The sequence below is a fragment of the Coptis chinensis genome, chromosome 3 (assembly GCF_015680905.1).
Source record: "Coptis chinensis isolate HL-2020 chromosome 3, ASM1568090v1, whole genome shotgun sequence".
In the NCBI taxonomy this organism is placed as follows: domain Eukaryota; kingdom Viridiplantae; phylum Streptophyta; class Magnoliopsida; order Ranunculales; family Ranunculaceae; genus Coptis; species Coptis chinensis.
In genome coordinates this window covers 11,522,714-11,662,618 of record NC_141458.1, presented here as the reverse complement: position 1 = coordinate 11,662,618, position 139,905 = coordinate 11,522,714, and the positions used below count along the sequence as shown (strand labels likewise).

General features: G+C 36.3%; 7 protein-coding genes, 1 long non-coding RNA gene and 2 pseudogenes across 9 annotated transcripts; 4 read left to right on the top strand and 6 right to left on the bottom strand.

The window, feature by feature from the left end:
* Positions 1–22,159: 22,159 nt before the first annotated feature.
* Positions 22,160–25,068, top strand: LOC147507940 (serine/threonine-protein phosphatase PP1 isozyme 9 pseudogene; annotated as a pseudogene).
* A 15,867-nt stretch (positions 25,069–40,935) lies between these two features.
* On the bottom strand, positions 40,936–41,549 carry LOC147507939 (uncharacterized). Its single transcript, XR_015216267.1, has 2 exons — positions 41,438–41,549; positions 40,936–41,118 (listed from the first exon to the last, which is right to left on the bottom strand). It is a non-coding gene; the product is annotated as an uncharacterized LOC147507939 (long non-coding RNA).
* A 27,989-nt stretch (positions 41,550–69,538) lies between these two features.
* Positions 69,539–72,562, top strand: LOC147507938 (uncharacterized). Its single transcript, XM_086600586.1, is given in 6 exon segments — positions 69,539–69,986; positions 70,081–70,456; positions 70,459–70,871; positions 70,988–71,067; positions 71,160–71,231; positions 71,725–72,562. Coding segments are annotated over 6 exon segments (1,620 nt in total). The 5' UTR covers positions 69,539–69,662; the 3' UTR covers positions 72,080–72,562.
* Positions 72,563–74,017: 1,455 nt separating this feature from the next.
* On the bottom strand, positions 74,018–76,419 carry LOC147507937 (cytochrome P450 71A1-like). Its single transcript, XM_086600585.1, has 2 exons — positions 74,997–76,419; positions 74,018–74,787 (listed from the first exon to the last, which is right to left on the bottom strand). Exons 1-2 carry the CDS (start codon positions 75,501–75,503, stop codon positions 74,185–74,187), a joined length of 1,110 nt encoding a protein of 369 aa, XP_086456711.1. The 5' UTR covers positions 75,504–76,419; the 3' UTR covers positions 74,018–74,184.
* A 3,074-nt stretch (positions 76,420–79,493) lies between these two features.
* On the top strand, positions 79,494–80,399 carry LOC147507936 (xyloglucan galactosyltransferase MUR3-like). The gene is made up of 2 exons (XM_086596601.1): positions 79,494–79,775; positions 79,860–80,399. Exons 1-2 carry the CDS (start codon positions 79,494–79,496, stop codon positions 80,397–80,399), a joined length of 822 nt encoding a protein of 273 aa, XP_086452727.1.
* Positions 80,400–98,539: 18,140 nt separating this feature from the next.
* On the bottom strand, positions 98,540–103,115 carry LOC147507935 (uncharacterized). Its single transcript, XM_086600583.1, has 6 exons — positions 102,892–103,115; positions 102,009–102,764; positions 101,238–101,411; positions 99,752–99,897; positions 98,895–99,005; positions 98,540–98,789 (listed from the first exon to the last, which is right to left on the bottom strand). Exons 2-6 carry the CDS (start codon positions 102,762–102,764, stop codon positions 98,720–98,722), a joined length of 1,257 nt encoding a protein of 418 aa, XP_086456709.1. The 5' UTR covers positions 102,892–103,115; the 3' UTR covers positions 98,540–98,719.
* Positions 103,116–104,118: 1,003 nt separating this feature from the next.
* On the bottom strand, positions 104,119–106,363 carry INH3 (inhibitor-3). Its single transcript, XM_086600584.1, has 2 exons — positions 106,224–106,363; positions 104,119–104,760 (listed from the first exon to the last, which is right to left on the bottom strand). The coding sequence occupies exon 2, from the start codon at positions 104,723–104,725 to the stop codon at positions 104,363–104,365; it is 363 nt and encodes a 120-aa protein (XP_086456710.1). The 5' UTR covers positions 104,726–104,760; positions 106,224–106,363; the 3' UTR covers positions 104,119–104,362.
* Positions 106,364–107,338: 975 nt separating this feature from the next.
* On the top strand, positions 107,339–115,876 carry LOC147507933 (uncharacterized; annotated as a pseudogene). Its single transcript, XR_015217834.1, has 16 exons — positions 107,339–107,569; positions 107,650–107,934; positions 108,014–108,117; positions 108,237–108,332; positions 109,080–109,173; positions 110,143–110,263; positions 110,371–110,561; positions 110,939–111,030; positions 111,104–111,159; positions 112,167–112,256; positions 112,353–112,452; positions 113,999–114,106; positions 114,257–114,329; positions 115,198–115,361; positions 115,540–115,597; positions 115,688–115,876. The product of XR_015217834.1 is annotated as an uncharacterized LOC147507933 (transcript).
* A 1,576-nt stretch (positions 115,877–117,452) lies between these two features.
* Positions 117,453–119,311, bottom strand: LOC147507932 (F-box/LRR-repeat protein 14-like). The gene has a single exon (XM_086600581.1). The coding sequence runs from the start codon at positions 119,082–119,084 to the stop codon at positions 117,669–117,671; it is 1,416 nt and encodes a 471-aa protein (XP_086456707.1). The 5' UTR covers positions 119,085–119,311; the 3' UTR covers positions 117,453–117,668.
* A 1,451-nt stretch (positions 119,312–120,762) lies between these two features.
* Positions 120,763–137,657, bottom strand: LOC147507931 (uncharacterized). The gene is given in 20 exon segments (XM_086600580.1): positions 120,763–120,996; positions 121,875–121,919; positions 122,148–122,330; positions 122,529–122,642; positions 123,597–123,776; positions 123,874–124,038; positions 124,742–124,837; positions 125,038–125,502; positions 127,096–127,179; positions 127,272–127,395; positions 127,545–127,689; positions 128,083–128,508; positions 128,511–129,955; positions 131,189–131,300; positions 131,400–132,500; positions 132,611–133,367; positions 134,464–134,562; positions 134,685–134,773; positions 134,862–135,502; positions 137,435–137,657. Coding segments are annotated over 18 exon segments (5,700 nt in total). The 5' UTR covers positions 134,709–134,773; positions 134,862–135,502; positions 137,435–137,657; the 3' UTR covers positions 120,763–120,861.
* Between the last annotated feature and the right edge of the window lie 2,248 nt (positions 137,658–139,905).

The following is a 139,905-nucleotide window of genomic DNA, read 5'->3' as shown; positions in this document are numbered from 1 at the left end:
GGAATCCTTCTCCTATTAAAATGAGAATTCCTCCCCTATTGAAAATTAAGCGAAAATCTAGCATGTCTAATTAAAACGGGAATAATTCTCCTATTAAAATAGAATATTTATCCCAATTGAAAAAACGGGTTTTTAAAACTTAATTTAAAACAATTTATTAGAAAATTAAAATGGGTTAACGACTAAAACGGTAGTCCCAATTTTCTAAAAAAATATATAAATGTTTTCAAAATAGGCCTACAAGCTAGTCTTAATTTTATTTTTTTTTTTTTAAATTAAGTTAGGGTTAGGCAGACCCCCACCTGTATTATATATCAAGAAACATGTCTTACATATTGTACTCCATAAGCATCTTTCTCTACATAATCTTGAAGAACTCTATCTAAAGGAGGGATAAAAACAACTAAAGACGGAGATTCTACATTACAACTAAGAGAAGCCAAATAGTCTACAGCTTTGTTTGTTTCTCTGAACTCGTGGGCTATGGAGATATAAGTAAATTGGACATACAACTTGGATATAGCTGCAACCAAGTCTTCACGAACCATGGAGGTTTCTCAATCTTATTGATGGATCAACCGGCTCTAAGAGAATCGAGAGGACACTTCAATGCATTTCAAATTCATAGATAGGCATGATGAGACCTTGCTCAATAGCTTTAAGCTCCCCGAAAAGATGTCAGCCTTCGTGCCTCCAAGACATTCTTAAATGCAACAACGACCTCACCATGGCAATCCCTAATTAATCCACCATGACCATTTCCAACGCCATTTAATGCTCCATCCATGTTCAGTTTAAACCTTCCAATGATGGGAGGTGGGGGATCTAAGGACACAATTTGATTACTTCCATCTTAGATTCAAATTCAATGTCAATCCTCTCACAAAGATTTCTTGCTTCTAATGTATCTAGCAGTTTTGGGATTTTAACCTGCAAATAACCTTTGATATCCCTTATAATCTTGTTGATCACACTAGATGTAGGCCTGGATCTATTTTGAAATCTTCTCCCATTTCTCTCCCTCCAAATCTCATAAACAAGGGCACAGAAGTACACTTTTATAAATGTCTTTGATGATGCTTTTTCCTTTACAAAGCCTGAGGATAGAGGACCACTCTCTATTGGTATTTCTGGAATCAGTGGAGATACCAAGTAGGTTAACGATACCTGTAATGACTTCTCTAGAATAAGAGCATTCAAAGAATAAGTGCTTGGACTTCTCTCTATGATAGGTGCATAGGCAACATGATGAGTAAGTGAGAATCTTCTTCTGAACCAATATGTCCTGAGTCGATGTGGTAGTCTTAATATTAAAGCTCCCACAAGGAGTATTTTTCAAACTCTATTAAAATTCCACGTCATCTCCTATTAAAATGGGAATTTCTCTCCTATTTGAAAAATGGGAATCTTTTTTTACAACGGGAATTCCTCTCCTATTATAACGGGAATTCCTTTCCTATTAAAACAAATTCTAGCACTTCTAATTAAACCAGGAATCATTCTCCTATTAAAATGGGAATTCTTTCCCTATTGAAAAGGGAAAATCTAGAATATCTAATTAAAACGGGAATTATTCTCCTATTAAAACATGATCTCTCTCCCATTGAAAAACGGGTTTTTAAAACTTAATTAAAACTTTTATTTAAAACAATTTGTTATAAAATTAAAATGGGTTAGCGATTAAAATGGTAGTCTCAATTTTCTAAAAAAATCTAAATATTTTTCAAAAGCTTCATGCATGTATGCACAGGCCTACAAGCTTGGTCTTAATATTAAAGCTCCCACAATGGGTATTTTTCAACTCTATTAAAATTTTACATCATCTCCTATTAAAATGGAAATTCTCTCCTATTTGAAAAAAGCGGGAATCCTTTTTACAAATCTGAAATTCCTCTCCTATTATAACGGAATTTCTCTCTTATTAAAATAAATTATAGCACTTCTAATTAAAGCAGAATCATTCTCCTATTAAAATGCAAATTCCTCCCCTATTGAAAAGGAAAAATCTAGCATATCTAATAAAAACCTTAAATTATTCTCCTATTAAAACATGATCTCTCTCCCAATTGAAAAAAACAGGTTTTAAAACTTAATTAAAACTTCATTTAAAACAATTTGTTAGAAAATTAAAATGGATTAGCTTAATAAAATGGTAGTCCCAATTTTCTAAAAAAAATAAATGTTTTCAAAATAGCGGTACAAATACACGGGCCTACAAGATAATATATTATAGTTTATACCCTCACAAATCTATTTTTTAGAGCACTCGCATAGACTCCAATTTTTCTAAGCTCTATGACTAATTATAAAAAAGTAAGATATAAATAAGGAAGTCATCCCATCTAGAGTTTCACAGAGTCTCTAACTTTTTCTAAACACTATAGCTAATTACGAAAAAAAAAAAAAAAAAAAAAAAAAAAAAAAAAAAAAAAAAAAAAAAAAAAAAACAATCACATCTAGAGTTTCACAGACTCCAACTTTTCCTAAACAACATAACTAATTATGGAAAAAAAAATGAGACAAAAAAAATAAATTGCTAAAAACAATAGTTTCCATCGAAAATAATTTTCCTAAAACCCTTTTGATTTGATGCAACATCCACTCTGGGATTTAAACATTTATTCATAGTTAAGAATTCCAAAAATCACAATTCCAACCACAATAATTACTTACATATTCTAATTCTTTAGATATATATTATAGTTATACCTTCAAAGAATCTATTTTTTAGAGCACTCGTAGAAACTCCAGTTTTTTTTAAACTCTATTAGTAATTATAAAAAAGTATGATATAAATAAGGAAACATTCCCATCTAGAGTTTCACAGATTCTATAACTTTTCCTAAACACTATAGCTAATTACAAAAAAAAACAATCACATCTAGAGTTTCACAGAGTCTCCAACTTTTCTTAAACAATATAGCTAACTACGAAAAAAAAATATGAGACAAAAAACTAAATTGCTAAAAACAATAGTTTCCACCGAAAATGAATTTCCCAAAACCCTTTCAATTTGATGTGTCATCCACTGTGGGATTTAGACATTTATTCTTAATTATGAATTCCAAAAATCAAAATTCTGACCACAATAATTACGACATATTCAAATTAAATTTATGAATTTATAATTTTTCAACACTATAATACAGTCATTCTCTAAAAAATAGCTACTTAAGTTAACTTAAAATAAGTACGTAAGTAAAACTTTACCTATAAAATGAATTCAAACCTAATTTTTTGTGGTTATGAAGCACTCACCATAAATATCATCTCCACAAAATTTCAGCTCATTTGGAAATTTCTAACATAGATAAAAATTATTGTCATTGTTTAAAAAAAATCTAACGATCTAGAAATGTCGAGTTTTTGCAATATTTTTTTGCCAATGTTAGTTGGAGGTATTGGTGTCAAATGGGCTGGGCCGGGCTGGCCCGACCCTCAAATAATGAAGCCCTCATGCTTTGAGGGTCGGGCTAGCCCTACCCTCATTTACCTCGAGGGCCGGGTCAGGTCGGGCCAATACTTAAATCTCAAAGTTTTTTAATTCTAACCCTCTCGAGAGGGCTCGAGGGCCAAATGTGAGGGTCGAAATACTATGTTATACATTTGATTTACAAAATAAATTAAGAAATATTAGTTAAAAAATTATAAAAATCAAATGCACTTCACAATTAAACCTTCAAACTACTAAAAAAAAAAAAAAAAAGTTGTATTAGTAAATTAAGATCGCTTAAATTCATTTCATAAAAATATTATAATGAAATTATAAGGTTGACAAACTTAATAGATAAACGCTTTTTAAGTGATTTTTAGCATATTAATGCTAAAATAAAATATATTCTAAAAAAAATTATTAAAATATATGTAATAAAATGTTTAGGGCCTCCGCTTAAGTTTCAAAGTCTATGCTATTACCCCTCCCTCAAAGGCTTAAGGATCGGCAGGCCCAGCCCACCTTAATGTGCTGGGGCCTCATTTCGAGGGATTTTTCGCCCATGGGCCAGTCTCCCCGGATGATGAGGGTTTGAGGGCCATTTTGACACCCCTAGTTGGAGGTTTCTAAATTAGCTGAAATTTTATGGAGAAGATCTTTATAAATGAGTATATCATATCCACAAAACATTAGGGTTGAATTCAATTTCTAGGTGAAGTTTCACCTACGCATTTATTTTAAGTTAACTTAAGTAGCTACTTTTAGAGAATAAATAAATATATTTATATAGCCCGATCTTAAAGACATACTTATTTTAAAGTTAAAAATAAGATGAAATAAAACATCACCTAGAAAAATGAATTCAACTCTAATGTTTTAAGTGGGTATACCTACATACTGTAAAGATCATCTCCACAAAATTTGAGTTCATTTGAAACCTCTAATCTAGCTAAAAATTGTTGTCATCTTTAAAAAGATATCTAACGGTCCAGAAAATTGTATTTTAGCAATTATCTTATGCATAAGTTATAGATTTCCAAATGAGTCGAAATTTTGTAGAGATGATGTTGATGGTGAGTAGATGATATCCACAAAAAATTAGGTTTAAATTCATTTTCTAAGTAAGATTTTACTTACGTCTTATTTTAACTTAAAATAAGTATGTACTTCTAAGATCCTACTGTATATATATATATATATATATATATATATATATATATATATATATATATATATATATATATATATATATATATATATATATATATTAACTAATCTTAGATTAAAATTACATATACCAAACCAAACCAAATTTCATATAGAAAATTAAATTATACAAAAAAAAAAAACATCACAAAATATATAATAGAAAATAAAAATAATAATAACGCAAAACAATAATGAAAAAATATTTTAAAATATATATAATAATTTAATGAAACTAACGCCAAAGAACAATTAATGGGAAACCTAAAACTGGATGCAAATACATCAAACTAACTTCAAATAATATTTAACGGAAGTCATAAATCGATGCAAATGCAAGCATTAAATTAACCTCAAAAGAATAATTAACATGAAATCAAAACTTGGATGCAAATACATCAAACTAACATTAAAAAATAATTGTCGGAAATTGAAAAACTGGATGCAAATGTATTGAACTAACCCTCAAAAGATTAAATTAATAAGAAAATCGGAACCGGATGCAACCGCATTGAACTAACCCTTAAAGAAAAATCAATTATAAATTGGAAACATGATGCAAATGCTGGAACTAATCTTAAAGAATAATTAATCTGAAAATCAAAACCGATGCAATTGTATTGAACTAATCTCAAAAAAATAAACCTGGATGAAATGTATTGAACTAGTCTCAAGAAAATAATTAATCTGATATCGAAACTTAATGTAAATTCATTGAACTAACTTTAAAACAATAATTAACGGAAAATTGGAAACTAGATGTAAATACAACCTTATCAAATAATAAAAAGAAATTGAAAACGGATGCAAATGCATTAAACTAATCTCACGAATAATTAATGGGAGATCGAAACTTGATACAAATGCATTGAACTGACCTCAAAAAACTAACAAGTGAAATTAGAAATCGGATACAAAATATTGAACTAATCGCGAAAGAATAATTAACGATAAATCTGAAAACTAGATGCAACTGCATTGAACTAACCTCAAAAACAAATAACATGAATCGAAATTGGATGCAATCATCATTGAACTAACCTCAAAATATAAATAAATCTAAAATCAAAACTGGATGCAAATTCATTGAACTAATCTTAAAACATAGTTAAGTTAATTATATATTGTAGGAATGTCTCGATAAATATAGTTTTACATTTAAAATGATGTTTATCTTATCTTTTTTTAGATTTATGAGAAACTCCTTGCTATTCAAGTAGCTTCAATATATATGAATTTCAATCTTTTATTAAAGGCAATCTCACAAAACTTCAATCAAACTTATATCATTAAAACAACAAAATGAAGTCAAGAGTTTTATCAAAATGTGAGTTTTTATTTTTTAATGGAGAGGAGGTTTTTTCAATGCTATAAGAAATTTGGATGAGTAATCGATATAATATTAATATATAATAGGTCCGCGATATTTGCAAATATTTTCCGCGATAATTAATATAACAACACCCATTCGTAGTAGATAATCTTTGAAGATTCCACATAGTGAGTCATGTATAATTTAAATAATAATTAACGAAAATCGAATTGGATAATCTTTTATAATCCCACATAATAAATCAAGCATAATTTATTTTTATGTATTGTTTGCAAAAGACACTGAGATAGATTAGTAAAAAGTTGGTATTACACACCACATGGATAATTAAAAAGAAATCAAAACTAGATTCAAATACATAACCGGAGCTCAAAAGAGTAATTAACTGTGAATCGAATCCTTTACAAATGCAATAAACTAAACTAAAAGTAATTAACTAGAAATCGAAACCGGATGCAATTGTATTAAACTAACGCCGGTATCACCTAACGGAAATTAGAAATTGACGCAACTCGAAAAATATTTACCGTAAAATCGAAACGTACGCAAATACATCAAACAACCTCAACAATAATTAATGGAAACCCAAAAAATGATTTAAATATATCAACTAAACCAAAAATAATAATTAACAAAAATCAAAACCGAATTTAATCGTGATTAACTAACCTCATAATAATCAGCGAATCTAAAACTAAATTTAAACGCATCGAAATAACCTCAAAAGAATAGTTAAGGGAAAATAAAAAACGGATGTAATTGCATCGAACTAACCTCAAAACATAAATAATCGAAACTAGATGTAGATGCATTAAAACTTTAAAGAGTTATTAGCGGAAAATGAGGCGAGATTGCAAAATGCAATTAACTAATCTCAAAGACTAATTAGAAACATTAAAAATAGATGAAGCTGGGAACTAACCTAAATGAATAATTAACATTATAAATTTGATGTAACTACATTTAACTAACATCAAAAATAATTATGAGAATCGAAAACTTGATGCAAATGCATTGAACTAATTAACCTCAAGAACAATTAACTTAAAATGGGATGCAACTAAATTGAACTAACCTCAAAGAATAATTAATAAAAAATGTCAATGGATGCAAGCTGCATTAAACTAATTAAAATCATATATTAACTAGCGGAAAATCAAATTGGATGGAATTGAAATAACCTCAAAAATAGTTAGCTGAAAAATGGGAAGCCAGATGTAAGCTGCATGTCCTTGACCTCAAGCATAAATAACTAGAAATTGTAAACTATCCAACTAACCTACAAAAAATAATTAGCTTGAAATCGAGAGCGGATCAGGATGTATTGAACCCCAGCCTCGAAGAGTGGGGAATTGGAACACGGATACAAATCTGATAAGAACTAATCTCGAAGACTAATTAAATATCCAAAAATTGGATGCAACATCTTGAATGCTTATGTGAATAACTAGCAATCATGAAGTAGATGCAATTCCAGATTTCTAACCTCGAATAATAATTAGAGAATTGAAAACTTGATGCAAGCTGCATTAAACTAACCTCAAAGAATAATTAAAGGAGAATTGGATCTTTGGATGCAGCATATACTACATTGAACTAACACCTCAAAGAATAATGTGTCGAAACTTGATGCAAATGTATTGAACTAATAACCCTAAATATGTTTGTATTATATGTAGGGAATAAATGGCTGGAAACAAATATGGACATTTTAAGGGATAGTAAAAATCTTGGACCTTTACTATACGTTCTCTACTATGCCTTTTGGGTACTTGATGGAGCGATCCATGAGTTCGCGAGTCATATTGGTAGGTTTCAATTCATGAAGACCTAAGCTTGTTTAAATAAGTAGTGGGGAAGTAGGTTAACAACTGGCACCTAGGTCTAAAAGTCGCGATGTGTATTATACTTGTCGCCCTGCGTGCATGGTACGGTTGGTTAGGCTGGGTCCTTGTACTTTACCACACCATTAGTAGTGGTAATCGAGGGAACTGTTCAGTGAGCGGCTTGTTAAAGGTACATTAAATGACGTCGTTTGGTGGTGCACATGTCCTTGAAAACTTGGCATGCTTAGGCAAATGCTTTTTAGCGCGTCTAGGAAAGGTAAGTTTATGGTCAAATTTTTGAAGGTTTCGGATCTCATCAAAATGTTAAAATCATGTTTGTTCTTTACCAAGCGGGCGGGAACGGAGCTTTTGGCCGAATCAGCGTATAAGGATCGGTAGTATCTTTTCCTAGGGGCGTAGGTGTAGATTTTGATGGTACAACCGTCCGTTATAGAATTCGCGAGGTAAGAGTTGGAAGGGCGTCGGTCGTGACTTCCGTCGATTCCTCTCGGCATACATACATTATTGTCGATGGTTGGCCGAAAGCGAAGAGTGGTAATGGCATTTACCTCACCACTGGCTTGGATTACTAGGTCACGGTGCATTGTTGAGTTCAAAGGTAGTGTTTGTAGGCTTAGGGTTTGGAGCGCTTGGAAGGAACACGCTTTTGACTCTTTATCTGAGCTAACAATTTGAAGAAGACTGTTGGATAGAAGCTAGGATTTGATTCTGTTGATTCATGTATGTCGAGGAAAGTTTCACCGTTTTATCGGTCGTGGATTTATAATGCTAAGGGGAGCGGCGGGGAACTAGTTCCACGGTTATTATTCACGGGTTGATTTTGGTAGCCATATCCTTGGTTAGCGGGAACAAGGTTGCGGTTGTTTTGGTATCCCATATTTGCGTTGTTGGGAAAATTACTTTGCCCTTGCTGAAATTGTGGAGGATTTCCTTGACGATAGGAATTGTAGTTCGCGGGTGGGTGCGTCTGAGGAGCGTTGTTGCCACCGAAGTAGCTTGTTGTTGGGCCGGGGTGCCCAAGCTAAATTCGGATGTTATCGCCAAGATGCGTTAGGGATGTTGAAAGCACAAACCTCTTGAGGAAGGTTAGGGGAGGACACTTTCATTATACCAAAGGACAATAAGAATCGGCGTGCTCGGGACTTAAACAAAGAGGGCATGGGGAAGCGTTGGCGGCCATGACTGTTTGGGTTTTGTTCATTTACTTGTCGAAAAGAGCATCAACCTTTTGTTTAGGGACTCGATTAGAGTTTTTAATTCGGATCGGGTTTGACCTCGAACATAGGCGTAACTTTGGTAGGAGTGTCTTTAGAAGACCTAGAAGAATCAGTGTTTCCCCGATGGGTGCTTCGGTGAGGCTGTTTCTCAAGAAAAGTGTATGCTTCAGTAGCGCCCTTGTCCATGAAACAACCGCCGTTCATGATATCTAATGTTTCCTTTTGATGGTCAGAGAGACCATTAAAGAATGAATGGACTAATACAGCGGTGTCGAGTTGATGATGGGGACATTCGAGAAGTAGATCAGTAAATCTGCTCCACGCTTCGAAAAGGATTCACGGGGTCTTTGTGAAAAAGAATTGAATCTTTTGAAGCATTTTGTAGTTTTTCTTGAGTATAGAACTTTATCATGAATGCTTGAACAAGTTTGGCCCATGTGTCAATGGATTGCGGCGCTTGTCCGGCGAGCCAAACTGAAGCTTTATCAGCTAAGGTGAAGGGAAACAACCTAAGCAAGACTTGTTCGTTGGTAGCGGTCGGATGGCGAAAAGTGGTGACTACTTGTTGCATCGGCGAAGATGATTTATGGTTTTTCATGGTCTAAACCATGGTAAACAGGTAACAAACCGAAAATGTTTGGCGGAATCGAAAATCACCTACAATCGCGTCGAGTTTAATGCGGGAGGCGTGTCCTTTCTGTAAAGGCGAATAGAAATCCGAAAGGGTTTCTCGACCGTGAGATTTTCTTGACCATAATTAAAGGAGATAATGGAAATGGAGATGTTTGGCGAGGTTGATTTCACGGAGGAGGAACTATGCCTAGGAGATAACATAAGCGGTTGTTTCTTGTATTTTTCGGCGATGATATGTAAGTTCTAATTCCTTATGTTTACGGACCGTAGTCTCATACAAATATGAATTTTAATTTAGTGCTCATAAGGAGCGAATAATGGCCGGAGTTTTTAGAAGTTAGGAAGGAGGGAGTTAAAAGCCGCGTCTTCTGAAAGCTGTTGCTAGCTTCGGCGAGGGAAGCTAGGATAGCGTGTGAATATTCCGGAGCCGGTTACGAGAGAATTGAGGGAGAACATTGCGTGCTATACGTTCCTTAATTAGGCAACCTCAATTTTTTCTCAAGTTTTCTAGATGCTTGATGGAATAGGATGATGATTTATGATGGTGTATTATGCGGGGTGTTATTAAGATGACTATGATTTTTTAATTTTTAATTTTTTAATTTTTTTAATTTTTTTTTATTATTATTTTTTTTTAATTTACGTAATTAGTGTATTATGGAGACGTGATTACGAAATATGCAATTAAAAATAATAGATGCCAAAATAGAACTAACAAATCATATACTAATTTACACAGACATTCTACCCATGCAAATCTATATTACCTATACGTGCAACTATATGTAAGTTATATGTGAGCTAGGGGGATGTCAAGAACGAACTCATGCAATTGAATACCGCGTACGTGAATTGATGTAACATACACATACAAAAATATTCTAAGTAGGTGGTTTGATGCTACGCATATATCAAAATATATTCGAATCATATTAATTGTGTTACGTGAATATGTGATGACGAACCACCTTTACATGCACATAGTTCTCATGCCAACATACAAATATACGAGGTAAAACAGGTTATAGCAAATAATATCCTCGACAAAGTTTGAGGAGTTTAAGAGTTTGAAACCTAGCGTCCCGCGATTCCTCGATATAGCGATGGACTACTCCCAAGCTTATGCTTACTAGAAAAAAGCAGGACCAAAAGAGCCCAAAAAGAGTAATCGAAAAAGGAAAGTGGCTGTACCTGAAAACCGGTGTTGATACTCGGGTTAGTTTCCGATGCTTACTAATTCAGTCTCGTCCGAGACTCTTTTGTCTGTTTAGTACTTCAAATTCCTACGGAGTACTTAGACTGTGCTAATGAACATAAACAAAACTTGGCTCACAGTTATTTGTTAGTAGAAAAACATTACGGTAAAGAGTTAGTATTGTAACAGAAATGAAAATTAAAAAGATGATGAGGTAAGGGAGGGGTTTTTATGGATGTATTCCGGTTATTACGTTAAGTCGAGTCCTTCGGATGAACGCGTTTATTGGTTTTCGGTTACTTATTTCCTTAAGTCCGAAGTCCATGATCAAAGTCCGAGGTCCACGGTCCAAGTCCAAAGTCCAAAGTCAACGTCCGGTATAGTGCAAATGCGTTTTAGTCAAGTTATCTTACTCACATTGGGATTGGTAGGATAGGTCGAGTAAAGGGATCGTCCAAACCTTAGGGCTCGGATAGGTTCTGGCCGGAGTTACACTTTAAGTGAGTAGGATTTTTAGGTTTCTTTTTAGTTGGTTTTAATTAAAATAGCGGTAATGCAAATAAAATAAATTACTCACGGTGATTATATATAGGTAAACAAAAGTAGAGAAACAGGGAGAGAGTTAATCATGCTCATGCAAGAATCATTTTTTCAACGGTTTTTATTACCAAATCACTACATCTCTAATTGTGCTCGTTTAGGAGGCGGCGCCGAAAGTATTGATCCCTAGTGCATGCCCACATCTCTAGGTCGCATTTCACTAGCATAAGGAGTTTTAATAATACCGCATCTCTGGTATATTATCTCCGCTCTCGGCATAAGTTCACATCGGTTGGACCGAATGGAGAGAGTTGTCGACACGAGAGTCGCTAGCGTGAGACATTTTGGTGTGGCGATGACTGTTCTGGAACATCGGCTCCAACTTTGTCTGATCTCGATCATTTTGGGACCGGATGTTAATTCTATGCCTAATTCCTAAGTAGTGATTCTAGAATATTAACGAGTCAATCCGGATTTTCACAAGATAACCCTCCCCACGAGGGGAGAATTAGCTCATCATCATAGCGGGGAATAATAAAACTTCGTATACATTAAGTAAATAAATGCGGGACAGAAATTAAACAAGAAAAGAAATGATCGCATTATTAAGGGTAAAATAACTTTACGTATTAAGGCAACTGGGAAATAAAAATGGCGGAAGGTGGGTAATCTTGAAGAAAAACTAAGCGTAGCTAAAGCATTAATATCTTTGAAGACCTCATAATGAAGGCGACCCCTTCATATTTATAGGCATCATAGGATGACCATCCGTGAATGATTTTAATTTGTTTTGGCGGGTTAGCTGGTTTATTTGTTCAAAACTTTGAGAATCAAAGTTTTGTTTTGATATGTTTATCTTTTAGATCTTTTAATTACGTTTAAAGTTTAGATGCTGTTAGCTAATTTCAATTCAAACCACCTGGTTTGAATTGGTGCGTCAATCTTCTTTTTGCCGGTGGTATCAATTTGAAACCATCATTTGCCACTGCCTATCTTGACTCATCATGCCTTACGGGCCCCTTGAGTGTGTCCACTTAGTGTGTCCGATGGAGGCTTCAAAATTGGCGTTTTACTACTTTTGTCCTTGCGCAGAGTTAAATGCCCGGGTTGCTATGGCAGCTTCACTAGCCAACGTCGGCACCTAGATTTATCGATTTGAGCTTCGGAAGTTTCACGCCTCTTTGTATGTGGGCCCGTCTTGTCTTCGGTTACGTTTCTTTTTGGAAACCGACTCTAGTCAAGCTTTGTTGGGCTTTTACGAGGATTGAGCGGGAATTCAATATTCCGTATTCTTGTACTTGGCGGCTTCACTAGCTAACGTCGGCACTAGATTTATCCGATTTGAGCATCGGAAGTTTCCTTCTTTATATGTGGGCCCGATTGCGACCGGTTACGTTTCTTTTGGGAACTTTGGCTCTAGTCGGGCTTTGTTGGGCTTTCGGGGATTATTTGTGAATTCCCAATATTCCCATATTCTTGTACTTGGCGACTTCACTAGCCAACGCGTCGGCACCTAGATTTATCCGATTTGAGCATCGGAAATTTCTTTGCTTCTTCATATGTGGGCCCGTTCGACCGGTTCATTCTTTTGGAAACTTCGCTTCGCGGGTGTTTCGACCCCCACCCACGTGGCGAACGTCCATTGGTAGGAATCTCCACTTTATTCGTTTAATCGGCGGGGCTAAAGCCCGATTAATAATACCATAAATCGATGTACATGCCCGTTAACTCATGTGTCTAAGGTGAACCTTAGCCACATGGCTTGCCACTAATGTAACGTTAATTTATGTCAGATTCGTTTCTTATCAAAAGAGATAATTATCGGTTGAAAGTTATAGTCTATCACGCGATTACTCGAAGCTACAAGATTACTTGAGCTACAATGACTCTCTACTCTACCTATATAAATACCAAACTATTTTTCATTCGGAACTACGTTCTTGAGACTTGATCCCACCGATAATTTGGGTGCGTAGGGCAACCGCAAGGTCATCTGATCTCATCATTCCCCGATCATCACCATCATTTTTCTAATTACTTTTTCACGTTCTTCGTCTTTTTCATCAACACTTGGTGTTTTGATCATATTTGGTCGAAACATAATGGCGCCGTCTGCGGTTCTTATCTACACCCTCGATCCGTTCGCGAAAGTTATGCGATACTTTCGAAGAGCTCAAGGTCGATGTGATTACTAACGATCATCACGAACATGATGGTCAAGGACAACAACTTACGATGATGATAATACCTTCAAAATCTTTGCGTTCCACAATCGCCAAATTATTGCGTGAGGTTATTGCTTCCGACGATTCTCCGATTCGATGCGGATAATGTAAGTCATATGTCTCGAGAAGCACTTCTTCAAAAGTTAAAGCGTATGAAAACAGAATAATTACTACAGCGCGTCATCTTAAACGGCGGCCCACTTCGTAGATGATGTTGTATCTGTCACACCACAACGTCACACACGCCAACGACATAATAGTGTGTGGGATCGTTTAAGTGGTGAGGATGAGATTCGCAATATTCGCAACAGCCATCAACAAGTTAAGAGTAATGGGCGACGAATTCCCCGACCTCCGCCGAGAAATCTCCACCCACTTGGTCACGTTCTCGGTAGGCAAGGTACTGCTCATAATCGTCCGACTGCACCCCACGGTCCTACAAATTTTGGCAAGTCAGGGAATTCAAATGGCGAACAGAATAATGATCGCACTCATGATCGTAACCATCGGTATGGTGAAAACTTCAAAGAACGCGGTTCTTATCATTCGAACATTATCGTCTTCGAAAAGCCCAACGTACCATCCACAATTATCTCGACACGGAAGCGATGAATCTTCGATGCGTTTTCTTCTCGTTCGATGGCTCATAGGCGTCATCGTGACTATGATCCGCGATCCAACAGATCTGGATCGATGACTCCTCAGCGTGTCGGAGAAATGATTAAAAAGCTCTTACGGACGGCGATCCTTTTGAATCGACACTAGAAAATCTGGCGGTTGAAGATGGTATTTTGGACAAATTTTCTCGGCCGCCGTCCAAAGGGCTACTCATAACAAAGACTTCAAACAACCAGAGTTTGATCAATATGATGATGTCGAGGGTTGCCCTATGCTTCATGTGATTAATTTTACAAACAAACTGGTTTTATCGGAGGTGATGATGCTTTAAAATGCAAACTTTTCCTTCTACATTAAAAGGGAAGCGTTGGTATGGTTTAGCGAATTACCTCCAGCTATTCGTCGATTCAAGGACTTAACTGAAAAGTTTTCAAGACATTTTCATCATAATCTCAAAGCGTCAAATGGAGTCGGAGTTCTTTTCAACATCAAGCAACAACATTGAGGAAACTCTCCGATACTTTTATCGCGCGTTTTAAGCCAAAGGCTGCGGTGAGATTTCGAAGCAATCCGATCTAATGGTGGTTTACGGCTTTTAAAGAAGCTATCTTGTTTGATAAAGATGGGTTATACAACTCTCTTGTTCGGGATATTCCATCTTCCGGCGTCGTTATACCCGGTGAGTTCAACAATTTATCAATGTTGAAGGCGACGGTACTGCCTTCGAACTTCGTGACAAAGATAATAAAGGAAAGGATTTCAATAATCAATGAAATAAACGAGAAGAATCAATTTTTGATCAACAAAGAACCCGGTCCGGAAGCCTTCGTATAAGAAAGAAGACTCCTGGCGGCGGACTGGAAAGCCTTTTCTTGATTTTGAATTAACTCCGCTTAATACCAAATATGCGGTAGTTTACGACAAAATCAAGGATAAGAGTATGCTCACTCCGCCGTTTCCCTTGAGCGACGACACTAAATCAACTCGCGATAAATCGTTATGGTGCAAATTTCATAATGATTATGGTCATGAGACGGAGAATTGTCGGTCTTTCGCGGGAAGAATTGAAAAGCTTGTGCGGAATGGGAAACTTGATCAATATGTGCGTAAGAAAGTAACAACTCAAGCTTTAACTATCAGCGATCACAATGTCATTAAGGTTGGACATGCCATCATTGATTCATTGTCTAATACTCACCGAAAACCGCTTCGTCGTTCTAAAGTCAAATATCCTGTCTAATTTATGCGAAGTTAACGGGATCAATTTCGTGGAAGGTTTTTGCATGGAGACTATTGAAGATGAACCATTATGTTTCACTGACCAAGATCTAATGGGCGTGCATGTTCCTCATTATGATGTTGTCGTGATAATCTAGCGATATATCTGTATATCGTGTACAACGATATAATGATCGATTAACGGTAGTTCAGCTAAGCGTCATGTTTTACGGGTGTTATCGCGGTATTCCTTTTATTGATAACTTGGTCACCCCTTGAAAATCGCCTATCGTTGGTTTTGATGGTACCGCTACTCATTCGTTGGAAAGGTGTCTCTCGGTCACTCTTATGCAGAAGGAAGTCAATATTGATTTCTTATTGATGGATTGTAAATCCCCTTTACAATGTCATCCTTGGTCGAGATTGGATTCATTATATGGAATTTGTCGTCTCAACATATCATCAAGCCATCAAGTTCCCATTCAATAAAAGAATCAGTAAAGGTGCTTAGCGATCAGTGGCATCTCTAATTTGCCACGACAATGTTCTCGATGATTATAAGAAGTCGAAGTTGTTGGATGAACTATTACGAGTTCCAACGCCGTCAAATAGCAATTACTGACATCAGGGACCTTAGGTTTACTCTGCCAATAGAAATGTTGAAGGACCCCCGACAGTCGATCCACTTTTAGAAGTTCAAATTGGCCAACTCCCTGAAGAGACTACTTTTATTTCAGCCGAACTTCCAGAAGAGGAGAGACAAGAGCTTATTTTGTTATTGCGGAAGAATAATCATGTGTTTGCTTGGCGAATAGAGCAAATGCCTGGTATAGATCCTTCGGTGGCTTGTCATAAACTCGACATTGATCCTAATGCAAAACCAGTTCGACAAAAGCCCCGAAGGATGGCCCCCGATAGAAAGATGAAAGTGAAAGACGAAATCGACCGGTCTCTTTGTCCGTTAACTTTATAAGGCACGTGACTTATCCAACATGGATGTCAAATGTTGTCGCGAGTGCCTAAAAGAACGACAATTACGATGTTTGTATCGATTTCACAAATCTCAATAAGGCTTGTCCGATTCATCCGTATCCATTGCCTCGTATATCTGAAATGGTCAATGACAACATCGGTTTTCAGCGTTTGTCTTTTTTGGATGCTTATTCTGGTTATCATCAGATTCCGTTATTCATTGAGGACCAAGAGTTCACTGCATTCATTACAGACCAAGGCATTTACTGTTACTAGGTAATGCCTTTCGGTCTGAAAAATGCTAGAGCTACATATCAAAAGCTAGTCAACACTATTTTTTCTGACCTACTTGGAAAGACAGTCGAAGCATACATCGATGACATGGTTGTCAAATCTACAAAAGCACGATCATCTTTATCGATTTGCAAGCTATTTTTAAATGACTCTCCAATGTCAACATACGCGTTTGAATCCGGCTAAAGTGTTCTTCGGTTTATCATCGGTAAATTCTTAGGATACATGATGACTAGACGCGGAATTGAAGCAAATCGGATCAGATTCGAATTTGTCCTTGAAATGCCTTCTCCGGCGTCAAAGAAAGAAATTCAACGACTTACGGGACGCTTTGGCTGCCCTAAATCGCTTTTATCTCGGTATTACGATCGATGCCGCCCTTTTTCCAAACATTGAAAGATGCAGCAATTTGGACGGAGGGGCGTGAAGTTGCATTTTCGTCATTTGAAAGCATACTTAGTCCAACCTCCAGTTCTTTGCCGGTCAAAGAACGGGGCAGCCTATAGGTCTGTATTTAGCCGCCAATTGATCATGCCGTAAGTCGCGGTTATCTTATTTGTCAACGGTGGCGATGGTCGCCCTATATTCTTTGTTAGCAAGACTCTTACAATTCTGCTGAAACAAGATATTCTCGAATGGGAAAATTGCATTGGCCTTGGTTTCATTTGCCCGACGTCTTAAGCCTTATTTCAGGGGACGAAGTCGTCAAAGTTTATACCGAATATCCACTGCGAAAGCTTTTTTCGCAATGCTCGGGAATCAAATTAAGCCCGCCGTAAGAATGGGAAAGTTACCTAAGCGCTTATAGCATTGTGTTTGAAACTCGCACAGCTGAGAAAGGACAAGCTTTGGCTTCGCTAATGGCTGATTTTCCAATTGATGATATTCTTATGTCTGACGCATTAATAGACGAAGAAAATGTCATCGACAACACACCATTACCTCTTGGGGGCGATGATTTGCCAAACTTATCAGATGTATCGACTGATTGTTGGATTGTTTACACTGATGGTTCGCATAATAAGTATGGCTCCGGTATTGGGTGTGTAATCTTGCAACCGAATGGGGAAAAAATTGAAAAGTCAGTGTGTTTGGGTTTTGACGCTTCAAATAATGAGGCCGAGTACGAAGCTGTCATTTGCGGCTTGCGTACTGCTCTTCACTTGGGGGCGACTAAACTACAATTATTCACAGATTCTAAGTTAGTCGCTAGCCGGTTTGGTGGATCGTGATGGCTTCGTGGCGAGAGAATGGCAGCTTATGTGGACTTAATGCATCGGATTGCTTTCGAAATTTTGATTTATCAAGATTGTATAATGCGGCGTCGGCGTCATGGCGTCGCGACATGCGGATTCTCTTGCTTATTTATCCGGCGGTTAAGTCGGATAAGCCTCGCCCGGATAACCATTGAATTTCAAAAGGAACCGAGTATCGATCCGTCCATCGAGGATGTGCGCGATATGTACATCACTTTCGAGTTGTTTTTCATCAAGACATTTTTCGAGGAATCACGTTATGCCAATTTGATATCTCTTTGTCTTCGACTTTCGGAAGTATGGCGTGATCTTGATAATCAAGTGTCATTGCGAGAGAAAACGCTTTGATCCACAACTTATGCTATCGGATGACCACAATGATCATCATTAATGATATTGTCACCGGTTCATCTGACGGCGATCATGAAGCCGACAATGCTCGAGGTTCGATATAGAGCTAAGTTTTCCACTTTACACCTTGTGGCCGAAGATGATTGGCGTCTTCCTTATATCACATATTTACATGATCACATCTTGCCTCCCGATCATAAAGTGGGTGATCGTGTAAAACGCGATGCTTGGAAATATTGTCTCGATCGACTTGAGCGGTCATTTGCAACTTTATCGCAAAGGCACAAGTCTTAACCCTATGCTTCGTTGTCTCAGCAGAGCTGAAGGTTTGCTCGTCCTGGCGGAAATTCATTCAGGCCTATGTGGGAACCACTCCCGGGGGCGAAGTCTCGCTCATAGAGCAATGACACAAGGATACTGGTGGCCGTACATGCAAAAGGATGCTAAGCGTTTGTCTGAGAAGTGTGTTCCTTGTCAGAAATATGCTAACATGGGAAATCTTCCAGCAACGGAACTTCATCCAATTTTGAGCCCTTGGCCGTTTGCAAAGTGGGGTCTTGACATCGTCGGTCCCTCTTCAAAAGCTCCTGGCGGTGTTCGTTTCTTTACTCGTCGCGAATCGATTATTTTACAAGTTGGTGAAGCTATGCCCTTAGCCCGGATCCATGCTTCGGATGTTAAAAAATTCTTATGGCGAGACATTGTTTGTCGTTTGGTATTCCAACATCATTGACTTCCGACAATGGCAAACAATTTGATCTTTGAAGAAATTCGACAATTTTGTTCGACTTGAAGATTAATCACAATTTCGGCACCATACCATCCTCGGGCTAATGGACAAATTTGAAGCTACTAACAAATCCATTCTTGCAATGCTCAGCGGCGACTTCATGGGCCAAAGGAAATTGGGTTAAGGAACTTCCCCGTGGTTATGTGGGCTTATCGAACCACACCTAAGCATTCAACCGGTTTTCTCCGTTTAATCTTGCTTACGATGCGGAGGCGGTCTTGCCCTACAGAGTTGATGACACCAACCACCACGAACTTCTAGCGTGGAATTGAGTCGAATGATCAAGCACTTGCTCAAGCCAAAGCCTTGATAGATGAGACAAGAGATGTTGGTCTTCAGCGGTTAATTCGTTATCAAGGCGATATGAAAGCGAAAATATGATAAGAAAGTTCGACTTAAAGTGTTTGAGAAAGATGGTCGGGTACTGCCGAAAAGCGAGGTTGATAGATTCCGGTAAATTTGGAGAAAATTGGACAGGTCCATACATCATAGATCGCCCTGCCACCAAAGGATCTTATTTTCTCCGAGATTTAGATGGGAATGTTCTCGATAAGCCGTGGAATGCGTTTCATCTGCGCAAGTTCTATAAGTAGATTTTAGTTGTGTTTTTCCGTTATCCTGGAGAAATAAAATAATACAATATTTAGTTTGTTTCCAGTTCAGGCATGTATTTTCCGTTGTTATCTTTGCATTTTTTAAGACTGGGTAATCAATAAAGAAGCAGTTCTTTCACTTCAGTTCCAATGGTATGATCGCTACAACAAAATCTGGCGAAATTACCACGTTTAATTTCATCGATCTAAGTTGAGCGGCTTTTACATTTCGCTTAGTCGTTACTATCGCTACAACAAAATCTGGCGAAATTACCACGTTTAATTTCGTCAGTCTAAGTTGAACGCTTTTACGCTCGCTTAGTCGTTACTATCGCTACAACAAAATCTGGCGAAATTACCACGTTTAATTTCGTCGGTCTAAGATGAACGTTTTTACGCTTCGCTTAGTCGTTACTATCGCTACAACAAAATCCGGCGAAATTACCCGCGTTTAATTTAGGTCGGTCTAAGTCGAACGCTTTTACGCTTAGTCGTTAATATCGCTTCCACAAAAATGGCAAAATTACCACGTTTAATTTTCGTCAATCTAAGTTGAGCGCTTTTACGCTTTAGTCGTTACTATTGCTTTCGACAAAATCGGAAATTACCACGTTTAATTTCGTGGGGTCTAAGTTGAGCGCTTTTACGCCAAGCTTAGTTGTTACTATCGCTACAACAAAATCGGCGAAATTACCCGCGTTTAATTTATTCGAGTCTAAGATGAAGCGCTTTTATGCTTTCGCTTTAGTCGTTACTATCGCTCCGACAAAATCCGGCGAAATTACAAGCGTTTAATTTCGGATCTAAGTTGAAGCGTTATTGCGGCTTAGTCGTATTATCGTTACGACAAAATCTGACGAACTTACCACATTTAATTTCGTCAATCTAAATTGAACGATTTTACGCTCGCTTAGTCGGTTACTCGCGCTATGTCAACATCTGATGAAGTTACCCGTTTTCGTTTAAATGGGTTTACAGATCGAGACATTTTTAGCTCAATCTAATTTTGCAAGCTTAAAGTTAGCATTGAGGCGATCGTTATTTCATTTCAACTACATAAATCTACAACATTGTCAGTTTTCTGCAGGTATGTTATCTGTCACAACAACAATATTCAATAGCAAACCCATACTTTATTTTTATTTTCATCACAATAATTTTTAGTTCCATGATATTACATTCACACAATCACATAATCATTGGTTTGGGAAAAGCCAATGATTCCTTATCAGTTTTTGATTATACAACTCGTACAACTCTTTCCGTTTCAAGCGAAACTATATGCCAGCTTAATTATTTTTTCTAAGGCATTGTTCCGATCTTTATACGAAAAAATTTCCGAGCAAACAATTTCAACAACTTCATGCCGATTTTTCTGAGCGAATCTTCCGGGGGAATCTTTCCAAGTTAAACTTTCCGACAAATAGCCATTATTTTTCTAAGACATTGAGCCGATCTTTCTCAACGAAACTTCTTTCAGCTTCTTTCATTCTTCTACGACATTAATTGACACCTTGTTACGCAAAACTTTTCTCCGTCGACTAGTTGTGAATATATTTTGCTCGTACTACCGCCGTTTCTCCGTGCGGCAAAAAATTCGCATTACGTTAACTTTCTGAGCGGATTGAAAATTATCTTCACCTCTTATTTATTTTTTTTCATGGCATTGAGATCATGCGGAGCGAAACTTTTCTTCGCGGTATTTTCCTGAATTTCTGTCTCTCGTCGTACCGCTGTTTCTACCTGCAACGACAAGAATAAACTTTTCGTTAGTTTTTCCGACTTAACCAAAATTTTACAATAACTGATAAAAAAAAAAAATACTAACATATTTGTTTCCGACACCGCTTTGTTATATTCTCCGCACTTTTCTCCGTTTTCTTCGTCTTCTTCGACAGGCCAAATTTAATTTTTATTGAAACTCAATAATTTAAGCTTAATATCCTAGCGATCCAATTTGAAGCCGCCTTCGATCTTGAGCTAGATTATCTTTGCGGCCTCGTGTATTCGATATATCTGTCACCTTCTTTCCACCTTATCAAATCTCGATCGTCAACGATCTTCTTCTTCTCGATTATATTTAGCCCCGTATAGTGCGGTCGTTTCTACTTGCAAAAAAATCGGGAGATTGAAGCTCAAAAACCGGGTTCATCGGGCCATATCGGTTGCAACATGGTATGGTGCCCTTCCTTTGCTGGCAAAGCACAGTATCATGTTTTGTTATTTCATTTCGGATACATTTTGGCTATGTTAAAAAGAGCATATGCGGTGCCCCTCATTAGCTGGCGATGCACCGTATCATATTTGATAACATAAACTTTGAACATAAAGCGAATTTCTTCCTCATCGTTTTCTCCGGTGAAGATCACTACAGCAAAGAAACACCAAACAAACAAACATTTTGTCTCTTAAATCAAGAAAAAGAAAAAGAAAAACGAGATGATGACAATGGAAGGAATGTTGGAAAGGGCAGTAGTGGATGACATAATAAGGAGATTACTAGAAGGTAAAAGTCGGATTAGGTGGAATAAAACAAGTCCAAACTTTCGAAAGGTTGAGATCCGTCAACTTTCGTCAACGCTAGACATCTCTTTCTTTCTCAACCCAATCTCTTTGACCTCCGTGCTCCCCATCAAGATTTGTGGTGACATACGGTCGATTACCGGGACCTTTTGAGGTTGTTTGAGATGGGAGGCTTCCTCCCCTTGGCGACTACCTCTTTCTTGGGGATTATGTAGACCGCGGCAAGCGAGCCTTGAGACAATCTGTTTACCTCTTGGCATACAAAATAAGATATCCGGACAAGATATATCTTTTGAGGGGAAATCATGAAGATGCAAAGATCAGCCGGGATCTACGGGTTCTATGATGAGTGTAAAGAAGATTCAATGTCCGCCTCACGGAAGATATTCACCGACCGCTTCAACCGCTACTCTGTGGCTGCTGCACTTATTGATGAGAAAATACTTTGCATGCATGGAGGTCTCTCTCCAAAGTTGAAAAATCTAAATCAAATTAGAGATATTCAAGGGCCTGTGAGATCCCGGATAGTGGTGCGCTCTGTGACTTACTCGATGCGATCGATCCTCGGTTTGAGGAGGCGGGCAGTAAAGCTTCCTCCAAAAAAGGACTCACAAGTTTGTGATTCTAATGTTATCACTCCTGAACCGAAGTTCATGGCCATTTTGTCACTGCTCTACAAGATTACGCGTTCATCTCGGACTTAACTATGACCACGGTTGGAGATCCATTAAGGTTATCCTTTCTAATGCAAAGCGTTCACGGTGAGGGGAACACAAAGTTATGTCATATATCCGTCTTCATAGATGCCTTATCCATTGTATGCACAACTTGAAGAATACCATAGCTGATCTCGTATTTAAAATTGAGCGAAGCGGTGTACCTCACTTAATCGCCAACATCTTTCTATGTTTTCCAAAGTTGGATAAAGCGGCTTGGCAATCGGTGCCATCTTCCTCGCTTGAATAAAATCTTTGTTTTCCATCTTCTCCTCGCCATCTTTTGGGCTCTTCTTGCCTCTTCTTTGTTGCGATCCATTGTTTGTCAATCAAGATCCAGTTTTATAGGCCTCAATAGTCCGAATTGTTTGTAATTCCTTCACTTCACACCCAACTTTGAACTTATCTAGTTAGGTATATTTATTTCGGTACACTTCTTTTGTGTCCACCTCTCAGTCCAACTCTGGACCTCCGGTTAAGGTTTTGGTCATAGTTGAATTTCAACTAATTACGTTCAAATATTATTCCAAGTCCATCCCCATTCTTATCTAATCCAAACTCTTATTTAATCCAATTCGATCTAATCTAAATTCTTATCTAATCCGAATTCTTATCTAATCGGAAGTTCGTTTTTAGTCGCTAAAGTCTTCACCTTGAATCAATTCAGTATTTACCCCTTTTCTTCCCATTATTACTAAACTGCCCTTACGTTTGGTTTTAACGGTATAATCCAAGTATCGCTATTCGATTGGCGCGTGTCGTCAAAATCAATTTTCGTATTATTGTTACGTAATGTGTTGATGCTGATTTTTCAGAAATCAATTTCGTTCGAAATTTTTCGCGTGCATTTTTCAGCCATTTTTAACTACAATACATCCCGTATATGTTAGTTTGACATTATTTCATTTCCGATAATTCCACGATATTTTTCGACGAGTCAATTTTCGAATTATTTCTTTTTCGCGACGACACCGTTATACATTCCGCTCATTTTTCTTTCTTCTTTGCCATATGAACTTTGTTAGCATGCCAAAGAGGGGCGATGTTCGACCCCCACCTACGTGGCTTAACGTCCATTGGTAGGAATCTCCACTTTATTCGTTTAATCGACGGGGGCTAAAGCCCAATTCGCAATACCATAAATCGATGTACAGGCCCATTAACTCATGTGTTCTGGGTGAACCTTAGCCACATGGCTTTGCCACCAAATGCGTTAATTTATGTCGATTCGTTTCTTATCAAAAGAGATAATTATCGGTTGAAAATTATAGTCTATCACAATTACTCAAGCTACAAGATTACTTGAGCTACAATGACTCTCTACTCTACCTATATAAATACCAAACTATTTTTCATTCGAACTACGTTCTTAAGACTTGATCTCGCGATAATTTGGGTGCGTAGGCAACCGCAAGATCTGATCTCATCATTCCCCGATCACCATCATTTTTCTAATTACTTTTCTACGTTCTTCGTCTTTTTCATCAACACTTGGTGTTTTGATCACATATTTGGTCGAAACAGCGGGGTCGATGGGAAACTCAAATGTTCCCGTATTCCTGTACTTTGATGTATGTTTTATCACTATCTTCATTTTAATTGCGGAAACCTGCAAAAGTACGAAAATATAATTAGTACATGATTATTAAACACATAATCGACCAAAATGCTATGTCCCTCGGGGTTTAATATTACAGTTTTGGGTGCTTATCATGTTTCCTATTATACCAAATGAATGTATTAACATTAGGTTTGATGCTTCTTTCCAGATAGCAACAGGAAGGGCAGCAGCTAGTACAATTGCTTTGAACAATAAAGGAAAGATAGTAGGGGCTGGCACTAGAAGGTACCAAGCCAGATCAGCAAAGGAAGTTGAGATGGTGGCTGCAGAGGTAGCTATAGGGCTGGCGCTAGCTTCAGGATGGACTGATGTTTTGATAGAAGGGGATTGTTCAGAAAGCATCAAGGCTCTTAATAGCCAAACATGTTCATGGCTTTATGAAAGCTTAAGAAACTATGTGATTAACTTAAGTTCGTGTTTCTCTTTTTGTAAGTTTAAGTGGATAAGCAGGAGAGACAATGGAGAGGCACATTTGCTGGTGAAATAGGCTTACCATCAGCAGCAAGTGTGTCAGCTTCCACAGTGTATCCTGACAAACAATGTAGTGCCTGTTATGGTTTAGTTTTGATGATATATATATAAGGTATTAATGGAAAAAAAAAATAGCATGTGCACATGTGGTCTTAATTACTTACAACCTGCACGTTGAAAAGACCATTAAGTCCTATTAGTCTGGTACCATTAAGTCCTATTGGTGGTGCTATCCATTGAAACAAGATATTAAAACACCATTCTACAATAGGATTATCATAGAAACAATCACCCAATTACAAGCAACATAAGTAGATAGTTCAACACACAAAAGTTCCAAACCAAAACAAAGGAACATAAATTAAGAGCTTGAGAATCTAGGCATGCAGCTCTTACTTCCATCTACTTAGCCACTTAGGTGACATGATTTGCAAGTAATCGACAAGGTATGTTTTATTACTCGCCTTAAATCTGTTTTTATAGCCCACTATTCCTAATTCCTTGGCATCGTTCTTTGGCTATCAATGGGATAAATAAAAGGTGGCTTAACTTCAGTTGCATAAGCCCCTATACCTCTGCTCTAATAACACTAATTGCGTATTCTTTATTACCCCTTTTGAATTTTTAGTAAATTTCAGGAAAATAATAAAGAAATTTTACGATCAATCAAAATTGAGAACAATGATTGAACATAGAAATCAAGCTTAATTGATCTTAGCCATGAGAGAGAAATACCTGATTACACTTTCATTCGTGACGAGTAGAGGATGGAGCTATTCTTTTTTTTTCGAGAAAATTGGGTTTTGTTCGTAAGAGCATCTTTAGGAGAGCAACCAAAAAAACACCAAAATTTTGAACCAAACCAAAAAAACACCAACCATCTTTAGGAGCAACATCAAATTTTCTACATCAAATGACGCAGTTTTGGATAAACCGCGCCGTATAGCCCATGCGGTTTTCCCAACACCGCGCCAGTGAAGCCCATCTTAAAAGCCCAAGCCCACGCGGTTTTTGAAAAACCGCGCGATCAACTTTCTTATTTTTTTTCTTTTCTAATCACTCGCGCGGTTTTTGCAAAACCGCGTAATTGAAGCCCACAATCTAGCCCAAGCCCACGCGGTGTTGGCAAAACCGTGCGGTTTTTCTAAAACCGCTTGAGTGATTTGATACAACACCAAAGATAGAACCAAATATTGGCCAATTTGGTGTTTGGTTTGGTGTTTTTTTGGTGTTTTCATCAACATGTGACTCTCCTGAAATTGAAAAAACACCAAATTGTTGGAAATTTGGTGCTTGATGCTAGGTTGGTATCATTTCTAAAGATGCTCTAACATAATAAAGAGGGTATTCAGCTGGTCCAAGGGGTAACTAGTAGATCGGGTTCAATACTTGGTTTGATCATGACATGACATGGGTATACAAATAGCCCATATCACTTGGGCGAATGCTGATACTTGGGTCATGGCAAGGATATTATGTCCCTTAGAAAAATCTACCATCACCCCAATTAAAATTCCTTTATTAGCTATCACCATCTAAAATCCACCCATTCAATACCCACGCCAATATCAACTTGAGTTTTTTTTTTTTTTTTTGGGTAATTCGTTTCTTGGAAACTTGATAGCCTTGAGTAAGCATCGTGTCCATTTTAACAGCAACCAGACGGGACATCACTTTTAAAGTGATTTTCTTTTCCAAACCAGACAAGTGATCTAACAAGTGATGTGAAAAATTAAACCACATCACAAAATTTACATCGCTTCTAAATGTGACGTTGTAGACATTTCCAAAGTCACTTTTGAGAAAAATAACATTAAATTAAAACAAAATTACTCCAAACTACTAACATCACTCTTGAAAAAAGTGATGTCAAATTTTATGTATAACATCATATTTTAAAAAGTGGTGTTAAAAAGTGTTGTCATAACATAAAATTGTTGTAGTGATTCAAAGCACAAATAATAACTAAGCTTCTACTCATACTACAAAACTAAACAATAATATCCAAAAACATACTTGACCCCCTAGTACCCTATCATGTATAGCATGATACTAAACTCCATCCTCATTCCCTTCACTTCACTTGTGCAATTAATTGCCCTATATTGTAATCTCTTTCAACTTATTTAGCATTGTAACTATGAAATAGTTATAAATGTGATTGTTAACTATTGATTCTTTCATTATACATACTAGCAAGTTGCACGTGCTTTGCACGATGATGATAAGGAATACATATATTGGAGGGTATGTGATAATGTTAAAAAAAAAACATTGAAGTGTATGTGATTATGGCGAACTTGTGAACTATCACAACTTTACTAATTGATAAGGACATTGTAATAACCGATAACAAAATATAACCCTGGACATATAAATTTTGTAAGAGATTCTTTTACATTTCTGAGTGGGTGACCACCACCTGAAATAATTTTATAGTCCGTCACATGGCTCTAGCGAAGGTTATGTCGCGATGCTAACAGGTTATAACGTGAGGATCTGAAAATGCATAATTTAATGCTTCTTAACATCGAAGGCAACAGCAGACAGAAGACCTTATGGAGGTTTTTTTTAATCTTTTAACTGAATTTACCATGTCTGGAAACTTCTTGTATTTCGTTCACCATTCCGACTATATATCTCAACATAACCATTTTCCTGTATTTGAGCATGTTCACCGCCATACTTATATTCACATGTGAATTTTGTACCCTGGAACTTTTCAAGAATTTGAGAGATTCCTTTAGTTGGTTTCGATAGCAGAGATCCAATAAGGACACAATGAGTAAGCCTACATGACTCTGAGAGCTTCAAAACACCACTTTATAGAAGAGCAGCAATGATTCTATCAAAGTTTGGAAATTATGAGTACACTTTCTTTACAATCTGCAACTTCTTGAGAGAAGACTTAAAATGAAGTTGTGAAGGAGGTCGATTTTAGAATAAGCGGTGCTTGGCCTAAAACAACTTAGGCGGTTTGTTCCCCTAAGTTAGATCCCGGCTTTGTGAAGTAGACAAATTATATCTTGTGGTCCACAATCGTACCGGATTTAAGAAGTCTCTCGATCGGCTTTTTTTTCTTTACTTTACTATATTTCCCAGATTCAATGGCAATGGTGGGAAATTTATTCAAAATTTTGACAACGTTAATGGGCGGACTTGTAATTGAATCTTTCAGTACATGACGAACAACTTTCCTTGACAAAACCACCTAAATCGCGATATTTCTTGACTTTGATAAAGAAGGCTTACGGATACCAAGCTCTTACTTAATGTGCTTCTCTGAAATCTTGTAAGTTTTATTCTTGCCTTATTGATAAGATCGGACTCACCGATGCCAAGCTCTACACCCAAAAAGAAGTGGCAATCTTGTTACTTTCGAAAGGTAAACAACGGTACCGCGGATAATTCGACGTGGTAGTAATGACAATCGAAAAGCAATACAAAGAATTTCAATCATCTTCGTTCAACTTGATTTATTTATTATCATATAGCAAATCGAAAACCCGAGCAAGAAACAAAAACAACACTAAGTCTCCCTCATTCGAATCGTGAGAATTAGTATTGAAATCTGAGGATTTTTTCTCAACCTGAATGATACTTTGTCCAATCCTTTCCTGTTCAATATTGAGTTAATGCATGAGGTTCATTTTAGAAGGCCTTGGAATGGTGGAATTTTTAGGTTTATGGTTGTCTAACTTTGGTCTCTTGGATGATGGTGAAGAAGTATGGGATGATGGTTGTTTACGTGCTTTCGAGCTAGAGCATCGACCATGAGAACAACATTAGGATTAACGAGAAGACATCGTAGCCTCAAGAGAAGTCACAATGCAAAGCAAAGGTGCCGATGCAGACCTACAATGCAAACCCACATGGAAACATGGAAGGTTACGTTGGTATAGCGAAAAAAAAAAAAATCCATGTTGTCCGGATGTCAAATTACGTAATAATAGAGGTAGATCTCGTAAAATTATGTCGAATTTAATAGACTTTTACGCTAAAAATTATTAAAACAATCAAAATCAAACAAAAGGGAACGAATTGAAGGCGATGATTTGGTGTGAAGAAACAGCTACTTTCATAATCTGTTTTCACAAACACTTAAAATCCTATTTGAAAGCCATGTGAAAAGGTGATATGGATAGATACAATCTATTGTCACATCATCCATATAAACTATCAATACCACATTCATGTAAAACGGTTCACCCAAAACAGAAAAAGAAATAGTAAAAATTTGTCCAACATCGACCACAGATCTACTATGAATAAAGGATGGTAGCGTGTTTGTTTGAGAAAAAATAAAATAAAATACTGATTACCAAATACTTCCTTATATTCTCCGTCATTTTACCTAACTACCTAAGTAAGTCAAATTGGATTGCACAATCTACTACAGTACCAATTTTACAAAATACCTTTTTATCATTTTTTTGTACAAAATACCTCCAACCGTATAGCAATTTGATGTGCCTTCCATAGCTAGTTAATTCACATTAAAGTTGAATAAATAAACAAAATAAATGGCGCGGAGGAATAATGGTTACCTTAAGATTCGAAAGCAAGTGAGGATTTTGATTTGATCAAGTCTAAAATGTAGTTGGCATGTGACCTTTGCATAAAAATAGGTGCTACTTGTGGCACGATCTATGTTTCCCATCAATATAAGTTGGTCCATCTAAGCGAAAGTTAAATCTTGTGACTTCACACCATCAAAACCGAACCTTGGGTCCAAATAGCCGAAAACAGGGAATGCCTTAACAATTCAAACCCCTCACCCATATGAACCATTTCAGGTTTAGAGATGAGTTTGGCTGGCTTAGTTTCACATATAAATGTTACCGAAAACTGTGTGCACATAGTTCTCCACACAATTTTGATTTCTAAAATTTTACATAAATAACAACAAATTTATACAATAGCCAAAAATCATTTTCTCGACGGTAACTTCAATCTATAGTTACACTAAAGCCCACAAAAAAATATAAACGATTACTTCATGTAACTTTGGTTCTTTGTGCAAAAATATCAAGTTATGTGTTAAGGCTCTTAACATATAGATGAAAACCACCCTCCAAACAAAAGATGCAAGTAGTCAAGTACACTATTCTAAAGTTTAAATGTATTAGTAAACCTAGTTTTCATTATTCCAAGCATGGAAAAGTTGGAAAGAGAAATCATAGAAAAATTGGAGAGAGAAGGAGAAGAAGATAGTCGATTCAAATCGGCTATATATTTGAAACCACTAGAGAAGTACATAAACTAATGCCCTTTTACTTTTCGCAGAATGCCAAAGTCCTTACACATACCATTAAATATCAATCAATATGTGAATCATTATTTTTTTTCCTAATCAATAAGAATCAATCACAAAAATAGATTAGATTCTATTAATAAGTAAATTAACGATGAACCTTTGCTAGTATATATATGAAGTGAGCAAAGAAAACTGAAAGTATAAAATACGGTATAAAAAGGTGTGCAATAGAAAAGTATACTTGTATGAATTTCATGCATAACGTAGATTGAGAGTGTAAATTGATATTATATGGAATGACCTTTAATATTATATAAATTGAGCAACAACCTCTTCATTAAGTGACGGATACAAACATTGTCCAATCGGGTTATGTATTGCCTTCATAGAAATCTCTATGGCCCTTCTTGGTAAGCACACATTTGTCTCTTATGCTACTACTTTTCATGTTATGCATCTTGTTCAGTTCTCAATGCCACGGTAAAAGTGAAAAGTGGTATCTTGAAGGCGAGAACTGAAAAGACTTGTTCGGTTCTTAGTGGGCACTTTTCAATCGTTCTCTTTATTTGCGTCTTAAACAAAGCTAGAGCACAATCCTTAAATTACCTAATTTTAAGAGAAGTAAATAACAACGAAGAAAACAAAACAACCCAAGAAAACAACAACTCAAGAAAGTTTTGAAGAAGGGCAGACTCCCATAGCTTTCGAGGTTGGGGACTTAAAACTAAAAAGTTTTCGTTCTTTGAAGAAAATACAGTTGATAACAATAGTTTACAATCAGACTTTTAAGCCATCAACCTGCTTTCAGAGGCCTCCTTCCAACCAACCCCTCATTCCAATCTCAACCAAAAACATATGAAAATCACCCCTTCTTGAAAATAATATCAAAATGCTCTCATAAATATATGTTCTCAACACTAAAATCTGAACCAGATTTACAAACCGAAAGATGGATAACAACAACTTGGGTTGACAGGGCATGTAGTGATTTCAGTCATGTCGAATTAGTCAGAATTTAAGCTCCTACTTCATGAACTATAAAAGAAATGTATAAAAATAAACCACATAAAGTCTCCCAACCCCCACTTCAAATACTGAACTAACTTTGTATCACCAAGAAATACATGTGTTTCTAACTTCATTACATTTCTCTTTATGGAAAAACATAAACTAACAACACGGTTCAAAGCGCTAAATCTTTAATACCTTAATCAAGCAGGTGTATTTTAGAACCATTCTCACTCATGGGGTGCATATCCTTATAGAGAAAAATAGCTTCAATATCCTCATTAGTTCATATCAAAGCCATCCAACATAATAACAATCACCAAACACAATCCATGTAGACCAACCAAATATAAATATCTCATTGTTCCCTTAAAATAGTCAATAATTCTTTCCTAACCTTTTTCTTTTCTACTTTGCTCTGATTAAAACTTTTCTAGCGTGTCTTAGAAGAATATGTTAGTGTAACCAGTAACTTGGCCCACAACCAGTAGCCTTCCCCCTAAATGTTAAGTTCTCGACTTAACCGAATAAACTAAAATCCAAAATTGTTTTGACTCCGCAAAATAAGAAAATGTGCAAACAAACATGTGATAAAAGAGCAATTCATTACACCTGATTTTGTGGCTACTCATGTCAGAATCACAGTATATAACTTAGCTTAAAGAACAATCTGTCAGCAAATAACGTATATTAATCTGCCTGTAACTAACAAAATTCTAATAGTACCTCCATTGTTTTTTTTTCATCTATATGGTTTTTTATCTCCTCAACCAATACTTGAAAATCTCAGCCATTCCTTGATTGAGATGAGTCCAGGACATATACATGAAAAAACTAAGCTCATATACATGGAAAACTCCAAGACCAAGTTGAAATGAAATGTTTGTCTAAGAACAATTAACAGAAGGCGCGGCAAATAACACAAACATGCAAGAGATGAATGATTAGTTTGATATTGTGACAGGAAGCCATACACACATATTTAGCTCAAACATTGAGAACTGGCCAAGATGCATTTAAGCTCACTATAGTCACTTAAGTTTCTTCATATCTTCTAAGATGTGATGCATACATATACAATGAACCAATAGATAAAGGACTATAACAAAATCAGATTGTACCAGTGAGTTCTTACTGAACTTCATTGCGTATGTGCTGTCTAATGATGATCAAACCATAGAATCCATAGTTCCATACTGGAAGCCATCTGATATAACAAATAGTGAAAAACATAGTTTAGTATCATAGTATCATTGCTTGAGTTTAAGGTCTAACCATCCTATTGAAAGCAAGGTATCACCATGGCACATTGCTGAAAATCTACACAAAAGCAAACACAATTAACACCAAGAGGTTATCAATCAAAAGATTAAAAAATCCAAAAACCACCATATGGAAATCAAATAAGCAAATGACATGAAACAAAATAAGTTCAGGACTAACTTGAAAAGGGTATTGAGCGATTTTGATAAGGGCCCTCCAGAGTTAACTTGCTGTTGTTCCTAATAGTCAAGAAGGGACTAATCATCACAATTCAAACCACAAAGCACTTCAACGAATATAAGTTGCTGATGCGAGAAATAACTTTGATTTTATGGGTACAAAATCTGTTGAATTAGAAGAACTTGCCACAACAGATAGTGAATTGGTTAAGATGTTACTGTTCGAGTGACGACAAAATAAAGCCAAATGCGTCAAAGTAATATAAAAAGAATGAAAAATGGGTTGTTCGAATTAGTAATATATTGAATCATGAAAGAAAACTGAAAAAGAATAGAAAAAACCTTAGGAGGAAAATACTTTACCTTTTGAAAAAAATAAAATGGCAATAAAATCGGCAATGGAGAGATTGAGGAGTCGAGAGAGGGGAGATTTTGGCTTTAACAGGCGAGAAGAAATAATATTTGGATTTCCAACCCTTCGTTTTCATATTCTTTTAACGTCTACCACTGACAAATGATTTCACCTAAGAGTCTGATGAGACAATGCAATGCTACAAATGAAGAACGCTATCTGCCGCCACAAACAAAGCAAACAATGTTTTTGAAGGCTGATTTTGATGCTGATCTTGACCTCGGACTTCTGAAGGCTGATTTTGATGCTGACCTCGGACACGCCCCTTAACTTGGCCATGACCACCTCCTATCCGGGTACTTTCCATTTTCGCCATAATGTCATGCAGATCGGACAATTGAGTTTGGTTGAACACATTTTAATGACAATCGAGGGCGAAGCATCGACTATTGCATCTAAAAGCGAAGCGAGAATATTTAGCAACCTTTCTAAACCATGCAGAAAATTAGCCAACCCACTTTCGAGGAAACTATATAGCACTAATATGTAATAAATTCATTATAAATCTTTTATTAAATGTACAAATTATTCTTAGGAGCTTGCTCTCTCGGTTTACACACAATGCATAGCGGTAAAGCGGAGAACCCGACAATTGCGGCAATTATGTGCTAATTTGACTTTGTAACATTGTCACAGTAGCAAAATGTAAGGGTGGAAGGAAAATGGTGTGTAGCATAAGAATACGCCTTTAGCCTATGTCCGTAATCGCTTCTTTCGCTACCGAGCTGCACTCTATACCATGCTTTGCCATAGCCATGGCTCCGGGATCCGTATGCGAGGCAAGGATTTCAAGAGATCATCTAACCATCGATGAGAGCACCTTAGGTTGCGACATACATCCCAGTGTTTTAAGTAAATTTACGGGTGTATGACATACATTCGAGGGGTTTCATAGGCTGGTTTATCGATCCGGTCGGTTGGTGGCGTGGTGGTTGACCCACATCTTGAAGCGGGCATATCTTTGTTGGCTTGGTGAAAATAGAGTATTAGGCTTCCTTAGTGGCGCACTGAGAGTTTTTGGTATGTTGGACCATCTTTGATTGTCAAAGGCGACTTTCTCAATGTCGTAAGTGGTATTGTTCTTGATAATCGATACCTCTCTTGTGCTCGAAATTCTATTTTTTCCACATTTCATTGTAAGAAGGTGCTGATCTAGAATTAACAATTGTACCTTTAGGATTGCTAAAGTTCCCATGGAAATAATTTTGATCTTGACCATATCCTCTTTCATATCCCGAAGGTCCTGGCGGGCCTAGCTTTGTCCCTTTGTATGGTTGTTTGGAACATGATACCGATTATTTGGATAATCCAACAACACGGATGTATTGGGTTTCATTTGGAGTGTGTTCTGAAAGCAGCCTATGAGGCGATCTCCTAAATGAGGTCCGAGATAGCTCCGACACTTGCGGCTCGAAAAGCGGATACATAAATGTGGCATTCAATTAATAGTGATTAAATCTAGTGAACCAGTGTATAATGTACAATAATGGGTTAGTCAACTTAATCACCATTGGAAACTCAATATGTCCAGAATATGACAACACGAAATCAGATCGTACCAATATCTAATGTTGTTTTGATTGCATGGGAGAATTTTCAATGGTAAACCCGACTTTGTAATATGAAAATATTCGAGCTAGGAGAATCGATTTTTCACTTGCTCCAGTTCTCTAATGGAAGTACCGAGGCAGGGGAGTTACGATACATACACTTACTATCACATGGAAAAGTCCCCATTACAAAAGAGATTTATCCATCCCAATCATTTTCTGAAGCACCCACCCAAATCCCCATGGCTATCTCAAAGTATCTTTCGGATGAAAGGAATGGCCAACATAACGGTTTTATCATAATCGACCCGGGCGGACTCACCCAACAATTTATCTTTAGCAAAATCCCTCGATTACATTTCTACTTCACAAAGTTCTGAGTTTATCAATTAGTGGTAGAGAGTTTCTCAATCTTTTTCTAATTTTCTCTTTACACTTTTATTAAAACTAATTACTTTTATTTCTCTATATTTTTTTTAATTTCTCCCCTTGTTCTCATTGTGGTTTCTTTTGAGGGGAAGTTCTTGGTGTGTAAAGAAATATAATATATAAGGTATTGAATAGAGTACACATAAAGTGGGTTAAACAATTTTTTCAAATATTTGATATAAATGAGAGCTTTCTTTAGATATGTTTTGGAACCAAACTAACCGATGAACCGACCTGAAATTTTTGGTTAAGTTTGGATACCTGAAATTGTGACCCCACTCTGAAATGCAATGTGCTTCATCAACAGCCAACAAACAGATTTCGTTGTAACAAATTAGACCAAAACCCACAATACCGTATGAAAAAAGAATAAATATTACATTTAAATGAATCTTGGCTACCGGCATGTAATAGAATAAATTCAAGTCATAAAGCAACATAAATCTTACTTGAGTAAACTACCAGTAGAGACTAAAATCATACTAATATTTGCTTGATGGTCAATTGCATATGATTTTAGTACAATCAAATTATTGAAAAGGGGAAAATATAAGTTTTGTTTTACCTTTCCTCTGCCTTCCTTTTGCCCATAGCACTGGAATTATTCGGATTTACAGTTTCACACAAAGTGATCAACTCACATGTTCTTTACCGAAACAAAAAATCAACTCACCTGTTGAGTCTCCTACTTTGACATTGGTTTCAACTTTCAAGTGTGCTAATTGTGGGCTAGAAACCTCTCCAACATATAAGCAAATGTTGTACAAATGTAAGTTCACGATTCATAATCTGCTTTTACCAGGAAGCCCAACTTGTTGAGGCCTTAAGGGACGTAAACGGTGGGAAACTTTCAGGACAAACAAGAGTGCGACAAATCTTTGGTCACCCAGAGTGCACTCGAGTAAATGAGTCACACTGGGGATGCACTTTCTTTGAAGCCTTTTCCTAAATTTTTTGTGCTCTTCTTTGTTGTGAATCACCCGACTTTGCTCCTTTTCTAGATAAGACATATACAATGACCATTCTGCGCCGGTGATATTCGGGCATTCATGACATGCCCACCACCGATGAGCCTCATACATCTGCCTCATTTGTACATTAGACATCCACTTTGGAACTTTGCAAAGCATAGCGTTGTTTTCTTCGTTCACAAGTCCTCGCGGCGATCGTCGTTGGTGTGCAATAGAATGACGATCTTTCGGTGCCTCGGGCAACTGTAACAGTGATGGTGATTGTGTTGTCTGATTATTAAATGGTGCATGCACCTGTACGTGTTGTGAACTACACTTACGTTCTCTTTGACGGAAATTCCATTTGCCCGCTTTCGAACTTATTTCCTTTTATGCGCTTCAACTTGTCTCTGTTGATGCACATTACTTCTATGCCTGTAAGGTTTTAAGTTCTTGGGTCATATGCCTTTGGCGAACAATTACTTTGCTTTCCGCAATTTGTTGGTTTAACTCTTCATTATTTACTTTCGGGGACTCAGCCAAGCATGCTTGTATCTTGACTTTTATGTTCCTTTGGACCTTTTTGCAACAAAAATGGATGCAATGTTGGATGAAGTGCATACAATTTAGCAATACAAATTTGAGGTAATGTATAGAACTCTATTGAAAAAAATTCATAACTTTGACCCATAATAAGTATAATGTAAACTACCTAAACAATTAATATTTTCTTCGATTACAATCACAAAGAGAAGGCCCGATCTTTCAAACGAAAGCTAGAATTTTAAAAAAATGAGAAAATCTGCTTTGGACAAAGATTATCTAAGAGCCTACACACATTGATAACGGTTAGCGCATACCCCAATATAATACAAGCACATAATTCATGCCACTATAGTACGAAAAAATAAAGCCGATATATGCATGAGAATTACTCTCAATTTAAACAGAGGCGGGGAAGACAAAGATGAATGGTGCACAATGGCAGTTTTAAACTCAACACTCCACGACACTTTACACCAAAAGATTTATCGCGGTCTGTCCAACTCGACAATTGCATATTCCCCAAAACAACAAAAATTTCTAAGCTTAACATGCTTATCTAATGTTTGAAATTTGTCATACATTCTGAATGGTGTACGTGGCACTTTATATATGTGTACAGGCCTTTCTAGAAGAGTGGCATATCAAGTAGGCAGTCGAGTGAAGCTCTAAAGCTCCACGTACTCAAAGGATGGATGAACGGATACATAAAGCTCCAAGACATTATATTACAACAAACCCACCATGCATATTAAATATCGATAAGTCTGCGAAAACTATTTATCAAAGAAAAGATCGAGTAGACCACAAATAACAATAATTAGAAACAATTATATTTGGCGTTAAAATTGAATTAGACACGCCAATATCTAATAGAATTGAAATAAAAATAGACTATGGAATGACCACATGGCTAAAATTTCAACAAAAAGGATTCTCTTTTCTATTTTGGTTAAAGAAAACACTTTAATGACGAAGAAAGGATTAATGGACTACCTGGCTAAGCTAGCACCGGTGTTGGTGAAAGCTTGAAAGCAATGCTCGACAAACTTTATGCAGCTACACCTACAGCGAGGGCATCACATGGATTAAGAACATAAAATGGCTATTGAGTAGATAAGGCCTAACCCGGGTGAATGTTGCTTTTGCTTTTGATATCCTAATCATCATATCATTGTTATTTCACTAAGGGACAGTATTATCATTTATCAGCAATCAATACAACAACATAGAGTGATAGACTACCAAAAAAATTCCAAGATAGACGATCACAGCAGTGACATTCACTTGGCATATGTATTGTCATCTCCCTTTGCCCCAATTTATTAGGAAATATATGTAATATATCCCTCTCACATTTTACACTCTCCCTATCATGTTTACCACCCTATCCTTTATATTTCTCGTACTTCATTTGGTAGATTTCTTGGAAAGTCAGATTTCCACCGGGGAAAAAAATAAAACATAACACATATTATGTCTTGAATTTATAGCCAACACTAATAACCATGAACACAGAATAAGGGTGAAAACATGTAAAACATTGTTATAAGTTCCAATGCCAAAGGAAATATAATAGCAAACAGTAAAATTTGTTGACAAACACATGCATAAAATTGATACTTCATAGATAGGCCTTGAAGGACCAAAACACTCTTTACATTGATGAACTGCTCAATTCAATACTACGCATATCCATAAATCACTTTGATACAAAGCAAGATTTGGATGAAGTAATTAATTGATGTTTTAGGGAAACTTTAAAAAAAAACAATAAGAAACGGGAAAAAAAAACATCTAAAACAGGCTCGCTAAAGCTAAAAACGGAACTTAGCTTCTCACTAACTACATCAGAAGTGAAATCCTCAACTTCAAATACAATGCGAGCTGGGACGGGGTTGCCTTAGCTACTATGGTGTACATATGCCAGGAATCGCACCATCGCCTGAGTCGATCGAGGCCGGAATGAATTTCCCACCTACCTTGGGGCAGGGCCAGATCTTGACGCTGCAGATAATCATCCATGTTCAATTCACAATGATCCAATTGAGCATCCCCTACAAAAGAAGCACATTTTGGTATCTGGATCAATGCACGAGTGATGAGCATTATTTCCTACCCTCGGCTCACGGTACTAAACTATTATTTCCGCCCGGTTTCCACCGGGAAGTGCACCCTCGAACCAAAGAAATGTGATAAAAGAAATTATAACACATGAATTGACATTTTCACTTACCAGTGGTGGTGGTGCGAAGATTAACATTAAGAGATTCCAAGCCACCTAAATGGAAGCTCACGAAGGGAACAAAGTTTTTGATATGTTATCCAAGATAATGACCGGGCCACCAAGGAGAGGGGAAGGGGTGTAGAAGTGAAAAAAAAAACAGAACTTTACTGTCTTCCCACGCTTTCAGCATCAAACAGAAAGTTTCCGACTTCCCGTCGTAGACAAAACATCCAAAATTAATGCGTTTGGGAGACAAATTCAAAGGAAGTGTTAGTGGGGCCAAAGGTGCATCACCTAATTGTTGGACAATCAACGGTTGAAAGTGATGCAAGTCCAGTCCTCCCTCTAAGTCCTTAGCATTTGAGGCATGAAAATGGGGAGTCTCAAGCATGATAAATGGAACCCTCTCACGCCACGTAAAACCGCATGTGAGGCGGGAAGCTTGTCTTTTGGGTCAGCGATTACTTTGACCCTATGCTGAAATTTCTCGCAGTATTCACTCTTACGATAACAAATATCATATGATTGATTGAAAGTGGTAAAAGTTAGAAAGTACTTATACATGAAAGATTCAAAATCGAAAACATGGCTCATGTCCCGACTCTGGAATCATGGATGATATCTTCAAGACCAGAAAATTTCTGCGTCCCGAGATTAATTATATTACCAAAAATGCATTAATGTCAATACAAGAAAAGGAAAAACTGAAAAAGAGAATAATCGGCATTTGATCTGGGGAATGAGAATTATGACTCCATACCTCTTTTCCCGATCTTGTGAAACCCGATTGCAAGTATCCATGAGATCCGGAGATTGTTGACTCGAATGTAAAGTATCTATTTATCCGAGAGATGTTGGGACGAATGCCCTGGTGCAGAATATTTGTCGAATGAGGCATCTGATCTGGATGGAAAACTTCGATCTTTGTTACCAACTCTTGATTCCAAGAAGTCTTGGGCAAAAAATCAGTTAGAGGGCGTACATGACAAATAGTGGGGCATCCGTGTAAGAGAAACGGGATGTACGGCGTCTTGGCGGTTTGTTGTGCTTGTTGTGACGGAGGTCTCCTTTCCAAAGATTGGCAAGCTAGGTGGATGATGCTTGCAATAATGGGATAAACTAACATTTTTCCCATTATTTCGTAAGCTTTTGGGTTGATTTACATGATATTTCAATCATTTTTGCTATCAATTTTAAGGGAAGTTTCACTATTTGTAGAACATCTTTGGACATTTGGGGGTTTATATATATACATGAGTCCTCACATCACGTCACGTAGGCTTGCGACTTTTCACTATTATTAGTTTAGGGGCTGTATTATCTGCTCTATTAATTCTTGTTAGCACTAATTAATGATATTGTACAAAGTCATTCAAGAGCTGTTTTCTTTAAGAGTAAAAGTGATCTTCTTAGCATGGTGATGATTATGACATGGTGAGCTTTGTGCGCTTCGACTTGAGGAAGTAAAAGCGGTAGTCCGTCTCTACACGGCTTTTCGTATATGGATTTATCAATTAGGTTCCTCCTCAAGATCGACGCCACCATCTTTATATAGTTTGGACCTTCATTATTGGTTTTAGGTATTGCGTGCATTCACCTTACAAAAAAAAAAATTAAACTCTTCAAGAGGTTAAACGCTTGAGCCGACCGCTTGGTTCAAAGCAAGGTCAAGTCGACATTGCCCACGAGGGCGTCGGTGTACCCCACCTACACTGTTATTTTGTTACTATGCGACTGATTTTAGGACATATTCGAATCATTGATTCCAATGTCCATATTCCATATATTAGTAATGAACTGAAATTCTAATTAATACAAATTTAAATTGCTTGATAATATTGATTTCATAATTGTAAGGAGATAATACCAATTACCAATCCCAAACAGCATGTGCCATCATCCACAAATCTCCCCTAACACGCTTAGGCAACCTACACACCAATGACTTGTACTCAGGCGACCTACTCTCCTCCACACTAAGGACTTATAGTCAAGGGACCTAGAAGATGTATGTCCAAGATGTCCAAAAGGACACCAGCAATAAATGAAACGATGAAAAGAAATAAAAGTAAATGTTCTAATCAATTAAATCAAAGATCATAACAGTCGAGCATTCCAATATAGAGCCAACTTGGTATTCATATGTTGAAAGACCAAAAATCCAATGAAAAAATAGAAAAAATTTAGGCAGAAGACCATACATTTGCAATGAGAAGTTGCAAATTGCACTTGATGAGACAGCTCTACCCTGAAATTGGAACAATCCATGCAATGAATATTCGAAGTGTAGACCGTAAAAAAGGATAGATCAAAACATAAATTATATGATTATTTAGAATACAATTAAAGTTAATTAACCAGAAAAGAAGACAATTAATATTTAAGAAAAAAATGTAGAACCAATGACATCTACACTGAGCCAAGTGAATGATAATCAGAATCTGACAGAGGCACCACATAAAATGCCAATTTCGAATCTTCAAAACAGTTATGGGCAGAATAATACATAGTTTTCATATAAATACTGTAAAAGAAACCAATCATTCATTAACAGATGATGGAAATACCTATAATTTTGTCTGCAATTTCCAAAGGCGCGTTACAGACAAAGGAAAAAGATGTACTTTGCAGACACCGAGTAAATTTTCTTCCTAGCTTCCTCCTCACTGTAAAAACCAAATAAAGGCAAATAAAATTGACTTAGACCACAAATCCATCAAAGAAAAGAAATTTATTTACAGGTGTACTACAACTATTACCAAGACATCATTATCAAGTGCAAAACACACTCTTGGAACTAAAGACTCTTAGAAATGGGGGTCACATCCATGCGAAAAGACTTCCTTTTTTGAGAGACCCAAACCAACCTGCATCTTTGAGAGCAACCATTCGTTAGTGAGAGAGAAGTTGAAGGACTTTTCGTTTGTTTGATAAGAAAGAGTAGAGATGGGAGAGAAGGGAGAAGAGACTGTTCGTATTAGGCTATTAGCTGATTAAATACAACTCTTATTAAATAACCCAATTATTACTAATAATTAATAAATGGCATTTATAGTAATGCGTACAATTGAGCATTGCGTAGATTTGGTTTTAGAATATATTCCCACATGAAAAGACTAATTGGTCCTATTTAAAGGTGTTAAGCAATTATTTTATTTAAGGACAATATTGGTACTGAAAATTTATAAACACATCAAAAGACAAAGTAGTCCTCATTAATAAATAGGTAGGCATATGATTTTATTATTCATCAAGGGTATTATGCGTCAGAAAAAGTCCCGGATGAATTTAAGAGGCCACGATCATTATAGGCTATACTAATAGTAGAGATATATACTAAATAATAAGAAAATGTACTAGTAAAATAATAACCTGGTCTACTTTCTTGTTTTTTTTCTTTTCTTCTTGACTAAAATATTTAGACCGAATGAAACAAAGAGATTGAAAGAGTGTGTGTGTATGCGTGTGACATGTGTGTTTCTTCACTACTATGCTAGAATCAAAATCATTATAGAAAGTTCAACAACATTTTCTTATGTGGGAAAAGGGTAGTTTCTATAATTGTAAAAGTTTAGGCATTGCGTTAAGACTAAAATAATTGGACCGAATTACATGCATGTGTGAACGTTGTTACACACTATTCTGTTGTAGATCAACCTAACTAGGTATAGTACATACGTATTATACTCTTTACAACCAATGCCACTAATTTTGGCTTCATTATGAGGATTAGCTGAAAGAAATAATTTAATCGACATCGACAAAGATATAGAGTCAATCAAACTTTCAATTTTTTAAAAAACAAAAACCTACGCTATATATAGTCCTTATAACTACATTTTGTTTTTATTTAGATAAGAGCATTCTCAATGCAAGCAACAATTTGTTACTTCTACAAAAGCGTCACATAGAACTATTTCCCCTCATATCTACTTTGTTGGTGAAAAGCTACCAATGGTTGTGCAATACAAATGTAACTTTAAACTTCAGATGGAATGTTTCATTCATTCCGTATGTGAATGTAAAAAACGAAAAAAAAAATATCGAAAAAACGCGTTGGATGGGATGTTAAAATAAAATGCGAAAAAACATGCGGGACGGAATGAAACATCCTATCCGAAAAAAATACATGTACTTAAAGTTTATTGGTGAATTGCATGAAATATATTACATGTGATTATTAGAATATATATTTTGCCTAGAGATGTGAAAAATGTACTTAATCATACTTGGGTTAAATAAATAAAAAAATGTGTTTTAATGAAGTAGGATTATTGCATGCAACTCGTTGCCTAATGGCATCTCTCTCTACAAACCATTATTAAAAGACAGAAAGGTGTATCCCAATAACGTGGTGATCCATGGCGTTACAAATCCCACTTGCCAGTAATATGGGTTGTGGATAAAATTGTAATTCTAGTTTTCAAAGTCTCAAATAACTCGACATTTCCATTTGTATAACTTCATTGTCAAGAAGAAAATACAACAATAACTTTTCACAACAGGGCTATTTCAGTCCAAATATTTTAGTCTTAACGTAAAGCAGAAAACATCACGATTATAGAAACTAGCCTTTTCGCACACAAGAACAATTTTGATTCCCTGACACCAAATAGTGAGAAGCAGATATCTTCTATCTAACAAAATAGGGAAGTATGGGGCCTAAAAAGCCTCATCCAATAGTAGGTAATTATTCTCACCAAAATATGACTTGGTAGATATAAGTGTTTTGAAAGTTTGTACAATTTTGTTAAATACAATCAATATTATAGGATTAGCCAAAAGTTAATAATTGTGGCTGGGCTTATCAACTGTTGGGCCTCCAAATTTGACATAGTATTATACAATTGCGTCAATTGGCTAGCCAAATTAATGCTATTGGACTTATAGATAATGGGCAATTGGGCTGGCCTCATGCCTTGTGCTGAAGGCAGGACGAGTTGTTTCGCTGGAATTGTCGGGATAGCGCCGGTGCGTGAGGTCTCGCGGGCCGTAGGCACGGGCATACCCTGGTTTGATACAACAAAGGCGCAGAAAAACTCTATATAACCCTCTTCCCATCTTCACCCCCCACGTGGCCTGACTACAGTAAGTAGTAAATCAAGAAAATAGAAATAAGGTGCATCATACTGCAAACAAAACACTGAGGTAGCAAAAACTAATTAGCCCATGCTCTCTCTCTCACAGAAGGAAAAAAAAAAGCAAGAAACAAGACCAGGTTATTATTTTGAAATCCAAGCTCGTTTCAATTTATTTCATATACAGTACATGTGTTTATATCTTGTTGGTTTTTATTTTCCGAGAATAAATTAATCATCACTTGTTGTAATAGTATTCAATGAGCTAAAAAAATGAGTTTGGGTATGTGAAAAGAAACAAATGAGTAACGAACTTAGCTCTTAGGGCATCAAAAATGCAGGTTTTTAAAACCCAGGACCACGTCAGCATTTTGGAGGGCCACGTCAGCGTTTTGGAGGTCAATAAGGAGGACCTAAAACTCTATATCATGGGTGTTCCAACGGAGAAGATGACTGCTCCTTTATAACATGTGAAAGAAGACTGAAAAATCAAAAAGTGAAGTCACGTGCTGACTTAAGTGAAGTCATGTGCAAAGTTTTGGGCTTCAGGTTCTTTATAAACATCTGTAGAAATGAAGACAAATATCCAGGATGGTTAAATTGGAGGTCCATTTAGGGGCTGCGTTGGAAACAGTTTTTTGCTAAAGTCCGTTAAATCTGGAGATAGAGGCCCGTATCCAGGCCCCATTGGTGATGCCCTTATTTATTAGTTTTATCTAGCTTTGTGTGAAATGTAGGACTGGAGTATGAATGTTGGATTGAAGGGTATATATGTATGTAAAGGGGTTTTTATTTGGATTAAGACCGATAATATTACAACCATGTATTCTTTTAAGGATTACTAGTACATTTTCTTGATTCTTTAGTAGGTTGTATAATGAAAGAATCACTAGCTAACAATCACGTGTGTAGTTATTTGATAGTTACAATGATAAATAAATTGAATGAGATTACAGGGTAATATAATTAATTGCACATTACAAGTCAAAGGAATGGGGAGTTTAGCGTGATGTTAGGGGACTAGAGTATGTTTTGGTATTGTACGTTTAGTTTTTGTTGGTTGAGTAGAAACTTATTTTATTATTTGTGCTTTGAATATATCTTTTATTGTGGTTGATTGTGCTGAAAATGAGTAGTGCTCTTGTTTTTGGTTTATTGATTGTCTGTCGTCGTGTCTTATCTATTTGAAGAAGACAAGAACTCGAGAAGGATCGGAGAATCATGGTGATGTTTTCGTATGGCTATGTTAGAAAGAAACCAAGTCATTATGTTGTTTATCGCTCTGACGGCATATATATACCAAAGAAAAATGTTGGCTGTTTGCTCATAACTGGTGCACATTATATTTCACTGAGCTTAAGCCTCTGGGTACAAATATTACCAATAGAAGTTTATTGTATATTGTTAAGATTTGTACCGTGAGGCTTATGCTAAAAAAAAGTTGACCATATGATAGTGCTAACAAAGGAAAAAAATACTATTGGTAAGTTGGAATTCCTCGTGAACTACAATGAGAGTAGAGACAATGGTTAAGTGTCAGAGACAACTCAAGGCAATTGGGGGCTTAAACGAAGTTTCAATAAAATTGTTACATTTTATAGATTTGTTTAGGTTATTTCATATGAATGCAAACTCTTAATTTATTTAACAAAAAATTTAGAAGATAACAATTATTGTAAAAATTGATAATAACATTTTTTTTTTCTTTCTTGAATAGTCTCCTCACAATTATTATTATTATTATTATTTTATAATTGAATTTTATTGATAAAAAGAACATAAATACAAAGTGAAGTAGAAACATATAGGAGTGTTGTGAGGGAGATCCTTACAGACAGAGAGATCCAAGGCAAGACACTATAAATACACGATGAAGACTAGAAGAATAAAAAATGTCCTACACCGTAGCAGATCATGGCCAAACAACAAGGTCACAAACTTGAAATTTTAATACATTTATTTAACAAAGAATTACAAGAGAGAGAGAGAAAGAGATCTACACCAAATTAAACAAGGGTTAGATAGACTTACCCCCATTACTAGTTACCAATTAGTGTTACCCCTCCCCATTTTCAAAAATATTAGTGATACCCCCTCCCCTTCCAATTGCAAGATCCAATGGCTACAAGATAATTTTTTTCTTCAAATGAAGAAATCTGACCGTTGGATCTTACAAATGGAGGGATATCACTAATATTTTTGAAAATGGGGGGTAACACTAATTGATAACTAGTAATGGAGGGTAAGTCTATCTAACCCTAGATTAAACAATATAGAAAAACCAAAGAAGGTAAAAGAATGATATATATAGGATTGAAGTGCTGGCTTCAATGGCTCACATTTGATAATTTGTCATAGGGTGATGAAGAAGTTTAATTAGTTATGGAGGCGTGCCTGTTTATTTATTAGAGAAGGCGAAAACGCGAGGGAAACGAAGGGTTTGAATGTGATTTTCTAATTTTCAATTTTCCAATATAAAAATGTTTATCTAACCGATTAAAATAAATAAAAAATAACAGTGGGTTTTTTTTTCCGCAATAAAACAATAATGAACTGTATGTGGGCTACAATATATTGGGGGCCCTTGGGATGTGGGTCCTTAAGCGGCTGCTTGTTTTGCTATAGGGTAGAGTCGACCTGTTAAGTGTCTCTAGCTAGCTCGCTACACCAGTGTGAACATTTTATTTTGTATATGGTGGCAAAATGTCAAACCAGTGTTAAGTTGTGAGAAAGTAACACTGCATATGGTGGCAAAATGGCATACTGCAGTAGCAATATAGGAAAATCTGTGAGAAATTAAGTGTCATCTGCCCCCTAGCTCGGCCACAGCCCACAGACACGATTCATGAAGGCAAGTTAACAATAAAGGAATCATTCAAGTCATAAACAAAACTAGCATCCCTGGGCTAAATATACCAATGATATCAATTCTTTTTTATGACTGATTAAAAAGAAACCTTCACATGTAGGTTGTAGCTTGCAAGTAGAAGATTAGTCTAAAAGGAAAACTAAAAGCAAAACAAAACAGCTCTCAAGAGTCATTAACAGTTGGAATAATACTCAAAACTAAAACTTCTATGCTTGTATGTGTTACCAATGAGTATGAGTAAAACAGTATCTCATCCATTTACTTCTCTATATGCATTTCTAACTTCAAGAACATATTGCCAACTCTGTATGCATACGGTGAGGATAAGGATGGGAGGTTGACCAGGTCCTGAACTAGTGAACTCTTCAATGTGACTAGCGGCATCACTAGCTATTAACCCCTTCCTACAAGTAAACCCACTTCTAATGCACCAACAAACGCTTCAGGATGGACTCACTGGCATGCACGAATTTTGAGTTGTAAAAGAAAGTTCTAAAGCAGCTACACAATGTATTAATCTAGTAAGCATAACAAACATAAGATTGTAATCAGAAACTTATCATTGGGGATTGTGTTGCTTGTATGATAGCTACCAGCCTCCCAGGATACAACAACGAAGGAGTCAGTCATCAGTAAATGACAAAACTTTGTGGGCACACGCGTACTAAGATTTTCTGGAGCTCCCACCTCCTGAGAGCACCCAAACCAAGGCAGCCTTGTGTGTGCACGAGCTCCTCTTATATCTCTCTACACTATCTCTCCATAAGGATGTAATATAAACTTAAGAGACTTAAGTTTAATTAGTTACCAATGTGGGACTAGAGCCCCCCACATTTGAGAGTAGTAGAGACAGACATAAGGCCATGGGTTCAAACCCATAAGGACACAATTTCATTCAAGTTTCCAACACACAAAAGTAGTAATTGAACAGCAAAGGAAACACTTACTTTAGCGTACAATGCAAAGAAGATAACAAGTCCAACTTTGAACTTTGAATGATGATTGCCACCAAAAAATCCCATATATGCAATTAAGACACCTTCAGTAAATCCGCTAGTATCCGCATCCAATTCAGACATTATAGTAGATATGATTGCACATACCAAAAGTGAGATACAAACTAGGACGATAGTAGACGAATGTGATTCAACCCAACTACATATTAACTCCATAAACTCCAGCACCGCAAAAAGCCATGTATGATTACGTTGATTGTGCACATACTCAGATTTCAACAGTCCTAACAATTTTCTTAGTATATCCCCTGAATAATATGCCAACAAAAATCTGATAAGAGCCCAAAACTGTAGTTTTAACCCCTTAACAATATTACTTTTAGACCAATTATATGATTAATAAGTAAGAGTTAGTACTGTTTGTAGGAACCGTCATTTTCAGAATCAATATTTCTACAAACCGAGAACCACGCGCAGCGGAATCAATGGGTTCTCACGATTTGTGATTGGAAAACATACCTTTGAATCCGATTTAGATACCTCTGAGAATCCAAGCTTTATCAAATTTGAAATCAACCCCTTGATCTTCTGTTGTATTCCTTTATAACAGATTGGACGTTGTGTGGACAACGATCTACCAACCCCCTTCTTTCTTTCAAGATCATAAACGAATTCAAATCTACTTTTCTTATCTCTTTTTCAGAACAATGAATTCTTTTTTTTTCAGCCAGAGAGAAAAAGTATTCTATTTATAGGCTACAACAGGGACCATGAGGAAAAATTATGGTTGGGCCTCCTGACGGGCTTGGGCTTCCCATGTTCCCCCCGAACACACGGCCCAAGTCCGTCAACAAATGGCTTATTTCACTAAAGACCATTGTTGCACTACCGCCCTAATCCCAAATTACATGTCAGCGTTTATGGGCTCCATATTATATGCTCGTTGATCTTCCCGTGTTTAAGATATCGAATATCCGTTGATTAAGTCAACTTACTGACAACTACATTAATCAACTTCTTATGTCATTGAGTAGTACCACTCAACCTTATTGTCATATCGGAATAAATCCACCTGCAGGGTTTACATGACAATCTTTTTGAGCTCCTCAAAGGGACATCATCAACCCGACTTCTTGCGGGACACAGATTCCTTCTATAATCAATAGCACACCTTACATACAATGTCATTACCCAATCCATCGAGTTTGTTGATTCACCAATGAATCTCACTCATTGATGATTTAAAGTAATGTACAATGCACGTAACTGCCCGTTATTATATCCGGATTAGGAGGACAAGCATCCATAATAACAGAGGCGTTTGTTCTCTTATATAGTCAGTATAAGGAGAAATAACCTCACTTGGTCCTGTTCAATACACACAAAGTGTACTAGTGTAATCCTATAGTCAAGATAGACTAATACCAAATTATACTACAACCGTACCAATGGTTTGTCCAAATCCATCTAGGTTGTGAACGATTACTTATATTTTATAAGGTACTGATGATATGATATTCTGTGTGTCCACACCATATCATCTACAATATAAAGTATTAGACACATGCATATAACTACTAACATATATAATATGCATAACATTTGCCTATATGATTCTCATTCAAAATATAAAGAATTAGAGTTAATACAAAAGTAATGCTTTTAGTATATAACTCTATCACTGTTATCATGTTCTTATGTATTTCAGGCATTGGAGTCGAATATGTGCATAAATGAGTCCCTTTTGCAAGATAAAGGAGCAAAGGTTGGTTGCTAAGAAGTTCTATGATTAAAGGCCAAGATTCAAGGAGAAAAAGCCTTTTTAAAGCCCGATCAAAGCTGAAAAGTCAAAGTTAACGTGGGCAAAAATAGCGCACAAAAGTCAGCAGAATTTCTGAAGGTCGTATCTTTGGACTCAGACTTTGGAATTAGGTCTACCTTATGTCAAAACAACCTGCTCAGAACGAGCTTTCTAATGGTCTCAGCCTTGATCCAATCAGAGGAGCAAAAGTGGACGAAAATGATATTGAAGTTATTTACAACTGAAAACCCCTTTGTGGACTGAAGTAATAAGGTTTTGGGCTCAATTTTCCAGCCCAAAACATGGTTCCTCAGCCCATGCACGAAATTGTGGATCTAGCCTCTTCTATATCAAGAGACTAAGACTTAGCTCTTAAAGGATCTAGTTATTTTCCATAGAATTAGTTTTTAGAACAAGAATTTAGTTTGTAGAATCAATAACTTGGTTTTTATCTAGTGAATTATCAATAAATTAGTTAGAACAGTAAATTTAGTTTTTAGAATCAATTACTTAGTTCATTTCATTTAGTTTGTTTTAAATTGATAATTAGTTATTTATAATCTTAGTTTTAATTCAATATTAATTCATTTCAAATCATTAGACTATTGTTCTATTAGATTTATAAAGTTTAATTACTTATTCAATAATGACTTGTTCTCATTGTTCTTGTTGTAGAAATGATAGTATAACGATTCAAGGCTAAAACCTCCATTAGAGGGGTTTGAGGAAACCTTGATGATGACTTGATTTCGATTAGCATAGATATAGTTGTGATATTCTATTCTACTCTAAAAAGTAATTAGTTCACCATGAAAATGGGTTTGATTACTTCGCATGCTAGTTATTAGTTGGTAGAGATTACCATGAATAATTAGGGATTAGAAACACCCAACATTTACGTGAAAACATAAAGATTAGGATTACAACGTATTCTATGTTAGTTGATTAAGTCGAATTAAGGTGGAATCAAATCCCCTTAATTCCTCCTCATATTGTCAATTTAGTATTTCCGTAATTTCATTTATCGCACTTGATTAGTTGATTTACCATCGTAGTCAATTTCAATTCCATTACTCTAACAACTTTGTTAGCTTATACGAACTAGGAAACTTGGCATATCTAAACGACTAGGAGTAGAACGAATTCTCTACTCTAAACATATTGCATTGATAATGAGAGTATAATCTTTGATATATAAGCAGAAAATAGTTCTAGTTTTACTTACATTTGAGTTTCATCACTTATTCGTAAGTAAAACTATCGTTTTAGCTTTTATCAAATGGCGTCGCTGCCATCTTAGTTGTGTTTAGTTACATTTCCCTTAATAGTGTTAATCCTATTAAAGTCTCATTAAACCCACCCACCCTTGTTTGGTTATAACTGTGGTTGTTTGCTTCAGAACTAATTTTTTTTTCATTAGAAATACACCGCGGCGCCCAGCGCCTCATTGGCTCGCTTCGAGGCGCACCCTCGCTCAAGTGCTGGACATAGTCCAATGGAGCGCCTCTTGGCGCGCATCCAAGGAAAATTCAGAGCGCACCCCGCGCTGAAGTGCCTGGACATCGTCCAAGGCAAGAGTGCACCCTGCGCCCTTCCAAGGCAAATTCAGAGCGCACCACGCGCTAAAGTGCACGGACTTCGAATCAGGCAAGAGCGCGACACGCGCCCTTGAAAGGCAAAATCTGAGCGCACCACGCCCCCTCTTCTGAACAGCCCGATTTTCACAGGTTAGTCAAAATTTCCATTTCTTCAAGTTATTCAGTGTTTCTAACTTGTTAAATACACTGAGCTCGCGTATACAAGACGTTATTTATAAGCGAAGCAAGGAGGCATTTAGGTACTTCTTTCTTCCACTCCTCGCATCTCCTGTTAGAGGATTTATACTAGCATATCAGGGTTGTTTTAACTGTTGTCATGTTTCTTTAATATTGGACTTAGCCTTACATGAGATTAAGGTCAGGTAGAGAAAAAACGACTAACGTAATCTATCGTGAACATCAACACACACACCTATCTAATATATCACACACTACACCTGAAATAATGACTGAAGAAAGAGAGACTCCTCTCTCTGACTTTTACAAAGCCCTGAACGATAGCCCGAAATCTTGCATCGTTCTTGCAGACTCAGTGGGGGATTTATGAATCCCCCCGAATATATTTAATTTGTTACCAGTTTTTCATGGGTTAGACCATGAAAAACCTTATCAGCATCTGCGTAAGATTGAACAAGTTCTTACCACATTCCATCATCCTATGGTAGGTGCGGAACAAATTAAACTGAGGGTGTTTCCTTTCACCCTAGCCGACAAGGTGGCGTCTTAGTTAACTGCCCAAGCGCCTAATTCTGTGGACTCTTGGGCCAAACTTGTTCAATTGTTTATGGAACATTTTTACCCACCATTAAAGACAGATGAAATGCTTTCCAATATTCATTTTTTCCGCCAGAATCCTCATGAATCCTTTTCAGAGGCTTGGAATCGTTTCACTAACCTTCTTATAAAGTGTCCACATCATAACCTTGCGAAAGACACGTTAGTTCATGCCTTTTTCAAGGGACTGTTACACCACCATAAAGAGGTCCTTGATATAATGAATGGGGGCAGTTTCCTCAGTAAAGGAGCCTCAGAGGCTTATAGGTTTTTAGAAGATCAAACAAAGCGTAATAATAACTGGGGAGTGACGATATCCCCTGCTCCGCTAGTTCTTATTCAACAGTTAAGGCTACCAGTATGTTTGAGGTTAAATCCGATCCTGAGCTTAAAACTTTAATCGAATCTCTCACTAAAAAGGTAGAAGCTATTTCTGTTCAACAAAAGCTTATCCCCGTCATGAATGTCAACTTTATTCCCTGTAATTTCTGTTTGAGTCCTGCGCATCCCGACTCCTATTGTCCTTTAGTCTATGAAAATCCATCTGCTCAGCTGGACAATGTTTGTTCCATTAATAACGAACCTAACGCACCTTGGAGACAAAATCCCAACTTCAGTTGGAGACATAATCAACAAATTACACCTCCAGCATATAATAATCAACATGTTAGGCCAGCGAACAATTACAATCAAGCTCCACCGAGACAAGGACAAGGACAAGGAAATTATAATAATTATAACAATAATAATTATAATACTAATAGAGGTATCGTTCCGGTAAATAATAACTATCATAACACACCCATTAATAATCAACGTGACATAGTTCCCGTCACATAACCTGTAACAACCACTCCTCCACAACCGGATCGTTTCGACGCTTTTATGCAAACCCAATAACATATTTTACAGTCCATCCAACTTTTCTTACAGCAGTTAACACAAGAGAAAGTACAACCAAAGGGTGTGTTTCCAGGTCAAGTGATTCCTAATCCTAAAATAACAAACACAGCCTTTGAGGTAAACAGTAATACTAGTAATGAAAATGGAAACATAGGTGAGCTAAATGTCATCACCACTCTCCGTTCTGGCAGAGTGGTTGATAACGCCGTAACTATGCCTGTAGTTACCCCACCAGCAGTCCCTACATCGAAGATTTTACTAGATACCGAAGTAATAACCGAAGATCCTACCCCAATAGAGGTACCAGTTAAACCACAACCTAAGAAACAAAAAGCCAAGGTTAAATATCCTGTTGATCCATATGCTAAATATAGAGAGAAACCACCGTTTCCCCAAAGATTAGCCATGTTAACCAAGGATACGAATTTCGATGAGATTAGAGAAGTTTTCAAAAATCTAACGATAAACCTACCCTTTCTTGAAGCGATTAAAAAGTTATCTCACCATGCTAAGTTTCTTAAAGAGTTGTGCACTACTAGGCATAAAACAAATATTCCAAAAGACGCCTTTTTAACTGAACAGTTTCCAACTTTAACTGAACATAATGGAATCGTTAAGTACAAGGACCCTGGTCGTCCTACGGTACAATGCACCTTAGGAAATTCCCACACGATGACTACGCTATTAGACCTGGGGGCAAGTGTTAACTTACTCCCTTATTATCTCTATAAACAAATAGGTCTACAAGATATGCAACCTACTAAAATGACGTTGCAATTAGTTGATCGGTCTATTAAGTATCCTAAGGGTGTTGTTGAAAATGTGCTTGTTAAGGTTCAGGATTTCTACTATCCAGTTGATTTCGTTATCCTCAACACAGAAGTCGCTAACGACTCTGTTCCTATCATTTTAGGGCGTCCCTTCTTGGCTACTGCCAACGCACTCATAAACTGCCGCGATGGTTCAATGTCCATGTCTTTTGGCTATCTTTTTGTTGAGGTAAATGTTTTTAAAACGACGAAACAGTTCTCAGATACGACTTTGGATGAAGAGGTTAGCATGATCGAAAGCTTAGCTCAAGATTATTTCGACAACACGGTTCCTGATAATCAGATGCCCCAATTTCTAACCTTCGAAAGTTCCAACATTGACGCCATGACAGAAGAAGAATATTTTACCACTATCCCAGTAATTCTTCTAACTCACCTATTGAAGAATGTCTTGCATATCTAAAAACTTCTGATGATATTGACACTCACTCTTTTTTTTGTGTAGATGGTGTATGGATGATGTAGATAGATGATGGTCGTTGAACAAATAGAAGCGTATCAAAACCTAATTATCCCTCAATAAGTAAAGAATGAGTAGGGTATCGTTCCACTTTTAAGTGTATGTTATGTGAAGGACAGGACTGAAAAGGGATTAAAAACTATGATTATAGAGATTTAGATTCTAATGCTAAACTAAACTAAATTAACTAAACTATTGAGAATTTATAAGAAAGGGAATTCAAGATATTAAAATCCACCAATACTTTTGATCTATGACCTTCTGCTTCATGGTTGTTCTTACAAGTAGACTACAATTAGGCAATCGAGCAAGTGTCGATGCCCTCTTGGACGAAACATCGCTAACAATTAACTCTACTTAAGGTTGTTCCTATGTTTATGCTATTAATATCTTCTTTCCTTTTATGTAAGCTCGAGCAGTCATTCAATGTATTACCAAGAGCAACATCAAGAAGTACTTCCTAATAGGGCGGCCATTCAATGAATCACCACTTAAGGCAAACACAAGAATACTTCCCTAAGGCAGCCTCCTCGAGCTACCCCTTCTAAGGCAACACAAAGAATACTTCCCTAACTCTAAAGAACTATACTACTAGAAGAAAAGTAAAGAACACTAGCATGATATTAATATTGCAAAACATAAACCTTATTCTATACTTCCATCCCCTAGTGTGGGCAATGGAACTAATAGCTAAAAACATAAAGAACTAACCTGATTGAAGAACACTATGAACCAGAAGAATCATTAAACCTTAAGCACTGGCTTCATCTCCTCCCTTGAAGGAGAAGATTAGCCTTCCATAAAGAAGGAAGAACACGAAGAATGAGAAGAAGAAGAGTCGAAGAACATAAGACTAGAAAGATTAATTTATTAAGACTCAGCTAGTTAAAATCGATCTTTTATTATTAATCTCTCTCTGCCTCAAGTTCTGGAGACAAGAATATAAGTGAATTGGACATCTACATGAGGCACTTATGTCCTCTATTTATAGGGGTTACAATGAGCTCTAGAAGCATTCCAAACCGTCATTTGTTTCCTAATACAAATAGACTTCTTTCAGAGTCCAACTTCGTCTTCAAAACTGAGAAGAAATTGGCTACAGTGTCGATTCATGCGTCTGGACGCACTATTAATTCGTCCCAGACTTAATCAATGCGTGCCTCGGGCCGATCGAAGGCCCGTCCCGAATGGCGAAGCCTATTTTGTCTCTTCTGCTCTATCCTTTTATCCTCTTTTGCGGGCTTTGGTCCAAGCAACGAATCCTTTGGCCTTGGGCTTCCAAATAGGCTTTAAAATAGGTCCAAGTCGCATCTTTAATAGCTTCAATTCCTTGGCCTTCTCCATGATTGTCCACGGGCTTCCCATGTGATCCTTAATGCTCCGAATTGCTCCATTTTTAATATTCTACAAAACTCTCTTCTTCACCTGTAAATCTTAAAACATAACTTACAAACATTATTAGTCCACTAAGATGGCTAAACAAGAGGCATAATCGAGGGTTAAATTGCACTTTTTGAGCACTTATCAGATATAGACCTGAGAGCTCTAGCTGAACACCATTCACCCACCGCACATTATCCTGCACTCATTCACCTTCCATCAATGTTCCCTGCCCTCTACCTTTTCAAAGGAACCTTGAGTTTGCACTTGACCCTCTTGTTTCTACTGTGCTTCATGATTTTCTAAACTCTCCTAGTCAGGGGCGGCTCAAGGCTATTCGGGGCCCTAAGCAAAGTTTGAATAGGGGGCCTTCTACAATTAATACCAATAAAAATTGTTTACAACTTGTTGCTTTATTTACGTTATTTCATCATATGAGTGCAAACCCTCATCTTTTATCCGGGCTTGGGACCGCAATGTATTATCAAAATAGTTTTTTTTTGGATTTTTTTTTACTTGAAGAAATTTTACATGTCACAAACTTCAATTAAATTTCATTTTTCTTACTTTTTGAGCTACAAAATCACTAATTAAATCTTTGTATTCAAGTTCTTCTAGAAAATCTCTTTCTATAGATAATGTAGCTAATCCACTCAATCTTTCTTGTGACATGGTTGATCTTAAGTAAGATTTAATTAACTTTAGTTTTTAAAAACTCCTTTCTATCAAGCAAAAGCGAGCATGTGCATCAACAATATTCTATAAGCTATATAAGCATTTGGAAAAGATTGTATTCTTTTTAGATAGTTCAATATTTTAATTGCGGATTCATTTTTGGTATCTAAAATTTTTCTTAGTAGTCTTAATTCTAAAACAAATCTGTACCATCAATATCACAACTCTCTCCATGTTTGAGAAAACTTTCAATATTAAGACAATATTCTTTTTAACCTATCATCATCTATTGATTTCAATTTTTTCACGTCCAAATAAAACCTAACGCGTTTCTTCAAAACTTTTTAAATGTTCAAATATATTATTAAAATATGATATCGCTTGATCAATTATATATAAGAAAAAATTAGTTCTAAATGACTCTTCAGGTGTTTGAGTTATTTCATTGTCAACATTCTCATCAAATTGTCTCTTCCTCCGAATTACACGTTTTTCACGAAATACCAGTTCTATATCCATTTGACATGCAATATCCACGGATGCTATTTTAGCCTTTTCAAATCCTCCTTCTCTGTACTTTTTAAAAAATGTGATTAGACCTTTTATTTGATTTATAGCCATGTCAATGGGCATATCTTTAGATTGTAAATCCTTACTAACCAAATTCACAGTAGCTAATATATCATACCAAATAACCATTCCAAACAAAAACTCATAATTTTCTAAATCATACAGTGCTAGACTTTCGGCTTCACTCTTTGTTTTTGGATCCTCGCTAATTTTTGCTAGCTCAAGTAGAGCATCCCTAATTTTTGGCGCTTTAGTAACCAATGTTTTAACACTCTCAACTCGACCTTCCCAACGTGTTGGTGACAAAGTCTTCACCATATATTTAGTTAAATACTTACATAAAACATCCCATCATTTTGTAGAGGAAGAAAACAAACAATAAATACGTTGCAAAATTCCAAAAAAATGATATTGCCTTTGAACAAGAATTCGCCATATCACATAATACTAAATTAAGACTATGACATCCACATGGAGAGTAAAATGCTCTAGGATTTATATCTAACAATCATTTTTGGACGCCTTGATTTTTACCTTTCATATTTGATCCATTATCATACCCTTGACCTCTTATGTCGTTAAAATCTAATTTATATTCTTCTAAAACACGTAATAGCTCATTAAAAAATCTTTTACCCAATGTGTTTTCTACTATTATAAAGTCTAGAAAATACTCTTCGATTCTTATGAGACTTGAGGAAACATCTACACAACGTAATATGACAGTTATTTGTTCTTGGTGACTAATATCAGGAGTGCAATCAAGTATAACAGAATAATATTTTGCTTCCTTAATTATCGAGAATAATTTTTTTTTTTATTTCAGATGCCAACAATTGTATCAATTCATTTTGTATATTGTGACTAAGATTATGAACCTTTAATTTATCATGTTTGATAATGGAGATGTTCTTGCATAATTGGGTCAAACTCTACAATCATTTCAATTAAGCTAAAAACGACCATTATTAGCTTCATAAATTTTCTCATTCTTTCTATTTAAATGCCATATTGTTTTTAGAAATTGTCTTAACAACAACAATAATTCTTAGTAGTACATTACTCCAATGTTATTTTTCCCTATCAATTTGCTCTTGGATATGCTTATCAATTGTTGTTTTCTTTGTTTAATCTTTTCGCTTAACTCATCCCAAAGTGTCAAATTTTCAATGTGACCAAAGAGAAAGTTCATGTTTTTAAGTTTGGTACCAATAATTTGCCAATCATGGGTCCCTTCACCGTTTAATTGAAATTGGGTGCAACTTGAGTTAAATAACTTGCAAATGTAAAACAAAAGACCTTATTGCAATATTTTGAATATACTAACCAATTTCTATCACACTTCTCTCCAGGCCATTTGGTGCTACTTGGGTGTAAAATTTAGCTGAAAATTTTCTTTTTGTCTTCATATCAATAGGAAATTCTACGTCACTAACTCTAATTGGACCCTTCTTAACTAACAAATCTCTTAGTTTTGTATCAATTTTACCCCATCGTCCAGGGTCATAAATATCTTGAACTAAAGAGTTGGATTGTTCATTGAGGTTCTCATCAATACTAGCAAGTAAGTCTTCTGTTGATTTTCTTCAATGTTATCTTGAACAGAAACACTAGGAGCAAAATTTACATTAGGATCAATATCAATGTGTTCTATATTTTCATTATTATCCACTTCTATTGGTTGGTCAGGTTGGTCAGGTTGTTCATTTACTAAATTACCACTTGAACTAACCGATTCACTTTGTTTATAGTTTTTTATAAATTTAAAAATAGCTCCTCTTTGAGATTCAATCGCCTCATCTACTTTTCTCTTTTCTTGACGTTTTTTATTACCGGATTTATACTTTCGGTTCATGTCAAAACAGTAAAATAATATGCAAGCAGCAAGCAATAAGTCCTCACATAGTCACATAACATACCAAAAAATAAAATAAAATGGAAACAACCACCGTGAGATGAAGCTTAATTGATAGCAGAAGTCGCGTTCGAAGTATAGGGTAAAAAAGTAGAAAATCCACGAGACAACGGCAACCACTTTGGCTAAGCAACTAGTCCAGTTATACCTATTAAAACCACTATCCACTATCCAAAAAAAGAAAATAATGAGTTTGAGTGGAATTAAATTAGAATTTAGAAGATAACAATTTAACAATTAAAGTAAAAAAAGACACCAACCTTTTCTTTTCTTTTATCTTTCTTGAAAATAGAGAGAAGAAGAAGAATATAGAGAGTCGGAGAGAAATAGGGATTATAAAAGTAATAAAACCAAAGAAGGCAAAAAGAAGATGATAGAGGTAAGAGTGTATTGTTGGTTTTATAAAGAGGTGAAGAAGAACGTTGATTAGTTATGGAGCGTGCATTATTTTGCTTGAGAATTGAAGGCGGGAAACAGATGGAGAAGCCGATGGCTAGAGAAACGAAGGGTATGTTTCTCAGATACCGTTTTTTTTTTCTTTTCCAATGTAAAAACTTTTTTTTTTCTCTTACCGCGATAGTGGACTGGACTGGACCGCTGGAATATATTGGGGGCCCCTTGAGCTGCGGGGCCCTAAGTCATTGCTTATTTTGCTACATGGATGAGCCAGCCTTGTCCTAGTAAGAAAATACTATCTAAAGTGCCACCCGAGACCTTCATTTTCAGATGTGTGATAATACCAACCCACTCCACTAATGAATTTTGTGACAAACCCACTCTCTCATTTCCTCCATTTCTTACTTCTAAAATTCATTCATATCCACCATATCTTCCACAACCATCAATTTTCTCACAATCATTCACTTGGCCACCCTTTCGTTGGAGAAAAAAGAAGACTTTGCATGCTAGGTTAGGTTCTAAGTCTATCTGCATTCACTCTAATTCCGCTATGCCACGTCATGGGAAATCATGGTGCTTGATTGTGTTTGGGTGTGTTTCCTGTGATCATTATTTATGGAACGATCCACAACTATTTCGGTTGTTGATATATGGTAAACTGCATGTTCATTATATACATTTGTTTTAGATAAAGTCTTGAGTATCTGACTATAAAAGACTCATTTTATTCTTCGGTATACTCCATTCCAATCTTATATTTTGATAAGTGCATCATTCAGGTAATCGGGCCCTCCTATTGGAGTGTGTGGCTGTAAGTATCGGATCCTAAGTCCACGTTTAACATAATTCATGTTTTCCACTCTTGCATGTTTCTCGATTTTTGAGTCATGTTTCTCTATGGTGTGAATTTTGTCCTTATTACTTTATTATTTTCCTTTATATTAAATCTTATTCATAAAAAAATAATATTAAAACCATAAAAATAGTAATCTAGGAAGTCTCGGGAATCTGACTTTAAAAGACCCACGTTTAAAACAAATTTTCTAAACTCTGTTCTATAAAATTTGTTTGGAGGTGGGGTGTTGGTCTTTCCATCCTTGATTGCTTGACTTTTCATTTTTGTTTCTTATGTCGTTTAATCGTAATTTGATTCGGGTTGACATTATCTATGAATTTAGATTTCATTTATTCGCATAATTTATGTTATTCACGCACTTTGAGGCATTTTCCACCTTTTTATATGTCAACTACAATTAGAATAGAGTATTTTATAGATCATTGGATTGGAAATTCTCTCCTAATCATTTTCATATCTCATTCGCAAAAATCGGACCAGTAACGAATCGAGAATTTAGTTTGAAGTTTGCGCACATAAGGATAAAATGGGTATTTTTCAAAATTTATTGGGCTTGGACCCAAATCTCGCACGCATGTGCCGCGTACGTGTGTCTTCTTCACACCCAAAACCAGTTCGCGATTTCTCTTTCACGCCTCCATCAGCCTCCATTAAACCCTAAAAAAAAAAACCACGCCAAAAGGTTTCCCCCACTCCCATTTCGCTATTTGTTTTCACATTCATCTTCTACACATCTCCATACCTCCATTAAACCACCGAAACACCACCAAAAACAAATCACCACCGATTCCGACCACTCCACTTAACCCAAAGTTTGATTCCTTGTTCCACTTACTCTCCCCCACCTTATTCAAACCCACATTTCGAATTCCAATACTCAATGGCCCAAAAACGCAAAATCCTTCCGGAACAAGTTTTCAAAACGAAACAGTTTGCACCATTTTACGATGACGAGATGAAACGTAGGAATTGGCAATGGTTGTGGTATACGGAGAATGATTTTTACCATGAGGATTTGGTTTTGAATTTTTACAAGAAGCGGGAAATCGTGGGTAGGAAGATTTTTGTGAAGTCGAATGGTGCGAGGAGAGAAGTGTGTGCTTCAGAGATGACTCATGTTCTGGGCATTATGCCATGCCAAAACGCCAGCTTGTAGCCACCACGCAAGAATCCCAGTATGGGGGGGGTAGAGGCGTTGATGAAAGAGACTGTTTTGGAGGGACGGTACAATGCAAAATCGCATTGCGTCCGACAGTCGTCTCTGAGGACCAACCAGCTGGTTGTAGCTCAGTGGGTTGGTAAGAATGTCATTGGGAAAGAGAAGTTCATTGACATCAGTCTGAACTGTCTGCACATACTCTGGGTATTACAGCAACAGAGGTATGATTTTTGTATCATTGACTTCTTGTTAACTATGATTAGAGGAGTTGGAGTGAGTACCACACCCTTTCCTATTTTAATTACGAAGATAATATTGTCTTTTGGTGAGAAACCAAGAACTGAGTGGACTATGTTGAAGTTGCATGCAAATGCAATTGCTTATGCGGACTGTATTCAGAAGGTGTGGAGATTACCTGGAGATAGGGTTATGGAAGAGGTTAATTCAGATGATGAGGAGGATGACACGCATGTTTTGATGCCAATGCCTTGGAGAGGTGTAATTCGGATATGGATCGCATGTCAGTGTTGCATCGTGGTTTGCGTTCCCTGAACCATATTTGTGAAGACCTGCGGAATAGGCAGGTTGCCATTCATGATGAAAATGTGAACCTGCAGAAGACTGGGGATGAACGTTGGGTTGAGATGAGGGAATTTATGGAGGGACAGCGGTGGTTCCAAGACGAAGTCCTAAGACGCTTGCCACCTTATCAGAGTCCTATTTCTGACAACTCTAACTGGCATGAGCGTCGTCGACGCAAGGCTGACGACGCTGGGCCATCTTCCTCTCATGATGAGTAGTGTAGTTGTTTTGGATTTAGGAAGTTTCCCTATTTCCGTAGAATTTTATTTCGAGTTGGATTAGTTTATTAATTAGATTTGGATTATGTAATCATTTTCGAATATTTGATCGTTAGTCGAATTTTTAATTTAATTTGGTTTTTTCCAAGCATGCAATGAATTTTCCATGAATCCCACATTCCCGAATTGTTTGGGGGTGGTATTATTATTTTTTGTATTGTTTTTATCTTATCCACCGTTTTAGAAGTTAAATCTTGCAAATTGTGGAAATATGAGTTGTTGGGAATGTTGCCGATATTGGTGTGGCTAAAATCATATATTGTTGTGATGATGGAATTTCAATGAATAGAATTAGGAAGTTACTATTTCGAATTCAACCAACAAGCTATTGGTTTATATTCGGAATATGCACCTAACTTGTTTCCGTTTTGGTTTTAGAATATTTTGTTTCTGGCAATTGCCTTAAAAAATTTGGCAAGTTATGGATATTCGTTTTAGAAACTAAAACCCTTTAAATACTTGATTCACTCTTCACTCACAAACCACACCTCTCACCTAGCACTCTCACCTTTCACTCCTCACTTTTCTCTTAGTTTTTCATTACAGAGCACTCAAGTTATACGGAGCGCACCCCACTCCCTATATAGGCTAAATCCGAGCGCACCCTGCGCTTGAGCCCCTAGAACTTGAGCAAGGCAAGAGCGCGCCCTCACCCTTGTTAGACAAAATTGAGGCGCACCCTGCGCTAAAGCCTCTGGAACTCGATCAAGTTAAGAGCGCGCCCTGCACCCTTAATAGGCAAAATCTGAGCGCACCCTGCGCTGTAATGCCTAGACCTCGACCAAGACAGGAGCGCACCCCGCGCCTTGCCCTTCGAAGCCACTTAAATTTCTAATTTTTTGTGAGTTTTTCCAGGGTTGTTCGCAGCACTTCTAGAGTGTATTTGTGATGATGACACCGCCTCATATCATACCAGAGCAGTCTTTTGAAGATTTGTTCCAAAGCGACACCTATGGTGCTTGGTTTCGTGAGGTGATCATCACGTAGGCTGGGAACCGCTAATGGTAAGACATGATGAACTTTATTCTCCTGCACTTACATCTTATTTTTATGATAATTGTAAGTTCTTTGATAGACCAGATGGAGAAAGTTCTCCATCACCATTGTAAGTTTTTATGATAATTGTAAGTTCTCCATCACCATTGAGGATGAACCAATGGAAATTACTAGGTTCTTGCTAGCCTTTGTTCTTGGACTTGCTATGCCCGCTGAAATACAAGACTCATGGGCCTATTTGGTCGATAATATATTAATATGTACCTTTATAACTATGAGAATTTGCATGAGCATTATGGGGCAGGAATCTTTAGGATATAGGACCAAGGGGAATATAACGTCGCCCTTGGAAGCTTGTCCATAAGCGTGGGCACTGTTATGTTTTGGATCATGCTAAACATTAGAGGGGAATGACATTATTCTTCTGTGAATGATAAAACTTGTGATATTTTTCTTGTTTTAGCTGGGAGACGTATACTCTATGGTATTCCCTAGACCCTAATGTCTAGTTTAGCACGAGCCCATAGCATGAGGCATAAGTACCTTCTTATGCCTATTTTAGTTTGTCGTATTATGCTATGGTTCTTCCCTATTTTTTGTACCCGGTTCACTGATTAGGTTGGGGTCGACATTGTGAGACCCACCAATTGTATTATTCGATCTTTTCGTGCAATGACTTGGCAAGGGTGGAAGATACAACCTCATCAGGTTACACCTTACACCCCATCCGACCAAGTGGCGCTTAACAGGTTAGCGATTGTAGATGATAAATAGCGTGAAGCCTGGCAAATCATCATGGCATGGCAGGATGCGAAGGAACCTCATTTCTTTATAGAAGAGGTTGACAACGCCTAAATGCTGGATAAGAGGTAAGTTTTTATTTTTGTTCGTGTCTGCTTATGTCCCAAGCAATTTACTTCTTGTAACCCCATAACGAGTGGAACTCATATAAAGTTGCGTTTGTTTTTATTTATCTATATTAGTATGTTTTAACTTTGTTTTGCAGATGTTCTAAAATTTTACGTGTTTCTATGGTATTTTTCTACCCTTTTTATTTCAATACTTTGATGACAAAGCATGATTTTTTATTTGGGGGTGGCATAGAAACACGTGTAATTTAAGGCATCTATTAGGATACATATAATATAATATGCACTTGTTTTCTAGTAAAAAAATCAAAAATTCAAAAATATAAATAAAAAGTTTATGTTATACACTTAGGAATATTGGTATTGTTTTCTTTCTATGCACTTAATAATCTAGAAGTTTTGCGTTTAGCTTTTGCATTAGAATAGTTTTTAAAAACTTAGGTTAATATGTAGGTAATAATATTTGCATCTTTCTATAAATATATTGCATGAGTATCTATGTTGTATTGGCAGTAAGTTTCTGAAATCTAGGCTAGTATACTTATTCTACAAATCCTGTGAGAATATAGCCTAAAGCCTTATATGAGTGAAATATTTGAGAAATGACACAAGGGAGAAGTAAATTCCAAATAGAGAAATCACACGTCCACTTACTTGATCAGTATACCATATCCTAAGCAAGAATGTAAGCCCTCTTTGGATCGATATAGCCAGAAATTCAAACCTTATGAAATTATTTTCTGCTAGTCGCCCATCTGAGCCTTTCTTTAGCCTTTCACAAACCGCAAATCCTTTACCCTTTTACAAAACAAAATATAAATATAAATCAGCCTACCCATTATTTGAATGAGTCTGAGAATAGAGATGAAAAATAAAAAAGAGAAAGACCTTTGAAATCAAGAATTTGTTAGTTACTTCAAATAAGAAAAAAAAAATCCATCCAAATAAATAAAGAGTTAGAACTCCAAAAATAGAATCAAATGAGTCAAAAGCTAAAGAAAAAGAAAAAAAAAATTGCTAAGGATGGAAACAAAGTGTAGAAGCAAAGTAAGGAACAAGGTTTTCTCTAGTTACATAATATAAAAACTCTATTATCTCATACTAGTTCTTTTTTAATATCAATTTCCTTCATTCTTAAAATCATCACCTAATCCCCGCAACACCTAATAAAGACATCTAGCTCAATTAGGAATATGTTAGTGTGATAGTAAGTGGCAGATGTGTTTGATCGACTTCAGCTTCCTTGTGTGTCATGAGATTGTAAGATAAAGTGTGCCCACTGCACACTGGAGTAGTGAAACTTGAGCGGAAAAATCAGAGTGTTTTTTGTCTTGACATTTATGTAAGGACCTACTTAAGGATGCTATTCCAAAGTTTCAGAAACGGACTTGTTAGTGCATTTCATAGCATTGCTCATTGTATATATGTTTATTCGTAGATGATTGATTATTATGCATATATTAGCTTAGGTTTCGACTTGATTATTCTGTATTCATTGCTAGTGAGATGTATAGATGTTTGAGAATAAATAAGAAAACAATAGTTTTATTTCTTAGTCGTTGTAGTATAGATGAAGTTTGTGAGTACTTTCACTGGAAAACTCTCACGAGGCTATAACTCGTCCACTAGGAAATTCCTAGTGGTTTGAGGCCTTGTTGTATATGGCCAACGCAATCGCACTCGGCGAAACGAGATTAGTTAGAACTCCATTTTTGGTCACTTATTCTAATTTCTCATATTTGCTTGAGGACAATTAAAATATTGTTTGGGGGTGGTTTGATAAGAGCCCAAAATTGTAGTTTTAACCCCTTAACAATATTACTTTTAGACCAATTATGTGATTAATAAGTAAGAGTTAGTATCAAGTTATCGTGTTGTTTATGTATTTCGAGGGCATTGGAGTCGAATATGTGCAGAAATGCATCCCTTTTGCGAGATAAAGGAGCAAAGGTTGGTTGCTAAGAAGTTCTATGATTAAAGGCCAAAATTCAATGAGAAAAAACCTTTTTAATGCCCAGTCAAAGCTGAAAAGTCAAAGTCAACGCGAGTAGAAATAGAGCACAAAAGTCAACAGAACTTCCGAAGGCCGTATCTTTGGACTCAGACCTCATAATTGGGCCTACCTTATGTCAAAACGGCCGGCTCGGAATGAGCTTTCTAATGGTCTAAGCCTTGACCCAATCAGAGGAGAAAAAAAGGATGAAAAGGCTGTTGAAGTCATTTCCAGCTGAAAACCCCTTTGTGGACTGAAATAATAAGGTTTTGGGCTTGATTTTTCGGCCCAAAACATGGCTCCTCAGCCCATGCACGAAATTGTGGATCTAGTCTCTTCTATATCAAGAGACTAAGACTTAGCTCTTAAAGGATCTAGTTATTTTCCATAGAATTAGTTTTTAGAACAAGAATTTAGTTTGTAGAATCAATAACTTGGCTTTTATCTAGTGAATTATCAATAAATTAGTTAGAACAATAAATTTCATTTTTAGAATCAATTACTTAGTTCAGTTCATTTAGTTTGTCTTAAATTGATAATTAGTTATTCATAATCTTAGTTTTAATTCAATATTAATTCATTTCGAATCATTAGACTATTGTTCTATTAGATTTATAAAGTTTAATTACTTATTCAATAATGACTTGTTCTCATTGTTCTTGTTGTAGAAATGATAGTATAATGATTCAAGGCTAAAACCTCCATTAGAGGGGTTTGAGGAAACATTGATGATGACTTGATTTCGATTAGCATGGATATAGTTGTGATTGTTCTATTCTACTCTAGAAAGTAATTAGTTTACCATGAGAATGGGTTTGATTACTTCGTATGCTAGTTATTAGTTGGTAGAAATTACCATGAATAATTAGGGATTAGAAACACCCAACCTTTACGTGAAAACGTAAAGATTAGGATTACAACGTATTCTATGCTAGTTGATTAAGTCGAATTATGGTGGAATCAAATCCCCCTAATTCCTCCTCATATTGTCAATTTAGTATTTCCGTAATTTCATTTATCGCATCTTGATTAGTTGATTCACCATCGTAGTCAATTTCAATTCCATTACTCTCACGACTTTGTTAGCTTACACGAACTAGGAAACTTCACATATCTAAACCACTAGGAGTGGAACAAATTCTCTACTCTAAACATATTGCATTAATAACGAGAGTAGAATCTTTGATATATAAGCAGAAAATAGTTCTAGTTTTACTTACATTTGAGTTTCATCACTTATTCGTAGATAAAACTATCGTTTTACATTTTATTAAAATCCAACTAGAAGTACGAAGACCCCAAAACTAATTGCCCATAAGAGTTTGATGACCCACATGGATCTGGCAAAATCTTCGTTGGCATGGACACAAGGGTAATTATGTATCTTGCCAACAACAACCAAAGGGCGATCCTTCCGACTGAACCAACTCCCTTTCTGATGTATCCATATAAATGGCCATCTCTTTCTTCTTGAACAAACTAAATGACTAAAAGGAAGAAATTAGTTACATAGACTATCTCACAAAAATAAAATTAAAAAAATCCATCAGCCTTCAAACCTCCATGACTCCAACCAACCAAACATATTTCAATTCAAACAAGGAACGTAATTAAGGAATTGTGTTAATGTACCTCAATATATAATTATTGTAAAAATTGATCCTAACATTTTCTTTTTTCTTTTTTGAATAGTCTCCTCCACAAACATTTTTTTTTTATAACAAAAAATTTAAAAGATAACAATTATTGTAAAAAGTGATCCTAATATTTTCTTTTTTCTTTCTTGAATAGTCTCCCTCACAAACATTTTTTTTTTATAACAAAATTTTTAGAAGATAACAATTATTGTAAAAATTGATCCTAACATTTTTTTTTCTTGAATAGTCTCCCCCACAAACATTTTTTTTTATAACAAAAAATTTAGAAGATAACAATTATTGTCAAAATTGATCCTAACATTTTCTTTATTCTTTCTTGAATAGTCTCTCCACAAACTTTTTTTTTAATTGAATTTTATTGATAAAAAAAAACAGAAATACAAAGTGAAGTAGAAACATACTAGTGTTGTGAGGGAGATCCTCACATACAGAGAAATCTAAGACAAAACACCATAAATACATGAGGAAGAGTGGAAGAATAAAAAAATATCCTACACCTATAACATCATAGCAGATCATATATAGCCAAACAACTATGTCACAAACTTGAAATTTCAATAGATTTATTTAACAAAGAATTACACAAAGAGAGAGAGAGAGAGAGAGAGAGAGAGAGAGAGGTTTAATATTGAAGTGTTGGCTTCAATTTGATAAATTATCATAGGGTGTTGAAGAAGTTTAATTAGTTATGGAGGCGTGTCTATTTATTTATTAGAGAAGGCGAAAATGCTAGGGAAACGAAAGGGTTTAATGCGATTTTCTAATTTTCAATTTTCCAATATAAAACCGTTTATCTAACAGATTAAAATAAATGAAAAACAAATAGTGAGCTTTTTTTTCATAATAAAACAATAATATACTTAGGACTGTAGGTGGGCTATGATATATTAGGCCCCTTGGACTGCGGGCCCTAAGCGGCTGCTTATTTTGCTATAGGGTAGAACCGGCCCTGAAATGCCTCATTGTTTTCAAAAAGAAAATGTTCAATTTTACTTAGGTGGGGCAGTTGTGTCATTTTCAGTTATTTGACTTAAAAATTAATAGTCAAACCAAATTGACCGTGTGTTTGGGAAATCCTAATTGGGTCATCTAATGGGAGGTAATACTAGTTAACTAACCCAAAGTGTTTACTACTTTTTTTTGTCTGTGCAATCTAGTGGGAGGTAATACTAGTTAACTAACCCAAAGTGTTAACTACTTTTTTGGTCTGTGCAAAAGGGGAGTTTCTAACATGTGTTTTCTATCCTGTGGACCGAATTAGCCCTGTTGTGAAAAGTAACTCTTTGCGTTTTCTTCTCTGATAACAAGAAGTAACACAAGTTTAAATGCAGGGTTATTAGGGACTTTTGAAGCAGAATTACATCTTTGCCTGTAATTCTTTAGAATTATGTGCTCTTCATGTAATCCATAAACATCGATGGTTCAATACGTGGACCTTACATATACTGTATCTTCGAGCATAAAGCCCAATCACTCGTGCTCCCTCTTCTATTCAAACGGCAGTGAAATCAGAACATTGAAAGTTGGACATGTATTGCCTTTAGGTGCATTTTAACATGGGAACTTATCAACATTACAGAGAAAATCTTGTCCATAAATTCAAGCACTATGTACAAGCGGATGAACGGAGGGGTTCCAAAGACTGGGCATGGAAACAAACTCATCATAGTTACCACCACACTTCAACTCCATTTGATTTTGATAACTTTGTGAGGGCACGATCTTCCAACTACATAAAATATAATACATTTCCACTAAAACTTTTACATATATGAAAATTTTACCAAAATAAACGTTAGTGTGAACCATTTGATTTCACCGTCAATTGGAGACAGCATTTGGTACAGAATAATTTGATTTTGTGCACAGATGATCTATACACTATGATGATTGCATCCAGATTCCAGAGCGTCGGCTTGATAGTGCAGTATTCAACTTATTCTAAGCCCAACCCATTAAGGTTCCAATCTGGGCTCGGGTCAGGCCCGCCACTAGGTAGAAGAGAACAAGACCACAACGGCTAGTTCTAGTTACCGTTGCGAGCATTTAAATTCAAAGTTCTGTTCTCCTTTAGCAAAAAAAGCCATTTTCAACTACATTTCTGAAATCAAAACGCTGCAGCTCAATTCACAACCATCTAAAGCTCTCTTTGAATCCATCAGTTTCACAGGATCTAAGAACACAAGCTAGAAAATGGTCTACACTTACACACCAACTTACTACTCTTCTCTCCATGATACAATCACTTCTCTATGCAAAAACATTCTTCCCTTCTCTTTAAAAAAGCGAGGCTTACCCGCTGCCGAGAAAAAGCTTTCCAAACAGCAATCAGAGAATCTCAAATGGCAACAAGAATCCTTCCACAGGATCTTGAACTTAATAGGACTTCACAAGGAAGGAATGGTACCAGAAAAAGATGTCTCGGCGTATCGGTCCCATCTTCTGGACACGCTCATCGCATCGCCTGCAGATCAAGAACAGCTCACAATTATCAGAGATAAGTTAATTTTCTTACAGGTAATAGCCTTACTGAACTTTGGCAGCTGAGTTTCCATTTTGTTTTTCATTTTGGTTTGTGAAATTCAGTCTTTTGGATGATTTTGTTGTTTAGGAGCTACTTTACGCGAAATGTATTTCGGTTGATGAGTATCATTCTTCGAAAAGGCCTTTGTTACAGAGACTTGCAGTTCAAGGAGCTGAAATTGAGGCTAGAGATGTAATTGTAGCAGGGCAGATTGCGGAGAATTCAGAAGAAGAATGGTCTAATATTGATTTCAAAGATGAAGAATGTTTGATGGATAAGGAGAACTTGGAATCTAACAAAAAGTCAAAGCATAGATCTCCAATGAAACGGATTAAGGGAGCAGCTTCCATGATTAATTTCGTCTCGCCTCATAAATCTAGTAAACACAAGGCGAAAATGGGGATAGAAGCTGGCAACCATTCAAATGCAAATGAAGCTGGCAAAGAGAACTCATATTGGGAGTGCCAATGAAGGCAAAAGAAAGTGAAACCGCGTCAATCCTTATGCCTGAAAGCACACCACTGCAACCTATTCAGGTTGAGAAGGAGAGGGGTAGTACTGAGAAAGTGAAGAAAAAACCGTTTCGTACTTTGTTTCAAAGAGAAGGAAATGGGAGTGAGAATAATGTTCCTGGTCCTGAAGAAAGAGGGGCTAAATCGGCTAAGAAGCAATGGGGATTTGATGGACTAAAGAAATGGAAAAAAAATGATTCGGAAGATGAAGCGGCTCCACTGCCCTTGGGGGAAAGATCAGATGACCAAGTTTCTACAACCACTTGCCACCTTGTTTCTAGCCCCATTGGCGAAGGCCCCGACACTAAACTGATTAAGAAGAAGATTCATTCTGATGGTTCTGCTTCCGATTTCTTTATCGACAAGGTTAGGGGTCCTATCACAAAACTTTATTCAAATTCTTACCGAGTTTCATATGTTCTTTAAACTTGTATAGGAATTTCATCAACCTGATTTTGGGCTGTTGCACATTTTTTTTGAAGGTACTTGGAGAGAACATAAAGAAAGAGCTGTCGAGAATCCAAACAGAACTATGCACAAAGAACCCGAACCTACAATTCTCGTAAGTGTTTAGCTCTTTACTTCCACGTACAGTGTATTGATATATGTATTTCTCCATTATTGTTACTTAGCGTCTGTCCGTGTTTTCATCAGGAACGATCAGATTGAAGCAATTTCAACAAGGCTTCCCGTCGATAAAGCAGACCTGAAAAAGTTTTTTCCCAAGTACGCAACTTACTTCCGCTTATACTATAAATTACTTTTTGGGCAAGTTTAATCTGTTTTATGGATGTATCATTTGTGCTAAAGAGTTACTTACTATCACACAAATACCAACACAAGCATGTCATATTGTCATATAATTTTCACAAATTTAACAAGGTATACCAGTTTTAGAGAGACCAGAGGAAATATCAAACATAATTCTGAGGCAGGCCAATGTTCAACACATTTTCTCATTTATATGCACAAACGAAAAATAATGACGTTGATAAAGTAATGATCATTAAGCAATTTTCAGTCATGGATTTCGTTTGAAAGACCTATGGTTTTAATCAAATGGATTGGTTTTGGACAAAGGGATGTCGTTGTTTAATGTGTTAGGAAAATTACTTTTTAACCAACTGCAATGAAGCAATTGGACTTTCATATGAACTGAATTTGATTAAGAATATATTTGTTACCAACTGAATGAAGAAACAAATACTGTTGGTTTCAGGTCATGGTGCGACAGGTATGGTGACGTTGTCCTAGATGTGGTGAAAAAGGAATTCAAGGATCATGTTGGTGAGATGGAGAATTTGAGACAAGGCACTAGAGATAAGCAAGAAGATTCTACAAGATGGGTTTCTTTCGATGACAACAGTGAGAACTATCATCCTAATCTCTTTGCTAGTCAAGATCAGTCGTCTGCCTTCACGACTAACTATACTACTAACGGCAGTAGCACTAAATGGTTTGCTCCCAGTAGCTTCTTAAGTGGGAGTGATGGAGATAATTTGAGATCTGAGTCAGCTTTCTCCCACGATTACAATCCTTTCTGGAGTCCAAAGGCTGATTTATCTAGACTATGATTGCGAGAAGATAATGAGAAGGAAGTTCTTGTTTTGGATGAAGTGAATTTGATTAAGCTCTTCCAACAATAGTAGTACATAGCATGTTTCCTGTATTTAGATACTTTAAGTGTATGAACACCTTTTATTCCTTATTTTGTCAAGATACACATTTCATCATGTGCCTGTGGATATACTATAATACTAGTGATTGCTAGCTAGTGGCTAGCCAGTAGCCACTAAAGACAGTCAACGATGGTGAAGTTCAGATTAGTTTCTTCCAAGATATATACAACGGGACTAAGTAGCCTCTGGAGTCCAAAGGCTGATTTATCTAGACTATGATTGCGAGAAGATAATGAGAAGGAAGTTCTTGTTTTGGATGAAGTGAATTTGATTAAGCTGTTCCAACAATAGTAGTACATAGCATGTTTCCTGTATTTAGATACTTTAAGTGTATGAACACCTTTTATTCCTTATTTTGTCAAGATACACATTTCATCATGTGCCTGTGGATATACTATAATACTAGTGATTGCTAGCTAGTGGCTAGCCAGTAGCCACTAAAGACAGTCAACGATGGTGAAGTTCAGATTAGTTTCTTCCAAGATATATACAACGGGACTAAGTAGCCTCTGGAGTCCAAAGGCTGATTTATCTAGACTATGATTGCGAGAAGATAATGAGAAGGAAGTTCTTGTTTTGGATGAAGTGAATTTGATTAAGCTGTTCCAACAATAGTAGTACATAGCATGTTTCCTGTATTTAGATACTTTAAGTGTATGAACACCTTTTATTCCTTATTTTGTCAAGATACACATTTCATCATGTGCCTGTGGATATACTATAATACTAGTGATTGCTAGCTAGTGGCTAGCCAGTAGCCACTAAAGACAGTCAACGATGGTGAAGTTCAGATTAGTTTCTTCCAAGATATATACAACGGGACTAAGTAGCCTCTGGAGTCCAAAGGCTGATTTATCTAGACTATGATTGCGAGAAGATAATGAGAAGGAAGTTCTTGTTTTGGATGAAGTGAATTTGATTAAGCTGTTCCAACAATAGTAGTACATAGCATGTTTCCTGTATTTAGATACTTTAAGTGTATGAACACCTTTTATTCCTTATTTTGTCAAGATACACATTTCATCATGTGCCTGTGGATATACTATAATACTAGTGATTGCTAGCTAGTGGCTAGCCAGTAGCCAGCCTAAAGACAGTCAGCGATGGTGAAGTTCAGATTAGTTTCTTCCAAGATATATACAACGGGACTAAGTAGCCTCTTAAAAAAAGTTTTTCAAACATATTACTAAATTATAAGAAATATTTTTTTTATAATCCACACAGAAGCAAGCACGAATAGACCTTCTAGCGATAAAAAATTAAAAAAAAAAACAAATAGACCACTGCCAAGCAAGTCTCAAGGCCAGGCAATTTAAGTGAAAAGACTTCAGAGAAACACTTGTAAATCCACAGGCATTATGACAAAATGGACAGTGGATAGCCCCAACCATGCGCTCTTCACATATGAAAAACTTTTATGACATGGTCATGTCTTGGCCAGGAGCAGAGGATTATCTACATGAGAAAGATCTTTGCAACCAGTGATCATCCTCGCTCAAATCTCTGATATTCAGATTATGACAAAATGGACTGCCCCAACTGGCGCACCCTTCACATATGAAAAACTCTAAGAAATGGTCAGAAATGTCTTGGCCAGGAGCCGATGATTATCTACATGGCAAAAATCCTCGCATCCAGATGATCCAATTGACATGAGGGTACATAACATATAGTGGATTCTTCCACATTGGCTCAGCAAAATATTGGACTTACTCTAAATTGGTGAATGAGTTTGAAGGTGAAAAGATATGGAGGCCGGCAGCGTCAGAATTAAACTGGATTTCACGAACGCCAGCTTTTGAGACTCCGGACTTGGAATATCCACACAGACACTAAAGAAATTTGGATATATATAACGATAATGCCTGAACCAAAGCTGCAATTACTAGTAGTTCAATAGCAATTATGTTTACGGAAGCTCCAGTTGGCCGGGTTCTACAAAACAAAAAGAAAACAAATACAACAACAAATAAGGAACACCTGGTAGGCAGGTAGCAATACTAAGAAAAGTGAGAAACTGGAACCAGATGAAGAGGATATTTGAGGTTAACACTAAGTCCAAAATCTTCGGTCATGTCTATATCCATCTTGTTTGGCAGTTCCCAGTCAAATCTATGTAAGAGATTAGCTAGAATGGATTCAACAGATGCGATGCCAAATGAAATTCCAGGACAAACTCTTCGACCAGCTCCAAAGGGGATGTATTCAAAATCTTTACCTTTGAAATCAATTGGATTTTTGAGAAACCTCTCTGGGATAAAAGCATCTGGTTTATCCCATATTTTGGGATCCCTTGATATTGCCCATATATTGATTATTACTCTTGTTTTAGCAGAAATATGGTAACCTTCTATGATTACACTTGTGGTAGATACTCTTGGGAGGGACAAGACAACAGGAGGATGCAACCTAAGAGTCTCTTTAATCACACAATTGAAGTACTCCATTTCACTTATATCATTTTCGTAGACTGTAGGATTTTTTCCAGCGACTCTTCGTACTTCTTCTTGTACTTTCTTCATCACATCCGGGTGATTGATAAGTTCGGCCATTGCCCACTCTAAAGTTGTGTATGTAGTATCAGTTCCGGCAACAAACATGTCCTGCAAACGGGAATGATGAAGATTGGTTATAGACTTAAATATATTCAGTTAAAATACAAGGTTTACACTAACTCGGTAATAGTTAATAGAAGTAAATTACTTTTCTTGCTATGATTGTCAAATTAAGTGGCTCAGTTCTCGAATCAATGAGCACAGCTTGAGATTCTCTGCTGGTTTAATAGTTGAGATAGCATCCTAGAGATTCTTACCAGTATAACTGATCTAAGATTTTCTCGAGTAAATTCGATCTTTGACGATGAACCTTCAGCATATTCAAGCAAAAGATCTACCAAGTCCTTTTGATCTGCTTCATCAGCCTCATCCTTTTTTGCCATCAGATGCTCCTCCACTACTTCATTTAAGAATTGATGCATTGCCTTAGAAGTCTTTCTCATTTTTCTCTTAAGCCCAGTGAGCACATCAACCCATCCCAGAGAAGGGAACATATCCTCCATGCTAAACTTTCCAAAGAGTTGCATAACATCTTTGGTCAACTCTGAATATTCACTCCTCCCATGCTCTCCTTCAAAACTCCTACCTAAAGCTACCCTTGAAATAACATTATTGGTGACACCCGCAATCAAGTCACTTAAATTGACATCCCTTCTCATGTCACATGCCTGTTTAATCTTGTGAGCCATATTGCGTATTTCTTCGTCCCTAACAAATCTGAAAGAACGCACGCGCTTGACGCTCAAAAGATCTATAACACACATCTTTTCTCACTTGTCTCCAGTATTCACCATGTGGTGCAAACGCCACATCTTTACCACCATATAGAAACTCCTTCGCTGCTGTTGTAATTGGCCTATTTGCAAATATACCATCGTGTGTTTTCATGATTTCTCTACCCATATCGGCTGATGATACCACTAGAGTTGGTGTATAGCCCAGATGCAATAGCATCAATGAGCCATACTTTCGGGAGAGAGCTTCAAGGGATCGGTGCGGCAGCGTACCAAGGCAGTGAAGGTGTCCAATAATGGGAAGTTTTGGTGGAGCAGGAGGTAACTTAGTAGACCTTGCCACTCGAACTCGATTGAACCAAAGTAAAGAGACGAGAGTGAAGAAGAGACAAAAAGAGAGGGATGCTGGATGGCTAAAACCTGTTCTTTGCTGGTTTTCAAACCATTCTAGCACCATAGATGGTAGCGCCATTATTATGTAAACGATTTTTGCACTTAACTCACTGATGTACGTGACCAGTGAGAACATTAAGCTCTACTCTTACAAAAACTTGTCAAGAGTAAACTACTAAATCACATTCTACGTTCTGTAATCCTACTAATACTAGCCTTGGGCACGTCGCCTCTCTCTCTCATCTCATATTTTTTTACGGTCTCTTTCTCATATTTGTTTGAGGTGGGCCAACCGAACATAAGAAGAAAAAAAAAACAAAACGGGCTCAAAAAAATAAGAAACAGGGGCGTCACGAAAGACCGAACGAATATAACCGAAGACAGCGTATTCGGCTAACTGCCCCCACCCTGTTTATAAGTAGTAGAGATAACAAAAATCACTTTGCCATTTTTAATTAGTCAAACATAAGTATATATTAAATCCAAAAACCCATAAAAAGTTTCCAAAAATGAGAACAACAAAACCACATGAAAAATATTAATTGAAAATGGTCTGAGAACAACATGATTCATATTCATCTTCTATATATTCTACTAAACAATTTTTTTGAATAGGAAATTGGTTGGGACTTCATCGAGAAGGTAAGTGTTCCTCTCTTACTGACTTTTGAAACTCCCCTGCATGGAGAACAAATATTTTACGTACAAATTAGGTCGTTATTGTTCTAGGATCTTTGACCAAATTATTACGGTATAACGCCTTTACGTGTCAGACTCTAAGTTCAAGTACAGTAAGATAACCACTAATTCCAAATCTGTGCCAAGAACTTGGGGATTTAAATGTAACAACTAGCTAGGCCATTAAACGACAAAAGAGTGTAAATTTAATTCAATTGAAAACATTGGCGACAACGGTTATGAACTGATCATATCCATTTAACACAATCAAGCTACAAGTGTTCATTAATTCTGATACAAAATCTAGCAGGAATCACATGTATCCACAACTATCTATAACAGTAAAAGACCATGAAAGCAATTTGAATTACTTTCAATCAAAAGCATGCCTTAGGAGTCGGATAAACTAAGGCCACCATAACCCAATCAACCTAATCAAAAGAAAGCTCTCCATCTACATTGGACTTGCGCTACCGCCTACTGGCCAAGACAGCAAAATAAGAAAAGATTTCTCTATCAATTAATAGCATTATAACAACTGATTGACTACAACAATTGATCGAAGACTAGCGCAGATGAATCAACAAATAAATGAGAAATTTAGATTGACTTAATTAATCAACTCAATTATATAATGTCAAGTAATCAAGATCAGATATATAAATATTTCATTTCAATATCCCATATAAAAACCATATTCAAAACCAAGCATTTTTCAATACAGGGCAATCAGACTAACTGAATCAAATCATACTCAAACAAACCTCTACCATGCAAGCACAGAAAGATACAACATAACCCCATTCATCCTATTATCAGAAAAGAAAACTTCAATACATCTAAATCAAGTGCACATGCAAGAAAAATCATAATTTGGATACATAACTAAAAGAGAAATCGAAATAAACAGAACTCCATTAGTTTTAAAATCATATATTACCAATGCATGTTTTTCCCCAGCTTCAAAGATGCATCTTTGCATACTAGTAGATTGAGAGTAAAGTTGAGAAAGAGAATTTGCAGTAGTTCTGAATGTTGAATGAAGATCTCTGTCCATCTCTTCAGCAAAAGAAAGATCATTTCTTCTGTTACTATCCATAGCTTTTTTTCAAACTTTATTTGTTCTTTCTCTATAAGTACTTTGCGACTGTGAAGTTGAATAACATGAAGAGAAGAAGAAGAAGACATGGTTATTAACGTTTTTGTAGAAAAAAAAAACACTAGAGCTGACTTTGTCCGTGGAAAAAAAGAAGTTGGAGAGAGAATAGGAAAGAGGGAGCGAGTGAGAGAGTTTTGAGAAAACCCTTCGCGAGATTATATTTTGAAATTTCGGTTTTTAACTAAAGTCCGTAAACGGACGTCCGTCTAAGAGCGGGGTTGTATATATATATATATATATATATATATATATATATATATATATATATATATATATATATATATATATATATATATATATATATCGGTATATCGGTTAGGCTAGGATGACATTCTTAGCGTTACATACTTAGAGTGACATACTACTGTTCACGTCCTTCAAGCCCAGCCCACGAACCAACAAAACACAAAACACAATTTTTGTTTACAAACCTTCGTCAAACAGTTCAAACTCCAAACTCCAAATTCAAACCGAAACCAAACTCCAAAAACTCCACACTCTAAACTCCAAATTGATCACCCCACTCCGGCATCCCACTCCGACATCTCCCGTCATCGCAAGCTTGCTTTTTTCAGGTTAGTTACTTCCCTTGTTTTGGTACTTTTCGAGCTTTGATATCAATGTTCTTCTCTCTGTTTTGTTCTACTAATAAAGCTATTATTCTTCTTTCTTTTTGTGGGACTTGTGTCGGTCTTCTCACTTGTTGAAATTTTTTGGTTTGGTAGATAAGAAAAACTTTGTTCAGTGAATGGACTTCAACGGTTTTGAGTCAAACCAACTTCTCTTTCATTCCATGCGTTGGCATTGTTGATTATTAGATATGGTCAATCACTCAATCCTCATATAGGATTCACTGAATAGCATGAAAATTGCTAATCATGAAATAAAACTTTAAGTGAAATTATTATATTGCACGCTTATGTACCAAATTATTTAACTCCAAATGCTATATATTTATGAAATTTTAAGGCATATTGATTCTGGAAGCAAATTTGTATTGGCAAATTTATCGAAATAAATTTTATTACTTTCAGTCAATCTGTGTAGTCTCCCTTGTCATGCTAGTCTGGTGTTGAATTTTATAGTAACTGTCTTTTAAACTTTCTGTAGTATTTCTACATCCATGAATAAGAGCAAGTGTCCATTATGTGGAAGCACCGTATTCCATAGAACTTCAAGAACCGAGTTGAATCCTGAACGGCGTTTCTTCATTTGCGCAAGAAATACATATCATTTACCGATAGAACATAGATGTAGATATTTTATATGGGAGGATGAGATAAATTATGGAAGTTATTCGTCTGCCCCAGCACTAACTCCATCCACAAATTCTTGGCGTCGAATCGAAAGTGAAGTTTCCATTTGCATAAAGGAAGATAAATCGATTCATTTATTCCTTTGGATCGGCATGCTCATTTTGAGGTTGTTGTTGGTGTGTATGCTTTTAGTGGTTATCTATATTATCAAATACCTAATTAAGGTGATATGGTGCTTTTGATGGTTTTGAAGAGGATGGTATAACCGCTTTCGGTTATCCATTAAGAATATGTTATGAATCTGTTGAATCACATTTATTGTTGAATTTTTCGGTTATCTGTTAAGAATATGTTATGAATCTGTTGAATCTGTTATCTGTTGAATTTTTTCGGTTATCTGTTAAGAATATGTTATGAATCTGTTGAATCTGTTATCTGTTGAATTTTTAGGTTATCCGTTAAGAATCATTTATGAATCATTGAATTTTTTGGTTATCTATTATGAATCTGTTGAGTGTGTGTTGAATGTGTGTTATGAAACTCGATGTGGATTTGAAGTGTCTTAGAGAGAAAGTTTCTAGTAGGCTCGAGAATCTCGCATCGTCGTCGTCAACGTTTTCATCCGAGGTTGGCTTGAAAAGTGTTGTTGATCTTGTTGCTGAAGAGAGTAGTACAATCACTGAAGCTGGAATTATCATCAAAAGGAGCCAGGTGATTGTCATGTTTTGGTTCTTGTTGTTTTATTTCCATTTTGTTGTACTTGGTAATGGTTCCGTTGATGATTCCGGGGTTAAGCTTCCGCCTTCTACTAATCCGGTAAAAATGAGTTCATTGATAAGTTTAGTGTTTCGAGGTTCGGGCTGATCTTGAAACTACTATGAAAGGTCTAGTTTCCAAGAGTCGGGTAGATGGAGTTCGGAAGTTAGGGTTGGTAAAGAGTTGAATAAGAAAGATCGAGTGAAGGAGAGTTTTCAGTTTATGAAAGCGTTGAAAGCGATAGAGAATAAGAGTGATCCGTGTGGAGGAAGGTATATTTATGTACATGACCTTCCTCCCAAATTCAATGAGGATATGCTCAAGGAATGTAAGAGTATTAGTCTTTGGACCAATATGTGTACATTTACAAGTAATGTTGGTCTTGGTCCTCCACTTGAGAATGTTGAAGGGGTATTCTCAAATACTGGATGGTATGCAACGAATCAATTTGCTGTCGATGTGATCTTCAACAACCGAATGAAACAGTATGAATGTCTGACAAAAGATTCTTCTATTGCGGCTGCTGTCTTTGTTCCTTTTTATGCTGGCTTGGAGATTTCACGGTATCTTTGGGGATACAACATTTCAGTTCGAGATGCTGCTTCGCTTGAATTGGTGGACTGGCTTGCTAAGAGGCCTGAATGGAGTGTTATTCTGATGATTTGTCAGTCATGGAAAACTTGATGCTCCTTTTGTATTTTTAGCTCTCAACTTCACTTGTTTTCTGTTTTTTCTTCACCCTAAAATCTCATCCTCTCAAGGCAACATAATGTGTCTCATTGTGGAAAGCAGTGAATTAGTGTAGTAACTGATTTTGGTATAGTGATAAAACCTTGATGATTACTAAGACTTTCAAAGGACTTCGTGTCTTCGCCCCTAGGTTTTCCAAAAAGGACGAGGCTTTTAGGGAATGAATTTTTCTCAAAGGCTTGAGGCACATTCGCCCAAGTCATAAACCTTCAATGGTGCGTGTTACATTTCGTTTTTTTTTATTACTTATATTTTTCGTCTTGGTATAAAGAAGTTTCGTTAATAGGAAGAAGAAGTGCGCCGAGATATTTGATAGCCTACAATACAAAGACAACAGACTACAAATAAAAGAGCCTAAGCTCAAACTGAAAAAACCTTAAAAACTAAATTAAATGATACACTTAATATTTACACGTACACGTACCCACATGAAAAGAAAGGACGCCAAGAAGATTGCCTAACAGCATAAAGTTGTAAATTACATTGAAATTCTTCTAACCAAAAAAGTACAAAGCGTTGAAGTTTGGATCAATGCAGATTTGCATTCCTCAATCAATCCTAAGCAAAGAAGTTTTGCAAAGATAAAAGGCATCATCGCGGCGGCTTAAGCAAACATAATCAAATACAACACATGTCTTTGTAGTGGATCGGGTGTGTTATAGTGATCGCATCACGCCTTGTTGCACGCCACGCTCTTGTTGGAAAGCAAGTCTTTGCTTTGCCTTGTTGCCCGCTCTTGTTGGAAAGCAAGTGCTTGCTGCTGCCGCTTCGCTTGGAAAGCAAATGGTTCAGAGCTGATTGTATACCCCAAAACTTGTTGCCTTGTTGCTGCCTTGCTTTCCATTGTATATGAACAAAAATGGTTGAGGCCGCGTCGGCGAAGTTTGTCCGAGGGATTGTCTTAGACCTGCAAGGTACAAAACCCATACATAATCAAATTGTGCTGACATGAAACAACACTGAAATTGACGGATGCAATTCCATCCAGCTACTCTGCGGTTAGGTTAGTCTTAGCTGCACTTTAGAACACTATGCTCTTTATATTACTTCTTCATAAAAGAACTCATGAAGGCAAACTATGATCACTTCATGGAGTGCCAACCATGTCAAGCACTAAACAAACCGCCACCCTGTACTTAATGTGAAAGAACATCCTCTGTTTGTTCTGACGCTAAAGACACACTTTATTGCCCCGGAATACTCCAGATCCACTCTCAGTGGGTCTTTATATGTCGGATTAATATCTAACCATTAGACTTCAAACTTTTAGGTACACATGAATCCTAACATATAATTGAAGTACAAAACCTCCCACATTCAAGATTTACAACAACAAGTATCTAATATATCTATTTGTTTAGAACACGTAAATGCTCCTCCATATGTGAGAGTATATATCAACTAACAATACAACTTATACTAGTAAGTAGAAAGACTCCACTAGGATCGACTAAATCTACTTAGCTTCAAACATAGATTTAAAACCACATAGTCTAAATATCATTATGTCTAGTTAGATCTCCTGCTAGCCAAGAACGTACCTTTTCCAGATACTCTGGCTTCAACTTCCATAGTTATGAAGATTTAAAGCCACCATAGACCTTTACACCGCAAGTACATAACCTTTGTCGGATCGCCTAATTAAAGACAAATCAATACAAATAAGTATCAAAATTCAAAATTGCATATTAAAAACATCATAGTTCACGCTATTTCTATTTGTTCTAAGAACCACGTCCGAAGGAAAATATAAAATGCATCAAGGAAAATATAAAATGCATAAGCCTCAGGATCTCATATGTCCGAAGGCCATCCCGTTATGGATATTTATACAACAAAATGAAAAAAAAACATGCCTCTAATACTTCCATACTTCTAAGATTATATCAAGAAAGTCATACAATAGTGGAAAGTATTGACAACACAAAAAATACTTACATTTCACAGATTACTTGTTATTTTTCTCTGGACAATTTCTCGAGTCATGCTTAGCAATCTTTCTACAGGATTTACACATTCTTCCTGGATTGTTTAGGGCTATCTCCCTGGGAGATTGAAATCTCTCCTCGCTTCTTCTTCCCCTCCCTTTTTGTTTGAGAAATGTTGGGATTCAAAATCAATATCTGAAATAAAGATTTGAAAATCAAAAAAAAAAACTATTTATATCAAATTAAACATTAAAATCAAATAACATTAAACATTAAAATCAAATAACCTGTGGAGGTATTAACCGGAAGGAATTGAAGGCTCTGAATTGGAGGAATTGAAGGCTTCTGAATCATTTGGAGGCTCTTCATTATATGCATCTCCTTCGCAAGAAGTTTCATTAAACTTTGAAACTCCAATAGCCATTTCTCCAATCTTTTCTATAAAATATGAATAACCTCAACAAGATGCGATGCAATGTAAGCCGGTTGAGAAGCAACCTTGATACAATGAGCCACTCTCAAAGGTTCATGGTTTTCATGGCCGGCCACTAATCCAAAATTATCAAACTCCGCTCTATCGTGTTTGCCTTTTGCATCCACCGCTCAAAAAGAAAATGCCTTGGAATCTCTTCAATCTCATAACGATAAAACCTTTAACATATGACCACAAAGCAACCCCATAAACTGAAAGTACTTGCATTCATGATCTCCTCTAAAGTTCCTCTATCGAAACTCACTTTCCAAACAGACTTCTTCAGCGGGTCTCTCCATTTCACCATGTAGCTTCCAGTTCCATACCTGTCAATCTGTTCCCCATCAATTTTGTACTCCATCTTTGTCTTCTGGTGTTGCTCCTTAAATTTATTGAATACTCTAATCGTATAGACCTTCGCAGCATGCATAAGGAGGAAAGCATCTTCAGCCACAATTCGTGAACTATGCTCGGTGCGGTAATCAAAATCTCTTTCATTCCTAGCAATCGAAGCCAGAGACTTCTCATTACCATGTACAAACTGCATCAGTGTAGTTCTCGAATTGACAAATTGGTCATAATGAGAGTTCATCGATTCACTTCTCCCAGTCGTATGCATACCAGCAAAAAAGGTGTCACTGAGATAACAAGGAACCCATTTCTCCCGAATATTATATATTTCTGTCAACCAACGATTTTCAGACAACTCGTTCTTCTCTATGATTGTACACCATCTTCTTTCAAAATCAGCAATCATATACGAGAAAGAAATAGTATTCTTCGTGTCGATTACCAATGTCTCAATTTTAGTAAAGCGATGACTTCTCTTGGAATTTCTGCATAACATGCCAAAGACAGTAACGATGACGAGTATCAGGAAACACTTTAGCAATGGCTGCAGTCATCGCTCTATCCTGGTCAGTGATAATTGCAGTTGGCGCACGACCACCCATGGCTGCAAGCCAAGCCTTAAACAGCCATATGAATGTATGTTCTGTCTCATCAAGCAACAGCGCGCAACCAAACTGAACCGACTGCAAATGATGGTTGACTCCAGTAAAAGGGGCAAAAGGCATAGAGTATGCATTGGTACAATATGTGGTATCAAAAGAGACAACATCCCCAAAGTATTCATACTGGACTCAAGATCTCCCATCAACCCAGAAAAAGTTTAGTGCAGTCCCATTTTGATCTAGATCAATGGCGTAGTAGAATTGGGGATCCTCCGCACTCCTCTGCATAAAATAGTTTAGCACGGCTGTTGCATCACCTTCTTTAGGCATCTTTCTAGACAAACCATAATGATGGTTCCAACAATCCTTCTTTGTAAACCCAACTTCCTCCCCATGAAAACAGATGCCACTTTCCCAACGGGTAAATTGTTATCATCGAAAATCTCGGTCAAGCTCTTTCTTTGCCTTGGGGCATAGTTTTGTTAATTTTCATACAAATTCTCTTATTTGGAGTCACGCAACTATGGCTATGTTCATTATGAGCAATGCTGACATCGTATATCTCTTCATGTAGTCTTTTCTTAACACGCATTTTAGCTTCGCAACCGCACCGGATAGTCGATGTATTTCTTAATCTCACTGAATCTCTCTTGTTAGGGGCACCTTCACGTGCGCAAACAAATAAACAATTAGTAACCACATTCACATCAGTTCCCTTCTTCTCCGTCGTCCGAACACGAGTCTCAAATCCCTCTTGTTGACCATACTCTCTGTAGTAAGTCTTTGCCTCGTCAATACTTCTAAAAGCCATACCTACATACGGAGCAACTAATATCGGCGTGCTTTGAACAGGAGATTTAGTAGACGAAGAACCAACTACATCTTCTTCGATTTCTATCAGATTCATATCGGTGTCGCAATGAACACCAGCCATTATATCAAGACTATATAATACCTGCATGGTAAATTCAACATCAGACTAGCATGACAAGGGAGACTAAAACAATATATAAACCAATGAAACAGACGAATGAAAGAGAGGAAGAATATTAGTTTATTGGTAAGCATGAATCAAGCATGAGCTCTCAAAATTACCCATACAAATAAACAAAGAATATCAGGAAACTCAATTTACCCATACAAATAAACAAGCATGAATCAAGCTTGAGCTCTCAAAACTCTTGAGAAGCTTCTCGTGAACTCAGGGCGTAGACTAATCAACTACTTGTCCACATTTTTTAGATTGGATAATGTAAGGATACATTACATTTTTAAGCATACACTGATAAATCTATAGCTCTTACACTGATATACGGTATTGTTCATACACTGATATACGGTATTGTCCAAACTCCAAATTTTCACCTTTGCCATGAAACTCCAAACTTTCTTGATTCTTTTTTACTGACACATTTTTTGATATAGTACTAGCCTAACCGTATATCCCTTATATCAGGTTAGTTGGCAAGCTTGAAGATTGATACAATAGCAGTATATCAAAACTGAAACTGAAAACTACCAAAACAAGGGAAAGGTGATACAATAGCCTTCTCATTTTCGCTTTCATGTGGTGAACTAGTCTATGTGCTTGCAGTGAACGAGTAAGATATTCAGTTGGTATATAGTTGTTCGTTATTTTGACTCTAACTACCACCCAAGTTCATGTGAACACTTTGTGTTTTGAAGAATGATTAGAGTAGTACATCGTCCTGGTCAGCATCCAGTGTTTTCGGTTTTTATTATGATTCAGGATCCACCCCTATTTTCGCATTCAGTTCCTTAGTTAGTTTTTCATGCTATTCAGTGAAGCCTATATGAGGATTGAGTGATTGACCATATCTAATAATCAACAATGCCAACGCATGGAATGAAAGAGAAGTTGGTTTGCCTCAAAACCGTTGAAGTCCATTCACTGAACAAAGTTTTTCTTATCTACCAAACCAAAAAAATTCAACAAGTGAGAAGACCAACACAAGTCCCACAAAAAGAAAGAAGAATAATAGCTTTATTAGTAGAACAAAACAGAGAGAAAAACATTGATATCAAAACTCGAAAAGTACCAAAACAAGGGAAGTAACTAACCTGAAAAAAGTAAGCTTGCGATGACGGGAGATGTCAGAGTGGGATGCCGGAGTGGGAGTGATCAATTTGGAGTTTAGAGTGTGGAGTTTTTGGAGTTTGGTTTTGGGTTTGAATTTGGAGTTTGGAGTTTGAACTGTTTGACTGAAGGTTTGTAAACAAAAATTCTGTTTTGTGTTTTGTTGGTTAGTTCGTGGGTGGGCTTGAAGGGCGTGAACAGTAGCATGTCACTCTAAGTATGTAACGCTAAGAATGTCATCCTAGCCTAACCGTATATATATTTATAAAAGATGGATCTTAGAAGTACATATTTAAAATAAGTATGTAAATAAAACATCACCTAGAAAATAAATTCAACTCTAGTTTTTTGTGGGTATTATCTACATACCATAAAGATCATCTCCACAAAATGTGAGCTCATTTGGAAATCTCTAACCTAGCTAAAAATTGTTATCATTTTTAAAAAGAAATCTAACGGTCTAGGAAATAGTATTTTTGCAATTATCTTTTGCCTAGATTTCCAAATGAGTTAAAATTTTGTAGAGATGATGTTTATGGTGAGTGGATGATATCCACAAAAAATTAGATTTGAATTCATTTTCTAGGTGAAGTTTTACTTACGTATTTTAACTTAAAATAAGTATGTACTTCTAAGATCGGGCCTATATATATATATATATATATATATCAAGCAGATTCTGTTTACCATACTTTTTTATACAATAGTTTATACCACATCCCCTTACAAGCTGAGTTAAGTGCTAATAATGTGTGGATATGATCTGCTAACCATTGATAACATCTCTACAAAAATTCGGCTCATTTAGAAATCTCTAATCTAATTAAAAATCGTTCTCAATTTTGTTCTTTTTAAAACGGTTCAGATTTTACAATTTCACAATCATCTTTTCAAATAGTTAAGCATTATCAAATTAGTTGAAATTTTGTAGGGGTGATCTTCATGGTTAGTTGAACACATCCACAAAAAACTAGGTTATTGTATAGAACCCCTTTGTGGCTCATTAAGCCCAATTAATCTAGCTCAAATCAATTAAGCCCAAGGGCTTAATCCTAGCTACACCCAATAACGGTATATTTATGAATATGTCCAGGTTCATTATTGTAGAATATAAGAATAGAGGTTCAAATAGATAAAAATTATTTTGACACAAACAAACACAGTCCTCGTAGGACTCAATCTCTTTATTCATATAAAAACTATTTGTTCTCATAATGTGAATTGTGAACTACGTTGAAACTTGATCCCTAGATAGTAGATCTTGGGTATGTAGGCAGCCATTATCTTGGTTCAGTTTCATCTCCCCCAACATCAATTTCCTCTGTTTCTTAGTGCATTCTTTATCATTTGCTCTTGTGTGTTAAAACAGGTTATTGCCGAAACAGTTATAATTCACGATGTAGGTAAAGTTGTGGGGCATGGTATAAACTATTGTATAAAAAGTGTGGTAAATGGAACCTACTCGTGTGTGTGTGTGTGTGTGTGTGTGTGTGTATATATATATATATAGTACATACTTATTTTAACTTTAAAATAAGTACGTAAATAAAACATCACCTAGAAAATGAATTCAACTCTAAATTTTTGTGGGTATTACCTACATACCATAAAGATCATCTCCACAAAATTTGAGCTCATTTGGAAACATCTAACCTAGTTAAAAATTATTGTCATCTTTAAAAAGAAATCTAACGGTCCATAAAGTAGTATTTTTGCAATCATTTTTTGCCTAAGTTAGAGATTTCCAAATGATTTAAAATTTTGTAGAGATGATGTTTATGGTGAATAGATAATATCCACAAAAAATTAGGTTTGAATTCATTTTCTAGGTGAAGTTTTACTTGTGTACTTATTTTAACTTAAAATAAGTACGTACTTCTAAGATCCGGCCTATAGCTCTACCCTCTTCAATTGATGAAGCGTTTCTAGAGTGTCCACGTGTCATGGCTAGTTAAGAAAAAGTATGAGATAAAATAGGAAACAAATATTTATCTTTATCCTTAGATATCTATATCTATATCTTAATATTAAAGCTCCCACAAGGGGTATTTTTTGAGCTCTATTAAAATTCCATGTCATTTCCTATTAAAACGAGAATTTCTCTCTTATTTGAAAAACGGGAATTTCTCTTCTATTATAACGAGAATTCTTCTCCTATTAAAACAAATTCTAATACTTTTAATTAAAGCGGGAATCCTTCTCCTATTAAAATGAGAATTCCTCCCCTATTGAAAAATTGTTTAAAATCTAGCATGTCTAATTAAACGGGAATAATTCTCCTATTAAAATAGAATATTTATCCCAATTGAAAAAACGGGTTTTTAAAACTTAATTTAAAACAATTTATTAGAAAATTAAAATGGGTTAACGACTAAAACGGTAGTCCCAATTTTCTAAAAAAATATATAAATGTTTTCAAAATAGGCCTACAAGCTAGTCTTAATTTTTTTTTTTTTATTTTTTAAATTAAGTTAGGGTTAGGCAGACCCCCACCTGTATTATATATCAAGAAACATGTCTTACATATTGTACTCCATAAGCATCTTTCTCTACATAATCTTGAAGAACTCTATCTAAAGGAGGGATAAAAACAACTAAAGACGGAGATTCTACATTACAACTAAGAGAAGCCAAATAGTCTACAGCTTTGTTTGTTTCTCTGAACTCGTGGGCTATGGAGATATAAGTAAATTGGACATACAACTTGGATATAGCTGCAACCAAGTCTTCACAGAACCATGGAGGTTTCTCAATCTTATTGATGGACTGAACCGCTCTAAGAGAATCAGAGGACACTTCAATGCATTTCAAATTCATAGATAGGCAGATGATGAGACCTTGCTCAATAGCTTTAAGCTCCTGAAAGATGTCGCCTTCGTGCCTCCAGTACCAGAAAATGCAACAACGACCTCACCATGGCAATCCCTAATTAATCCACCATGACCATTTCCAACGTCATTTAATGCTCCATCCATGTTCAGTTTAAACCTTCCAATGATGGGGTGGAGGGGGGGGATCTAAGGACACAATTTGATTACTTCCATCTTAGATTCAGCTTCAATGTCAATCCTCTCACAAAGATTTCTTGCTTCTAATGTATCTAGCAGTTTTGGGATTTTAACCTGCAAATAACCTTTGATATCCCTTATAATCTTGTTGATCACACTAGATGTAGGCCTGGATCTATTTTGAAATCTTCTCCCATTTCTCTCCCTCCAAATCTCATAAACAAGGGCACAGAAGTACACTTTATAAATGTCTTTGATGATGCTTTTTCCTTTACAAAGCCTGAGGATAGAGGACCACTCTCTATTGGTATTTCTGGAATCAGTGGAGATACCAAGTAGGTTAACGATACCTGTAATGACTTCTCTAGAATAAGAGCATTCAAAGAATAAGTGCTTGGACTTCTCTCTATGATAGGTGCATAGGCAACATGATGAGTAAGTGAGAATCTTCTTCTGAACCAATATGTCCTGAGTCGATGTGGTAGTCTTAATATTAAAGCTCCCACAAGGAGTATTTTTCAAACTCTATTAAAATTCCACGTCATCTCCTATTAAAATGGGAATTTCTCTCCTATTTGAAAAATGGGAATCTTTTTTTACAACGGGAATTCCTCTCCTATTATAACGGGAATTCCTTTCCTATTAAAACAAATTCTAGCACTTCTAATTAAACCAGGAATCATTCTCCTATTAAAATGGGAATTCTTTCCCTATTGAAAAGGGAAAATCTAGAATATCTAATTAAAACGAGAATTATTCTCCTATTAAAACATGATCTCTCTCCCAATTGAAAAAACGGGTTTTTAAAACTTAATTAAAACTTTATTTAAAACAATTTGTTATAAAATTAAAATGGGTTAGCGATTAAAATGGTAGTCTCAATTTTCTAAAAAAAATCTAAATATTTTCAAAAGAGCCGGTGCGTATGCACAGGCCTACAAGCTGGTCTTAATATTAAAGCTCCCACAATGGGTATTTTTCGAACTCTATTAAAATTTTACATCATCTCCTATTAAAATGGAAATTCTCTCCTATTTGAAAAACGGGAATCCTTTTTTACAACGGGAATTCCTCTCCTATTATAACGTGAATTTCTCTCTTATTAAAATAAATTATAGCACTTCTAATTAAAGCAGGAATCATTCTCCTATTAAAATGCAAATTCCTCCCCTATTGAAAAGGGAAAATCTAGCATATCTAATAAAAACGGAAATTATTCTCCTATTAAAACATGATCTCTCTCCCAATTGAAAAAACAGGTTTTTAAAACTTAATTAAAACTTCATTTAAAACAATTTGTTAGAAAATTAAAATGGATTAGCGACTAAAATGGTAGTCCCAATTTTCTAAAAAAAATATAAATGTTTTCAAAATAGCCGGTACAAATACACGGGCCTACAAGATAATATATTATAGTTATACCCTCACAAATCTATTTTTTAGAGTACTCGCATATACTCCAATTTTTCTAAGCTCTATGACTAATTATAAAAAAGTAAGATATAAATAAGGAAGTCATCCCATCTAGAGTTTCACAGAGTCTCTAACTTTTTCTAAACACTATAGCTAAAAAAAAAAAAAAAAAAAAAAAAAAAAAAAAAAAAAAAAAAAAAAAAAAAAAAAAAAAAAAAAAAAAAAAAAAAATCACATCTAGAGTTTCACAGACTCCAACTTTTCCTAAACAACATAACTAATTATGGAAAAAAAATGAGACAAAAAAAATAAATTGCTAAAAATAATAGTTTCCATCGAAAATAATTTTCCTAAAACCCTTTTGATTTGATGCAACATCCACTCTGGGATTTAGACATTTATTCATAGTTAAGAATTCCAAAAATCACAATTCCAACCACAATAATTACGACATATTCTAATTCTTTAGATATATATTATAGTTATACCTTCAGCAATCTATTTTTTAGAGCACTCGTAGAAACTCCAGTTTTTTTTAAACTCTATTAGTAATTATAAAAAAGTATGATATAAATAAGGAAACATTCCCATCTAGAGTTTCACAGATTCTATAACTTTTCCTAAACACTATAGCTAATTACAAAAAAAACAATCACATCTAGAGTTTCACAGAGTCTCCAACTTTTCTTAAACAATATAGCTAACTACGAAAAAAAAATATGAGACAAAAAACTAAATTGCTAAAAACAATAGTTTCCACCGAAAATGAATTTCCCAAAACCCTTTCAATTTGATGTGTCATCCACTGTGGGATTTAGACATTTATTCTTAATTATGAATTCCAAAAATCAAAATTCTGACCACAATAATTACGACATATTCAAATTAAATTTATGAATTTATAATTTTTCAACACTATAATACTGATCATTCTAAAAAAATAGCTACTTAAGTTAACTTAAAATAAGTACGTAAGAAAAAACTTTACCTATAAAATGAATTCAAACCTAATTTTTGTGGTTATGAAGCACTCACCATAAATATCATCTCCACAAAATTTCAGCTCATTTGGAAATTTCTAACATAGATAAAAATTATTGTCATTGTTTAAAAAAAATCTAACGATCTAGAAATGTCGAGTTTTTGCAATATTTTTTTGCCAATGTTAGTTGGAGGTATTGGTGTCAAATGGGCTGGGCCGGGCTGGCCCGACCCTCAAATAATGAAGCCCTCATGCTTTGAGGGTCGGGCTAGCCCTACCCTCATTTACCTCGAGGGCCGGGTCAGGTCGGGCCAATACTTAAATCTCAAAGCCTTTACCCGCCCCTCAACCCTCTCGAGAAGGCTTGAGGGCCAAATGTGAGGGTCGAATACTATGTTATACATTTGATTTACAAAATAAATTAAGAAATATTAGTTAAAAATTATAAAATCAAATGCACTTCACAATTAAACCTTCAAACTACTAAAAAAAACTTGTTAAAGTTGTATTAGTAAATTAAGATCAGTTAAATTCATTTCATAAAATATTATAATGAAATTATAAGGTTGACAAACTTAATAGATAAACGTTTTTTTAAGTGATTTTTAGCATATTAATGCTAAAATAAAATATATTCTAAAAAAAATTATTAAAATATATGTAATAAATGTTTAGGGCCGGGCTTAAGTTTCAAAGTCTATGCTATTACCCTCCCCTCAAAGGCTTAAGGATCGGGTAGGCCCAGCCCACGAATGTGCGAGGGCCTCATTTCGAGGGATTTTTCGGCCCATGGGCCAGGTCGGGGCGGCGGGATGAGGGTTTGAGGGCCATTTTGACACCCCTAGTTGGAGGTTTCTAAATTAGTTGAAATTTTATGGAGAAGATCTTTATAGTGAGTATATCATATCCACAAAACATTAGGGTTGAATTCAATTTCTAGGTGAAGTTTCACCTACGTACTTATTTTAAGTTAACTTAAGTAGCTACTTTTTAGAGAATAAATAAATATATTTATACAGGCCCGATCTTAGAAGTACATACTTATTTTAAAGTTAAAATAAGTACGTAAGTAAAACATCACCTAGAAAATGAATTCAACTCTAATGTTTTGTGGGTATTACCTACATACCATAAAGATCATCTCCACAAAATTTGAGTTCATTTGGAAACCTCTAATCTAGCTAAAAATTGTTGTCATCTTTAAAAAGATATCTAACGGTCCAGAAAATTGTATTTTAGCAATTATCTTTTGCATAAGTTATAGATTTCCAAATGAGTCGAAATTTTGTAGAGATGATGTTGATGGTGAGTAGATGATATCCACAAAAAATTAGGTTTAAATTCATTTTCTAAGTAAGATTTTACTTACGTACTTATTTTAACTTAAAATAAGTATGTACTTCTAAGATCCGGCCTGATATATATATATATATATATATATATATATATATATATATATATATATATATATATATATATATATATATATATATATATTCGCAGAATAACTAACGAGATTCAGTTAAAATTACATATACCAAACCAAACCAAATTTCATATAGAAAATTAAATTATACAAAAAAAAAACATCACAAAATATATAATAGAAAATAAAAAATAATAATAACGGCAAAACAATAATGAAAAATATTTTAAAATATATATAATACCGAATGAAACTAACGTCAAAGAACAATTAATGGGAAACCGAAAACTGGATGCAAATACATCAAACTAACTTCAAATAATATTTAACGGGAAGTCATAAACTGGATGCAAATGCAAGCATTAAATTAACCTCAAAGAATAATTAACATGAAATCAAAACTTGGATGCAAATACATCAAACTAACATTAAAAAATAATTGTCGGGAAATTGAAAACTGGATGCAAATGTATTGAACTAACCCTCAAAGATTAAATTAACAAGAAATCGGAAACTGGATGCAACTGCATTGAACTAACCTTAAAGAAAAATCAATTATAAATTGGAAACATGATGCAAATGCGTGGAACTAATCTTAAAGAATAATTAACGGAAAATCAAAAACCGGATGCAATTGTATTGAACTAATCTCAAAAAATAAACTGGATGCAAATGTATTGAACTAGTCTCAAGAAATAATTAACGGGATATCGGAAACTTAATGTAAATTCATTGAACTAACTTTAAACAATAATTAACGGAAAATTGGAAACTAGATGTAAATACAACCTTATCAAATAATAAACGAGAAATTGAAAACTGGATGCAAATGCATTAAACTAATCTCACGGAATAATTAATGGGAGATCAGAAACTTGATGCAAATGCATTGAACTGACCTCAAAAAACAACTAACAGGAAATTAGAAATTGGATACAAATGTATTGAACTAATCGCAAAGAATAATTAACGATAAATCGGAAACTAGATGCAACTGCATTGAACTAACCTCAAAAAACAAATAACATGAATCGGAAATTGGATGCAACTGTATTGAACTAACCTCAAAATATAAATAACGAAAAATCAAAAACTGGATGCAAATTCATTGAACTAATCTTAAAACATAGTTGGGTTAATTATATATTGTGGGAATGTCTCGATAAATATAGTTTTGCATTTAAAATGATGTTTATCTTATCTTTTTTTCGTATGATTGAGAACTCCTTGCTATTCAAGTAGCTTCAATATATATGAATTTCACCTTATTAGGCAATCTCACAAAACTTCAATCAAACTTATATCATTAAACAACAAAATGAAGTTGAAGAGTTTTATCAAATGTGAGTTTTTATTTTTTAATGGAGAGTGAGGTTTTCACGTTATAAGAAATTTGGATGAGTAATCGATATAATATTAATATATAATAGGTCTGCATATTTGCAAATATTTTCCAGGATAATTAATATAACAACACCCATTCGTAAGTAGATAATCTTTGAAGATTCCACATAGTGAGTCATGTATAATTTAAATAATAATTAACGGAAAATCGGGAATTGGATAATCTTTTATAATCCCACATAATAAATCAAGCATAATTTATTTTTTATGTATTGTTTGCAAGGACACTACAGATAGATTAGTAAAAGTTGGTATTACACACCACATTGGATAATTAAAAAGAAATCAGAAACTAGATTCAAATACATAACTGAGCTCAAAGAGTAATTAACGGTAAATCGGGAACTTTATGCAAATGCAATAAACTAAACTAAAAAAGTAATTAACTAGAAATCGGAAACTGGATGCAATTGTATTAAACTAACGTCAGAGAATACCTAACGGGAAATTAGAAATTGGATGCAAATCCTTGAAAAATATTTAACAGAAAATCGGAAACGGTATGCAAATACATCAAACAAACCTCAAATAATAATTAATGGGAAACCGAAAAATAGATGCAAATATATTGAACTAAACTAAAATAATAATTAACAAAAAATCAAAAACTGAATGCAACTGCATTGAACTAACCTCATAGAATAATTGGTGGGAAATCGAAAACTAAATGCAAATGCATTGAAATAACCTCAAAGAATAGTTAACGGAAAATAAAAAACCGGATGTAATTGCATCGAACTAACCTCAAAACATAAATAATCAGAAACTAGATGTAGATGCATTAAAATAACTTTAAAGAGTTATTAACGGAAAATCGGAAACTGGGTGCAAATGCAATTAACTAATCTCAAAGACTAATTAACGAAACATTAAAAAATAGATGAAACTGCACTGAACTAACCTAAATGAATAATTAACAAGAAATTATAAATTTGATGTAACTACATTTAACTAACATCAAAAAATAATTAACAGGAAATCGAAAACTTGATGCAAATGCATTGAACTAATTAACCTCAAAGAACAATTAACTTAAAATCAGAAATTGGATGCAACTAAATTGAACTAACCTCAAAGAATAATTAATAAAAAAAATCAGAAACTGGATGCAACTGCATTAAACTAATTAAAATCATATATTAACTAACGGAAAATCAGAAATTGGATGGAATTGAAATAACCTCAAAAAATAGTTAACTGAAAATCGGAAACCGAATGTAACTGCATCGCACTGACCTCAAAGCATAAATAACTAGAAATTGTAAACTATCGAACTAACCTACAAAAATAATTAACGGGAAATCAGAAACTGGATGCAGATGTATTGAACTAACCTCAAAGAGTAATTAACAGGAGATTGGAACCTGGATACAAATACAATGAACTAATCTCAAAGACTAATTAACGAAACATCAAAAATTGGATGCAACTGTACTGAATTAACCTTAATGAATAACTAACAGAAAATCATGAAGTAGATGCAATTCCACTGAATTAACCTCAAATAATAATTAACGGGAAATCGAAAACTTGATGCAACTGCATTAAACTAACCTCAAAGAATAATTAAGGAGAAATTGGATACTGGATGCAACGTACTACATTGAACTAACCTCAAAGAATAATTAATGGAAAATCAGAAACTTGATGCAAATGTATTGAACTAATAACCCTAAAATATGTTTGTATTATATGTAGGGGGAATAAATGGCTCGACAAATATGGTTTTGCATTTTAAGTAGTGTTTATCATAATTCTTTTATTATTATTGAGAATGCATTGCTATTCAAGTAGCTTCAATATTATCTTCGCCACATTGGGCATTTTTACAAAACTTCAATCAAACTTATATTATTAAAACCTAACAACAAAAAGAAGTTGATGGATTTTATCAAGGTTTGGTACTTCATTTTTATATAGAGTGGTGCAAGAAATTTGAATGAGTGATTAATATAATTTTCAATCTCATAGCTATGTATAGTTGAATTATTAATATTTTATAGAATAATTTAATATAATTGTACCCATTCGTAGGACGGGTTCGAAAGCTAATATATATATATATATATATAGTTCTTCTCTAAAAAGTAACTACTTAAGTTAACTTAAAATAAGTACGTAAGTAAAACTTCACATATAAAATGAATTCAAAACTAATGTTTTGTGGTTGTGAAGCACTCACCATAAAGATCATTCCTACAAAATTTCAGCTCATTTGAAAACCTCTAACATAGATAAAAATTATTGTCATCTTTAAAAAGAAATCTAACGATTCAGAAATATCGAGTTTTTGCAATAATTGTTTGCTAATGTTGGAGGTTTCCAAATGAGCTGAAATTTTATGGAGATGATCTTTATAGTGAATATATCATATCCACAAAGGATTGGGGTTAAATTCATGTTATAGGTGAAGTTTTTACCTACGTACTTATTTTAAGTTAACTTAAGTAGCTACTTTTTAGAGAAAGACTATATATATGGAAGGTTTCGTTTACAACATTTTTTATACAGCGTTTTATACAACACCCCCCACCTGACCCTTCAAGATGTTTTAAAGGCTAAATTTTTGCAGATAAGATGTTTACACCATGGATATGACCTCCACAAAAAATCGGGTCCTTTGAACATTTTCTACGTTTGCCAAAAAAGGGTTATAAAATCAATAGCTTTGGACAGTTGATAAAAATTCATAGGTTGAGAGTAATTTTTCTCATAGTTAGGAGTTTTCAAATGAGCTGAATTTTTGTGGATATGATCTCCATGGTGTGAAGATCATATCTATAAGAAACCAAGGCTTAATTCATATTTTCAAGGGGTATTGTATAAAATGTTATATAAAAAGTGTTGTAAACGGAACCTACCCCTATATGAGAGAGATAGAGTCTCTCAGAAAACGTACAAAGTCATATTTCATCTTATAAGTTGAATTAAGGGCTGATATTTTATAGATATGATCTCCCCACTATGAATAACATGCCCACTAAATTTCGGCAAATTTAAACATGTCTAGCCTAATCAAATGCTATTATGAAATCGAAAAATTCTGGACCGTTAGATAAATGTTCAAAATTGAACACTAATTCACAAGGTTGGACATATCCAAATAGAATGAAATTTTATGGGCATGCCTATCCATTTTGAGAAGACCATATCCATTGTGAGAAAACCATATATATGGGCAGTAAGGACGTGGCAGGTTTGTTGAGTCTTACGGTCTTACCACAATTCCACAAAGCATTGGATGATATTTGGTCAGCAAAGGCTGCATCCTGTCACCATGGGCGGGCTGCGGGCCTGAGACTGGGACACTTACCATTGGGGTTTGTTGGTAAAAATTGCAGTCAGGGTCTCTAATCACATCAATGGGCATAATTTACTTGGTGCATCGTGGTATTCTTGGGAGTTTAAGTTGAAGGTAGCGACGAGCTGATCAGTGTCGTATGGAAGGGTGTCTCAGGATGTAACCATGTCAGATGCACCGAAATATTGAGTCCATGCTTCTTTTTGGTCGGATTTCATCCAATCATCCACATTACTTTGCTTAAATAAATTAAAACTTTGGTAACACACGACCATACAATGTTCACATAATACAAAATACCCTGATCTGATCTCTAGTATCATCACTCAAAAATTTTACCGATTTTGTTAGTCCACACTTGCTGAAAAATTATAAAATCAGAAAAAACCGCTAGAAAAAGAATATACTTCCCTCATCCACCATGGGTGAGCCAAGACTCTTTTACGATTGGTAGGTAAAACGTAGTCATATTGTTAAACTCAATAACAATACATCATTAGAACGAATAACCACTATAATGTCTTTATCCTACCTTAGCTCAGAGAAGAATTTGAGAGTGGAAATCCTACTTTTTAGAATTAGAAAGCAGCATAAACCTTAACCCAACCAAAAAAGAATGCCATTATAACTTAACCAAACAACATACTTTATAACGAATTTTAAGGAAAACCCATCACTTATTTGTCATCTTTTCATAAATACATGGCTAAACGTGAGACAGAAGAGGTAAGAAACCTTGTTATCTATTTTCAATGGCCGATGGAGGGGGAAAGGAAAGGAGCAGGTTTCCTGAAGTAGACGATTACGACATGGAGAAAGAGAGGAAATTGCTGGATGGCATCACGAATGTTTGGTAATAATCACCCTGCTTCCACCAGCAGTATTTACTACTATTTAGTCGCACCTAAAGTTGTTGGATGCCAAGCTCAATGATCCTTGTCCTCTCAATCCGCTTAGTCCACAGCCGACTGCAGTGAATATTATACCCATGCATGCTCTTGTAATTGACTAGTTGCACATTATTTTACATTACACATTTTCAAACTCTTTCTAGAAACTACAATCCAAATATGGAATGGAGTGAATGGCTAGTGAAACTATGTGTATATTCATTCAACTGTCAGATGGTTCTACAGACTTTGTAAGTGTACAGGGAGGAAATAGAACCGTAATGGAACTAAGAATGCAGAAACTGAAAGAGTAAACAGGTAGAGATACTCTGAGGACTTCTCCCCCATTAGATATGTACAATTCAGGCGAGTAGAGAGATTATGAAGAGTTTGAGATGAATCCTTCAGCCAAGTTGGCGCAAACATCCCCACGGCAAAGTGGACAAACCCTATGAAGCACAAAGATAAAATGTTTAACCATCGGAAATGGACAAGAACAGTTTTACACATCCAAGCACAGTAAGATAAGAAACTAGATGAGATGGTAATGATACCCGTGTATTTCTTTAAGCCACTTATCAACGCACGCCATATGATACTCATGGCGGCACGGCAAGACTCTTATTTTATCCCCTTCCTCGTACTCAGCCAGGCAAATGTAACACCTATGTCACATGTTATATATAAAATTAGTATTCAGTAATACAAAGGTTTCAGGTCATTATCAAATAACTGATAATGTCAAAAATGATGACAACGATAACAAGTTCTTGATCAGTACATTAAAGATAACAAGTCAACTTAATCAGTACACATTAAGCCTCTCAAGCTCACAAAATGTGTGTTATTCTCTGTTTAGCATGCTCACAGAACACCAAATGAATTACCGTCATGTACACATTTTCAGACCACCATAAAAGAACGATGCTATATTATATCCTTCCAAAAAGGAATATCCTTAACATACCCATAAAGAACTTAGCTCCAGACATACTATAATGCCCTTCAAAGCCTGATTTCAGAATCACTAATATCCTCCACACCCAGCAATGATATAGCCCTTGCTCAACGTGGGAGGATCCGCTCAACTCGCGTCAAACCAGGTATATCTAGCCTAAACTAAATCTTATCTATGAATGAAGCATTGGCCGTGCCAAACTTATACACTGTGCTGATGAGTATCAACCCGAGTTGTAATGAACCCAATACATACTGCATCAAGCCACAATTCTTTAAATTTGCTAAGTTTTGTAGTGAGATCAAGAATTCCCTCTCATTAATCCCAGTATCCCACCATGAGAATAACATTTATCGGGTATGTTAAGGACTTGGGGGCTATAGTTTCAGATGTAAGAGTATTGATGAATGTAATCAACCCAGTCTAAAAAAACTAAACTAAACAAGCACTTACTGTTCCACATCCTGATCAATGCTTTCAGCTGCATTATGTTTTTTGTGAATCTTGAGAGGAAAGGAGTTGACAACAGACTCTGGAGCAGGAACTGAAACCATTGACAGTGAGAGCGACAAAGGTTGCCGATGAATTTCATCCAAGACCTGTGGAACAGATATTTGCAGCAATAGTAAATTTACCATTTAAATTGATCAACTGCAGCAAAACATAATCTCCAGAACAGTATGATCCACGTGATACATACACAGAAAATAAAGACCACAAGGGACAAAAATCACAAGACCAAGTAAAAATTGCTACACATCCATGCCATCAACACATCTCATGTCCTAGAACTACGCATGCCAAAAGTTATAAGAAAGCGTGGGGCTCTTAACCAAGTACAGGTAACAAATCAGTAGCGGAGCTCCAAATAGTAAGCTGGAAAAGATATTTCATATTTGTGGCCTCTCTGTTTCGGATCCTCTACAAACATACACTTTTCTTCCAGATAGCAGAGATCTTTGTCTGGCTTTTCATTATTACATAACATAATAATGATACTTATAATTAGATACAGTTCCCTCCTAAAAGATAACTATAAAACAATAAGATGAAGTATTCTAATTTAGAAGTCAAAGAGGCTGAGAAAGAAAAGGTTGAGAGGGAGAAGGCAAAGTATTCTAATGTTGATCTAAAGTCAAAATTTTCCAGCGTCGAGCGAAAAAGAAGACTGAAGAGGAACGCCAGAAAAGCTTAGTCTTGGAAGCAGTGGGAGATTCAGAATGCTAAGGGTATCGAAGTTATCACAGAGGAAGTGATGACTTACAAGGCACCTGTGGAGGAGAAGAAATCCTATACAAAGGAGTAGCTTCATGAGCAAGATGATAACCTGATTGACTTCGGCAAGAGATGGGGTACGAGGGTTGGGAATTGTAGAGGGGTTACCACGAGAGACGAGGAGAAGGGGAGAAAAGTATTAAGAAAAGAAGATGGATGAAGACGAGTTAGATGATCTTTACGATACCGAAGATGAGATCTTGGCCTGGAACTGTCGGACGAGTACCATGCCCGGGAGGTGGATGGCGAAAGATAAGGGCACGGTGTTTCAGGAGGAAGAGGAGGGTGAGGAAGAGTGAAAGACAGTGGGTGGAGCAAAGAAGGGTAAGGCGGCTGTTTGAGGTCAATCCACATATAACTTAACTTTTTCGTAATCTGTATTTCCTGTTTTCTGTCGGGGTTTCTCCATTTTGTAACTTCATTCCCATTTCCCAGTACTAGGGTGTATTAGGGTGATGGGTGGGGTTTTGGTCTTGGAAGATTAGCTTCTTGCAAATGATTCAAGTGTTAGTGTGATTGTTGGATTATATCAATACATTAACTCTTACGGATCAAAAAACAGAAAATAAAAAAATAAAAAAACAATGCTAAATTAACTTAGGTAAAACAATTACTAATTCATAAATTATCGACAACTAATTTGCTATGGTTTACAAGTGTCAACCTCAAATAAGGCCTCGGCAAGCATGACTATCCGTGAGATACTTCCACGAGTGCTCGACTCCCCTCCCATCAAGACTGACTCACAGGAGCATGTGCCATCAGGATGTTGTCCAGAAGCACAATATCTAGGTCTTCGACTACTTTCATCAAGGCCACCACGAAATCTGTCCCAGATCTGCAAAGGAAAATGCATATTCATTATCAAGTAAGTAAAAGAATAATTCAAATGCTACTACGGGGCATTTTTTTATGACCAACGATGCCTCAATAGTATAGCCGTTAAATCTTCTGATATAACAAAAAAACAAGAGAACTACTTATAAACTTTCTTCCACAATGGATTGCAATTTTTAACTTTACGAAGATCTGCTAAACAACAAAGAAAACACAACTGGCTTACTATTTAACTTAAATTTTCTGATCTCAAAGAACAAAAGGGTAAACACAATGAAATGTATGTCATTCAAGAGCAAAGACATTAAAATCCCAAGCAATGAAACACCCAACAAAACCAAACTGATTTTGAATGAAACCCTGATATGGCGACGACATACAAGTTGACTTTTAGAAGCAGATTTAAGTATCTAACTGACAAATGAACAGTATGCCAATCAACAAATAAGCCAACAGCACAGGCCAGTCCATCCCCCCTCCCCCTTCCACAAGATAGAAATGTTGTACAAATTGCAAGTGGAATTTGTAAGAAAAACACTATAACATGTTTTACTTAACAAACGAAGTGTTATGCACAAGGTAAGTGTATGAAGATCACCTCAGATCTTGAATGCCATCTCCCTTCATGTGTGCCACGACTCCTACTGCCCAGGATTCCAGAATCACTACCAATCCCATCCTCAAAGAGATCACCACTAAAATCAAGCAACCATCTGTCATGAGAACCCAGATCATCAGGATCCTCACTTGAAAAAACTATTGTCCTTGAATCATTATGCCTTCTAGAACCGCGTCTGGAAAAAGCATCCCAAAATAGCCTTCTACTGTTCCTCCTTGCCTCATTATTACTTACTTCCCCACTGCTACTAAACAAAGCACTGGACGAGATAGTAACCACATCGACATGGAGCACACCTCCATTGCTCCTGTTTCGCTGGCTATCTAACGTGAAGAATCCAGGGCTGACAGGAGCTGCTTCTTGAGCAATTTCAGTTCCTGATTGCGGACTCAATGAAAATTCAGTAACACTAGGAACAAATGCTGAATCAGAAGCATGAATGCCGAGACTTGTGTTCTCTAGATTGTCAGAAGTGCTTGAAGAGACCACCTCCTGCCTTATCTGGGATCTACCTTCACTTCCAGTATCAGCCTTAGAAACTGAATTCAAGTTATCCCCTAGAGATTGTTGTGCTACAGAAGAGCTACTACTACCTACATGGCCAGTTGCATTGTTATCAACATTTAAAGGATCATAAATTGAGCCCTTGCTTCTAGACGAGAATTTCCTATCAGATGACTCACTGACTTCCTTTATTGAGCTCCCGAGGTCACCGACAGCCATTGTAACATCCATCTGCAGACGAGAGAATAAAAAGAATGATTCTTTAGGTCATTTACTAAAAAAAACTATAAATTAGCGTACAATAACAAGTAGACGCATGAAATTGAAACAAATAATTGAAGAGAAATGAAAGTTTTACATCGTGGGTGACGGTCGGACGTTGTTAGAAGTGGAAACATCGTGATCATGAGTATCATTAGAACCACATATTAATAGAGATGAAAACCTGCGTTTCATTCCTCTTCCTCCTCCTGTTAATCGACTGTTGCTCGAACCCATTTTTTTGCTTGTGTCTCTGGGAAGTTTCTTTAGTTTTTAAAGGTCAGTCCTCTTTTTTCTTTTAATATTTTTTTTTGGGAATGAAAGGAAACTAGGAGGTGAGGTTCGTTTTTGTAATTATTGTGACACGTGTATCCATATTGATTCTGTGTCAAGTTGAGTTGAGCATTGTGCGGACTCTGTTGTAACTTGAAACTAGTGCGCCATAATATGGGACGGTGCGCGTTTTTTAAATTTTTACAGGACCCAAACTTCCAAACTAATCAGATTCCTGTGATTGCCCTTACTAATTTAGTTTGCTCTCTACCTAATTCGAAACCGAATCGAACCGCTAAGATATTAGTTTGGTTTTGAGTTTGTATTTCACCGAATCAATATAAATATGAGCCAATAAAATAGCATTTTAATAATATTTATGATTAATTTTGTATATATTTATCAATTGTGTAATTAAAATTAATTAATTTAATTGATTTTATAGTTTTCGGTTTGTAATATATAATGCGATTTGTTTGTTTGGTTGTCTGATTTTTTTTCTAGTCGGAGAGAGAATGGACTTAGTTGCAGAGGTATTTTGGCACTTTGCAAAAAAGTAAGTTGGATTTGAAATTCCATTTTCTTCTCTTTTGTCTACTACAACTTATTTTCATGCACTGAATTAGTAGTGTGTCACATGGGTGTGTTCACAACTTCACATCATTGACAAAACTATGTCTTAGTTAAAATTTTAAAAAGTAACAGTTTTACATTTTTCATCACAAAACCATTGGATTTTTTTTGAAAAAAAGAAACATGGTTACTTCATAGCACATTAGCACCTCAACAGTTTGTAGCCGATACCCACCTCCCAGCCTTATGGTTGTAGCATATGGAAAGGAGTTCTAAATGTCTTGGCCAATTTTAAGACCGGTGTCAAGATTCAAGTGGGTAATGGAAACAAATGTCTTTTCTGGCTAGAGCTTTGTGTCGGGGATACACCTTTGGCAGAGCAATTCTCTTTGATATAACAAGCTTCTCTTAACAAAAAGGGTCACATCCATGAGTTCGGTGAATTACGACAATGGACATGCCGCGTGGAATCCGTTCCTGAAAGTCTGAAAAACATGATCCCTATATAAGAAATTTGTAAACCAAATTACAGGAGAATTTCATGCTAAAGAACATATATATGTGGGTTGCTATCAATCAAGAATTGCCAAGGTTTACAAAGACCTTGGCCAATCAGACGTCAGACCTGACTGGCAAACCAAACAGTTGGGGGTGCTCTTAAGATCCACATAGAAACTTCGTACACTTAGACACTTACATATCACTAAATCTACATTGCCCTACTATGCTACAGAATCACCACCACTTGTTCCCACCTCACTATCCTTGGAGCAGCAACCACCACTACCATTGGCATGTGATTTGGATTGGCCAGACTCATGCATGTGGTCATCATCATCACTGTCATCCTCATCAAAGGACTTCTCTTTGTGAAAGATGCAACACTTCTTGGAACTCTTTCTCTGAAGGAACTCGTTGTCAACTGTACCTTCCTTCCATGTTACCTTCTTCTTTGTTGAAGGGGGGTGCGAGAGGTGTAAAACTAAGGTCTGCTGCTGCTGCTGCTGCTGAGGAGATGGGTTTTCTAGTGTTAAAGTTGTTGTGGCAGAGGAACCCACCGGCCTACTACTCATTGGCCTCACCATCTTTCTCAAATATTATATAGTAGAGTCAGTCACTCCTGTAACCAAAATCAACAGTCAGTAAACTGTAAATTGCTTGGCATACAAGCCTTGCATCGTCTAAAGCTGCTTCATTCCAAACTTATAAGAATTTTTTTATCAATTGCATAATCATTCCCAGAGTTCACCTTGTATGATCAGCAAACTAACATACATATCTTTATCAAATGGAATGTTTAAAAGTCAAACCACATTAGAATCCTTTACCATATTTAGCAACAAGACCATCAGAATGTTAAAGTAAAAACCGTTAAGTAGGTTTTCTCAGACTAGTACTCCCCAGATCAACGATGTCTACCTTGTCAGTCTACCTTAAATGAAGCACTTCAAGGTCGGTGGTTTCGGAGGTACTCAACAGACTGGGGTCATTGCAAAGTGATCATTGCAAAAGTATGGGGCAGTTCAACATAGTTGGTGGCCTAACTGTGTGACCCAATCCAATTGGGTGTATCCAATTGGCGTCGAAGTTGACTTGGAACCAGTGTCCTATTTTGTTCCCAAAACTCCGAATTGTTTTTGAATGTGTGATTTCATTTTTCTTAGTTAGGCAATAATTAGAACTTTATTGGAGTTTTTAACTGATTAGAAGGTTTCTTTTACGTCATCGATAAGTTAAACTGGCAAGACTGGAGGCTATCCTAGCCGAAACAAAAGAGGAGGAAGCAATGAGAAGGGAAAAGGAATGGCAAACCGAGTTGCAAGGTAAAGATTTCAAGGACAAAAACACCAATAGATTCCAAAGAAGACCGTTCGGGGATGGAAGGGAAGGAATAATTAGAAAGAAAGTTTTAGAAGCAGTTAATTTCAAGAAGGATAGGGTAGATGGGAATATACTGAATACGGAGCTAAATTTTACGAGTAAAGGGAGTGAAGCAGCAAAAACTTTGGTGGCAGCAAAGGAGATGTCTGTACACTGAATATGGAGCTAAATTTTATGAGTAAACAGAGTGAAGCAGTAAGAATTTTGGTGGCAGCAAAGGATGTCTATATATACATAAAAAAAGGATAAGGAAGTAGAGCATATGCATGCTTACAAGGGACTAGAAATCAGGATGTAGAAGAATGTGGTGCTGAATATTGGAGCAATGTGAGAGTGTTACTAATGAAAATGAATCCTTATGTCTTGAATGTAATCGATAAATTAAAGTATACAATAGTACTCAACACCTGTATGCCTTTCCAACCCAACCCTCAGACATCACATCTATGCACTCGTCTCTACCATGAATGCAATAAAAAAAATTAATATTCTTATAATGTTCACCGATACCAAATATGACCAAGGATTCAAATATATATATAAATATTACCATATCCGAACTAGTCATATAATCATTAATTCATTTTATTTATATTGAAACTGTGAGTAATGACATAAAAAATTATAAAATATTACACAATTTAATTCACCAAATTCAAATCATGTATTAAAAAAATAATTCAAACGACACAAGAAACAAACCTTTAAAATAAAACAACGAGAGAGAGAGAGAGAGAATTCTTTCTTCTTTCTTTGTTTCGGTTTATGGGTAACCACGGTTTATTTATTGTAGTAGGAAGGGAGCTTAAAACCAAAAAAAGAAAAGACGAGGAAACAAGAAAGGCCCATCATTGACCGTTACTTTTGTGCATCGAGATACGTTCTAGTCAGTATCTCAACATATTAGGCCCAATTTTACATTGACGTTGACTTTTTGTAAGACTTTTCTAATGGTTTTGTTGAGCCCACGAAGGAAGTGAGTTATAGGCCCAAACAAACAAACAAAGTGGGCTTAAATCCATTTTGCGGTATTAATCTAACCAATTTCCCATTATACCCCCATCCGGTTTCAAATATTACTTCAGAAAATAATTGTGTAATAACATATGTGAGTGAGGGCTAAACCGTCCATGCAATTTTTGTGCTAACCAACTAGGGCAGGGATCGAGTCGGGTTCGGGTCGGATATGGCTATATCTCGAATCCGAATCCTAATAGTTTTATAATATCCGAATCCGAACCCGAACCCGATTATATCTGAAATTTAATATCCGAATCCCGAACTAACCCGATCGGATAACACTAAAAATTCAAAAAAAAACCAAAAAATTATATCCGAATCCGAACCCGACATACCCGAACCCGAATCCAACCCGATTATATAAACAGATATAAAAATCAACGAACCCGATGTATTCGGTAATCGGGTCAGGTTGAATTTGGGTCTACCCGACCCGATTCCTTGCCCTATAACCAACTAACAACACACGTAAATGTAGGGCTATCAACGGGCAAGTCCCACAAATTATATTTACATTTAGAAGGGACTCACCTATGTCCAAGTCCCTAGGTCCAAATTATATTTTTATTATTTTCTAAAAAAGGTAGAATGTTCAATGTAGTAAGGTCAAACCCAAACCTTATTGGACATGATACAAATTTCAAGGCTCTTAACATTTTATGTATATTAGTAGGTATAAATAAGATAACTTTATATGGAAATATAAGTGGCTCAATTGGACAACATTTAAGTTCTAATTCTCTATCTTATCCGTTCGGATTCAATCGGATTTTGGCTTGGGCCCGGGCCGGCCCATGGACAGCCCTACGTACGTGAGTATCTAGTTTCTTCTAGTCACTCTCTGTTTGTTGAAAGAGATAGTAAAAAAATGGAAGAATGTTTGAAGCTATTAAAAGGAGAACGAGACGAGCAAAAATTAGCTGGACTTCTTTTATCAACTAAATTCTGTAAAGGAGATGACCATCACTCTATTCTCAAAATATACAACGCAGTCGGCCCCGCCTTTCTCGATCGCTTGCTCAAAACCGGTATATATATTTGAAATGTTGTTTCGATATTTTACTTGTTAGTTAGTTGTTGACATTTATGTTATTTATTATCATAATAGGAATGGGCGGTGATAATAAGGATGCTTATTTACAACTTTCTGTTACTATTCTTGCTGCTATTTGTCGTGTACCTGAAATCGCGCGTTCCAAAGATATGGTTTCCAAGGTGTCTTATACACTGGACATACTTAAAAACGGGTCAGGAGCTTCAGTTGTTGTTGTTGTTGAGGAATGCTATGAGTTTTTATTCCTAGTGTCTACTTCTTCGGAAGACGGGTTTGCAGCGTTTTACGAGTCTCGGGGAGTGAATGTGCTTGCGAACAACATGCCTACTTTGCCTGATGGTAACTTGTCTTTACTTCATTTGAGAACTGTGTACAAAGTTTGTTAGATTTTACTGTTTAATAAGACTCATTGATGAAGGTTCGCATTCATTGGAGCTCGCAATGACACTTGTGCAATCTATGCTTATCAAACTGCCCATGGATAGCTTGTATAATGAGTATGCAGCTGAGCTGTCACAACTGGTGAGTGGGTTTAGGTGTCAACAACTTTTATCTTTTCGTTCTTTGTTATATTAATTCATTTAGTTGAGGCAAGAAATCAATATTTAATGTGGTGAATGAACAATTTTGTTTTATTTCAGGTGGCCGCGATAGCTCGCCAGTTTGCTTTGTTGCACAATGCTCTCAAATTCAAAGCTTTGAACCTTCTGTCCACACTTTTGTCCTCAGAATATGCTGTAAGTTAGCCTTTTATTCTAGAAATTGTTAATCTGTATTCTACTTGGTTGAATTTCCTTCATAAATTTGTATTGCCAAGCAAACAACTCCTTCAAGTTTGCATTTTCTTTGGGGAAAAGAAGTGAGCAAAATATACTGCAGCTTGGTTTTTTTTGGGTCTTGTTTATGTTGAACAGGATGAAACCTCATAAACCTTAATTAGTGATTTAAACTTGTTTTCACCCCACAAAAACCTTGAGTGCAGCAATTGCTCCCTTTCCAACACTGTTGGTCTGAAGAAATTCAAATTTACAACTCTTGTTGGGTGCATCCTGAACCCTGACATTTAAATTTTTAATAATATGTACTGGATCATTATGCAAATTATTGGATATGTAATGGTTAGAGCTTCTAAAGATCCAATTTCCCCTTTGATGGACACGAGGATTGAAGTTCCAGATCTTTGAATGTTTATTAATAATGAAAATTTCAACACTGAAAAGGGGGGGGAGAGCGAGTTAAGTTCAGCGACATGAATAATATTTTAATAAGCCGCACTTTGTGAAGATTTCTTACCTTTTTTGAGGGTATAACTCGTAAGGATTATAAGATGTTTCTACTCTCTTTAGAGTTTTTGAATTTTTTGTTGTTTATGTTAGCATTCCAATGCTCTCTTTTTTTTGTTTTTCTCGTGATCAGTTTACTACTTACTTTGGGAAAATTTTAGTGTGTTGACCTTCACTGATGAGAATTCTCCGTTTTTTTAGGCACCACTGCATGATGCTCTCCGTTTGGTGTCAAATGAGATTTGGCCAATCTATGTGCGCGTTGGAATTGTGGCAATTTTACAGAATCGTGTTGGTATGTAATCTGTTAGTTCCTAGCTGTTGCAGAAGTGTTCTTTTTGTATGTTGATGTTCAACAGATTGTTTGTATGAAACACTCTGGTCGGTCTTTGTTGCAAGACTAATCTTTTGGTCTTGAGTCAAGACCAATATTGTTTGTGTACTCAATGACTGAGGGACTTCTGGATCTTATGGATAGATAATAAACTTGTCCTGGAATGCGTCCGTTGGCTAGAGGGCCTGTGAAGGGCCTTGCCAGATGAATTCTAACTCTGGATGCAGCAGCATCCTCACCATGATGCCAATTTTCACATAAGAGGCAATGACGTACTATGCCTGGCTCATAAGATATATTTGAAGACATGAAATTTGTTGTATATATTTTGCGTTGTATTGATCTATCTTATGTCTTTTGCAGTCTAAGCTTAGGTAGAAATAAGTATGGAATTGTTAGTGTCAACAGTTTGTAATCTTTACAAATATGGACACGGTATAGAAATCATGGGAAACTCTTATTAAGTGTTTTTGAATCTCAGGAAATAATAACTCAAACACAAAAGGCACTCTAAACTTATATTTTATCAGCAGGAGAAGCAGGCTCAACCGTGTTGCAATGTCTAGTTGATGTGTTCTTGTTAGTTTCCCTCTTGTTTCTGAAAAAACTATATTTAAGGCTCCTTTTTTTTGTTTTGTTGTGTTTATTTGTTTTTGGCAATCACTTAGGAAACAAACTCCTCCACTTCAACTTATTAGTTAGTGTGCTCTGCAGCTGTTAATTCTATGGGAATGTATACATGAACTTGCAATTTTGAATTTCATTGCATTAGTTAAAACCATAAGATTACATGTTTTGGTTCCATCATCAAGGATATGCACCGTGAATTGGTATTCCGCTTTTATGCTGTTCCTTTTTATTACCTAGAAAAAACAATCTCTTACTACATTGAAAGTGTTGATATTTATGTGTGTCATATTCAATATGCAGCATCTACAGAAAAGTTTCATGCCCTTGTTTTAGCGGAGTCCTCAATATCCATACTCGGCGAGAAGTGGCTGATTGATCAGAGAAAATTACCTGGCGGGGAAGACCCTCTTCCAGCTGACAGGTAAACAATGTTGCAGTGAATGGTTTTTAATGATGTTTGTTGAGACGTTGAGTTATCAGACCCTTATTGTCCTCTTTGCGTGATTTGGTTCTTTGCTATCATTATAGGTGTTTACTTCTTGTCTTGGAGTCTTCGAGGGTTGAAGTGGCAGTTCTTCTTAATGAGATCGCTTATTTGAAGTATGAAGCTTCTAGTGAATCATCTGCAGACATTCGCTTGAAGCAACAAAATCTTGCTATAGCATTTTCATTAATAGAAAAAATAATCAAACTGATCTCAAATGTTGCTGGAGACGAAGGTGCGGGTTTTGTTCAATGTTATCTAGCACTTTGGTTTACAGTAATACATTTTTTAAAATTTCTCTCTTAAGTTGACATTGCTAGCCTAGATTAACAGAAAAATAAAATAAAAATAAAGACACTGCTACCCTACTAGATAACTTCGTTTAAAACTGGAATCTGCCGTCCAACTTCAGATTCTAAACATTAGATTAAGTTTTCCAGGTGGTGACCCTGTCCCTATAGGAGAATCCACTATTCAGTTTTTCTTTTTGTATTTAATTGTATAAGTCCAACCTGCTGTTGTAATAGGCCATGCGTAAAAGAACCAATCTCAAGCATATGCATGTTATGTTTTCCGGTTCTGTATATTAATTATTCGTGGAAAAGCATACAGGGAACTATATCGATGAAAGCACTATAATAAAGGTGATAAAGGGGTTAAATGAGACTATTGGTCTGGTTTTGGAGTTCTTGCAAGATGCAAAGGTAAATATCTTAACAAAGTTTGATTCAAAATATGCAAGTTCTTATTTCTGAAATCACAATAATTATTTTATAGGAACATGGACAAAGAAAAGGAGCTGATCTTCTTGCTTCAGTACGAGTTGTTGGAAGGTCCGCTCATGTGCAATCTCTTCTACTTCTACTACTTTCTATTTATGTTCTTCTTCGGTAATGGTATAAGAATGATATTAAGTACAATTGGAAACTCAAAACCTTGATAATGCACTGCATTCTGCTAATCAGTCGTGCACATTTGTTGTGCAATCTTTCAAGTTTTAGCAGGATTTTCAATTATTGAAATATATAAACAGTGCAGATTTAGATGGAAAGTGAAGACTAGTTGTTAGAAGTGAGAGTTGTTAGAAGTGAGAAAGAATTATATTAAGAACTAGTGTTCTCACATTTCTGGCAACAGTCAAATCCTAATATTTCATCAGAAATTCAAGAGTAACCAACATACTTTGCCAAGCCACTTCTTATTGAACTTAATATATTTGCAATAAGAATAGAATACTATAGATGGCCTGTTGGAACATAGAAAGTCTCTCTTTACATTTCAAAATTTCTGTGGAAGTTCCTTATTCTTAAACTGCCAATTTTTTGTGTTTATAATTTATTTGATATGCAAGAACCAGAGTGTTTCACAGTTTATCATAGTTTTTATGAATCTATGTTAATCATCACCATAACCCGAAGGAACATTCATGAAAGGGACTCAATGTGGTGAACCATAGTCTCCAGTCATTTGGAGCGAAAGTCGAGACCCATTTTAATCTAAAGAATGTAGACCTTGTCAAATTTATTTTCTCACGTATCCTTAGGAATTTGTCTTTTCACTAGATACATTTCTTGAAGGGCTCCACCATCAGATCCCAGATGGTTTAAGACACAGCCACAACCATAGAATTCCGAGGTATGCCAAAATGAGCTTATCGGCCTAAATCTTGGTTGTCCCCAACATCAACATTATATAGTCCATTTTCTATAGTCGTTTTAAAGTAATGTTATTTATCTTGTTTATCTTTAAAACTAGGCTGTTTCACATACCTCAATAATGCAAAGGCAGTAATTTGCGACCCAATCCTAAAATTACTCTCACAAGCATATTTTTCCAAGAGCTACTTGGCGAGTCACCATTAGGTGTGCAAGGAAAAGGTTCAGGATCTTCTCGAGTACATTCTTTCAGTTGAGGGTGAAGATGAATCAAGGTTTATTTACTACCTCATTAAACATGCTTGGTTGATTGATTATAATTGTGATTTTACTGTGTAAAAACTATATGAAAATTGCCTGATTTTTAACAGCCCATTCTACTCTGTATGCTTTATGCTTCCACTCTTGTGCCAAATAACAATGGAGACTGAGGGATGTAGGATCTTGGCCTCAAACAAAGGACTCGAACCTGTAAGTATATTTAAGCTAGTCTTTTATAAATCATATCATATCTAAAGTGCTTGTGTTTCGTTTTTTCTTTGTCTTTAAGATTATTATAAACCATGCTTGTACTATCAATCTTAGCAAGAATGGTCATGATTGAGAGAGTCTACCCAAGGACTAGATCCTCCAGGTTAAGCTTTAGTTGATTCAGCTTATTTATTTGTGAACCTGAGGCTCTGATCTGGCTATATTCCAAAATGCTAGAAAAAGTCTTATGAAAAAAAATAAAATAATCTAAATTACAATGAATGAGGTTACACATGCTGAATTTGGTATTTTGACAAAATAGATTCAATTCTCTCAAAAAAGGCTTTTTTTTGTTTTGGGGTGTCTAAACTCTAAAGCCTTTAAGAAGTTTAGATGGTGTTTTTTTTATTTTGTACCTCTGAGACCGTCTTATGTTTTTATATATGGAGTGATGGGTTGTATTCTTTTGTTTTTTCTTGGTTATTCTACACCCATTCCCCCCTTCTCTTTGTAACGTAGGCCATCTTAGTCTGCGTTTTTTTTTTTCTTTCAAATAGGCAAGTAACCCCAATTATGATCTAGTTGTTATCATATAAAGTTATCGTGTTCTCCTCTATATCACACTTTAGAGCTGGAGCAGCAGAAACTTTAATAATGTCATGTTTAATTATATTTCTGTATGTTCAGGTAAAACAGAATTTTGGAATCGCAACACCACTAATGGAAAAAACCAGTTTAACAACAAACCTTCTAACAACTAACCTTCTAATGAAGGCATTAAATCTTGACATAGGTTTAAAGTGACTTATCACCTTTGGGGCAGGATAGCTAGCCATCCCAAATGGACTTACACAATGACTTAAATGACTTAAAAGCTGATAATTTGTGGATAGGATCTCCCCACGATAGAGATCTTATCCACAGACACACACACACACACACAATTCAGGTAATCTGATTATATATGACCATGTAGATAGATGTCTGCAATTTTCAGGATTTATCTAATGGTCCACAACTTTAAGTTTTGCAACCCGTTTTGATAAGGTTACACAAACTCAAATGAGCTGATTTTTTGTGAGGAAGATCTCCACGGTAGGAGACCCTATCCACAGAAAACCAGCCTTTAATTTGTTATGCTAGTCTTGCATAGAAGTAGATCAAGACTAGCATAGAAGACTGTTAGACTGTGTATGGATGTTTGTACTTCTGGTAGTGTGAATCTCTCACTCTGCATCATCATTATTAATATAATATATTGTTTTGCTGATTAAAAAAAAACGTGATGAATTTCTAATAAACTGTTCAGGGATATTTTAATGCTATTTCATAGAATATTTTAACACTACTCTCATATATAACTCCTTCCAGTGTTTTCTAGAGACAATTCGAATGAAAATTGAAAAAATTAAAAATAAATTTTACTTTAGGTACACCGGACGTTACTGTATTGCTTGTGGTAATAGATATACTGACGTGTAAGTTGTAACAATATGATGTATGGCGTACTGCAGTCCAAGATATCAACTTGTTTTGGCTTACACAGGTTACAGATTGTCTTGTCAAACTGATGGATCTGAATAACCTGGTAGTTGGTGAGGCTTTTGGGACCATATTCTTGGCATGTGATACTATCATGAATATCCTTTTGAAGGTACTTCCATGTGTTACCAAGCACATTCAGTACTGAGTTTACATGGAATTGGTTTTCTTTTCTTACTTTTTTCCCTTTACATAATTTGAATTCAACGTAGATAAGGAGCTTTCTGGTGACTAAATCCTTTTTCCTTTGATTCCCTAATAGAAAGAGGAGGCTTCAGTTCAACTGGATGGTTCTAGCATTGTTCGTCTTTTGACAGCATTTGCGTCTTGTACAGGTTACTTTTTCAACTTGCAATTCTTTCTCAAAGTTCTGTTTCTTTCTTTACTACGCATGAATGTGAAACATTGTTCTATTTTTCGTCAGGAAAACTGCAAACAGTGTGGCAATTGTCTAGAAAATTTTGTTCTATTAGTAGCCTGTTACTTATCAAAACAAAATGTAGATATTTCAAATTCTTTTGCTTGGTAAACTAGCCCATGCACTGTAGAGTGCATAATTTGCCTTCAAGTAAAGGAAAGAAGTATAAAATTTTCTTCTTTTCAGCTCATAATTCTGCATTAGTTGTGCCAGTTTTGCAGTTGATAGCTAATGCCATGTTGAAAATGCACAAATTGTGTACATCATTGGGTCATTGCCAGGTAGAATTTTAGGTGGTTGTTCTGTTAGGACTATAAGTGTTGTTGCCCCCAAAAAGAGTAGCCTATGCATTGTAGACTACCCAATTGCCTTCAAGCACAGGAAAAAAGTTGAATTTTTCTTTTCATCTTGTTCAGGTCATAATACTGCATTTAGTTATGCTAGTTTTGTAGTTGATAGCTAACGCCATGTTTGTGTATATCATGGGTTCAGTGCCAGGTATAGGTTGTAGTTCTCTTAAAACTCCAGTTGTTGTGCACCCCAAACAACACACACAAATACACAGCCACACACATTTTTACAATAGATTACGAGACCGATTTCTTGATTGAGTTAGAACTTGGAAGACAATGTGAAGATTAGCTATCTCAAATAAGCATGCTTAGAGCTTGAACTGAACTAAAACAGGGTGGAATCAAAGATACCAAGGGATTGTAGGTAGGATTTAAGATGAGAAAGTTTTTTTATTTCTTTTTCCTGATCAAGATTTCTTGACATGTATCCAGATTTTATCACGGACCCATCTTTCATCATGATGGCTTCTAGCATTTGCACTCTGATCTTTGACTCAACATCAGAAGAGGCTCTTTTAAGTCACCCTGACTTCAAACCGAGTACTCTGAATAGTCTTGCTCGGCTCATTGCAAAAAGTTTAAGAACATCTGGGCAGGTAATATGCTCTTCTACTTGTATGCAAATTTTTGTAATCTGTTGTAGCTCGACTAGCTTCTGAATGATCTACTTATCTCCATCTTCCATGTGCAATTGTGCGTCATTTGTCAATAAATGAGGACTGCTTAACTATTTTTCAATGATCTCACCCGATTCATTTATTTTTAAAAATGCAGGATCAAATGTCAGATGTTGCCAAAACTGAAGGGGATCTTCACCAGATTATCACTGCAGGTGGGTACCCCAATCAATACCCTGTTGTCTTATTTCAATTTTGTAAAACAGTTTCATTTAAGACCACTTCTCTTAAAAACCTCCATGCAGGATACACCCGTTGGGCTGATCGATTCCCTCGTATCAAAGAAGCTGTCAAGAGATAAAAATCAGTGGCTTCAAGACCTGTTACTTACTGTGGATTGACTGGGAACCATACATAATGAAGTGATCTCCCCTTCATTTATACGTTTAGGCTCACAGAATCTTCTCTGATTTCCTCACTCTTTAGTTCCATGAACTGAGGCGTAAACGAGTTCCATAAGGTCGACAAGACGGCCGACAATCCCTGCTCCATTCCAGATTACGGACCTTGGTTTGCATGTATTTAATCTCATTAGGTCTCAATTCTAAGCATATACTTGAACTGACCGTTACTTTCCCTCTTCTTTTGATGGTTTTAAACAGATGGATAAGTTACAAGCCTGATGCATCTCTAACTGGAACTGTAACTAACACAAGGGCACCTGGTGACAACTAAGTATATGTTCAGGGGAATATATAGAGGTTAACCGAGTCGGGCAGTGCTCAACCTGTAAGAAAATTGTAACTTAACAATTTGCGTTTCTTTTGTCTAGTTTAGGAAAGAAGTCGTACAAAATAGTTGGGATCCATACCAAGTGTTTGGTATCCGTCATATATATGCTTGAACATCCTGAAATTTAAGCCTAATGAGGAAATTAAATGTCTATAAATTCAATTTTTTAGGCACGCGTAAAAGGAGAGTTGAATTAGATGTTATTTGATTTTACAAATGCATTTTATATGATTGATAGTTGTGACTTGTGAACATGTGATTTCGTCATTTCTGGGGTCATCTTTGCTACATATGCAAGGCCTTGGAGGGCTAACAGTATGGCCTCAGTAGCTACATTTAATTTTGTGCCTCTTAAGACTGCTTTGAACTTTCGATAGTTATCTTTCCAGAGGATAAATCTATGGTTACCAGTGCATTATTTCAAAAATATCTTAAAAAGTTGTGAGACAGGGTCGGCAGTATACTGGAATAAACACGGTCTACACGGTGTAACTGGATGGAACTTTTCATGTCGTTGATCATTTTTCCAGCAACTAGCTATTGATACATCTCTGTAATCCGACAATATTGGGAAACCATAAGTTAAAACAACGCTCTTCATCCAGTGATTTGAAACAACTTCCATCAAAATTCTGCAGATTCTAGTATACTACCCTAGTAGCTAGTTATGGTGTTGGATGGATTTTATTTCTAACTGCATGGTTCGTTCTCGGGCCTTCATAGAAAACAAGGTTAGAGACCCTCATAATTAGACTCTCGGCTTGAACTGTAAACCACCCCTAGAATATCTTTAAAACCTACACTATGATTTTGACTCTGGAGTTCAACGTCAATGAATGGCAGTATTTGGAAGAAAACGTTAGCCTTCAATGAACCAGACCCACTGAGTGAATAGTACAGATTAAGAAGGAAAATCAGTAGAAACCAAGTACTACAACTACGAAGTTGGTACGCTAATAAACTGAACCTCTAGTCCCGAACTAGCTCTCTACAACCTCGAACCATTAGTGTACACCATAATACAAATGAGACGATCACTGGAACTCTTGAATTTGGACACCCTAGGTACTCTGCCAAGTTGTAACTCACAAAACAAGGCTGGACACTTGGTCCCGCAAGAGAAATGTATACATTTGTTTACCAACTTGAAAGACATGCTCAATGGTCAGAGCGGTTGTTAATGCTTATTGAAGCATCTGACGTAACACACAACTTTTTTTTCACCATTTCTTATTAATTTTAGATGCTATAGTTAATGGCCCAAAAAGGGCTTCAATGTACACCAAATTTCTTTTTACATAGAATGACGAGTGAAAATGAAACATGTAATACAAACACAATATCTTCTTAAAGATAGACGAAAGAAAGCAGGCAAAGAAGGTAGGTTCTCAAGGAACCAAATTACAAGTTTACAACATTCATGTACAATGATACCAAGCCACAGAAATCATCTGATCTATTATTTAACAACACCCTTGCAAGTTAACCAAACGCTCAGTATAACCATGACATATCTTGCTTGTAGGACACAAATTTTGCAGCCCCTTGTATTCCTCGCTCTGAAACTTGAGGACAATCTTCCACTGTCAACATTTCCAATTTATCAGACTCCACAAGTGGTCTCAATCCATCATCGGTAAGACCTAAACACTTGGAGAGCCTTAACACACACAAACGCGGAAAGTGTGTAACAAGCTGCAGTCCCTCATCAGTGATCTCTTGACATCTAACGAGCTCCAGGGTCTCGAGAAAGACTGCAGAACAAAGAGCTTCCATCCCAAGGTCATTGAAGGAGTAAACACGGTCAAGGACAAGTATGCGAACTGGACACAATTCGATCAAAGCAAGGATTCCATTCAAGGTAAAGGAGGTCAAACAAGGGAATTCCCCATCTGAGAAGGATATCTCAACTGATTCAAGCATTGAACAATTATGAGCTACAGCCCTCAGACTTTGATCTGTCAATCGTAACGAGTCATTTATCAACCGAGGAAGAGGCAGAGAGTAATCAGAAGGAACTCTGACAGAGATGGACTTAAGGTTACTTGATCTCCGTGCTAAGCTCACAATGTCGCAGTCCCTAACCCCGATACACATGTCTAAGTGGAGCTTCATCAATGACTTGCACCTCCCAAATACACAAGAAAGCCCTCTCTCTGGACTTATGAGGCAATTAACCAAGCTAAGTTCCTCCATACTATCGCAAGGAACGCAGTTCTTCCATCGGTCCATAGCTAACCGATCATGCACCTTCATGAATCTATAATTAGCATCAACCTCAAACTCCAACCTTTTCAATTTCCTCCAACCAGGTCCTAGCTTGATGAGATCACCCTCACCAATGGCCCTACAGTTTTTTATTGATAAATCCTGGAGCGTCTCAAGCTTCCCAAGGTACTCTAGCCACTCGACACCACTCACATTCAAACAACGAATGAGATGGAGGGTAGTTAGATTTTTGCAGCCCACAGCAAGAGATAGAATACCACAACCAGTAACCCCTGGTGTAAAATTCAGCTTCAAGGTCGTAAGCTTGGTGCAAGAAGCCAAATGACCGAGACCCACGTCGGTAATAAAGGTACAGTAACTTAGAGTCAAATCAACAAGGGAAGAACAACGTTCAGACAGTATATGAAGCCCATGATCATCCAACTGTTTCCCTAGTATTGACATCCAGCCTGAGTAAACTATGTCCACTTTCTTCAAGTTACTAAAACGGTTACAAAGGGAAGTTACTGCTTCATTTGCAGGGTGTAGCCCACAACCAACTCGTAGACATTCCCTTTGTTCTTTCTCCACTTGGTGGAGGCGTTTACATGTTAATGATGCGGAGTTTCTATCGCTTGTTTTCTTAATACGATTTAATATCTCCCAGACTAATTGATCGGGCAAGGTATCCATTGGAGCCATATCAAAATTCAGTTACATTGAATGTACTCCAAATCAAGGACAAATGATTACTCCAAATCAGTAATTAGGCTAATATCATGTATAGATGGATTTAATGTTTGGAAATTTATACTAGAAAGTATTGAGTTTACCTGAAACCATTGAATTATTGAAGTTTGAGGAAATGAATAGACAATGGAAAACGTCGAGGGAGTGAGCTAGCTTTTACAGAAGAAACTGCTTAAAAGCAACGCAATGAAAAGAGCTGCAGAGGTGCCACCCCGGGCGGCTAGAGTGCAATCAGAAAATTGGGTATATATACACATACGCAAATTTATTAAGTTAAGAGTAAATAGCAAATTTTTCTTTTGTTTTTCCTCCATAAAAACTGAAATTTGACATCTGTTTCAAATTTCAGACTAACTTTTACAATTTTGACCTCTATACCCAATTATTAGTCCCAACTAAAGAAGTCAACTACCAACAAAAAAAAAACTATGGACTAAATCAGTTACCAAAAGAGTAGTTGTTTAATCAAAATAACTAAAATTCATTCGAAATTTACAAAATTCCAATTAAAAGTGAGATGAATTTCTGGAGAAACCAAAACAATGTGGAAAACATTAACTTCAAAAACGGAAAAAATATATATTGATTACAACTAATTTCAATACAGCTTTAATAATTTAAAATGCATCTATGATAATTTTGAATAGCATATTTAAGATTTGTTTGATGTAATTCAAATTGTGAAATTGTAAAAGGACAAATAGTTTTTTTTATAAGACAATTGTATTATTTGATTGCAGTACATCTTGGAGCAATACACACGCACACACATCTACAGCCTGCGCACATTAGATTTTCGTATTATTTATTTATAGAAGAAATTGACAGTTACAAATGAAAGGATAAAAAGGAGAAATAAAATTTTTTTAAAAACAGTTAATACACCCAAAAAATGATGTGTTGTTAAAATTGGAGTAGAATCAAAAGATAATATTAGTATTTCTCTAGACAAAAAACACACTAAAAAAAGTGTCTTGAGCCCAATTTCTAGAGAGTGCAATGTGGAAAGAGGAATTCTGGCATGCACGTATGCAACCCACTTCAGAAATCGTAACACCTGACATCGTACTCGTACAGGTGTCACACTCGAGCTCGCTTTGATGTTTGAACTTTATGCTCATTCCGACATTCCCCAGTCCCTGATGCTACATTTCCAGTGAGACATTTAACTGAGTTTTTCTCACTCAAAGCGCAACTCATCATTTTCCTGCTATTCTCAACATCGTTCGTTCATTGTCTTTCCTGCTAAACTTATCGATGTGGACGTACCATAACGTATTCTCTACTAATTTTCTGTATTTTATTAGGCTGATTTAAACTTGCGCCATATTTGAATCTAAAGACTGACGCGTGTAAAAATGGCACCTAGATGAGCTTATTAAGTGAAAACCAATTGATTATGGCTTGGCCATGGAAATAAATACCTGACAAAAGCAGGCTTGGTGATACCCAGCGCTCTTGCATCGAGCAGAGTTTGTTGGGTCGTATCACGCAACATGAAAATGTCGCATCTTTTTCATGTCAATTCCAGACACTCAAAGACCTCAAAACAATAGCCTGAATACTAAATTCATGTGACCACAAAGAGCCAACTGATACAATTTCATTCAAGACAAAGATACGCCTACAATGACAAAAAAACTGATGATGCGGATGCATTGCAAAGATCGCAAGAATGATTTTCCAGTAGAAAACTAGTACCAAAATGGTAAAACTACATTTTTTTTTTTTAATTCAAATAACGCCTACATTTTCTTGAATTGCATAAACATGGGATTTTATCACCCTCGTCTTCATGATTAAAATGGTAGTCATAAGTTATCTCCTCTCCGGGGAATATGTCCCTTTCTGCAAAGAAGACAACCTGCACAATTAAGCCTAAAGTTAATTCACTGTTTCACTGTCCAACATGTCGCTGTAACAGCAAGGAGAAGCAATATGAAAAATAGAAGAGAAAGCCTTTGAATCTCCACATTTCTACAACAGATTATTTTAACTAGATTTGACTCTATTTCAGAAACCAAAAGTAAAATACAAGATTTGATACGTATTGAAGCAGCATGACCAGAACCCATGCATATAATATACCCATGCTCAAATATCATACTCGCATATTGAACATCAACAATTAATTGATGCAGGACTTACTTCTTCCAATTCCAAAACTTCCCATGGGTCTCCACAAGCCCAACATCAACTCTAAAGAGTGCTTCTTTAGATATATTTCCATTCAGTTTGTTTTGCAATCCAAGTAGGTCAGTAACTGAGTAGCTAGACCACGGCACTACGGTGAGTGCGTCCCCATTAGCAATACCGTGTCCATTCTTTAATTCATAACAATCAATTAATGACTCTTTTAAGTTCATTTTTCTTTTGTTAATTTAAATCAACTCTACCAAATTTTCCATCTCTCATTGAATTCTCTTTTTTTTTAAAGGAACTACCAGGTAGGTCAGTAACTAAGTAGCTAGACCGCGGCACTACGGTGAGTGCGTCCCCATTAGCAATACCATGTCCATTCTTTAATTCATAACAATCAATTAACGACTCTTTTAAGTTCATTTTTAAATCAACTCTACCAAATTTTCTATCTCTCATTGAATTCTCTTTTTTTTTTTAAAGGAACTACCAGCTCCTTCCCAAAGTTGGGTTGGAAACGTCACGTATAACAAATATAATAGCACTTTTAATATATAGAGACATATAAAGGTTCAACATAAGAATTTTCATTACTTTCATTACCTTCTTTTCATTCCGCACTGAAATTACTTTGGCAACGCAGTTTGGCTGACCATGTCAAATACACAGATAAATAAAATAATCAGAATATAATTGATGCAATGAGTAAACAATGTATAGTTAACCATTTGTTTCAGGAGCTCTAAGTATACAAATGAAAATCATTCATGTGGTGAGTGTTATGGGTGCAAAACAAAACGAGTCCACCGATAGACGTCAGTAACTGTCATAGCAAACAGAAATGACAATTTTAGTAACAGGGGAAAGAACAATTACCAGACACGAATGATTGACGAACCGAGCAATCCCACCTTTGTGTGTGGCATCAATAATATGCTCTTTATCGATCCTAAAGAAGTAGCAAGCGCCCTTGTACTGAAGCTTTCTTCCAGATTGATACTCAATTTCTCGTTTATCAGCGACTCGTAGTCCAACAATTTCACCGATATACTCAACAACCTACAAGAAACAAGTGCATAAAGATCTTGAACCATAGAGATCTACACAATATTTAAGCTACTAACTAAAATCATGTAACCCAGTGTCCCGCTATTCCACTCATGCTCAACAGGCTCAAAACTCTAAAGATGGTTTACATGAAAAAATTGATCCCTGAAAGTCCCAGTTATTCTGCTTGCATAACTCAAGAATATTTACCATTGCACCACGCGAAATGAATTGGGATGTGTAAAGACCAAGGGCATGTATGCCAGATTTGTAGACCACCAAATTCTTCCACCCCTTTGCTTGTTTATAACGAGCGTATTCCTTCTGGAAGTAAAAGAAAGAATGACAAAATTGAACTTACCAAATATAAGTTAATGATTGATGCTCAGAATGACCAAATCTACTAAAATAACAGTCAACTCCAGATTGAAGTCGTAAATAAGATCTAAGAATCGACAAATGTTCTTGTTAAGATTATAATCCCAAATCAGAGGTCTAAAGCCTCGCAATCAAATATACAAATCCTCGGGCCCCCACTTATCACCAATTGGTTTTAAGTTGGATGCCTATCTTTAATAGTTCTGACAAAATAAATCTTTTATTTTCATCATCTACTTGCAATTTTGTTGTAGATTTCGAAACAACACTCTAAAACCAAATCCTAAAGTTTGGGTTCCATCTTGAAAAAACTGATAGAGAAAAATGTCCCACTTTCTATAAAAGCATCATGATTTTCTTCCCCCATTCAAGTTCTACCCTCACAGGCTAAGAACTGACACAAGAATTTCATAATATGCTATCTCATGAGACAAAACACGACAGAAATGAGTTATTTTGTACTAACATGATGCTAACCAAATTGGATCATACCAATTTTTTATTACATAATCTTTTCTTTTAGTATAGGTCGAGCAAAACCTACTATATTTTAACTATGCAAGACGGATTCAAGTATCTTGAGTAGCACATAATTCGTGATTGAACATTCTGAGTTAATAGTTTAATATGAATTTTTGTACACTAGATAAAAGATGAACAAAGCAGAATATAATACTGACTGAATATTCAACTCATATCAAATTCAAGAAATATATCCCATGAACAGATTCCAATGACCACAAACTAAATAAATTTTCGATTTGCAAAGACTTGTTTAGGTTTTACTATATTTCGCATAAGAACTATCAAATATAGAGTTCAGTAATTGCTCGCATTTCAAACCCATCGGGTAGATTTAGTGCAACAAAATCATTCCAGGTAAAAAAAACTTCACTGTACCCGGTAATCATACTCAACCTCTGAAGTTTGTGTCTTCACAACGCTTACTGTGCATGACTTGTGACCATTGATATGAAGCCATGCATCAATCTGTTCTTGAGGAACAAGGCATTCACCATTCCCATTAGACCGCTCTTGAAGATTATGGCTGAATCCGTCCTTCTTCCGACCCTTGTAACCCTATCTTGAAAATTGCACGAGATGAAACAAATGGATACTCCAGATCTCCAGTACTGAAATGAATGCAAGATACTGCTGAGATACAAGGGAAAAATACCTCTGTCCGTGCACAAGTAAATTCCTCTCTTCCTGGAGTATCGAAGTTAATGTCCATGGGATGATCAACGGAGTCAGAAGCATGATGTGTTGCATGAAGCACGCATCTACCATAAAACCCGACCTTGTCATTGTCAACACCTTCAACCTCGCTTTGCAACAAACCCTGAACAAAAAAGGAAAAAAAGAAAATCCATGTGTTCAGTATCTCAGAAAGAGCTACCAGCTTTAGAGAAGCTATAGATTTGCTCAACTAATTACAAAAAAGGTATAGCTAAAAGCCTAAAAGACCCTACTACAAATCAATGGTCAACATATATAAGATCTGCATGTTTTACAAACAACTCCTAAATTTCCTTCCAGAGACTCAAGACGGTACAAATTAATTTCACATGAACACATTTCGGACCCTAGCAAAAATTTCCACAACTTTAGCTGGTACCAGGGAGCAGAGCTGCTGAGTTTTCTTCTAACTACAAAAGGTGTTCTTTCTTGGATTGGAATGGAGTATACAAATAAAAAAGAACCCAGTTACAGTCATCTCACTGACATTTCCCACGTGTTCGTATAAGATATTGGGAAAAACACAAAAGAGTCTGCACACACAAGTCAACTACAGTTATGAATACAACTAGAGAGGTGCTCCCCGCCAACTGTGTTCCCTTCTGTGGTGATGATGATAGTGCAATAAACAAAAGACGTCAATTTAAATTTAGAGCTAGATGGTTCTAAATCATAACTTAGATACACTACTAAATCATTCCTGTAATCATAAAAAAAATGGCTGACATGATTTTAAGTAAACCATTTTTGTCTGTGTATCCTCCCTAATTGTTTAATACCAATAAAGGCTTAGTTTTAGTAGAGACCTTCTGACGCGCGCACCAAGGATGAAAATGGACAGAACAGTTCACCACCCTGCACTCTATACAAGAGCCTCCAGGTCGATTACACAATGAACAAACCTAAGAAAAACAAAAGGGAAAGACAGTTTGATCATAATAGGTCGTGCCTGTTTCAGTAATAAAAACCGGATAATAGGGAAGTACAATGGAGTGAATGGACAATGCTTCAATACCACATCAATAAGTTTAACTCGATAATAAACATTTGATTCTATCGTCGTTAGCAAACAATTTCAATTTCAAATAGATAAATCACTTACCAAATTTTTGGGAGTGTGTGAAACACCTGATACATCAAAGGCACTCATAGTATCAACATTAGGGCATCGTGTCCCTGGCGTCCATAGACCACAAACCATATGTACCCACTGCTTAATGGTGGGATCAACTATGCCAGCAGTTACACTGTTCTGTACTTGGAGTTTAGCATCTAAATCATTTGAATTCTGTATAACATCTTCTTTGTCATGTGAAACCCTAACTAACACAGCTGTCGGTGACAGCTCAGTTCCAGATCTTGTGACAGCAATCGAATCAACTTCATGTCCAGAACCAGATGTGTCTAATAATCTCAAGTCATTCTTTGAATTTTCAGAGAGGGGACTAAATTTCAAGGACTTGGATTCTGATGGAAAACTCCAAGACTTCAAAAGGCCTTTGACAATATTCCGACTCTTCAGAGCTTGCGTCATTGCTCCACCTTCATAACCACATAGAACGCAGACCTGGATTAGAATGAATAAAAGAATGTTATTTGAGTGTACAAAATCTCATAGAATTATTACAGAACAATCCCAAATGATAATAATAAATAGATAAGAAATCAGTTGTGCTCCTTGGGAAATTCTCTCCCTTCAACAGGGAGCTCTGGTGGAATTGCAAACCCCCTTGAAGGAGTCACGGCACCAACATCCAAAAAAGACAATTTATGGTTCCTGCATCATGTTACTAAGCATCCTTACAAAAATGGAATGAATTACACAATCCCGATTATAGGTACTCCCTTTTTACCAGTACCCAGACGAATATAATCCATAGCAGCAATGATGAACCATATCACAGAAAGATCATATTCATAATAAAAATCAAACGAATGCCAACAACATAGTGAAAAACATGTATAGACAGAGATGTGTCTACACGACTCAACCAAGTTTGTTCTCGTCTCTCCTGCATATCTGTAAACGTTTACTACTCAATATAAGGGGTTTCAGACAAGGCAAAATGGTAACACAAACCAAGTAAGACTTCAAAATTATGTGTTCTGTTTGGCACCTGAGTTTTGCTGAATCACTGTCAAGGCCAAGTCAGTCTTGCCAAAACCATGTCCAATCACAACATGTTTTATCTCCTTTTCCCCCAAAAATTTATTGGACTTTCCCAAAAAGTGAAGTAAACCGTTGTACTGTTTTGTTGCACATAATTTCCAGGTCAAGGAGGTACACTCGGTTGGCAATCTGTGATTAACTTCACCCTCGCTACCATAATTCCTGATCCTTCATATCATATAGGTACTGGACTGTACACAATGGAGGAGATCCTAGACATTTGGGAAGAATTACAATTGAAACTAAGCAATGTGATGTTTTGTATTTCATTTTCTTTGATAGATAAATAGTATGATATATTGATATAATCAGAATTGGAAAATTCTTGAGGGGGCTCGATGGGCTGCGACGAACTGAAGGCTCAACCTTTGGATCGAAGACAATTCAACAGCAGCAGTTCAAAGCTATGGAAACAATGACTTGCCCTGGATCATGAGAAGTAGGTAGAAGCAAGATGGAGAGAAATTGACTTCTCAGCAGATACTATGGCCAACTATGGTGTACAACTACGAGTTGGTAATTTAGAAAATTTGTTGGTCAGCCTCTACTATCATATAAAATAGAGGACCCCCATGTCACTTATTCCAGATTTTCAACACCATTAACGATGGTGTTTACTCAGGTCATTTCTGGCCTGTTCTTTTTCTGCTCTTTACTCTGTACACCCTAAATCTGTCATTAATAGACTGACCATTTGCCTGATAATTTTATTTAGTTTTTTTTTTTTTTTATATAATTAAAGTTTCAATTACATCAAGTCTAATGTGGCAAAGCAATTGGTGGTCAAATTACAATTACTCGATTACAAAATAAACTCACATTAATCAAAAGTTGAATGCTAATATTCACATGCAAAATGGAATACAAGAACATAAACAAATGAATGGTAACAAATCTCCAACTGAACAGGAAAAGAAGCATAAGAAATTATGTAAATAAAGTATTAAATGAAGGTAATTTGGTTATAATGAAATAAATGCCAACTCTCACAATATCTTTGGAGTTGGACCTGCAGGGCCTGCAACACCAACGACCTTTGGGTACTCTAGAAACACCATAGCAAGCCTGGTGCACCTGCACAAAAATTATGCAATCAATCCGACAGAAATAAACAGAAATGAAATTAAAGCAAACTCAAAGCAAACTTCAATATGATAGTAACATACTCTGATGACGCAGCTACTGCACTCTAACAAGCCATTATTGACATCTTTCTTTGAGTCACCACAAACAGAGCAGAATGCATCTAGATCCAAAATAAAGGGCTGGATTTTGGGCTCCTTCAAGGATCTGAATCATATACCATAAAGGACAAACTTCTAAATAAAAATAATTAAACAAAAAAAATGCATATAAAATGTTCTAAATATATATTATAGTCAGATTTAATTAAGATAGCAAATTCACAATACCAAGACTCAAGTGATTAGATTACTTACCGTTTAATTCTACTTAATGACAATTCACTTTTTTGACATTTACTACCAACACCTTTCTTTAAACATGGCTTTCCTTGAGATCTGAATTTACTTTGAAGTGAGCTCGGAGCCTTTGTAGGATAGTCTGAAGAACGAAGATGCATTCCTGGGGAACATTGGTACCTGGTCAGTACCGTAGCCACATAGCTTGTACAAAAGAGAACATAGATAAATGTGAACAAACCGAAAAGCTAAATGACAGCCTTCTTGATGTGTTCTCTCTTTTTCCTATTAGAAATGCTTAGAAATATAACATAGTAAAATTTTCAAAAAGGGGGTTTTCCTCCTTCGTCTTAAAACCCAACTTTCCCTAATGATAGGTGGGTCATATCAGTTCTAAAGGGGGACAATTTTTGCTTATCATAAAACAACAATCCAAAGCAGTGAGCCAATAGACGTAATCTGTGGGATACATAATTTAACAGGAGTCATGGTGCAATGTATAAAAACTGCACCCAAGGAATGTGTGTTTCATAGGCTAAACTGTATGTAATATTACCTTTTCCGGCAAGCTCATAAAGGCTACGCTTGCGAGCTTCCTTGAATCGTGACTTTAGTGGAGCACCGGGACAAAAATTACTGCACTTTAACATTTCGTTACTGGTATAGTTTTTTCCCTTTCCCAATGTGGGCAGTTCTTCAACACGCAAGTCATCTTCACTAAAACATGCCGCCTTTTTTTCAAACGTAGAAGATCCAGTCTCTGCTACATTTTTCATGACATTATTGTAGTAGTCACTGTCAGTCCCTTCATCCTCAAGAACAGACAGTTTACCATAAGACTCACTGTTTTTTCTAAAGCATGTTTCCTTTGTGTCTATGGTTGAAATAAATTCAGGTTCATCTGCTTCATTTGTAGAGCATCTTCTAGCTTTCTTGAGAATTGTGCTTAGAGAAACTAAATTTACTGGCTTCATTCCATTCCACCCAACTTCCCATTAGATATAACGCCAGCCTTCCCACACACCACAGGCTTTGCCTTCTTACCAAAAGTATCAGCCCAATTGCTGGAGAAATCTTTTGTGCCAACTGTTGAAATGTACTTTGCTTCTTCCCCTGTATCTCCTTGATTTAGTCCCTCACTTGAACACTCTCTGCTCACATCTGGGGTCCAGCGTCGTTTTAAATTTTTTCCATTTGATAATTTAAATATTTTGTGATGATTCATATGATCTTTCAATAGTGTTTGACTATCATCTTCCCATTCTCTATGATGGTTAGCAAGCTCACAGAGATCCCTGTTCTGAGAGAGGGTCTTCGCTGACGATAGAGCAGAGTATCTTCGCTTAAGACCTGAAGGTTGATTAAAAGGAACACCACATGCTCTCTGCACACCATGTTTGGGTTTAGACGGTGTTTGAGTCCCTCTAGATGAACAGGAATGTGAATCAGTATCTCCAATGGGAGAGTCATATTGTACAGAAGAAAGACCAGAAACAGGACATGAAACATCAATTCTCTTCCATTTCATTGTTCTCTTTCTCTTTTCAGTTCTCAATATACTTCCCAAAGGTTGCACCTCAAGGATGCTTTCATACCCTAAATCCCCTGTAGGAAGTCGTTTTTGTACCTTCTTCCGACCAAAGGGGCTTTGAAGCCTATGATTGTCTACAAGGCAATGCGATGATCGAATGGGTAAACAGGATGAGGATCTGCCACCTTTGGATAAATGGAGTGTGTGACAAGCACTGATGGTCTCAGTGCTTCTTTCACTGTCAAGTTCATCATCAGTTGACCAGCATCTTTCAATGCCAGAACCCTCATCAACTACATGATCATTCACAAACCTATCAGTCCCAGCATCAATAGTACAGGAACCCGCCGTATTAACCTCAACTGTTATCTCAGTGACAGCAGGTGCAGAACAGCTTGAATATGCATTTGACATCTGCTGCTCTTTCAAAGACTCAGCCTTGTGAGTTCCATCAAATCTCTTCACAGCAATTTCTACAACTTGAACATTAACATTGCTGGCATCAAGTACCTTAGTTGGCTTCTCGACATTAGTACAGCTACCAACCCTAATATGTTTGCTTGGGACATCTCTCCACTGAGAAGTATGACAGCCATTTTGCACAGGGATTTTCCTGTTCAAGTTCTCAGATTGATTTAACATACTTGATTTGTCCTCCTGTACCAAATGACCATTGTCAAATATTGAAGGAACAGTCTTTGAGGCTTTACCAGTAACCCCTCCAAAATGAGTCCTACTGGTATCATCAGGGGCTACACTTCTGGAAACACGGTTGCCTTCAAAAGAAATTGAATGAACCGCAGAGGAGCACTTTCCAGGGAAGAATGAGCTTGGTTCTCTCTGACCGCATACATCATGCTCACCAGATATCATAATGTTGTTCTCGGTTCTTCCAAAGCTGAAATATCAATAGAACAATGTGAAGGGTGCAAATACCGAGTCACTTGGACTACAAAAAATAGCAACACAGACTACAGAATGATGGGGAGCGGTTTCGCAACTTGAGATAAGATATCAAAACACAATACCGATCCAGTACATCACGAAATGCTTCTTTTTTTCTTAAAACATTTTTATATTTTTTTTTCGATTAATGAAAATCATTTCCCTGAACACGTTGCCTTGCTAAGGATGAACAAGGTGGGGTGGTAATGACAAGTAGTGTGTCTTAGTGTCCATGCAGAATCCTACAAACCCTAATCTTGGATGTGTTGTAGTTCTTTCTACAATGAATGAAAAATTATATTCTTTCGATAAAAACAAAAAGTTAAAAAACCAATAAAATCAATATAAGACATAAACACCCTTCATGATCTAATAAGATACGAACTCTGTTACGCTGTCTATTAATGTATTTCTTGTGCATAAATTATCAAGAGGCTTCATGGCATATACTACAATAAGATCAGCCAAACAGTTCAATCAAGACAACTATAAACAGTGAGTGGTGTGCAACTTCGCATAGTGGCCCTTTTAAAAATTTGAGTGGTGCAGTGGCAGTGAAAGCTTGATAATTGTTTCTTGCTTATTAAGGAACTTCAAAAAGTCAGTATGTTTACCCTTATTGAGCTTTTTCTGCTTCCACTTTTTTTTTAGAATTAATATTCTAAGAGAAAGGATACACAGAGAGGAGGATGGACTCGCATCAGGATGCTCTAATACATCCTACCTAACTGTGTTGGCACCTATAGGCCTATTATAAGGTGCTAACCTACATGAGAGGACGAGAGGTGAACCAGAGGCTCGACACAAAAAAAACCAAAAAGACAAAACACCGCCAAAAGCCCTAAGGCTAGAGCACCAATAAAAACTTCTGAAAACAAATAGTATACACTTAAAAGAGATGAACACCACAAAGCATTTCACTTCCACACAGGTACTAACTTGTTTCTTTCCTGAAAACATATCAAAAAAGAATTCCAGACGTAATATATCAACCTTGATCATATTAAAAACATTTAAGTCCTAAGTTTCTGTCAAAATTACAGTTCCAGAATTTCATGAGAATTTGGCATTTTGTTTTATTTATCATATTGCATACTGTGAAATATAATATCTCGATCGACTTGAATTTCCAAATATATTCTGGATGAGACTTTATTGACGTTATTGAATATTTCTGAAAACTAACCTTGCCAAAGACTGTTTATCAGTAAGAGGTTCATGAGAAAGTGGATACGCAACGTCAGGTTCTACCGAAATTCCACGAGAGGGAGTCGAGAAATTGCACCAGTTTTTTGTACCTGCATTGAGAGATCAGCCAAACAGTTACAGTAATGAAGGAGATTGTTCCCATTATAATACAAAGTTGACAGCCAGGTACTGTACAGTAACTGTGTTACCTGTCACACCTCCCAACTTCTCATAATTACCATCCACGTAATGATTAGAGCATGTCTGCAGCGGCTTAACAGCAATCTCTAGAGCACCATTGTTAATGTTATTGTAGGGTCCCTCCTTTGGTTCTTCAGCTGCTAAAGAGCCTAAAGTAGTGCCCCTTTGCTGCAATTCTGTTGAGAGAGAGTATAGTCTCCCTTGCTGTTGCTCCATTTCAGCGGAAGTGATTGGATGCTTCTGCTTAGACGGATCTAATGCATACCTCAAGGCAAGCAACCTTAAATTCTCATCCAGGAAATGAGGGCTTATATCAACACTCTCATTGTTGGATAACATATGTGTCAAACTTGGTCTACCGACTGAGTTTGTTGAAGTGAAGCCCGTCGATGCTTCTGACAAAGGCAAACCTGGTGCAGCAGTTAAAGTTGAAGAATTGAAGGATCTTAGAAGACCGTGATCAAAATGATTGTTGTTTTGAAGGAAAGAGGTTTTTCCATGTGAGTGTCTGAGATCAGATGCATCATGCAGAATCGCTGCTGAGTGACACCAATAAGAAGATTGCTTTCCTTTCACAGTTGAAGCACTAGATAGACGGCTATCACTTGTGAATCCAATACTTGGACTAGGACCAGCCATCTGGTTATTATTAAAGAGGAAATTGCCTCTCTCTGTGCCATAGTAGCAATTATCAGCAGTGTCCTGAACCCTTTTACATCTATCTGCGTGATTGAAATGACCCAGTATAATGTTGTTAAGTTGCTTTTCCTCTGTTCCATCTTTTCTGTTACTACAATATTCCGAGGGGCCGTTGGTACCACTATATACACCATGCGGCGCCCTAAACATAAAAGTCTCACTATAATTGATCCTATTCTTACTAGTCTGAGACAGCACATCCCTTTCAGGTAGGGTACTAAATTGAGGAAGATATGTATGTGATCTCTTAACCATGTCACCCTTCAATTTTTCTACTTTTGCAGAATCTCGAGGGGCAAGATGCCGAACGTTGGACTTGCTTTGAATCCCTCTATGAGAAATTGACGTGTTTGAAGGAAGAAGACCCCCAAGATTTTGCCTCGACTCCTCCTTTAACATGGGACTTCCCACTGCACAAAAGGAAAAAATACAAAATAATCAGGGAAATTTTCAGAGGAAACAACTTATGAAATAATCAAATCAGAATGTCAACAACTGAAATTCTTCTTCAAGTATTCACCATTATGAAAAACGGGGTCCTGTAGTAATGGCTTTGGGCTGTTGCTGTACATAACAAATGGCTGTGCCTGCAAAGTCGATAATGGTTGTGGCTGCAAAGTTGATACAACTGAACCTTCCACATTATAACTTTGCTGAGAAGGTTGCCCAAGTCTCAATTCAATGTTTGATGAAGTATTATCTCTTTCAACAATAAATGCTTCCCTTGGACCCTTACCTCGGTTGACATCAGAACTTGTACCAAGAAATCTGAAGTTCTCCAAACTCTGGTTGGCAATTAATGGATCGCCACTTTTGCTGAGAACGCCAATGTAATCCGATATGGATTGATATCCACTGTCTTCTCGCCCTTTCTCTAAAAGGGAACTTGACAGCACTAAACCACTGGATATTTGACCTTCTTTCACCATGTACATTGTCTGGTTATCTGCTGGAGTGGGCAAGAAAACTTGTGCAGGTCCAGCCAACATTTTGAGAGGAATGTTGCACCCATCCTGAAAGTTCCTCTGCTGGGCATCATGCACAACATCACGAAAGGTCTTCCTATTAACACTCTCCCCCATGTGAGAGCTGTCCGCAGACACAATAGTGTTCCAATGGTGTCCAGGCCTTTCTGATAATATGAATGGATCAACAACTTTAAACATGTCAGAGTTCTTTGAGATGTTTGGTAGAGTAGCCTCGTAATTCACCAAACCAACTGTTGCTGGAATTTTTTCAGGCCACTCCCATCCATTGTTGTCATCTGGAACCCTAATCTAAAGCATCAGAAAAGCGTCACCATCCAGTATTTTGGCGCTTCAAACAACACATGCCAATAAAAGATAAAACTCTAAATTCCAGATCTATTTTATTGAAACATATCATGTGCATTGCCACAGTGATATACACTTGCGTAATTGTGTTCTATCCTCGAGAATCCAGGTAAACTGAGAAAGGATCAAGACAAAATCTTAGCGATCTTCGCAAAAGGTCATATCCTACAGTCCAAACCATCACCGTAAGCCAGATGCAAGGACCTAGCATTTATTACACACTTCATGAATTAGTACGTAAATGCTGACCTACTCTACATGACTGCTCAGTATAATGAGTTATGTATCCTTTGTTTCATTTTATTTCTAAGCCTTATGAGTTATGAACCACTTTGCTTTTTTGGTAGTTGGTACTATCTTGCAGAACTAGTCTGTGTCAGATTGGACTCCCTCTCTAACAGTCAGTGTCTGAATAGATTTTCCTTCATCAGTTGGAATATCAGAAAAATCAAGAGGAATGATGTCAAACATCACAACCATGTGGGCCCATACAGAATAGAAGAACAACTAATATAAAGCTAGGTTACATGGACATGCCATATTTTAAAAAAAATGTGTCGGATACGTATCCACGTGTCGTCCGTGTCCATGTCGGACACATATTGTATTTAATTTACCTCGAATTTCTGATTTACCATCTAATTTAATAAATTTATAATTATTAAAAAAGTAATTAATTATTCCTATCCGTGTCCCCGTGTCGATCTTCAACTGCTCGCCGTATCCGACACCCCGTATCCGTGTCGGACACCGACACGTGTGCCCATGTCAATGTAACCTAGATATAAAGCAAATAAACCAGCAGGTCGTGCGTAAGTATCCAATAGGGAAAAAAAATTACACCTTAGTTTCATATTCCGTTCAGCATTTTCCATGTTTCAAATCATAGGAAATGATCCACCTTCCAGTTCGGAAGTATAAGATGTTTTATGTCATGCGCCTTCCTAAGCATGTATAACTTTCATATAACTAATTGATATACTGAACAATAAATGTATTCAGATGTAAGTACTATTAATACAGAATACAGTCTTCTTACCCCATACTTGGGGAAGTAAATCCTGCGCCATTGTGCTATAGTCTCACCACTCTTTAAGCGGACAGCATCTCCAGGGTTAACAATGCAAGATCCTGAGTGCTGTAAGAAACTCTAGTAAGTAACGTACTGCTACATTTGAGTTAAAGTACATACTATCTCCTATTATTTAAAGAATATATCTGTTTAGAAAACTCATAAAGTATGCAGTCACCAAGATTTACCTCGCAAAATTTAGAGACGGACATTTGCAAGCCATGGCATAAACAAACAACTCCCAATAGTCCTATGTTGTTGAGTAAAAGCTCCCCGTCTTTGACAAATTAATCAGGAAATGGTTATAAGTGTATATGAATAAAAAAATCCTCAAACTACAACAAAATGAGAATGCACACACTCACTTGTTGCCAAGCAAAAAACAAGCACACGCCCCTTTGTGAAAGTGGAAGCTTGATCTGACGCAGCAGATATTGTGCATATTGGTTCATTTGAAGAAGCCTGAATATTCCGTCCAACTGCTGAACTCGAACTAGATAGCCAGCCCTTGCACAGGATATAACAAATCTGCTCCTATTTCATTGCCTCGAACTATAGGATGAGGACCTGTCTGGTCGGTCTCTGAACTACGAATTAGATTTGCCATTTGATAACTACCTTGCAAATCAGGGGAACGATTGAAAATGGTGGTTGACGCTGCCCGTGATGGAACACCAAGATAATGGTCTGATCCAGTTCCAATCTGGTGGTTTCCCTGCTGTGGGGATGGAAACCCAACAGGGGACACATTACTATTCTGCATAGGAAGCTTAGCAGAAGCCATGGATGATGCTGAACTTGGCATTGGTTGAGTTCCACTCTGCAACTGTGAAGAAGGTCTGGATAGGAGAGAAAAAAATGAACTCCCTAATTCAGACTTGCCTGATTCACAAGACCTTAAGTTCGAGGTCTTGAAATCCACTGGTTCTCGTACAATTCCACTGTCCATTGAGCTGAACACATGTCTACCATAGGGGTAGATGAAACTACTCGCAGTCATCTCCATCTAAGGAAAAGAAAAAGAGAAAAAGAACCAACATAAAGGACATATTGATTAGAAAACATCATGCACAGATTAAAAAAGTAGGACCACGGTATAGCTTCTCTAAAGACAGTGAATTCCGCAAGCTAATTAAGGTGATCAACGAGATGTTGCAGATGATATAGAACTGATAGACTGGTACGCCTTATTTTGTAATACAATAGAAAATGACACTGTTGCACTCAGACTGGATTCGTCCGTCCTTTTCTGTTTAGAGCAAATTACCCCATTTCTCTTAAGTTGAGGAAAGAAGAAGCACAGGGAACAGTTGATGTTTTACACTCATTTTCATGTGATTAATTCAAGAGGTCATGTTGTTTGTGTGAATCAGTATCTTCCACAATAGTGATGACGTACAGACCTAATCAGGAAATGTATTTACTTTGCAAAACTGCATTGCCAAGCTGACTGAAAACTTAATTGGAATAGAAGTTTGTGTGTTAGTCATATGCGTAAGCTCACTTCAAAATATAAATTCAACACAGACTAGAAAAAACCCATTCAGGTCACTCCTTCCACACAAAAACATATGCCCCAACTCCCAACAAAAAGAATAAGCCACACCAACAAATAAGGACTTGAAAAGGTGAAATGTAAACATGAAAACATTTTATAAAACTGGGAAACAAACATACAAGCACTCAAATAAAAAAATTGTCTACAAATAATTGAATAAGGATTCGAATAGGGAACCCTTACTGGGAAAAAACCTAAGGACTCAGTGTTCACTAATAGGTTTTTTTAGTAAACGCTGAGATATGCGTTCTGAACTTATCCCAATGCCTATCCTCATGTGGACCATTGCACCTTCATTTACTTTTTAAATGAGAAAACCACTTTGAATTCTGACCCTAAAAAGTAAAAATGTCAATCTGATCTTTCTTATTTACGGCGCGTATACCTGATTACAAGAGACAAATGCAAGCATCTATACTTTTATACATTAGAGCAAACATTTATACGTATACATAATACTTTTATATATTAGGGTATGACACTGTTGCAATCACAGTAGATGCATCCTTCTCTGTTTAGAGCAAACTGCCCCATTTCTACAGAGTTGTGGAAAGCAGAAACAAGGTAACAGTTGATGTTTTACATGAATTTTCCATGTGATTTCTTCAATTATGTTGTTCGCGTAACTTCATATCTTCAACATTAGTAATGATAGCAGACCTATTCACGCTGTATTTACTTTGTCAAACTGCATTGGCAATTTGAGTGGAAACTCATTTGAAAAAGAGATGTACGTAGGCATAATCACGAGATGCATTTAACACGGATGACCATCCCCGTTCAGGTCACTCCTTCCAAACAAAAAAGGCCAATCATACCCCAAGAAAAATTATATGGCATACGACCATATACCAACAAGTAAGGATTGTAAAAAAAACACATTTTATAAACACAAACACAAGAAAGGGAGCCCTCAGTAGAAAAATAACGTGAAGACTCAGCATTCAGTGTAGGATATTTGGTCAACATTGTGATCAATGTTGTCCACTTACCCCCAATGTAGTATGATAATGAGTTGTGCACTGCATTCTCAAGTGTTTTGCAATGACAAAAGCCTCTTACAAATTCTTGTCCTGAAAAGAATCCCCATACACTTACTCCACAAACTGCAAAGACATATCACTCAACATCTCGTTTTTTGTTTTTTTCCTTTTGCAACATTTTGCATTTTCACATAGTAATCAAAAGTGGACTTGATCAACCACATTGTACAAAACAAGATTTCAAAATCACTTCAAGTAGTAAAAAGTAGCCACATTTACTTAATTCAACTATACATAACCTCATAAACAAGTAATCAACATTGAAACAACAAATCAATATAATAAGAAACTCTAAAGTATTAAAATCAGTAAAAAAAAAAAAAAAAAAAAAACAGACCTGGTTTCGAGATCCTTGTTGTTGTGAAGATGATGAAGGTATTGAAGACCATGGATTATTATAATTATCCATCTTTAAAAAAAAAAACCCTAAACTTTTCTCTACATTCACACTCTCATAATCTCCAATAAAAGAGAATTATGAGAGAGAAAGAAAGAGACTTGTGAGAAAAGAGGTGCAGCCTTTTTTTTTTATATATGAGAGAGAGAGTGTGTGTGTGTGTGTGTTTTTCGTTGTAGTTGTTCGAGGCGCGCCAAGTAACAGCCACTCAGTGTATAGTGAAATTTTGTTTACTGTTGATTCTCAGCCGTTGATTGAGTAAACGATGGCGTTGAGATATGAGGACGAGGATGGCCGTAACTTTGGTTTGGGGTTGGATTTTAAATTTTTAATAGATTCATGTCGAGGGGCGAGGGCAGTTGAATTAACAACAGAAATCAGTAATAATTATCGAAAAGTCAAAAGTCAAAATTGTATTTGTTCGTTCGAGTCAATTTGTCTACAAACAAAGTGGCGGAGGAGAATAGATAGGTAGGTGCTTAGAATAGTGTGGGGATGTATTACTAAATATATATAGGTCAGAATAAGTCACATACTATTTTCATTATAACTTCGTCTACTCATACTAACTCATCAAATGAGCAGTCAACAACTTGTCATACCATACAAGGCTCTCCCACCTTTGAACAAAACTTTTTGAAACCTGCACAGATGAAGATTCTTACTAAGAGCATATTGAGGAGAGAAAACTGCTCTCTCTAACTTTGCTCTACTGCGGCTGAAAGCAGGCTCACTCTCTCTCTCTTTTTCCTTCTTTTCTTCCCCCAACATTTTATTTTCAAATTCAAATCTCTGTTGTAATCTAATCCTTAATAGGCTGTCCCAATATACTGTTTGAGTTTGAGAGAATCTAGCTTATTGGGGTTGGGGTGTGTGAGTGTACATCTAGAAAACTTTCTTTTTTCTGCAACCCTCCCTGATTATCTAACATATCCATATAGTCTATCTACTCTAAAGGAGGGCTACATATGTTATTTTTGACATTGTATTCCTGGTTTTGATGGAGGAGGTTACTGGGGAAAAGGCCAGCCCAGAGGAACCAGAAGATTATAATAAAGTAGAGATGGAACAGCTGCAGGAGGACATGAAAAACCTGTTTAGCTCAAAAGAGAAAAGGAGAGTGGTGATTGGCAGCAAGAACAAGAAAGAGGTAAATACAGAGAAGATGACTCTATTGGGGAAGCTGTATAGTGGAAAAAATATTTCTCTTCAGGAGCTTGCAGAAGAGCTGCATAGATGTTGGCAGACAAGGGGTAAAACAGAGATAGAAGTAGTTTCTAAAGGGGTTTACAAGATGAGTTTTGAAAACGAGGAGGAATACAGACATGTCAGGAAGAATGGCCCTTGGGTGATATAAGGTTTCATTATGTCCATGAAAACGGCAAAACATGATGATGTTCTGGAGGAGGAACACTTGTTCGACCTGGTGGATTTTTGGATTCAGATTTATGGGCTCCCAAAGGAGAGGATAAATGAGGAAAATGTAACCACAGTAGGTCTGAACCTTGGTAAAGTAAAGAAGGTGGATCTCTGTTGTTCATCGGAATTCAACAAGCCGGTAGCAAGGGTGAGAGTCCGGATGGACATAAAAGAAAGACTGCTAAAAGGCATAGAGTTATGCACTGAAGTAGGGGAAGTGATCCCAGTAACCTTTAAATATGAAAAACTGGATATATTTTGCTACTTCTGTGGGTGCATTGGCCATGATTTGCACTCATCAGTAACCGGGGAGAATTGGTATGGAGGTTAGAAAGATTGGTGGATCGTCGAGGGATATAAAAAACAATTTATCATTCATGATGAGAGCCAATGTGTTCTATAATGGGGCTGCCACATCTTGCCCCAACACTGTGACCATCTCAGGTACCCCTCAAAAACCCATGTTGGACCAGATCCCAGCCAAGTTTAGAGGGTCGTCGGTACGGAAATTTTGGCAAGGGGAAGGGCTGCTGGCTACACCACCAAGGAAGTCAAGTGGGGCCTCTGGAGATGAGGAAAGGACCAGAAGCACAGAGAAAATAGGAACTGGGTTGGCAGAGGTCAGAACGGCTAACTCAGAGCATGTGGGCACTGTGCATAGTAACGTTGGGACGCCAGATCAGAACGTGGGCATGTCAGCTTTGGGAGGCCCAAATGGTGATGGGCCAGACCAGCAGGAAAAAGCTTTGGAGCGGGCTACAGAGGTGCAGGCCCAAGGAGATCAGATGGTGATGGACTATGACTCAGAGGGTTGTGGGGGGGCTATTGTGGTTTGGGTCCCAAGCCTCTTAGAGACGGACCTGGATCAGGACATGGCCCAGAAGGAGGAAGGGTCCAACCCATGTAATAAATTTGTTTTGGGGGTTCTAGAAGATGCTGACGATGGAAAAGGGGAGCTAGGTCTGGAAAGTGAGTTATTGGGAACACAAATC

Excerpts from the sequence above, each read along its gene's own strand:
- LOC147507932 (XM_086600581.1), bottom strand. The coding sequence starts at position 119,084 with ATGGCTCCAATGGATACCTTGCCCGATCAATTAGTCTGGGAGATATTA.
- INH3 (XM_086600584.1), bottom strand. The coding sequence starts at position 104,725 with ATGGTGAGGCCAATGAGTAGTAGGCCGGTGGGTTCCTCTGCCACAACA.
- LOC147507937 (XM_086600585.1), bottom strand. The coding sequence starts at position 75,503 with ATGTGTGTTATAGATCTTTTGAGCGTCAAGCGCGTGCGTTCTTTCAGA. Across the intron at positions 74,788-74,996 it reads ATCTTAGATCAGTTATACTG|GACATGTTTGTTGCCGGAAC; the intron begins GTAAGAATCTCT and ends TCCCGTTTGCAG.
- LOC147507936 (XM_086596601.1), top strand. The coding sequence starts at position 79,494 with ATGAAACTCGATGTGGATTTGAAGTGTCTTAGAGAGAAAGTTTCTAGT. Across the intron at positions 79,776-79,859 it reads TTCCGCCTTCTACTAATCCG|TCGGGTAGATGGAGTTCGGA; the intron begins GTAAAAATGAGT and ends AGTTTCCAAGAG.
- LOC147507935 (XM_086600583.1), bottom strand. The coding sequence starts at position 102,764 with ATGGATGTTACAATGGCTGTCGGTGACCTCGGGAGCTCAATAAAGGAA. Across the intron at positions 99,006-99,751 it reads ATTGATCAGGATGTGGAACA|GTGTTACATTTGCCTGGCTG; the intron begins GTAAGTGCTTGT and ends CATGTGACATAG. Across the intron at positions 98,790-98,894 it reads TGGCTTAAAGAAATACACGG|GGTTTGTCCACTTTGCCGTG; the intron begins GTATCATTACCA and ends TGTGCTTCATAG.